At 44.7% G+C, this 144,179-nt stretch overlaps 3 protein-coding genes and 1 pseudogene across 7 annotated transcripts in view; 3 read left to right on the forward strand and 1 right to left on the reverse strand.

Moving 5' to 3' along the window:
- Positions 1-15,609: 15,609 nt before the first annotated feature.
- LOC112244539 (epithelial discoidin domain-containing receptor 1-like) lies at positions 15,610-99,251 on the forward strand. Of its 4 annotated transcripts, XM_042310378.1 has the most exons (22): positions 15,619-15,713; positions 15,820-15,980; positions 45,114-45,271; positions 53,567-53,669; positions 56,295-56,370; positions 56,649-56,801; positions 57,051-57,198; positions 59,039-59,141; positions 59,892-60,078; positions 79,838-80,087; positions 80,296-80,439; positions 81,341-81,394; positions 82,227-82,393; positions 82,619-82,820; positions 89,249-89,395; positions 89,706-89,859; positions 90,024-90,156; positions 90,475-90,602; positions 92,492-92,689; positions 93,980-94,247; positions 95,923-96,072; positions 96,322-99,251. In XM_042310378.1, exons 3-22 carry the CDS (start codon positions 45,172-45,174, stop codon positions 96,460-96,462), a joined length of 3,006 nt encoding a protein of 1,001 aa, XP_042166312.1. In that variant the 5' UTR covers positions 15,619-15,713; positions 15,820-15,980; positions 45,114-45,171; the 3' UTR covers positions 96,463-99,251. The 4 variants fall into 4 exon arrangements, with proteins under 4 accessions (XP_042166318.1, XP_042166325.1, XP_042166322.1 ...); XM_042310384.1 differs by having other exon boundaries at positions 15,610-15,980; positions 89,291-89,395; XM_042310391.1 differs by lacking the exon at positions 89,249-89,395 and having other exon boundaries at positions 15,610-15,980.
- Positions 99,252-99,281: 30 nt separating this feature from the next.
- LOC112228198 (flotillin-1) lies at positions 99,282-114,900 on the reverse strand. 2 transcript variants are annotated; one of them, XM_042310394.1, is made up of 12 exons: positions 114,742-114,900; positions 113,885-113,946; positions 113,004-113,079; positions 112,576-112,666; positions 112,290-112,433; positions 106,587-106,706; positions 105,827-106,075; positions 105,410-105,591; positions 104,111-104,156; positions 102,596-102,733; positions 102,178-102,342; positions 99,282-102,082 (listed from the first exon to the last, which is right to left on the reverse strand). In XM_042310394.1, exons 2-12 carry the CDS (start codon positions 113,925-113,927, stop codon positions 102,056-102,058), a joined length of 1,281 nt encoding a protein of 426 aa, XP_042166328.1. In that variant the 5' UTR covers positions 113,928-113,946; positions 114,742-114,900; the 3' UTR covers positions 99,282-102,055. The 2 variants fall into 2 exon arrangements, with proteins under 2 accessions (XP_042166328.1, XP_042166331.1); XM_042310397.1 differs by lacking the exons at positions 112,576-112,666; positions 113,004-113,079; positions 113,885-113,946; positions 114,742-114,900 and adding an exon at positions 112,507-112,528.
- Positions 114,901-128,252: 13,352 nt separating this feature from the next.
- On the forward strand, positions 128,253-131,184 carry LOC112244547 (annotated as a pseudogene).
- A 1,398-nt stretch (positions 131,185-132,582) lies between these two features.
- Positions 132,583-144,179, forward strand: part of LOC112228210 (mediator of DNA damage checkpoint protein 1) — a 15,085-nt gene continuing 3,488 nt past the window's right edge. The window contains exons 1-6 of the mRNA XM_042310398.1: positions 132,583-132,730; positions 133,143-133,790; positions 134,141-134,219; positions 134,462-134,699; positions 140,232-140,393; positions 140,547-140,729. Coding sequence (XP_042166332.1) covers positions 132,595-132,730; positions 133,143-133,790; positions 134,141-134,219; positions 134,462-134,699; positions 140,232-140,393; positions 140,547-140,729 — 1,446 coding nt within the window. The 5' untranslated portion in view covers positions 132,583-132,594. The remainder of the gene's footprint in view (positions 132,731-133,142; positions 133,791-134,140; positions 134,220-134,461; positions 134,700-140,231; positions 140,394-140,546; positions 140,730-144,179) is intronic.

Consider the following 144,179-nt stretch of genomic DNA (forward strand, 5'->3'; position numbering starts at 1 on the left):
TGGCAGTTTGACGGACAAATTTGGATTTGGCAGATGCCAGGAGAATGCTACCTGCCCCAATGCATAGTGCCAACTAAAGTTTGGTGGAGGAGGAATAATGGTCTGGGGCTGATTTTAATGGAAAATCTTAACGCTACAGTTTACAGTGACATTGTAGACGATTCTGTGCTTCCAACTTTGTGGCAACAGTTTGGGGAAGGCCCTTTCCTGTTTCAGCATGACAATGCCCCTGTGCACAAAGCGAGGTCCATACAGAAATGGTTTGTCAAGATCGGTGTGGAAGAACTTGACTGGCCTGCACAGAGCCCTGACCTCAACTCCATTGAACACTTTTGGGATGAATTGGAACGCCGACTGCGAGCCAGGCCTAATCGCCCAACATCAGTGCCCAACCTCACTAATGCTCTTATGACTGAATGGAAGCAAGTCCCCGCAGCAATGTTCCCACATCTAGTGGAAAGCCTTCCCAGAAGTGAGGAGGGGAGACTAACTCCATTTTAATGCCCATTATATTGGAATAAGATGTTCGACAAGCAAGTGTCCACATACTTTTCATATCAAATCAAATCAAATTTATTTATATAGCCCTTCGTCCATCAGCTGATATCTCAAAGTGCTGTACAGAAACCCAGCCTAAAACCCCAAACGGCAAGCAATGCAGGTGTAGAAGCAGAGTGGCTAGGAAAAACTCCCTAGAAAGGCCAAAACCTAGGAAGAAACCTAGAGAGGAACCAGGCTATGTGGGGTGGCCAGTCCTCTTCTGGCTGTGCCGGGTGGAGATTAAAACAGAACATGGCCAAGATGTTCAAATGTTCATAAATGACCAGCATGGTCAAATAATAATAATCACAGGCAGAACAGTTGAAACTGGAGCAGCAGCACGGCCAGGTGGACTGGGGACAGCAAGGTAGTCCTGAGGCATGGTCCTAGGGCTCAGGTCCTCCGAGAGAGAGAAAGAAAGAGAGAAATAGAGAATTAGAGAGAGCATACTTAATTTCACACAGGACACCGGATAGGACAGGAGAGGTACTCCAGATATAGCAAACTGACCCTAGCCCCCGACACATAAACTACTGCAGCCCATCCAATGACACCCCCGGACAGGGCCAAACAGGAAGGATATAACCCCACCCACTTTGCCAAAGCACAGCCCCCACACCACTAAAGGGATATCTTCAACCACCAACTTACCATCCTGAGACAAGGCCAAGTATAGCCCACAAAGATCTCCGCCACGGCACAACCCAAGGGGGGGCATCAACCCAGACAGGAAGATCACATCAGTGACTCAACCCACTCAAGTGACGCACCCCTCCTAGGGACGGTATGAAAGAGCCCTAGTAAGCCAGTGACTCAGCCCCTGTAATAGGGTTAGAGGCAGAGAATCTCAGTGGAAAGAGGGGAACCGGCCAGGCAGAGACAGCAAGGGCGGTTCGTTGCTCCAGAGCCTTTCCGTTCACCTTCACACTCCTGGGCCAGACTACACTCAATCATATGACCCACTGAAGAGATGAGTCTTCAGTAAAGACTTAAAGGTTGAGACCGAGTTTGCGTCTCTCACATGGGTAGGCAGACCATTCCATAAAAATGGAGCTCTATAGGAGAAAGCCCTGCCTCCAGCTGTTTGCTTAGAAATTCTAGGGACAATTAGGAGGCCTGCGTCTTGTGACCATAGCGTACGTGTAGGTATGTACGGCAGGACCAAATCAGAGAGATAGGTAGGAGCAAGCCAATGTAATGCTTTGTAGGTTAGCAGTAAAACATTGCAGTCAGCCCTTGCCTTGACAGGAAGCCTGGAGGGAGGCTAGCACTGGAGTAATATGATCACATTTTTTGGTTCTAGTCAGGATTCTAGCAGCCGTATTTAGCACTTACTGAAGTTTAGTTAGTGCTTTATCCGGGTAGCCGGAAAGTAGAGCATTGCAGTAGTCTAACCTAGAAGTGACAAAAGCATGAATTTATTTTTCTGCATAATTGTTGGACAGAAAGTTTCTGATTTTTGCAATGTTAAGTAGATGGAAAAAAGCTGTCCTTGAAACTGCCTTTGTGTGTGTGTGTGTGTGTCTGTGTATGTGTGTGTGTGTGTATGTGTGTGTGTGTGTGTGTGTTTTCATAGTCCACATACTTTACATAGTGTATTATTGTACCATGATATTACACCATCGGGATTCGGTATAGAATGTGTGGTAACACGTCCTGACTCATGCACTCTCTAATTGTCCAAATTGTCAATGGTCAGATCGTCTTTAGGATGTATATTTAAATTCATCTCAGAGGAAATAGATTAGAAATTGTCATTACTCAACGTTATTGCAAGGATTACCAATTTAATTCAGCCGCAGGATGATTTTCAAATAATTACAAATCATTTGTAGATGACAAATTGACCCTAAGAAGCCCAAACATATATTTCACTAAAACATCCTTTCAAATCTTGCTTACAGTTGTATACGATCACACATGTATCTCTCTATTATGCGTGGGAATACTGGGGAACAGACTTCCAAAAATGTAAATCACTTGGAGCTGATTTCCTGGTGTTTTTACAATCCTTTAGGTTCAATGATAAAAAAATAAAACAAAAATAATTCTGAGAAAACTTGGGGGGCCAAATAAGCCACCCCTGGGCCAAATAAGCCACCAGCTGTGGGACCCTATGTAGGCTCTCATGTTGAAGCAGACAGTCATCTTCTGAATCATCCTCCACACTCTCATCATAGACGCCCATACCGTCTCTCTCCAAATGGTACCCTATTCCCTATATAGTAGTGCACTATACAGTGTGTGTATCTGAGTGCATTAGTTATCTATTTCATCACTGTTCATTTCCTTCCCTCCAGTGGGTTAATACCACAGATGATCTGGAATGGTTTCCCAAACTATTCACCGCCTGATTTCCAGGGATCAACCTGTATGGTAGCAATTATACCGTCACATAGAAAAGCAGCCTTGAGATTTACTATTGCATGACACCATAAATATAAAAACTGTTAATTAAATTCTGGTGTGTCAAAAGAATTTACTGCCAGCAGTATGTGTTGGTCGCGCCAGTAATGCCCATGTGGTTTGAGTTACAGTTCAGCTTTTCAGGGAGGCTCACTGTGGAACTCTTTTCTCATGATGTAATCAGTGCCTTAACCCCCTTCCCCTTCCCCTTCCTATCCTGACACACACACACACACACACACACACACACACACACACACACACACACACACACACACACACACACACACACACACACACACACACACACACACTGACAATTACAGACATCGACATACACATTCACACTTCCTACCCTGGCACAAACTCCCTCTCTCCATGTGCCCCCTCAACTAGCCTAATGCCTAATGTGTGTGAAACCAGATGGTAATGAATAGGTTTCGAATGAGAGGCGGAAAATTAACAAACCACAGAAACGGTGTTAAGCCTGGTAGACACTGTCCCCTGAGTGGACACACACACGTGTGAAGCTGAGAGTACAGGTGTTATAATGGGCCCTTATTATGGCTACTTACTGGGGAAACAGAATAGAGAGGACACCATAAGCCCAAACCCAACACCCAAAGTTAACCTTATTACTACAGCACTTACTTGTTCCCCAGGCTAGCATTGGGAGTAAGCATCTTGTGAACAAGATTTCTACAACACCAACTGTGGGACCAAAATACCCAGCTGGCATGTACACCTGTATGGTCACTAGAGGGCTTTCAAGCCTTGCAGCACCATTGATGTCTGGAGTTGTTACTGGTCAGGTTCTGCTGGCCTATTGTGCACAGGGTTCTCATTGGTGGTGTTAATAGTATGTATGTGCAGTATGTGCTACATGACTGGTTTTTATCACCTATACATAGGTGTGTCATGGACTATTGAGTATCTCGCTCTCTCTCCGTCTCACACACATACACACATACACATACAATTGTACACACACAGAAGCGCACACTCAACCACTCACTCTCTACTTGTTCACAGACTGTAATGCTGTATTTACTCACAGACTCTCTCTCTCTCTCTCTCTCTCTCTCTCTCTCTCTCTCTCACACACACACACACACACACACACACACACACACACACACACACACACACACACACACACACTCACAAAGGCAGACAGACAGACACACCTCCCGTATATGATTTACTACCAGGCAGTTGTCTCTAGCCTACTTCCGAGTGGTGCGTCGTTGTGGGGGTCAGGGCAGCCTCAGCCGGCAGATTGGGTGTCCTGATCTCCCTGTCTTAGGCTTGTTTCACTAGAGCAACACACTAGGCCCAAACAGAGCACCCGGGGAGATGAAAGATGACTAGGAAGCCACCTTTCCATTGGGTCTACTGGGTTGGGCCCATCGTCACTGCTGTTCTGGTTGACCTGGTGCTCAGGTCGGTCTCTCGCTGTGCATCACGATATTATTTATCCTCATTGTCATCTTAATGATGGTATTCCTGTCTTGAGTTTGTTTTTCCCCTGAAACATTCTGCAAAAGCTCGATCTGTGAGTAAAAATATCATTCGATCATACCCACCAGGCTGGTGCAAAACATGTCTTATGGTCTCTGGATGTGGTTCGCTAAGGGACAGAGCACTCCCAGAAAATAACGAAGAGGACTTGAGATGAAGGGGAGAAGACGAGGAAAGAAAGCCTAGACTAGACTGTGCTATAATGAAATGCTGAATCTCATGGGCGTCCTCTACTCCTCTTCTCTCCTTCGCTTTTACTCATCTGAAAACACAAAGGAAGGGGAAGCAAAATGGTGGAGGTCTACTGGGAGTGTCCAGTTCTTTCACGAAGGAGAGGCCATGGCAATGAAGCCTGTTACTATGCTCTACTATTGATATACAGCTTCTGTGAGAGAGAAAGCATATCGTGTCACAAACTGGGCTGCTCAGTAACATTCAGTCTCTATTGTCCTGGAGGGTCTCTAAACCAGGTAAACACACCCAGCCCCAGTTCCTCTGTGAGAAAAAACAAGTCATGATGAAGTAGCAACTATTTACTATACTGCTGGGACTACTTTACTATATATCAGACTATCAACAGTTGGCGGACTGATCTAGTATCAATATGACAACATTAGGTAAACTAGTCCATACATGTCCCAACTGTCCTGTTTTATGAAGTTACACAGAAACAGCAATTTCCCTTCATATTTCTTTCACAATATATCAGCTGAACTGTTTGCCTTAAGGACCTGCGCTTGCGTGTGAAAACTGTTGGCACTGTTTGACAGAGGGCTTTTAGCTTGGGTGAGGAGCATCACTCTAGGAATACAAACTCATTGTCATTAAAGTAGCTGAGATGTAGATGATGCTGAACTAATCATACATAGTCATGTTTGTCTGGCTGCATGAAGCCTCCTGTTATTTGTGTGTAATTCCTCTGGTTTTCAGTCTGAGGTTCTGTATACTGTATGTGTCTCTGAGTGTGTGTCCATGCTTGAATGGGTCCCCTTCAGTCATCGACCGCAGGCGGCGTGTGTATTTGTCTGTGCCCCTGTTTGTGAGTTGGAGCCCATGTGTCAATAGGTATTTTTAGTGCTGCCTCTCACTGCATTGCAATGGCACCCCTTTGGACCTCCCCCGCCCACCATGTCTACCCTCCACCTCCACCCCTCCAATCCCTCCGCCATAACATTCCCTCTCACTGGGAGAGACTATAGAGCTAGCCAGCCTCAGTCAGGGTGTAACTTTAAAAAGGAGAGTGATAGTTTAGAAATGAGAGGAGCAGAGACAGACGGTAGGGGATTGGAGGACTCCAGTAACCATGGTGATAGTAGAACCCGCAGGCAAAAGTGCGCATGTTTAGGTTTTTGCCCTAGCACTACACAGCTGATTCAAATCATCAAAGTTTGATTATTTGTTCATTCATAAATATGTTCTTCTAGATTGTTGAGTCTAACCATGTTTGCACACAGAGAGACAAGACTGTATGTGTCTGTGTTTGAGAGGCTACAGTCCATTCTGAAAGTATTCACACCCCTTAACTTTTTCCACATTTTGTTACTTTACAGCCTTATTCTAAATGGATTAAATAGTTATTTCCCCCTCAAACTACACACACTGCCCCTTAATGACAAAGCAAAAACAGTTTTTTTGAAAATGTTGCTAATTTATAAAAAATAAAAACCTTAAATATCACATTTACATAAATATTCAGACCATTTACTCAGTACTTTGTTGATGCACTTTTGGCAGCGATTACAGCCTTGAGTCTTCTTGGGTATGACACTACAAGCTTGGCACCTCTGTATTTGGGGAGTTTCTGTCACATGAATTGACGTTGGAGAGACGAAGCAGGTATGGGGAGTCAAACATTTAATAAGGAACGGACATGGAACGAGACAGGAACAGCGTCAGCATACAAGAAAACAAAGACAAAAACAGAGCAGGGAACTGACAAATATAGGGGAGGTAATAAACAGATGATGAGTGAGTCCAGGTGAGTCCAATATCGCTGATGCGCGTGACGAGGGAAGGCAGGTGTGCGTAATGGATGTTAGGAGTGAGTGATGCAGGACATCCTGGCGCCCTCAAGCGCCAGAGGGGGGAAGAGCGGGAGCAGACGTGACAGTTTCTCCCATTCGTCTACACAGATCCTGTCAAGCTCTGTCAGGTTGGATGGGGAGCGTCGCTGCATAGCTATTTTCAGGTCTCTCCAGAGATGTTCGATTGTGTTGAATTCCGGGCTCTGGCTGGGCCACTCAAGGACATTCAGAGACTTGTCCCAAAGCCACTCCTGCGGTGTCTTGGCTGTGAGATTAGGGTCATTGTCCTGTTGGAAGGAGAAGTCTTGGTGGTTCCAAACTTCTTCCATTTGAGAATGATGGAGGCCACTGTGTTCTTGGGGACCTTCAATGCTGTTGAGGTACCCTTCCCCAGATCTGTGCCTCGACACAATCCTGTCTTAAAGCTCTACGGACAATTCCTTTGATCTCATGGCTTGCTTTTTGCTCTGACATGCACTGTCAACTGTGGGACCTTATATAGACAGATGTGTGCCTTTCCAAATAATGTCCAATCAATTGAATTTACCACAGGTGAACTCCAATCAAGTTGTAGAAACATCTCAAGGATTATCAATGGAAACAGGATGCACCTGAGCTCAATCTTGAGACTCTTAGCAAGGGTCTGAATACTTCTGTAAATAAGATATGTTTTTTATTTTTAATACATTTGCAAAAATGTCTAAAAAACGTTTTTCGCTTTTGCCATTATGGGGTATTGTGTGTAGATAGCTGTGGATGTTTAAAAACAAATCTATTTCAGAATAAGGCTGTAACGTAACAAAATGTGGAAAAAGTCAAGGGGTCTGAATACTTTCCGAAGGCACTGTATGTGGTTGAGAGATTTCCCTGAGCTAGTGTTAGTGTTGGAGAGAGGAGTGGTAGTAGGATGGTAATGCCCCGACTGACAGAGTGAATGAAAGAATGTGTAATTGGACAACTAGACAAAGTGAATTAGGACACATCCAATGGGGGCTATAAGAGGAAGTCCCTAAGCACGATAGTCAGACACTTGAGAGAGAGGAGAAGAAAGGGGGGACATTTTCATTCACAGGCTGAGCAGGACAGGAGTGGAGAGGGGAGGGAGGGAGAGATTAGAGGGGGGAAGAAAAAACTAAGCGTAACCCTAGAGCAGTTGGAGTGACCGTTTGAACAGGGGGCGACAGTTGTGGGAGAGCCACCCGCCCAAATGCCATAACAACTGCAGCAGTCCCCCTCTGCAGCAGAGTGTGTATGTGTCGTGTGTGTTTGTGTGTACTACTAGTCGGTGTGTGTGGTGGATGAAGGGGGATTTCTGAGAGGAGTAAAGGAACCTGACACCAAAAATAAGTCTTCCCCCCCATCCACCACCCCAACCCAGTCCCCAGGTGGAAGAGGAGACACAAGTGCAGGCCATGGCAGGGTACAGCTGAGAGGGTCCCCAGAGACCTCGTGACTGTGTGAGGGGTCATCTGGAACACTCTCCTCTGATCCCACCACCACTATGCTCCACCGACAAACATCACGTCCACCCTCTAGCACACAACAGTGTAACAACCCACCACACAACTCTCTGGCCTCCACAGCACAAACCTTTGAGTGGGATCACTTTCAATGGCTACAAACACAGATTAAATAACTGAGACAGTTGTAAAATACACGCTGATCAATCCATGTATCCATTATTGAGTAGAGTATTTCACATAATGGCTGTCGCACCTCTTTGGAGACAGAAACATTGATTTGCTCGCAGTTAGACAGTATGCTGCTAAAATTGTATTTTATTACAGTACACGAGCTATCAATCACCATTTTAACCACTAGGACTCTAAATGTCTACTCTGAATACTCTATCTTCTAAAGCCACTGAGTTTTCTGGCTCATTTGTTTGCTTGTATAACAAAGCTTGTATAACAAACCCAACACACACTGAGACACTGACACACACACACACACACACTGACTGAATGTAAAACTGAGTTGGGTAGGGGAATGTGCCAGGTCACAGAAAGAACTGTGAGGAGAGTGAGAGGAGCTGACCACCGCAGATTTTTTACACTTAACATCCAGAAGAGAGGTCCTCAGTGGCTGTGCCTCACACCCTGACCCCCACTCAGGAACCTTCCCCTGGGGCAGACATTGACCCAATGACCCCTGACACCTCCACAACTCCCACAGCCTCTTCAGGGACCAATCTTAAACAACCCACCCCGAGGCCTAGGATATTGATACTGACAAACACAGACAACTCACACTAAACAGACATGTGCATAATGTATACCGACACACATGTATGCACACACACACAGACATTAAACACGCTACATATTGAAATAAGTGCTAAGTGTTCTCCGTCCATTCCAAAGGTGACATTGAAGAACTGAGAGTGGAAAGCCCATGAAAGGAGAAAGAGAGGGAAGGAGGGGGGGAGAGAGAGAGAGAGAGAGAAGGGGGGGGTAGTGTCACTGTACAGTCTGTGCTTTCAACAGCCATTGAGATTAAGAAATTCTAGGGATTCTGAGAGACATTGAGAAAGAGAGACACCTAGATTACAATATTTTAGAGGGTAGAATGCTCGGCATTCTGGAACTGATCTGTGTTGTCAGAATCCTGCACCAGTCCACAGCTGTCATATCAGAACAGGGGCTGGTTCGGAGGATGTGTGTGTGTGTCTTGCCTCTTGAATTCCTTTGAGAGAGCCACTTTCATTCTTAATTAACATTTTTCAGCTGAAGTCAAAGAGGCGATAAATTGATGACATAAATTTGGAATGAGTCGAATAACAGGCGATGCATCACTGTCAACACAGAAGAACTAGACTGAATACTTAAAGAAACTTGGGATGAAAGGTTAAATTGTTACGGTTTTCTAGGTGTGAAGGATAGTCGGACCAAAATGCAGCGTGTAGATTGCGATCCATGTTTAATGAACAACGTGAAACACGAATAAACACAAAACAAAGAACGTAACGAAAACAGAAACAGCCTATACTTGTGTAAATAAATAAAGAGATAGGAACAATGACACTAAGGACAATCACCCACGACAAATTCAAAGAATATGGCTGCCTAAATATGGTTCCCAATCAGAGACAACGATAAACACCTGCCTCTGATTGAGAACCACTCCAGACAGCCATAGACTTTGCTAGATAACCCCACTAGCTACAATCCCAATACATACACACCAAAACCCCAAGACAAAACACACCACAATACAAAAACCCCATGCCACACCCTGGCCTGACCCAATACATGAAGAAAAACACAAAATACTTAGACCAGGGCGTGACAGAACCCCCCTAAGGTGCGGACTCCCGAACGCACCTCAAAACAATAGGGAGGGTCCGGGTGGGCGTCTGTCCATGGTGGCGGCTCCGGCGCGGGACGTGGAACCCACTCAGTCAATGTCTTAACCCTCGCGTCCCTGGATAGTCCACCCTCGCCGCCGACCAATAGTCCTCACCCAGAAACCCACTGGACTGAGGAGCAGATCGGGACTGAAGGACAGCTCGGGACTGAGGGGAAGCTCGGGACTGAGGGGAAGCTCGGGAGTGAGAGGAAGCTCGGGAGTGAGAGGAAGCTCGGAGTGAGAGGAAGCTCGGGAGTGAGAGGAAGCTCGGGAGTGAGAGGAAGCTCGGGAGTGAGAGGAAGCTCAGGAAGGTAGATAGATCTACCAGATCCTGGCTGGCTGGTGGTTTCAGCAGATCCTGGCTGACTGGCAGATCCTGGCTGACTGGCAGATCTGGCGGATTCTGGCCGACTGGCGGATCCTGGCAGATCCTGGCCGACTGGCAGTTCTGGCAGATCCCGGCCGACTGGCGGATCTGGAAGAGTCTGGTTGACTGGCAGATCTGGAAGAGTCTGGTTGACTGGCAGATCTGGAAGAGTCTGGTTGACTGGCAGATCTGGAAGAGTCTGGTTGACTGGCAGATCTGGAAGAGTCTGGTTGACTGGCAGATCTGGAAGAGTCTGGCTGACTGGCAGATCTGGAAGAGTCTGGCTGACTGGCAGATCTGGAAGAGTCTGGCTGACTGGCAGATCTGGAAGAGTCTGGCTGACTGGCAGATCTGGAAGAGTCTGGCCGACTGGCGGATCCTGGCAGACTGAAAGATCTGGCTGCTCCATGCTGACTGGCGGCTCTGGCTGCTCCACGCTGACTGGCGGCTCTGGCTGCTCCATGTAGGCTGACAGCTCTGGCGGCTTCTTACAGACTGCCAGCTCTGGCGGCTCCGTGCAGACTGGCAGCTCCGTGCAGACTGGCAGCTCCTTGCAGACTGGCAGCTCCTTGCAGACTGGCAGCTCCTTGCAGACTGACAGCTCCGTGCAGACTGACAGCTCCGTGCAGACTGACAGCTCCGTGCAGACTGACAGCTCCGTGCAGACTGGCAGCTCCTTGCAGACTGGCAGCTCCGTGCAGACTGGCAGCTCCGTGCAGACTGGCAGCTCCGTGCAGACTGGCAGCTCCTTGCAGACTGACAGCTCCTTGCAGACTGACAGCTCCGTGCAGACTGGCAGCTCCTTGCAGACTGGCAGCTCTGGCGGCTCCATGCAGACTGACAGCTCTGGCTGCTCCATGCAGGCTGGCTGCTCCATGCAGACTGACAGCTCTGGCTGCTCTATGCAGACTGACAGCTCTGGCTGCTCTATGCAGACTGACAGCTCTGGCTGCTCCATGCCGGCTGGCAGCTCTGGCTGCTCCATGCCGGCTGGCAGCTCTGGCTGCCCTATGCAGGCTGGCAGCTCTGGCTGCGCTGAACAGGCGGGAGACTCCGGCAGCGCAGGAGAGGAGAGAGGCTCTGGCTGCGCTGAACAGGCGGGAGACTCCAACAGCGCTGTAGAGGAGAAAGGCTCCGGCAGCGCTGAACAGACGGGAGACTCCGGCAGCGCAGGAGAGGAGAAAGGCTCCGGCAGCGCTGGAGAGGCGAGGCGCACTGTAGGCCTGATGCGTGGTGCTGGTACTGGTGGTACTGAACCAAGAACACGCACAGGAAGCCTGGTGCGGGGAGCTGCTACCGGAGGGCTGGAGTGTGGAGGTGGCACAGGATGGGCTAGACCGTGAAGGCGTACTGGAGAACTTGAGAGCAGTGCTGGCACAGGACGTGCAAGGCTTGGGATGTGCACAGGAGGCCTGGTGCGTGAGGCTAGCACCAACTTCACCAGCCGACTAACACGCACCTCAGGACGAGTATGGAGCGCTAACCCAGGTGCCATCAAATCCCCGACACGTTCCGTCGGGCGAATTCCATGCAAAAAGCACCAACACAGCAACTCCCTCATTTCTCTCTCCTCCAATTTCCCCATTAACTCCTTCACAGTCTCTGTTTCGCTCACCTCCAACACCGGCTCTGGTTCTGGTCTCCTCCTTGGCTCCTCACGATAAACAGGGAGAGTTGGCTCGGGTCTGACTCCTGACTCTGCCACACTCTCCCTGAGCCCCCAATAAATTTTGGGGCTGACTCTCAGGCTTCCTTCCGAGTTGCCGTGCTGCCTCCTCATACCGGCGCCTCTCCGCTTTCGCCGCCTCCAGTTCTTCTTTGGGGCGGCGATATTCTCCAGGCTGAGCCCAGGGTCCTTCTCCGTTTAGGATTTCCTCCCATGTCCAGAAATCCTTATAGCGCATCTCCTCTTTGGGCTGCTCCTGCCTGTTGACACGCTGCTTGGTCCGTTGGTGGTGGGTGATTCTGTTACGGTTTTCTAGGTGTGAAGTATAGTCGGAACAAAATGCAGCGTGTAGATTGCGATCCATGTTTAATGAACAACGTGAAACACGAATAAACACAAAACACTACAAAACAAAGCACGTAACGAAAACCAAAACAGCCTATACTTGTGTAAATAAATAAAGAGATAGGAATAAGGACAATCACCCACGACAAACTCAAAGAATATGGCTGCCTAAATATGGTTCCCAATCAGAGACAACGATAAACACCTGCCTCTGATTGAGAACCACTCCAGACAGCCATAGACTTTGCTAGATAACCCCACTAGCTACAATCCCAATACATACACACCAAAACCCCAAGACAAAACACACCACAATACAAAAACCCCATGCCACACCCTGGCCTGACCCAATACATGAAGAAAAACACAAAATACTTAGACCAGGGCGTGACATAAATGACTTATTTCTTATAATCAACTTCTTCTCTAAAATCTCAAGGCTATCTTTCAACTAACAAAGAGTTAGGGGCGGCAGGGTAGCCTAGTGGTTAGAGCGTTGGGCCCCTGAACAGGCAGTTAACCCACTGTTCCTAGGCTGTCATTGAAAATAAGAATTTGTTCTTAACTGACTTGCCTAGTTAAATAAAGGTTAAAAAAAAAAAGCGTACAGAAAATCTCCCCTTTAAAACCCTTTTTCTATGCTCTCTCTGTCTCTGTCTCTCTGCACTTCTTTCTCTACTCAATCTTCTTACCTGTTTTCCTCTCCTTCTAACTGACTCCTCATGCATTCTACAACTTCAACTTTTCTTCTCCCTTTCTCTCTCTCTCTCTCTCTCTCTCTCACTATTTCTTTCTTTCTGTCTTTCATGCTCTCTCTCCCTCCCTCCCTCCCTCCCTCCCTCCCTCCCTCCCTCCCTCCCTCCCTCCCTCCCTCCCTCCCTCCCTCCCTCCCTCCCTCCCTCCCTCCCTCCCTCCCTCCTTTAGTGAATTCCTCACAGGATCAGACCTGCTTTTTATGCTTGACTAGGTTTCACTCAAAGTAGCGAGAGAGGGGGGAGAAAGTGAGGAGAGAGAAGAAGAGGGGTGGAGAGTGACACCACACCAAAATGTCTGGTTAAGAGGCAGCATTTGTAGGTTTTAAACAACAGCAAATTGACAAAAAATGAATTTTGTAAAATGGAGAGAAATAATGTCAGAAAAGAGGGAGGAAGTAAAGAGAGACAGAGGGAAAGAAGGCCAGAAGAATAATGGTAAAAAAGGTCATAACATTTGGAGGGGTATTTGCAGTTGCTCGGGCAACCAACAAAGCCTTGCCAGTCAGGGGAAGAACTCAGAAAGAGAGTGAAAGCGAGAGGGAGAGGTAATGGCCTACACAAAGGATAGCAGCTGAAGTATTTCTCAGTAAGGGTGAAAAAGAGCTTCTGATAGAAATGGGAGAATATCATTTTTTATATATTTTTACTTTATTATCCCCATGGTGAACTTTTTGTATGAATACGCTCGAGGAAAGGACAGTATTTAATATCTGATGACTGTCAAACATTCAGACAACATGTAGAAATCAAGTTAGTGAAGTGACTAAATAGATTCGAAGAACATGGTGGAAAACTCTGTTCATAAGTTCAGCATTTACAAAGTGGTTTATATGGAACACTTGGACTTTGAGGAGGAGAAGCTTAAAATATAACCATTAAGAGGTTTAAAGAGAGAATCAGATTTTGGTCTAGGGTTTCCAGTCAAACAAAAGAGTAGGCTTTTGGACTCAGGCTTGGGTTTAGCATGAATTAGAAGCTGGTGATAGAATGTTAATGATATGCAGGGCAAGGCAAGCAGACCAAAGGAAACGGCAGCTCTGCTTTTCAAATGGACAAAGAGAGAGAAAAGGGGGGTAGACTGAGAGAGAGAGAGAGAGAGAGAGAGAGAGAGAGAGAGGGAGAGGGAGAGGGAGAGAGAGAAGGAGAGAGAGAGAGAGGGAGAGGGAGAGGGGGAGAGAATGAGAGAGAGGGAGAGAGAGAGGGAGAGGGAGAGAAAGAGAGAGAGGGAGAGAGAGAGAGAGAGAGAGAGAGAGAGAGAGGGAGAGAGAGAGAGAGAGAGAGAGAGAGAGAGAGGGAGAGGGAGAGGGAGAGGGAGAGGGAGAGGGAGAGAGAGAATGAGAGAGAGAGAGAGAGAGGGAGAGAGAGAGAGGAGAGAGGAGAGAGAGAGAGAGAGAGAGAGAGAGAGAGAGAGAGAGAGAGAGAGAGAGAGAGAGAGAGAGAGGGAGTGAGAGAGAAAGAGAGAGAGGGAGAGAGAGGGAGAGAGAGAGAGAGAGATGAGAATGAGAGAGAGGGAGAGAGAGAGGGAGAGAGAGAGAGAGAGAGAGAGAGAGAGAGAGAGAGAGAGAGAGAGAGAGAGAGAGAGAGAGTAGGGAGTGAGAGAGAGACCATGGTCGCACCATACCCGAGAGACGGGCAAGTACTGACACATAGCTGCCTAATACTCTTCCTCTCCGTCTCGCTCTTCTTGCTTTCTACTCATTTTCCTTCTACTAATTTTCCTTCAGCATACCCAACTCCTAGGCTACTACACTGTCTGACTCTCATTGGCTTGATTTTAAAATAACCAATTATTTTCATTAGAGTTTGCGTAGTGTGATACTGTTTGTGTTTGCTTGTTTCATTCAGTTTACGAACTCTACTCTTTCACGTTTATACTGAACAACACTTTTATCTCACTTCTTTAGGTTCAGTATTTTCTGTGTGAGCTTTGTTCTCCTCTCCAAGCCCCATTTTCACAAGTCTTATGATCCAAAGTATTGTGCTTTAGTGCAAAACCTTCAATCACACTAATTATGGCCCAGGGGTGTAATAGTATACAGTTAAAGTGGCAAACTCTGTAATAATGTTTACTTTTGGGGTAAATCCAAAGAAAGAACCCTAGATAGATGTAGGCTATTGGCAACAGCTATGATGAGTGGATGAAAGAAGTGAAAACAGATGAAGGTCTTGCATCCCAAATGGCACTCTTTTCTCTATAGTGCACTACTTTGACCAGGGCCCATAGTCAAAATGAGTGCACTGTATAGGGAACTGGGTGTCATTTGGGAAAATAATAAGTGTTGCTTTTGATATCTCACATAAAGTAAGGATGTTGATGCTGAAAACCAGGGTACAGTTATCCAGACAGGCGTACAAGCAAGGGGTTAACAAGGTAAAATACCTCTGTTTCCTTCCCCTGTATTATATTTCATATTCCCCAAATCTCTCAATTCCTGTAACAAATAAAAATATCTCTATACCCAGGGCCTTACTCACATTTACAGTGCTGTTGTCGAGCCATGGGTCCCACCCAGGGCGACTACTGATTGGCTGTTTGCTGGGAGAAATTCAACAAGCACCTGGCTAGCTGTTGTGATTGGACACAGCCAGTGCAGTTATGTAAATGAGCCCCTGGCGCTGGCCTCGCGGTGAGCTGAGGTTTGAGCAGGGCTCTGTGTGCGCAGCTGAAACTAGGCTTCCTCAGTGAAGTAGACGAATAGAGAGCGACGGAGATATTAACGGTTTTCTCTTCCCGTTCTCTTGTCAGTACAAAACTTTAATCTTGACAAATGTGAGCTAGACAACTTTACATTTTCTACGTTTCTGGACGTAACGTGTTGCCTACTTTGGAGTGCTTTGTTTTCACAGTCGAAGAAAGGTCGAACGCGCCGCGCAACAACTGTAGGCAGCGTTGGATTATTCCCGTGGTGGAATATTTTGGTGGACAGTCACCGTCCTACACATTGCATAGGGGATATTCAAAACATTTAGAAGTTGCGAGTAGTGTCACATTTCTCCGTGACTTTTAGGTAAGTGGTAAAAACTACATCACGTTCATGCATTGATAAAGAGTACGCACTGTCAATAAACGCAAATTGCTAAATCGCTCATGCCAGTTAAGGAGCTGCTGTGGGTAGGCTATCTTCACGGTTACATGAGGTATTTATGTCCGTTTGTCTGTGAATGGGTGTTTGTGGGTTTATGTCAGTTTTGTCTGTCTGCCCCACTGTGTCGATTGGCGTCAAACAGTCTCGGTGTCAGGCGGGGAAGGCTGGTTTGGACTAGGGCCACAGAACTCGGGAAGCGCATAGTGAGGTGTAACGTTGCACCCACATTGCTTGTTTGTCTGGCCTGGTGATTAGATAAATTATATTTTCCAAGAGTCAACGAACTAACGTTAACTACTTAGTTATTTCATTGCATTATTCACATCTTCATTGGTGATGTAGTACATCAGATGTACAAAGTAGCTAGTTAGGACTATTGTAATTAGGCTACATTATATATATCCCTGCAGTATAAAAAATATCCTAATGTATAGCATTAGGTCTTATATAGCGTAGTTACAGTACATTGTACCTCTCTAAATGACAACAGAACTGATAACCACATAGGCCTAACTGCTCTTCACGCTATTCTATTATTTGATAGGCTGACCACTGTAATACCAGTGTATAAACAGTGTATTACCTAAAAAACGCACGGTCAGTTGTTCAATCGTTTATTGTTCTAAGTAGGCTACGTATATGAATTAGCTGGCCTGCATTTGGCCAACGCCTATGCGCAAATGTAGCTTTTTCATGTGTTTTCTTATTTAGGCTTTGCATTCCATTAGATCTGTTAGGTGCTTATCCGATTTCCTGCCCACAATTGACCCCCCCCCTAAATTGCAAATGATCTTCAGTTGTTTCAAATCATTCCCCCTGCCACATTCCATAATAAATAACCTTTCAGCAACATTGTTTGCTTTGAATTACCCAGAGTCTGTAAAACTATAGAGGTAATGGGCCGATTCTATTGATATGGCGCTCCTCAAACCCAGTCGGTGTTAAACACAATACATTCTACGGATGCAGAGTACTGCAAGGATGGGGGATGGGGTCAATAAAAAGTTGAGCGTTGACCGTGATGACCTCATAGCGTCCAGGTGGCCATTTCACACCTTGATGGAACATGGTGCGGTTATTAACCTTGTGACCTCGCGTGGCAAGCAGGTGACCCCAAACAAGGCAGAGCCGCTTGAATTATGTTCCTGTGGGATACACCAGTGTAGCGAATGGGGAGTTCTCCTCTGGGAAGCAATCAGTCACTGGAACAACCCCCCCAAACTAGCCTAAAGTACTGCCAGAGAAAATAAACATGTTTTTAGAGAATCCAGTCTCAACCTATGGAACACAATCGGACACCACCAAGGACTGAAGGGTTTTTAGAAGAAACACATGTGGAAGACAAGAGAAGGAAGAAGGAGAAACATGTCCATTATGTCCCAAGCATCATCACCCACAGTGTTAATGAATCCATCATGGAGAATGAATGGATCGATTATCCTCTGACAGAGACATGGGATGAATTACAGTGAGAGAGAATATGCTTTCTCATAGAACCAAGTTTGTGTGTGTGTTTTTTGGACACAAAGTAAACAATAGGGTTAGGGGGGTAATTGTGCAGAGAGAGCAGGGGTCTGGTTTCTCTTCCCTGTAGATATGTCTTTATTGGTTGTCCTGGCCAGGGGGCTGGTCCTGCTGCTGTGTCAGGAGGATGGTGTTGTTGGGGTGGGGGGGAAATGCTGCCTGGCTCGGGTTGGTTTAGCTGCCTGTGGTTTTGTTAATAGATAAAGAGACAATAAAACCCTTTCTACCCCTACTCTCTTTCCCCTATTCTCTCTCTTTTTCTCAATTCAATTCAAGGGGCTTTATTGGCATGGGAAACATATGTTTACATTGCCAAAGCAAGTGAAATGAATAAACAGTAAACATTACATTCACAAGTTCCAAAGAATAAAGTCATTACAAATGTCATTATGTCAATATACAGTGTTGTAACAATGTGCAAATAGGTAAAGTAAAAAAGGGAAAATAAATAAACATAAAAATGGGTTGTATTTGCAATGGTGTTTGTTCTTCACTGGTTGCCCTTTTCTTGTGGCAACAGGTCACAAATATTGCTGTTGTGATGGCACAGTGTGGTATTTCACCCAATAGATATGGGAGTTTATCAAAGTTAAAAACATTTTTTTAATTCTTTGTGGATCTGTTTAATCTGAAGGAAATATGTGTCTCTAATATGGTCATGCATTTGGCAGGAGGTTAGGAAGTGCAGATCAGTTTCCACCTCATTTTGTGGGCAGTGAGCACATAGCCTGTCTTCTCTTGAGAGCCATGTCTGCCTACGGCAACCTTTCTCAATTGCAAGGGTATGCTCACTTAGTCTGTACATAGTCAAAGATTTACTTAATTTGGGGTCAGTCACAGTGGTCAGGTATTCTGCCACGGTGTGCTCTCTGTTAACGGGTCAATTAGCATTCTAGTTTGCTCTATTGTTTTAGTTAATTCTTTCCAATGTGTCAAGTAATTCTCTTTTTTTCCCTCATGTTTTAGTTGTGTCTAATTGTGTTTCTGCCCTGGGGCTCTGTGGGGTATTTGGTATTTTTGGGTATTTAATTAGGATCCCCATTGGCTGTTGCAAAAGCAGCAGCTACTCTTCCTGGGGTCCACACAAAACATGACATAATACAGAACATTAATAGACTGTTTGTGTTTGTGGACAGAGCCACAGGACCAGCTTGCTTAGGGGACTCTTCTCCAGGTTCATCTCTCTGTGGGTGATGGCTTTCTCTCTCTCTCTCTCTCTCTCTCTCTCTCTCTCTCTCTCTCTCTCGCTCTCGCTCGCTCTCTCTCTCTATGCCTCCTCTCTGTCCCCTACTCGCTCGCTCTCCCCTCTGCTGTGCTGGTAATACCGATGAAGAGTGAGGACAGAGAGGAGGAGCATTGTGTTGATAGATAGACCCTGAAGGGATCATAGATTTGTTCTGTCCGTGTCTAATGGGCATTTGGATGCCAAACCTCCATGTCGTCCCAAGAGGATGGTTGTCATTTCATAGTCTGGTTCTATCAGCTTTAGAGAAGAGACAAGAAGATATTGACATATTATAGCCTACAGTATTTAGATCATACTTCAACAATGTGAGTATACCACTGCATACAAATTGGATTATTGTGAATTCTTTGGAGTTTTGTACAGGAAAATATGAATTTACAGAGTCAGAATGATTTTCTTTGTAAGTGCTCTATGCAAGTTATCTGTTCAGTCTATCAGTAAGAGGTATCTGTTGGAAGCACAAATATTGTACAATCCAGGCGTGCAAGGCTCTTAGAGACTTACCCAGAAATACTCGCAGCTGTAATCACTGCCAAAGGTGATTCTAACATGTATTGAGTCAGGGGGTTGAATACTTATCTAATCAAGTAATATTAGTGTTTTATTTTTCCTATATTTTTTTAGTTGTTATATTCTTTTTTCACCTTGACATTGCAGAGTATTTTGTGTAGATCATTGACAAAAAATGTATACATTTTAATCACACCTTGTAACATAACAAAATGTGGAAAAAGTCAAGGGGTGTGAATACTTTCTGAATGCACTGTAGATGCATGTAATTACACCAAGACATGCATACTACATACCACATTATCAGTTAAAACGTAATAAATGTAACTGGGTTTAGGTGATTGTGAAGCATTCAGGTTTAGTCTCCGCCAGTATACAGTCACACAGGTTAATCATTGACCTCGCTGCTGATGACACCATTGTCCTCTTTTTCAGGACATTGTGTTTATGAGACATTTATTAGATGTAGTGTTAGGAGAGATACTGTAACGTTTGTTAAATGACTTCGATCCTCAAAAGTGATGCGCTCACATGTAAAAAAATATATATATATTTTACTGGTTCATAGGAATATAAAACGTGAATCAAAATAACAAATTAACCACATACTGCCTGCTTGCAAAACCTCAGCTTTATTGCAATCTACTGTATTTCAATAGCCAATGATTCCATATACCATTGAGGTCTGTTGAACTAAACATTGGCTATTGAAATAATAAGAGCTGAAACTTTGCTAGCATACACAGTGTACAGGATTGAGTTTTATAATCTGTAATCTTAGATTAAAGCATAGTAATATCATCCTTTTAGGGATGGAATAGCTTGTATGGAAGCAGTTGTCCATATCACAATTCTTTGTTGTTGTACTAATTGGCTCCCAACAGGCTGACAGACCTCATGTTCAGGAATAATTCAATTACCAAGGACGAGCAGGTTCCATCTACACGCTCAGACAAAGTAGCCTTTTTACACCTCCAAAAAGAAAGCATTGGCTAAATGGTTTATCTCTTGTCCCAAAACCAATTTCCCCTTGGTCTAGACAGCTAGCTAGACTTTTCAATCCAATTTCTTTCTCATACTTTTCTCTTGCAAGCATTTGAATATCTGTCAAAGAGAGAGGAAGAAGAGAGAGGAAGAAGAGAGAGAGAAATTCTAAATTGCATAATGGGCAGCGACACTTAAAAGCGGGATGTGAAGTCGTTTTGGGTTCTGCGTGTCGGTTTGTTTCAAACCATTTCTGAGACCCATTTGATCTCCCCCTCTCTCCTCTCCATCTCCATCCGTCTCTCCCTCTGCCCCATCCAACATACCTTTGATGCAGTAATTGAACGTTCTGGCAATCTGTCTCTCTCCAAATCTCTCTGAACATCTCTTCTTTCACTTCATCTTCCACAACTCTCTCTCTCTCTCTCTCTCTCTCTCTCTCTCTGTCTCTCTCTGTCTCTCTGTCCCCCTCCGGCTGAAGCAGCACTAGATAATTTATCCTTATATTCCTTTCCCTCATCCTCCCATCTCTTTATCATTAACATCACCCCCCCCATCTCTGCCTCCACTCATCTGTGAGGTTACCATCCTCCCAACCCTGATAGATAGTGTTGGTATGGGGCTGGGTAAACAGTTTGTGTCTATTGGCTGTGGCTGGACTGTTTGAATGAGTGAATTTGTCAGTGTATTTTATCTGGGGATCTCACATACCCTCAGCATATCATGCCAACATAAGAGCTGACTGGGATTCCTCTGTCTGCATGCTGTATAATGAGCACTCATCTTCAGGGTTGTTCATTTCAGTGATACAGTCAGGGAGCATTTGAATAGTGAAGTGTGTACCCCAAACAACCCAAAAGGCATTTCAGATCATTATATTGTAATGATTTTATTCCTACGAATGTGTCGTGCCTGAGCACTGACTCACTGTTGTTGTTTAAAACACAATAGAATGCCTTAGTACTGTATGTATGTATCTAGTACTGTATGTAGGTACTGTATGTATGTATCTAGTACTGTATGTATGTACTGTATGTATGTATGTATGTATGTATGTATGTATGTATGTATGTATGTATGTATGTATGTATGTATGTATGTATGTATGTATGTATGTATGTATATAGTACTGTATGTATGTATCTATTACTGTATGTATGTACTGTGTGTATGTATCTAGTACTGTATGTATGTACTTTATGTATGTATCTAGTACTGTATGTATGTACTGTATGTATGTATCTAGTACTGTATGTATCTAGTACTGTATGTATGTATCTAGTACTGTATATATGTATCTAGTACTGTATGTATGCACTTTATGTATGTATGTATCTAGTACTGGATGTATGTACTGTATGTATCTAGTACTGTATGTATGTACTGTATGTATGTATCTAGTACTGGATGTATGTATATAGTACGGTATGTATGTATCTAGTACTGTATGTATGTACTTTATGTATGTATGCATCTAGTACTGTATGTATGTACTGTATGTATGCATCTAGTACTGTATGTATTTATGTATCTAGTACTGTATGTATGTACTTTATGTATGTATCTAGTACTGTATGTATGTATTTAGAACTGTATGTATGTACTGTATGTATGTATCTAGTACTGTATGTATGTACTGTATGTATGTATCTTGTACTGTATGTATGTATCTAGTACTGTATGTATGTACTGTATATATGTATGGATCTAGTACTGTATGTATGTACTGTATGTATGTAACTCGTACTGTATGTATGTACTGTATGTATGTATCTCGTACTGAATGTATGTATCTAGTACTGTATGTATGTACTGTATGTATGTATGTATCTAGTACTGTATGTATTTCATGTATGTATGTATGCATCTAGTACTGTATGTATGTACTGTATGTATCTATTTCTGTATGTATGTATGTATCTAGTACTGAATGTATGTATCTAGTACTGTATGTATCTACTGAATGCATGTATCTAGTACTGTATGTATGTACTGTATGTATGTATCTAGTACTGTATGTATGTACTGTATGTATCTATTTCTGTATGTATGTATGTATCTAGTACTGAATGTATGTATCTAGTACTGTATGTATCTACTGAATGCATGTATCTAGTACTGTATGTATGTACTGTATGTATGTATCTAGTACTGTATGTATGTACTGTATGTATGTACTGTATGTATGTATATAGTACTGTATGTATGTACTGTATGTATGTATCTAGTACTGTATGTACTGTATGTATGTATCTAGTACTGTATGTATGTATCTAGTACTGTATGTATGTACTGGATGTATGTATCTAGTACTGTATGTATTTAATGTATGTATGTATCTAGTACTGCATGTATGTACTGTATGTATGTATCTAGTACTGTGTGTATGCATGTAGTACTGTATGTATGTACTGTATGTATGTATCTAGTACTGTATGTATGTACTGTATGTATGTATCTAGTACTGTATGTACTGTATGTATGTATGTATCTAGTACTGTGTGTATGTATCTAGTACTGTGTGTATGTACTGTATGTATGTATCTAGTACTGTATGTATGTATCTAGTATTGTATGTATGCATCTAGTACTGTATGTATGTATCTAGTACTGTATGTATGTGTCTAGTACTGTATGTATGTATGTATATATCTAGTACTGTATGTATGTACTGTATATATATATCTAGTACTGTATGTATGTACTGTATGTATGTATCTAGTACTGTATGTATGTACTGTATGTATGTATGTATCTAGTACTGTATGTATGTATTTAATGTATGTATGTATCTAGTACTGTATGTATGTACTGTATGTATGTATATATCTAGTACTGTATGTATGTACTGTATGTAGGTATCTAGTACTGTATGTATGTATGTATCTAGTACTGTAGGTATGTAAAGTATGTATGCATCTAGTACTCTATTTATGTATATAGTACTGTATGTATGTATATATCTAGTACTGTATGTATGTACTGTATGTATGTATATATCTAGTACTGTATGTATGTACTGTATGTATGTATATATAGTACTGTATGTATGTACTGTATGTATGTATCTAGTACTGTATGTATGTATATATCTAGTACTGTATGTATGTATGTATGTATGTATATATCTAGTACTGTATGTATGTACTGTATGTATGTATATATATCTAGTACTGTATGTATGTACTGTATATATGTATCTAGTACTGTATGTAGGTATGTATATATCTAGTACTGTATGTATGTATTGTATGTATGTATATATCTAGTACTGTATGTATGTACTGTATGTATGTATCTAGTACTGTATGTACTGTATGTATGTATGTATCTAGTACTGTATGTATGTATCTAGTACTGTATGTATGTACTGTATGTTTGTATCTAGTACTGAATGTATGTATCTAGTACTGTATGTATTTAATGCTTGTATGTATCTAGTACTGTATGTATGTACTGTATGTATGTATCTAGTACTGTGTGTATGTATGTACTGTATGTATGTATGTAGTACTGTATGTATGTACTGTATGTATGTATGTAGTACTGTATGTATGTACTGTATATATGTATCTAGTACTGTATGTATGTACTGTATGTATGTATCTAGTACTGTATGGTTGGTAATAGGAACATGTCTTCCAAAAGTGTGTTTACAAACTAAATAAATTCTTTACATTAGTTGTTTTATGAGTCAGAGTCAGACTCACTGGACACATTCTATATGACTGCTATCATATTTGCCTACGGTAAGTAAGGAAACTTACAAACTTCAGTCGACTTCAGTCCCAAATAATGAGCTCTTTTTCTTTCATCTCTCTCTCTCTCTCTCTCTCTCTCTCTCTCTCTCTCTCTCTCTCTCTCTCTCTCTTTCTCTCTCTCCCAGTGTTGCTAACACACCCGTCGACTCATGTGGTACAGTACCCCACCAATCATTACTCAGGGCTTCCGGATGACTCTAGAAAACTTTAGAAAAGTTCCAGGAAAGAAAACGCACGATGCCATACTAAACATCAAAGAATTGCTTATTTTAACAAGCAGCATCCCAAATGGCACCCTATTCCCTATATATAGTGCACTACTTTTGACCAGAGCTCTCCTAGGTCCTGGTTAAATGTAGTGCACTATAAAGGGAATACAGTGCCATTTGGGACTAAAACTATGTCTCTTTATCACCTCACTGTTCTGAGTAACACCATCCCTGTTGAGGTTCTGACTATGACATCAGCCTTCCCCTTCCAGGCATTAGGACCAGGATACTGCCGTGTGAAGTGTCAGTGAGCTCTTTTTAGGAGCAGAGAGAAATTAGCTGGTAGAGGGATCAACCGATGCCTGAGGGGTGTGAATGATAATGAAAAATGATAATGGGTGTGTTCGTGTGTGTGTCAGCGTGAGTTTCATCTAGAACCAGACTCCACGTTAGAGTTGAGATTTTGTTTGGTGTGTGTGTGTGTGTGTACGTGCGTGTGTGTGTGTGTGTGTGTACGTGCGTGTGTTTGAATGGTCCAGACTGACATTAAACAGCTCTGAGGGTGTCTTCAGCCTTCCCCTGCATGACCATTTATTTGTTTTGAAGAAGAAGTAGTTAGTGAAGTAGAGAGAGTCTGTTTTTCTCACTGCGGTTCTAAATGCTGAGCCTCGCACAACACATTCCAGTTTGACCTGCTCTCTCTCTTTTCTCTCTCTCCACACTATTCCTCCCTCCTTTTCCCTCCTGTCCTCCTTTCCATTTCAATGCTAAGTCACTGGGTGAATCATTCTCACCCTCCTGCTGCCAAGGTCCCGTCTTTGTCTAACGCTGTCTAATGCTTACTCTATATTTCTGAGTCAGGCTTCTAAATATGGAAGGCCCTCTCTCTCTCTTTCTCTCTCTCTGCTCCTCTACTCCTCTCTACTGCTTTCTCCTCTACCCATTTCTTGTTTCTTCTCCCCCTTTCTCTTCTCCTCTCCCCCCTTTCTCTTCTCCTCTCCCCCCTTTCTCTTCTCCTCTCCCCCTTTTCTCTCCAACTCTCTCGCCGCCGTGGTGGACCAGGCAGCAGTCCGTTTTCTCTGTCCCCATTGTGAGAGTAGCACGGTGCTGTCACATACGTCTCCTTTCTCTCATCCCCCTTTCTTTCTCCTCTCCCCTTTTCTCTCCAACTCTCTCGCCGCCGTGGTGGACCAGGCAGCAGTCCGTTTTCTCTGTCCCCATTGTAAGAGTAGCATGTCTCCTTTCTCTCATCCCCTTTCTTTCTCCTCTCCCCTTTTCTCTCCAACTCTCTCGCCGCCGTGGTGTTTTCTCTGTCCCCATTGTAAGAGTAGTATGTCACATACGTCTCCTTTCTCTCATCCCCTTTCTTTCTCCTCTCCCCCTTTTCTCTCCAACTCTCTTGCCACCGTGGTGGACCAGGCAGCAGTCCGTTTTCTCTGTCCCCATTGTGAGAGTAGCATGGTGCTGTCACATACGTCTCCTTTCTCTCATCCCCCTTTCTTTCTCCTCTCCCCCTTTTCTCTCCAACTCTCTCGCCACCGTGGTGGACCAGGCAGCAGTCTGTTTTCTCTGTCCCCATTGTGAGAGTAGCACGGTGCTGTCACATACATCTCCTTTCTTTCCTCCCCCTCATCCCCCTTTCTTTCTCCTCTCCTCAGACAGGTGGTAGTGAGACAGTGTAAATTGAATTCAGGGAATTAGTCTGAGGCCTTGTGTCACACTAGAACTGTAACAAACCCTCAGAGGTCCAGTATAGCTAGAGTCAGTCTAGCATCACAGATTGATATTCACTCTATCGCTAGTATGTCATTAGGATGTCAATAATACTCGAGCTGTATTACATACTTGTTATAGTATAGGTCTCATATGGAAAACAGTACATCATAAGTTAGATAGGTCCTGTTATTCCTATGATAGGTCCTGTTATTCCTATGATAGGTCCTGTTATTCCTATGATAGGTCCTGTTATTCCTATGATAGGTCCTGTTATTCCTATGATAGGTCCTGTTATTCCTATGATAGGTCCTGTTAGGTCCTGTTATTCCTATGATAGGTACTGTTATTCCTATGATAGGTACTGTTATTCCTATGATAGTTACTGTTATTCCTATGATAGGTCCTGTTATTCCTATGCCTAGGGCTAAATTCCGTTAAAACATAATAATTTTTTCAGTGCTAAAATTTTCTCACCAAGACTATGTTTATAGCTTGAGACTTAAAGAGATTTGACGGGTTCTTAATTCAGATTCAGTGGAAGTACTCCTCCCTGGATTTTCGTGACTGCATGTCTCTCCCATCTAGGGCCGCAGGTAGCCTAGCGGTTAGAGCATTGGGTCAGTAACCAAAAGGTTGCTGGTTTGAATACCCGAGCTGATCAGGTGAAAAATCTGCTGTTGTGCCATTGAGCAAAGCACTTAACCCTACTTTTCTCCGGGGGCGCCATACTACTATGGCTGACCCTGTAAAGCAACACATTTCACTGCACCTATCTGGTGTATGTGACAATAAAACATATACTGAACAACAATATAAATGCATGATGCAACCATTTCAAAGATTTTACTGAGTTACAATTCATATGAGAAAATCAGTCAATTTGAAATGAATTAATTCAGCCCTAATCTATGGATTTCACAACAGTTGGTCAAAGATACCTTGGGACTCAGCTTCTTCTTCCACACCTGTCCGGTGGATGGATTATCTTGGCAAAGGAGAAATACTCACTAACAGGGACGTCAACAACTTTGTGCACAACATTTGAGAGAAATAAGCTTTTTGTGCGTATGGAACATTTCTGGGATCTTTTATTTCAGCTCATGAAACATGGGACCAACACTTTATATGTTGTGTTTATAATTTTGTTCAGTGTATATATACAGAACACCTTCCTAATATTGAGTTGCACCACCTTTTGCCTCAATTTGTTGGTCCATGTTTACCACAATGCAGTTGTATCAAGTTGGCTGGATGTCCTTTGGGTGACGAACCCTTCTTGGTCCACACAGGAAACTGTTGAGTATGAAAAATCCAGCAGCATTGCAGTTTTTGACACACACAAACCCGGTGAACCTGGCACCTACTATCATCCCCTGTTCAAAAGCACTTCAATATTTTGTCTTGCCTAATCACCCTCTGAATGGCACATATAGAATCCATGTCTCAATTGTCTCAAGACTTAAAAATACTGTAACCTGTCTCCTCCCCTTTATCTACACTGATTGAAATGGATTTAACAAATGACATCAATAAAGGATCATAGTTTTTACATGGATTCACCTGGTCAGTCTATGTGTTCCTAATGTTTGGTACACTCAGTGTATATATCCAGGATAGGGATTATGGAGAGAGGGAGTAGCTCCACTAGGACAGGTGTAATCATCCGTTTGAGGCCCAGAGCAGTTCCCTGGACGTGCACCGACAAGTAAGGAGATCTAAGCCCCGTCTGAGAACCAAAACAAAACCGTTAGAGTAGCAGACAGTGAGAGTGAAACAAAATTCTTGTCCCGTGGGAACCAATTGTAGTCCAAAATGGCACCCTATACCCTACACAGTGCTTTACTTTTGAAAAGGGCCTTTTCTTTCTCTCAATTTTAAAAAAATATTGTAGTTAGATTGTGGCTTCTAGCAATGTATTGTCTGCATCATTTCCATTCCCCCATATTTTTTTAATTTTACTTAACTAGGCAAGTCAGTTATGAACAAATTCTTATTTTCAATGACGGCCTAGGAACAGTGGGTTAACTGCCTGTTCAGGGGCAGAATGACAGATTTGTACCTTGTCAGCTTGGGGTTTGAACTTGAAAACTTCCAGTTACTGGTTCAACGCACTAACCACTAGGCTATCCTGCCACCCCAAAAAATAGACAGTATATGTATATATATACAGTATATCACAAAAGTGAGTACACCCCTCACATTTTTGTAAATATTTGAGTATATCTTTTCATGTGACAACACTGAAGAAATGACACTTTGCTACAATGTAAAGTAGTGAGTGTACAGCTTGTATAACAGTGTAAATTGGCTGTCCCCTCCACTCAACACACAGCCATTAATGCATATGAAAGCTTTCTAGATCTGATGCCTAGGCTTTAGCTCAGTGTGCTAACGTGGTTTAGATCTAATGCCTAGGCTTTAGCTCAGTGTGCTAACGTGGTCTAGATCTAATGCCTAGGCTTTAGCTCAGTGTGCTAACGTGGTCTAGATCTGATGCCTAGGCTTTAGCTCAGTGTGCTAACGTGGTCTAGATCTAATGCCTAGGCTTTAGCTCAGTGTGCTAACGTGATCTAGATCTAATGCCTAGGCTTTAGCTCAGTGTGCTAACATGATCTAGATCTGATGCCTAGGCTTTAGCTCAGTGTGCTATTGTGGTCTAGATCTAATGCCTAGGCTTTAGCTCAGTGTGCTAACGTGGTCTAGATCTAATGCCTAGGCTTTAGCTCAGTGTGCTAGCGTGGTCTAGATCTAATGCCTAGGCTTTAGCTCAGTGTGCTAACATGGTCTAGATCTAATGCCTAGGCTTTTGCTCAGTGTGCTAACATGGTCTAGATCTAATGCCTAGGCTTTAGCTCAGTGTGCTAATGTGGTCTAGATCTAATGCCTAGGCTTTAGCTCAGTGTGCTAACGTGGTCTAGATCTAATGCCTAGGCTTTAGCTCAGTGTGCTAACGTGGTCTAGATCTAATGCCTAGGCTTTAGCTCAGTGTGCTATCGTGGTCTAGATCTAATGCCTAGGCTTTAGCTCAGTGTGCTAACGTGGTCTAGATCTAATGCCTAGGCTTTAGCTCAGTGTGCTAACGTGGTCTAGATCTAATGCCTAGGCTTTAGCTCAGTGTGCTAACGTGATCTAGATCTAATGCCTAGGCTTTAGCTCAGTGTGCTAACGTGGTCTAGATCTAATGCCTAGGCTTTAGCTCAGTGTGCTAACGTGGTCTAGATCTAATGCCTAGGCTTTAGCTCAGTGTGCTAACGTGGTCTAGATCTAATGCCTAGGCTTTAGCTCAGTGTGCTAATGTGGTCTAGATCTAATGCCTAGGCTTTAGCTCAGTGTGCTAACGTGGTCTAGATCTAATGCCTAGGCTTTAGCTCAGTGTGCTATCGTGGTCTAGATCTAATGCCTAGGCTTTTGCTCAGTGTGCTAACGTGATCTAGATCTAATGCCTAGGCTTTTGCTCAGTGTGCTAACGTGGTCTAGATCTAATGCCTAGGCTTTAGCTCAGCAGTTTAAGGTGATCATGTACACAGTTTAGCGGGTGCAGCAAAATGCTTATGTTACCAGCTCCTACCAATGCAGTAAAAAGTAAAATAGCACAACCCAAATAGCACTGTAACAGTAATCTATGCATGTGTACACCAGATGAATCTACACAAGATATACTAAGAATGATATGTACAACAGTAGATATATTAGATTGGGCTATATCAAGAATCCACTATATAAATACATATGCGGTGTGTATAAACAGTGTAACTAAAATGTCATGTACAGTAGTAGAAATATTAGAATGAGCTACACTCCAAAAGTATGTAGACACCTGCTCGTTGAACATCTCATTCCAAAATCATGGGCATTAATATGGAGTTGGTCCACCCTTTGCTGCCACAGCAGCCTCCACTCTTCTGGGAAGGCTTTCCACTAGATGTGGGAACATTGCTGCGGGGACATGCTTCCATTCAGCCAGAAGAGCATTAGTGAGGTCGGGCACTGATGTTGGGTTAGTAAGCTTGGCTCATAGTCGTCGTTCCAATTCAACCCAAAAGTGTTCGATGGGGTTGAGGTCAAGACTCTTTGCAGGCCAGTCAAGTTCTTCCACACCGATCTTGAGAAACCATTTCTGTATGGACCTAGCTTTGTGCACAGGGGCATTGTGATGCTGAAATGGGAAAGGGCCTTCCCCAAACTGTTGCCACAAAGTTGGAAGCACAGGATCGTCTAGAATGTCTTTGTATGCTATAGCGTTTAAGATTTCCCTTCACTGGAACTAAGGGGCCAACTTTTAATTGGCACTACGCATTGGGGCATGTAGCGTTCTCCTGGCATCCGCCAAATCCAGATTTGTCCGTCGGACTGCCATATGGTGAGGCATAATTCATCACTCCAGAGAACGCGTTTCCACTGCTTCAGAGTCCAATGGCAGCGAGCTTTACACCACTCCAGCTGAGGCTTGGCATTGCGCATGGAATATAAATATACAGTGCATTCGGAAATTATTCAGATTCCTAGACTTTTTCCACATTTTTTAACGTTACAGCCTTATTCTTAAATTGATGAAATAAAAATAAAAAACATCAATCTACACAAAATACCCCATAAAGCTTAAACAATTAAAAATGTACCTTATTTACATAAGTATTCAGACCCTTTGCTCTGAAATTTTAGCTCAGGTGCATCCTGTTTCCATTAATCATCCTTGAGATGTTTCTACAACTTGATTGGAGTTCACCTGTGGTAAATTCATTTGATTGGACATGATTTGGAAAGGCACACACCTGTCTATATAAGGTCCCACAGTTGACAGTACATGTCAGAGCCAAAACCAAGTCATGAGGTCGAAGGAATTGTCCGTATAGCTCAGAGACAGGATTGTGTTGAGGCACAGATCTGGGGAAGGGAACCAAAACTGTCTGCAGCGTTGAAGATCCCTAAGAACACAGTGGCCTCCATCATTCTGAAATAGTAGAAGTTTGGAACCACCAAGACTCTTCCTAGAGCTGGCTGCCTGGCCAAACTGAGCAATCAGGGGAGAAGGGCCTTGGTCAGGGAGGTAACCAACAACCCAATGGTCACTCTGACAGAGGTCCAGAGTTTCTCTGAAGATGGGAGAACCTTCCAGAAGGACAACCATCTCTGCAGCACTCCACCAATCAGGCCTTTAAGGTAGAGTGGCCAGACGGCAGCCACTCCTCAGTAAAAGGCACATGACAGCCAGTTTGGAGTTTGCCTTAAGGCACCTAAAGGACTCAGACCATGAGAAACAAGACTCTGGTCTGATGAAACCAAGATTGAACTCTCTGGCCTGAATGCCAAGTGTCACATCTGGAGGAAACCTGGCACCATCCCTATGGTGAAGCATGGTGGTGGCAATATCATGCTGTGAAGATGTTTTTCAGTGGCAGGGACTGGGAGACTAGTCAGGATTGAGGGAAAGATGAACGGAGCAAAGTACAGAGAGATCTTTGATGAAAACCTGCTCCAGAGCACTCAGGACTTCAGCCTGGGGTGAAGGTTCACCTTCCAACAGGACAACAACCCTAAGCACACAGACAAGCCAATGCAGGAGTGGCTTCAGGACAAGTCTCTGAATGTCCTTCAGTGGCCCAGCCAGAGCCCAGACTTGATCCCAAACGAACATCTCTGGAGACCTGAAAATAGCTGTGCAGCGACGCTTCCCATCCAAACTGACAGAGCTTGAGAGGATCTGCAAAGATTATTAGGAGAAACTCCCCAAATACAGGTGTGCCAAGCTTGTAGTGTCACACCCAAGAAGACTCAAGGCTGTAATCGCTGCCAAAGGTGCTTCAACAAAGTACTGAGTGATGGGTCTGAAATACTTATGTAAATGTGATATTTCTGTTTTTTATTTTTAATACATTTGCCAACATTTAAAACATATATGTTTTTCACTTTGACATTATGGGGTATTGTATTGTGTGTAGATTGATGAGGGGAAAAACAATGTATTCAATTTTAGAATAAGGCTGTAACGTAAAAAAATATGGCAAAAGTCAAGGGGTCTGAATACTTTCTGAATGCACTGTATGTATGTGAATGGTCTGTATGGAGATTGTGTGACTAGAAAGGGTGTGCATAGCAGTAGTTATATACTAGCTAATGTCCAGATGTAATACATAGGATTTAGCTCAATGTTCTAGATCTATGCCTAGGCTTTAGCTCATTGTGCTAACGTTGTCTTGATTCTCCCAGGTGATCTTGGTTACATACGGGTTTGGATCCATACACAGGCAACAACAGAGGTGTTTTAGTTCATTGTTCAGAATTGTACAGGTTGTGTTTCTCCACTCTGCAGTGTGGGTGTGTTGTAGGCATATAGGACAGAGGTCTAGGGCTATTATGCCCCAACAGAAAATGAATATTCCTCCTCTTGATTCTGTCATTTTGATGCAGATCAATGACAGTGAGCAAAAGCATGAGTCAGTGTTTGGCTTTAGTACTGCTTAGAGACTTTGTAATTGCTCCCAAAACTCCATTAAGTGTGCTAGTTTGAATCTGTTCATTATTAGCTTAGTTTTGCTTCAGGATTAGTCAGATTTTTTTTTATAATAACAAAAAACTTGAACAAAAAAAGTATTAGTATTTAACATCCATAATTTTTGTAATGGCGTCCAACTAATGTCTTCATATTCTGTTGTTGTTGACGACAAAGCTTAATTTCCTCAGCAGGACAAACTGAACATGTGGTCTTCAATCGTCATCGGTCTCTGTCCTCTACTATATAGGCCAGTGGCTGTCGTGCCTTTTAAGATGAGGGAGGATGATGACTTTTTTCACAGCATATTGGATGACTGTCATTCATATTCCATTCACCCAGCTCAATGTAACATTGATAGGTTTAGGCTTCTACATGATACTCACATTTTCATGAGGTTGCTACAACCTAGCCTATGAATGAAAGCTTACAAACGTAGGTGCACAGGTCAATAGAATTTGGAGTAATCAAGGTGACAGATTGAGACATTCAATACCGGCTTGCACACTCTTGCCAGCATCTAGCTGATCTGGGGTGGAATCATTAGTCCAACAGTTGCAAATTAGAGTTTATATCGGATAAATTCTGGTATGTCTCTGTTGCGTTCTGTTTGCCTCCGTTTAAGAACCGTTTTTCAACAGAATCATCAGAATTAATACACCCCTGATAACACACAAACACAGTTCACTTTCATAGCAGCCACAGACTTCCTCTGGAAGTTGTCATAATTACTATGTAAGTCTATGGAAGGGGGTGAGAACCATGAGCCTCCTAGGTTTTGTATTGAACTCAATGTACCCAGAGGAGGACAGAAGCTAGCTGACAGGGTTCTGATGAGGCTACTGTATACCTCCATTGCAAAACAGTGTGGTTTAATCAATTATTTGGTGACGTGAATATATTTAATATAGTTTTATCTAAACTTCTTTGTTTCACTATTTTTATTTTTATGAAATTCACTGAGGAGGATGGTCCTCCCCTTCCTCCTCTGAGGGGTCTCCACTGATGTAGACATGCTGAAGAATGTGCAATCCTAGTAATACAGCTCTTTTGGAGCTGAGAGGGAGTTAGAGGAAGGAGGACTGGGGAAGGCCAAGAGGACCTGATCCCAACTATGAAGTAGGAGAGGGCTATGGAAAGGGGGAAGGAACGTATTGGAGGAGAGGAGAGGAGAGGGCTATGGAAAGGGGGAAGGAACGTATTGGAGGAGAGGAGAAGAGAGGGCTATGGAAAGGGGGAAGGAACGTATTGGAGTAACTGTAAGTTTTACTCCCTTAATGATTGACTTCTACTTGGCCCAAGCTGCATATAATGAATCAGAGTTTATTACAATAATTGTTACTCCTATCCTTTATTGCAGAAATATTTTCTGTCTGTCAGTTCCTCGTCACTTAGATTGGTTCAGAGCAATGTTCAGAGCAAGGTTTATGGTGTTGGCACTGAAAGTTTGTGTGTGTGTATACATATGTATATACAGTGGGGCAAAAAAGTATTTAGTCAGCCACCAATTGTGCAAGTTCTCCTACTTAAAAAGATGAGAGAGGCCTGTAATTTTCATCATAGGTACACTTCAACTATGACAGACAAATTGAGAAAAAAATCTGGAAAATCACATTGTAGGATTTTTTATTAATTTATTTGCAAATTATGGTGGAAAATAAGTATTTGGTCAATAACAAAAGTTTATCTCAATACTTTGTTATATACCCTTTGTTGGCAATGACAGGGGTCAAACGTTTTCTGTAAGTCTTCACAAGGTTTTCACACACTGTTGCTGGTATTTTGGCCCATTCCCCAATGCAGATCTCCTCTAGAGCAGTGATGTTTTGGGGCTGTTGCCGGGCAACACAGACTTTCAACTCCCTCCAAAGATTTTCTATGGGGTTGAGATCTGGAGACTGGCTAGGCCACTCCAGGACCTTGAAAAGCTTCTTACGAAGCCACTCCTTCGTTGCCCGTGCGGTGTGTTTGGGATCATTGTCATGCTGAAAGACCCAGCCACGTTTCATCTTCAATGCCCTTGCTGATGGAAGGAGGTTTTCACTCAAAATCTCACGATACATGGCCCCATTCATTCTTTCCTTTAGACGGATCAGTCATCCTGGTCCCTTTGCAGAAAAACAGCCCCAAAGCATGATGTTTCCACCCCCATGCTTCACAGTAGGTATGGTGTTCGTTGGATAAAACTCAACATTCTTTGTACTCCAAACACAACGACGAGTGTTTACCAAAAAGTTATATTTTGGTTTCATCTGACCATATGACATTCTCCCAATCTTCTTCTGGATCATCCAAATGCTCTCTAGCAAACTTCAGACGGGCCTGGACATGTACTGGCTTAAGCAGGGGGACACGTCTGGCACTGCAGGATTTGAGTCCCTGGCGGCTTAGTGTGTTACTGATGGTAGGCTTTGTTACTTTGGTCCCAGCTCTCTGCAGGTCATTCACTAGGTCCCCCCGTGTGGTTCTGGGGTGAGATCATGCGTGGAGCCCCAGTCTTGTATGTCTTCCATTTCCTAATAATTGCTCCCACAGTTGATTTCTTCAAACCAAGATGCTTAGCTATTGCAGATTCAGTCTTCCCAGCCTGGTGCAGGTCTACAATTTTGTTTCTGGTGTCCTTTGACAGCTCTTTGGTCTTGGCCATAGTGGAGTTTGGAGTGTGACTGTTTGAGGTTGTGGACAGGTGTCTTTTATACTGATAACAAGTTCAAACAGGTGCCATTAATACAGGTAACGAGTGGAGGACAGAGGAGCCTCTTAAAGAAGAAGTTACAGGTCTGTGAGAACCAGAAATCTTGCTTGTTTGTAGGTGACCAAATACTTATTTTCCACAATAATTTGCAAATAAATTCATTAAAAATCCTACAATGTGATTTTCTGGATTTTTTTTCTAATTTTGTCTGTCATAGTTGAAGTGTACCTATGATGAAAATTACAGGCCTCTCTCATATTTTTAAGTGGGAGAACTTGCACAATTGGTGGCTGACTAAATACTTTTTTGCCCCACTGTATGTGTGTGTGAGTTGTTGAAACTATGTTTTGGAAAGCAGAGAGACGTCCTGTTGAGTCATGCCACACTTCCAAAGGCCAAACTATTCCTGGAAATGAGTTCCCTTTCTTCCACTTTCTCGTTATCCGTCCACTTTTATAATTATCTCTTTCTCTCTCTCTCTCTCTCTCTCTCCTTCCTCACTATCAAAATGTTTTGTTTAACTTCTCAAAGCATTTTCTTAGTTTCTCCCGCCATGTATTTGCCTCTATCTTCTTCCTCTCTTACCACTTTTTGTTATTTTTAAATGACTAACTTTTCCTAATCTCTTCCTGTTCCATCCTGTCAAAATCAGTTCAGATTCAACATTTCTGACTGGCTGTACTTCCTTACTTCCTGCTGACTGGTATTTCCTGGTATTGATGAAGTGTCAGCTGACACATACCAGTGAATCACTGGATGACGAATGACTGGACTACTGACTGACTGACCAACCAATAGCACTGTTACATACAGCCTCATCACAGAGGATATCCACCACAGCATTGATTCCAGACAGATGGCTTCATTCTATCTCAGTGCATTTGTTGTTCTTGGAATCCAGTGAGAGGATCCATATGTGCCGTTGAAGGTCAACACACCACACCTCTCTCAGACCTATGTCAATATCCCGATCGATCGAAGAGAGGGTCAGAATTTTCTGTTGGGCTACTGTCCAAGAGGGCAGCCAAATTCCCTCGGCTTCAGTGACCAATGATGTTCTGAGAACAATAACCAATGACATGGAGGAAAAATAAATGTATTTATTTATATATATATAATTTTTTATTTAACCAGGTAGGCTAGTTGAGAACAAGTTCTCATTTACAACTTCGAACTGGCCAAGATAAAGCAAAGCAGTGCGACACAAACAACAACAACACAGAATTACACATGGAATAAACAAACATACAGTCAATAATACAGTAGAGAAAAAGTCTAGAAACAGTGTGTGCAAATGAGATAAGATAAGGGAGGTAAGGCAATAAATAGGCCACAGTGGCGAAATAATTACAATTTAGCAATTAAACACAGGAGAGATAGATATGCAGAAGATGAATGTGCAAGTAGAGATACTGGGGTGCAAAGGAGCAAAAAAATAACAGTATGGGGATGAGGTAGTTGGATGGGCAGATGGGCTATGTACAGATGGGCTATGTACAGATGGGCTATGTACAGGCGGGCTATGTACAGGTGGGCTATGTACAGGTGCATTTTTATGTACTTTTTATTATGTTTTATTTGTACTTTTTTCCCCACTTTTATATTTGACCATCATTCTATCTCTCACACAGCAACTCCACTCCCACTTGTCTACAATTCCACATACCAACCCTCAGCTTCCCTCAGCCCATCCCATCTATCTCTGCTGGACACCCACTTCGGGTTTCTACGCAACACATGTCTTTCAACTATGCTGTGATGTTTAACGTACAATTTCAATTTATCTAATCGAATAGAATCCACAGATTGCGAGTTGAAGATGAATACTTTTACTAAGAGTATTAGCATATTAGTAATTGACTGACCCGGTCTCTCCAGATCTCCTAACAGTACTATTTCTAGGGTCAATTTTAGATCAATGCTATGCATTTTCAGCCATTCTTGAGCCTGAGACCAGACACAGGCTACCTGAGGGCAATACCAAAATAAATTGATTCTGTATCCTCACAACAAAATCTGCAGAGCTTCGATGATTTTATCCCCCAAATATTCAACATTTTGATGTTGGCAAGAATTGTATATAATAATTTTAGCTGAAAAGCACGAAGTCTTGAATCTTGCGTTGTATTATATATCAAGTCATACACCCTGTACTATGGAATCGGTACATCAGAAATCTCTTCCCAACTATTTTGCAATTTGTATGGCACAGCTGTCCACATCCTGGTCCTCAAATGAAACTGGTATACTTTCCTTTTTATGATATTTTTATTCCTCCGCCAGTTTTGATCCTTTATATTGGGCAGACAGACCAGTTCCCTACCTCCTCCCTCCTCCTTCATTTTTGGGGCAATGCTGTAATCAATTGGTTGTACTCTTGGATTGAGCAGACCTTTCTGTACAATTCTGATAACTCCACGAAGGACATAACTCTACCATTCCAATTTACAATATAATTTAAGAACAAAATACCCTTTTCAAACATCTTTCACATAAATACAGGTATTTTATCAACCAGCACATTTGGGTTCAGCCATAATATTTGTTGTAATATTTGTTGTATCTTTGACGGGGATGAAATTGAAATTGTAGCCAGTTTTAGATAGAGACAAGAGTCTTTTATATTTACCATCTGGGTGTTGTTTTAATAATAGAGAAATCAGACCCTCCTGCTGAGTACCTTACAGATTTCTATAGAAGTAGTTAAAACAATATAACAATGGAGCTTTTAGTATATCAAAAAATACTTGATATATCTCTTGCCATCAAGCCCTGGGTTTTTTCCAGACTGAAAGGATTTAATAGCCTCAAAAAGTTATTCCTCTGTAATTTGGCCTTCGCACTGATCTTTCCGTTTCATTTGTTAATTTTCCATTTTTTAGATTATTTGGAAAGAATTCCTTACCATAATCTTCATTCAGTGGGAAAGGATGAGATGGAAAAGAGAACATCTGCCTAAAATAATTAGCTTCCTCTTTTAAAATATCATTTGGAGAATCATAGATGACTCCGTCTTCAGTAACGAGTTTCTGCTAATTATTTTTGTTAGTGTTCCTGTTTTGGAGATTCAGGAAGAATTTTGTGCATTTTTCTCCATATTCCATCCAGTTTGCTTTATTTTTGTAACAGATTATATTAGATCATTCTTCAATAAGTTCCTCGAGTTCTTTTTGTTTTTCCTCTAACTTATTTTGTGTCTCTGTAGTATTGTTTTTATTGCTCTCTACCTGTACTATTAGTTCATGGATTTCCCTTGTTAGTCTTGTTTCTTTAGCCAGAAACTGCTTTTTTATTATTGATGAATATTGAATTGAATGACCCCTGAAGGTACATTTAAAGGTATCCCAAACAATAAGGGGATTTGCTGAACCTATATTATACTGGAAAAATTTAGTTATAAATTATTTTGTCTTAGTTAAAAATAAGTTGTCCTCCAGTAAACTTTGATTAAATGTCCAATATCCCCATCCACGTTAAAAATCTATAAGAGTTATGTGAATGCCAATTAGATGATGATCCGATCGCATTCTGTCTCCTATTAAAACTGTTTTAACCTTTGATGCAAGAGAGAAAGAGACAAGAAAGTAGTCCAGACGATTAGATTGATTAAGCTTCCTCCATGTATATCTCACTAGGTCAGGGTTTATTAGTCTTCAAATATCCATTATTTCTAATGTGTCCATAATATTAGTGATTTCCTTAAGGGCACGGTGATGATAGTTTGTAGAGTGATGACCTTAAAGGTACTAAACACTGAGTTATAGTCTCCTTCCATAATGATTAGATAATATGTTGCCTGTAAGTTCAATAAATTGGTATAAATGTTTTCGAAGAAGTGTGGATCATCCTGATTTGGACCATATAGATTAATGAGCCAAATCTCTTTGTCGTCCACTTTCATATTCAAAAGGATCCACCTTCCTTGCAAATCATTCCTGACTATTTGCACATTCAGAACAATATTTTTGATAATTAATATCATCACACCTTTTGAGTTCCTTTGTCCATGACAGAAAATGATTTCACCATCCCATTCCTTTTTCAACTCAACATCATCTAAGGATGTAGAGTGAGTTTCCTGTAAACAGTATATGTTATATTCCTTTTCTTTTAGCCACGTAAAGACTGATCTTTTTTTAATAATCTGCTAAACCGTTACAATTATGACTGGCTATACTTATTTCACTCCTTACCGTAACTAGATGCTCTTCTCAGTCTAAACTGACCATAATTAGTGCTTGTAAAGTTACTGCCATCAGAGGTATTATGAAGGTCATAATTAGAGGTTTCAATTGTCTGATATTTAGAACTCAAGAAATAGGTTCTAGCAATATTTGTTTTATTCCCTTGCCTGTTTGCCTGTGAGCCAATGCCACAGATGTTAGAAAATTGAGACAAGATAATATGTGTGTAGCAAATCTGAGTAGGTTGATGTGTATGATATTGGATGTGATATAGTGAGAGTGTGTACGATGTCTGTATAAGAGTAGACTATAATGTGTGATAAATAAATAAAGAATAAATAATAACTGCCAATTTGCATGGACCGTTTCTCTCCCCAGTCAGCCAGTCAGTAAGACAGACAGACCGTTTCTCTCCCCAGTCAGCCAGTCAGTAAGACAGACAGACCGTTTCTCTCCGCATTCAGCCAGTCAGTAAGACAGACAGACCGTTTCTCTCCCCAGTCAGCCAGACAGACAGTTTCTCTCCCCAGTCAGCCAGTCAGTACGGAGAGAAACGGTCTGTCTGTCTTACTAACTGGCTGACTGGGGAGAGAAACGGTCTGTCTGTCTGACTGACTGGCTGACTGCGGAGAGAAACGGTCTGTCTGTCTTACTGACTGGCTGACTGGGGAGAGAAACGGTCTGTCTGTCTGACTGACTGGCTGACTGGGGAGAGAAACGGTCTGACTGACTGGCTGAATGCGGAGAGAAACGGTCTGTCTGTCTTACTGACTGGCTGACTGGGGAGAGAAACGGTCTGTCTGTCTTACTGACTGGCTGACTGGGGAGAGAAACGGTCTGTCTGTCTTACTGACTGGCTGACTGCGGAGAGAAACGGTCTGTCTGTCTTACTGACTGGCTGACTGGGGAGAGAAACGGTCTGTCTGTCTTACTAACTGGCTGACTGGGGAGAGAAACGGTCTGTCTGTCTGACTGACTGGCTGACTGGGGAGAGAAACGGTCTGTCTGTCTTACTGACTGGCTGACTGGGGAGAGAAACGGTCTGTCTGTCTGACTGACTGGCTGACTGGGGAGAGAAACTGTCTGTCTGGCTGACTGGGGAGAGAAACGGTCTGTCTGTCTTACTGACTGGCTGAATGCGGAGAGAAACGGTCTGTCTGGCTGACTGGGGAGAGAAACGGTCTGTCTGTCTTACTGACTGGCTGACTGCGGAGAGAAACGGTCTGTCTGTCTTACTAACTGGCTGACTGGGGAGAGAAACGGTCTGTCTGTCTGACTGACTGGCTGACTGCGGAGAGAAACGGTCTGTCTGTCTTACTGACTGGCTGACTGGGGAGAGAAACGGTCTGTCTGTCTGACTGACTGGTCTGTCTGACTGACTGGCTGACTGGGGAGAGAAACGGTCTGTCTGACTGACTGGCTGACTGGGGAGAGAAACGGTCTGTCTGTCTTACTGACTGGCTGACTGGGGAGAGAAACAGTCTCTGTGGCTGACAGAGAATATAATAGATTTAGAATCAGCTCCTTGTTCTACCCCATGCCCAAACTCAACCCCTTAGAATTAGACTGAGTGGAACGAGCATTCCAACTCAAAGTTGGGCTTGATACCATCAAGTCCTATAGTATGGCAAACTCTCATAATATGGCCCAACTTGAATGGATGTTTTAATGGGCACTATTGATCTTAGCAGTTCCAAGACAATCACATTATACACTGAACAAAAATATAAATGCAACAATTTCAAAGATTTTACTGAGTTACAGTTTATATAAGGCCCCAGTCTAACTCTCTTGCAACTGCTCTGGTGGACATTCCAGCAGTCAGCATGCCGAATGCACGCTCCCTCAAAACTTGAGACATCTGTGGCATTGTGTTGTGTGACAAAACTGCATATTTTAGAGTGGCCTTTTATTGTCCCCAACACAAGGTGCACCTGTGTAATGATCATGCTTTTCAATCAGCTTATTGATATGCCACACCTGTCAGGTGGATGGATTATCTTGGCAAAGGATAAATATTCACTAACATGGATGTAAACAAATTTGTGCACAAAATGAAAGAGAAATATGTTTTTTGTGCATATGAAAAATGTCTGAGATCTTTTTTTCAGCTCATTGCGTTTATATTTTTGTTCAGTATAGTTTGGAATGCAAACTACAATATGATTCTCATGAGACATTGCAGTGCCAAAAGGAATCCAAACTTTTGTCAAACTTTCACTGAAGCATACTTTTTCATAAGAACATTTATTCTCCCTCCCTCATTCCCTCCTTCCCTCTCTCTGTCTGTTTTATTGTTGTGTGGTGGGACTTAGACAGCTGTTCATAACCATTAGTTAGCCTTGTGAATTAGTCTGGACAAATCATGTAAGTGGAGGGAGATGGCAGTGGGATAGGGAGATAGATAGATGGTTTGCTCAACACCGTGGGCTCGCCTCACTTCCCTCACTAGCTTCTCCCTAAACACTGTGGCTTGTTTTTCCACTTAGACATGGCAGCTGCCTGGTGCCTCAAAAACACTTGACTGTCTATGCCAAACATAATCTTGGTTTTGGTTAGCGGTGATTTTCATTTGGTTGTATTTTCTTCAGAACCTAAGGTTTGTGTTTCCATCCAGTTTTGTGATCGCTGGTCAGTAAAAGTATTTTATCAGTTGTAACATTTGTTGAGTACCTTGTTATGGATTGTGACGGGGATCATTTTTAGGAATGTCTGTCTGACTGACTGGCTGACTGGGGAGGAAACGGTCTGACTGACTGGCTGACTGGGGAGAGAAACGGTCTGTCTGTCTTACTGACTGGCTGACTGGGGAGAGAAACGGTCTGTCTGTCTTACTGACTGGCTGACTGGGGAGAGAAACGGTCTGTCTGTCTTACTGACTGGCTGACTGGGGAGAGAAACGGTCTGTCTGTCTTACTGACTGGCTGACTGGGGAGAGAAACGGTCTGTCTGTCTTACTGACTGGCTGACTGGGGAGAGAAACGGTCTGTCTGTCTTACTGACTGGCTGACTGGGGAGAGAAACGGTCTGTCTGTCTTACTGACTGGCTGACTGGGGAGAGAAACAGTCTCTGTGGCTGACAGAGAATATAATAGATTTAGAATCAGCTCCTTGTTCTACCCCATGCCCAAACTCAACCCCTTAGAATTAGACTGAGTGGACGAGCATTCCAACTCAAAGTTGGGCTTGATACCATCAAGTCCTATAGTATGGCAAACTCTCATAATATGGCCCAACTTGAATGGATGTTTTAATGGGCACTATTGATCTTAGCAGTTCCAAGACAATCACATTATACACTGAACAAAAATATAAATGCAACAATTTCAAAGATTTTACTGAGTTACAGTTTATATAAGGCCCCAGTCTAACTCTCTTGCAACTGCTCTGGTGGACATTCCAGCAGTCAGCATGCCGAATGCACGCTCCCTCAAAACTTGAGACATCTGTGGCATTGTGTTGTGTGACAAAACTGCATATTTTAGAGTGGCCTTTTATTGTCCCCAACACAAGGTGCACCTGTGTAATGATCATGCTTTTCAATCAGCTTATTGATATGCCACACCTGTCAGGTGGATGGATTATCTTGGCAAAGGATAAATATTCACTAACATGGATGTAAACAAATTTGTGCACAAAATGAAAGAGAAATATGTTTTTGTGCGTATGAAAAATGTCTGAGATCTTTTTTCAGCTCATTGCGTTTATATTTTTGTTCAGTATAGTTTGGAATGCAAACTACAATATGATTCTCATGAGACATTGCAGTGCCAAAAGGAATCCAAACTTTTATCAAACTTTCACTGAAGCATACTTTTTCATAAGAACATTTATTCCCTCATTCCCTCCTTCCCTCTCTCTGTCTGTTTTATTGTTGTGTGGTGGGACTTAGACAGCTGTTCATAACCATTAGTTAGCCTTGTGAATTAGTCTGGACAAATCATGTAAGTGGAGGGAGATGGCAGTGGGATAGGGAGATAGATAGATGGTTTGCTCAACACCGTGGGCTCGCCTCACTTCCCTCACTAGCTTCTCCCTAAACACTGTGGCTTGTTTTCCACTTAGACATGGCAGCTGCCTGGTGCCTCAAAAACACTTGACTGTCTATGCCAAACATAATCTTGGTTTTGGTTAGCGGTGATTTTCATTTGGTTGTATTTTCTTCAGAACCTAAGGTTTGTGTTTCCATCCAGTTTTGTGATCGCTGGTCAGTAAAAGTATTTTATCAGTTGTAACATTTGTTGAGTACCTTGTTATGGATTGTGACGGGGATCATTTTTAGGATTGTTGACATAGTGGACAGGCCAGCAGAGGGAGATTCTCAGCTCTGGTTCGGCATGCTTAGAGTTACTGGAATCCTGTAAGAGACATATTTCAACATGGTGTCATCTGGCACAGCAGTCACACACTGCTTCACTCGTTTGGAAGGCTCGGGTGTTTTCTCAAAACAAGCTGTCTACTCTCTCTGCCTCTCTCTGAACACTTGCACCCTGTATCTGTTGCCTAGCGCCTGTCTTTTGTTCTGGACAGCTGCACTGGCTGGCTATCCCTGAAATCTCCTCTGTGTCACACGCACGCACGCACGCACACACACACACACACACACACACACACACACACACACACACACACACACACACACACACACACACACACACACACACACACACACCACACACACACACACACACACACACACACACACACACACTCTACTATGTCATCCATGTCATCTGGACTGCTCCTTCGTTCCATCCTTCTCTTCTGTTCTCTATGCCTACAATTCCACTTTTCACTCGTTTTCATACCTCCCTTCATTCCCTCCCTCTGTCCATCACACTGTCGCTCCCCTTCCTCTGTGTCCCTACAGCTGTGTGTCAGCTGTCGGTCTGTGCCAGTGAAGTCAGTGGGCCCACAGGGAAACCAGGCCACCCCTCTACACCCCCTCCCCTACCAGCTGTCTCCCCCTCCCTACCCCCAATCATTAAGCAACCACCAGTAAAACTACTGGACAAGCCTTTTTGTGTGTCGTAGATGGGTAACTACAGCACCCTATCCACCCTATCAGGCCCCAGTCTAACTACTACAGCACCCTATCAGGCCCCAGTCTAACTACTACAGCACCCTATCAGGCCCCAGTCTAACTACTACAGCACCCTATCAGGCCCCAGTCTAACTACTACAGCACTTGAGGAGGAGTTTGTAATAAAGGAGTTGGAAATGACATGATTGACATTTTGAATGCTGAAGTACTAAGTAATGCTGGCTAGGCTAATTACACCACCTTCGATTGTTCATTGTGCAACAACAACATATCAAAACAAAGCTAATGTTCTCTGTGCTGTGGTGCCACTGGTCTGTTTTGTTGGATTTTGTTGTGTTGAATTTAGTTATTTTGTTGTGTTATATTGTATTGTGTTGTGTCATATTGTCTTGTATTATATTGTGTTGTGTTGTATTATATTGTGTTGTATTACATTGCTTACATTTTGAGTTGCTCTCCAATGAGTCCATGGTGTCTGGTTACACGTACACAGGGCTGACAGACAGGGATTCATAAATCACAGAGGAAGCTACTGTATCTACTAGACTGGACCTGACATTTAGACAGAAACCCATCCACACGGATTATCACCCCTCTCTCTCATTCTTCATACTCTCTTTCATGATACAAAATAAATGATTCATGCATTTTGAAATCTTCTAATCCTTCCTCTCTCTCTATCCCTCTGTTAGGTATGCCTGTGGTTGTCAGCGCGTCTCCGGACAGGTAACTGGGTGTGTTGCTGGTGCCATGGCAACGCCAGAGCTGCGGCTGTTTCCTGTCATTGTGGTTACCGTCATCCTGGTGGCGTTGTCGGCTGCGGATGACCACGACTGGCACTTTAAACCAGGTGAGAGGTCAGATGTCAGACAGGAAGTGACTGCTTAAGGTCAAGGTCAAATCAGATTCCCAGAATATGATTGGTCATTATTGTTGAAGAGTTTGGGTTTTCAATAACTTACCTAGTTAAAGCCAAGGTAGGTAGTAGACGGACTAGGGATTGATGATCGTTGACCAATCGGCCAGGTTTAATACAATTGGAGTCACAACAAGGGAAAAAACTATAATCAGAACAGATGTGTTTTACCTTCCATTCAAGATCTCACAGGCACCTCCTCAGAAATGTCAGACAATTCCATTTCGGCCTTACCCATTGCCTTGTCCTCCTCCTCCACCCCTCCATCCCTCGCCCTCTCTGCCCCTTTCTTGTCTACACTCTCCTCACATTCTTGAATGTGTGCCTTACGTCTGTCCATCCGCTATCAGCAGCCGATCCTGTTTCAGGTCCATGTCTCCCAGGCAGCCATGTGTAAAAGGAGAGCGATGGTAGCAGGGAGAATGAGCCTTGGGTATTCAGCCTCACTAATGTACAGGCCGCTCATCACCTGTCAATCATACAAAGAGAGAGAGGGGAAGGAGGGAGGGGAGGAGAGGGATAGAGATAGAGTAGAGAAAATGAAACTCCACAAGGTGAAACCAGAGCTGCCACCTCCAGGGTAGAAGCAGACAGTAAATTATCTGTCTCCCGCACACACACATGCATGCACAGGTTTGTGTCATCTGATTTGATCCATATGGTTATTATTTCCACACCGTTGCTGCGGTAATGCAACAAGTCTTTTATAGGAGGAAATTAGTACCCATTAGTACTTTAGCCCATTAGTACCAGGATATGAACTGATATGAAGAGTAAATAAAGGAATGTGTGTGAAAGGGGGAGAAAGAGAGATGGAGCGTGGGAAGAAAGCCAATGGAGACAGAGAGGACAGAGGGGGACTAAAAAGAGAGAAGGGGCGGCCTGGAGAGAGCATTTTATTGGCAGCTAGGTAATGATGTAATGAAACAGGCCTGTCCGTGTGGGGGTGTAGGGGGTAGGTGTGTGTGTGTCTCAGAGGTTTTTATCTTCCAACCCCACATTCCTATCCACTGACTCACTGACTCACTGACAGCAACTGAGTTAGAACTTCCCCACTTATCACCCCCCCATGCCCTCATATCACTGACAGCATCATTATCATCCCCCCATGCCCTCATATCACTGACAGCATCATTATCATCCCCCATATCATCACTGACAGCATCATTATCATCCCCCATGCCCTCATATCACTGACAGCATCATTATCACCCCCATGCCCTCATATCACTGACAGCATCATTATCACCCCCATGCCCACATATCACTGACAGCATCATTATCACCCCCCATGCCCTCATATCACTGACAGCATCATTATCACGGCCCCATATCACTGACAGAATCTGTTATCCACGGCCCCATATCAATGACAGAATCAGTTATCTACACACCATATCAATGACAGAATCAGTTATCTACACACCATATCAATGACAGCATCAGTTATCCACGTCCCCATATCAATGACAGCATCAGTTATCCACGTCCCCATATCAATGACAGTATCAGTTATCTACGTCCCCATATCAATGACAGTATCAGTTATCCATGCACCATATCAATGACAGAATCAGTTATCTACACACCATATCAATGACAGAATCAGTTATCCACGCCACCATATCAATGACAGTATCAGTTATCTACGCACCATATCAATGACAGAATCAGTTATCCACGCACCATATCAATGACAGAATCAGTTATCTACACACCATATCAATGACAGAATCAGTTATCCACGCACCATATCAATGACAGAATCAGTTATCCACACCCCCATATCAATGACAGAATCAGTTATCCACACCCCGATATCAATGACAGAATCAGTTATCCACGCCCCCATATCAATGACAGAATCAGTTATCCACACACCATATCAATGACAGAATCAGTTATCCACGCCCCCATATCAATGACAGTATCAGTTATCCACGCCCCCATATCAATGACAGAATCAGTTATCTACACACCATATCAATGACAGAATCAGTTATCCACGCACCATATCAATGACAGAATCAGTTATCTACACACCATATCAATGACAGAATCAGTTATCCACGCACCATATCAATGACAGAATCAGTTATCCACACCCCCATATCAATGACAGAATCAGTTATCCACACCCCCATATCAATGACAGAATCAGTTATCCACACCCCGATATCAATGACAGAATCAGTTATCCACGCCCCCATATCAATGACAGAATCAGTTATCCACACACCATATCAATGACAGTATCAGTTATCCACGCCCCCATATCAATGACAGAATCAGTTATCTACACACCATATCAATGACAGAATCAGTTATCTACACACCATATCAATGACAGAATCAGTTATCCACGCCCCCATATCAATGACAGAATCAGTTATCCACGCCCCCATATCAATGACAGAATCAGTTATCCACGCCCCCATATCAATGACAGAATCAGTTATCCACACCCCCATATCAATGACAGAATCAGTTATCCACGCCCCCATATCAATGACCGAATCAGTTATCCACGCCCCCATATCAATGACAAAATCAGTTATCTACACACCATATCAATGACAGAATCAGTTATCCACGCACCATATCAATGACAGAATCAGTTATCTACGCACCATATCAATGACAGAATCAGTTATCTACGCCTCCATATCAATGACAGAATCAGTTATCCACGCCCCCATATCAATGACAGAATCAGTTATCCACGCCCCCATATCAATGACAGAATCAGTTATCTACACACCATATCAATGACAGAATCAGTTATCCACACACCATATCACGCCCCCATATCAATGACAGAATCAGTTATCCATCACCCCCATATCAATGACAGAATCAGTTATCCACGAATCAGTTATCCCCCATATCAATGACAGAATCAGTTATCAATGACAGAACGTTATCCACCCCCATATCAATGACAGAATCAGTTATCCACGCCCCCATATCAATGACAGAATCAGTTATCCACGCCCCCATATCAATGACAGAATCAGTTATCCACGCCCCCATATCAATGACAGAATCAGTTATCCACACCCCCATATCAATGACAGAATCAGTTATCCACACCCCCATATCAATGACAGAATCAGTTATCCACGCCCCCATATCAATGACAGTATCAGTTATCCACGCACCATATCAATGACAGAATCAGTTATCCACGCCCCCATATCAATGACACTATCAGTTATCCACGTCCCCATATCAGTGACAGCATCCATAACAATAACCGAGTTATACCCCCCACTAGCATCACCCCTTTATTGCATCTCATTTTCCATCACCGCCCCACACCTCCTTCCTTTCACTCACCATGAAGACTGGTTCTCAGCCCTCTATTTGGTCATGTCTGGCCCTCTAGTTAAGTCATGGCAGATAGTTAAGTCATTTGATAATGCCTGGTTGACATATGCCTGTAGGACTGTTGTCGGGGCTGATATTTTCACCGGGCAGAGTAGAGCTGTCCATTTAATCTGGTTAACTGTCTGCCCTATGTCCTCCTTATCCCCTCATTCACTATCCCCTCCACTTCCACCTTCTCCTCTTCTTTCTCCTCCCCTCCCCCTCCTCATGCCCCTCTTCCTTCTCTTTCTCCTTCCCCCCCTCCTCTTTTTACTCCTGTATTCACCTCACCTCATCTGCCTGTTAAAGTAAAAACTATGGAGAATGATACCTCTTCAGGGTTATAAACTAACAGAAGGTTATCTGTTTGTAATGACCTTGGCAGCTCCTATTCTTCAATATTCATCCTATTAGATTATTAATTAACATTGACTCTACGTGTTTCTTCATGAGTGACTAGAAGAGAAATAAGAGGTGACAAGGACATTATTGGATGAGCTCCCCTACGCAGTGTGATGGTGTGTCCCAAATGGCACCCTATTCCCTATGGAATGTATTGCTTTCGACCAGAACCTTGGAGTAGGGTGCCTTGTAGGAAAGATAGGAAATATAGAGAGGGAAAGATAGGGAATATAGACAAGGAAAGATCGAGACGGAGATTACTTAATGCTGCGTGACCAATGACTGGCTCCAACCATGACATGTACAGGTGTAGGATCACCCTGTTGTTGCAGGACATTTCGCAAACTTGTAGTGTGTTCGACTTGATTTGCCTTAACAAAAATGTCCATTCATTTTAATCCACACAATAATGAACATTTCCTGTTGCTGCAGGATTATTTTCCTGCTGGGAGAAACAGGTCAAATTAAGATCCTTTTAGCTATCATGTTACTCCTGATGTATGATAGTAGAATATGTATGATAGTAGAATGTGTATGATGATACAATGTATGATTGTAGAATGTGTATGATTGTAGAATGTGTATGATAGTAGAATGTATATGATAGTAGAATGTATATGATAGTAGAATGTGTATGATAGTAGAATGTATATGATAGTAGAATGTATATGATAGTAGAATGTGTATGATTGTAGAATGTGTATGATAGTAGAACATGTATGATAGTACAATGTGTGATAGTAGAATGTATATGATAGTAGAATGTGTATGATTGTAGAATGTGTATGATAGTAGAATGTATATGATAGTAGAATGTATATGATAGTAGAATGTATATGATAGTAGAATGTATATGATAGTAGAACATGTATGATAGTAGAATGTATGTGATAGTAGAATGTGTATGATAGTAGAATGTATATGATAGTAGAACATGTATGATAGTAGAATGTATATGATAGTAGAACATGTATGATAGTAGAATGTATATGATAGTAGAACATGTATGATAGTAGAACATGTATGATAGTAGAATGTATATGATAGTAGAACATGTATGATAGTAGAATGTATATGATAGTAGAACATGTATGATAGTAGAATGTATATGATAGTAGAACATGTATGATAGTAGAACATGTATGATAGTAGAACATGTATATGATAGTAGAATGTATATGATAGTAGAACATGTGTGATAGTAGAATGTATATGATAGTAGAATGTATATGATAGTAGAATGTATATGATAGTAGAATGTATATGATAGTAGAACATGTATGATAGTAGAACATGTATGATAGTAGAATGTATATGATAGTAGAATGTATATGATAGTAGAACATGTATGATAGTAGAATGTATATGATAGTAGAATGTATATGATAGTAGAACATGTATGATAGTAGAACATGTATGATAGTGGAACATGTATGATAGTAGAACATGTATGATAGTAGAATGTATATGATAGTAGAACATATATGATAGTAGAACATGTATGATAGTAGAATGTATATGATAGTAGAATGTATATGATAGTAGAATGTATATGATAGTAGAACATGTATGATAGTAGAATGTATATGATAGTAGAATGTATATGATAGTAGAACATGTATGATAGTAGAACATGTATGATAGTGGAACATGTATGATAGTAGAACATGTATGATAGTAGAATGTATATGATAGTAGAACATATATGATAGTAGAACATGTATGATAGTAGAACATGTATGATAGTACAATGTGTGATAGTAGAATGTGTGTGATAGTACAATGTATGATTGTAGAATGTATATGATAGTAGAATGTATATGATAGTAGAATGTATATGATAGTAGAACATGTATGATAGTAGAACATGTATGATAGTAGAATGTATATGATAGTAGAACATGTATGATAGTAGAACATGTATGATAGTAGAACATGTATGATAGTACAATGTGTGATAGTAGAATGTGTGTGATAGTACAATGTATGATTGTAGAATGTATATGATAGTAGAATGTATATGATAGTAGAATGTATATGATAGTAGAACATGTATGATAGTAGAATGTATATGATAGTAGAACATGTATGATAGTAGAATGTATATGATAGTAGAACATGTATGATAGTAGAATGTATATGATAGTAGAACATGTATGATAGTAGAATGTATATGATAGTAGAACATGTATGATAGTAGAACATGTATGATAGTAGAATGTATATGATAGTAGAACATGTATGATAGTAGAATGTATATGATAGTAGAACATGTATGATAGTAGAATGTATATGATAGTAGAACATGTATGATAGTAGAACATGTATGATAGTAGAACATGTATGATAGTAGAATGTATATGATAGTAGAATGTATATGATAGTAGAATGTATATGATAGTAGAACATGTATGATAGTAGAATGTATATGATAGTAGAATGTATATGATAGTAGAATGTATATGATAGTAGAACATGTATGATAGTAGAACATGTATGATAGTAGAATGTATATGATAGTAGAATGTATATGATAGTAGAATGTATATGATAGTAGAACATGTATGATAGTAGAATGTATATGATAGTAGAATGTATATGATAGTAGAACATGTATGATAGTAGAACATGTATGATAGTGGAACATGTATGACAGTAGAACATGTATGATAGTAGAATGTATATGATAGTAGAATGTATATGATAGTAGAATGTATATGATAGTAGAACATGTATGATAGTAGAACATGTATGATAGTGGAACATGTATGACAGTAGAACATGTATGATAGTAGAATGTATATGATAGTAGAATGTATATGATAGTAGAATGTATATGATAGTAGAATGTATATGATAGTAGAACATGTATGATAGTAGAACATGTATGATAGTAGAATGTATATGATAGTAGAACATGTATGATAGTAGAATGTATATGATAGTAGAATGTATATGATAGTAGAATGTATATGATAGTAGAACATGTATGATAGTAGAATGTATATGATAGTAGAATGTATATGATAGTAGAATGTATAAGATAGTAGAATGTATATGATAGTAGAACATGTATGATAGTAGAATGTATATGATAGTAGAATGTATATGATAGTAGAACATGTATGATAGTAGAACATGTATGATAGTAGAACATGTATGATAGTAGAACATGTATGATAGTAGAACGTGTATGATAGTAGAACATGTATGATAGTAGAACATGTATGATAGTACAATGTGTGATAGTAGAATGTGTGTGATAGTACAATGTATGATTGTAGAATGTGTATGATAGTACAATGTGTATGATAGTACAATGTGTATGATAGTAGAATGTGTACGATGTATGATAGTAAAATGTTTATGATAGTAGAATGTGTATGATAGTATAATGTATGATAGTAAAATATGTATGATAGTACAATGTGTATGATAGTAGAATGTATGATAGTACAATGTATGATAGTACAATATGTACGATGTGTATGAGTGTAGAATGTGTATGAGTGTAGAATGTGTATGAGTGTAGAATGTGTATGAGTGTAGAATGTGTATAATGGTCGAATGTGTATGATAGTACAATGTATGATAGTAGAATATGTATGATAGTAGAATGTGTTTGATAGTAGAATGTGTATGAGTGTATAATGTGTATGAGTGTAGAATGTGTATGATAGTAGAATGTGTATGATAGTAGAATATTGATGATAGTAAAATGTGTATGATAATACAATGTGTATTACGGTAGAATGTGTTTGATAGTACAATGTATATGATAGTTAAATGTGTATGATAGTGCAATGTATGATGGTAGAATGTGTATGATAGTACATTGTATAATGGTAGAATGTATATGATAGTCAACGTGTATGATAGTAAAATATGTATGATAGTTCAATGTGTATGATAGTAGAATATGTATGATAGTAGAATGTGTATGATAGTACAATGTGTATGATAGTAGAATGTGTATGATAGTTCAATGTGTATGATAGTAGAATATGTATGATAGTAGAATGTGTATGATTGTACATTGTATGATAGTAGAATGTGTATGATAGTACAATGTGTAGTACAATGTGTATGATAGTAGAATGTATGATAGTAGAATGTGTATGATTGTACATTGTATGATAGTAGAATGTGTATGATAGTACAATGTGTAGTACAATGTGTATGATAGTAGAATGTATGATAGTAGAATGTGTATGATTGTACATTGTATGATAGTAGAATGTGTATGATAGTACAATGTGTAGTACAATGTGTATGATAGTATAATGTTCTATTCTATCCTCTACTCTCTGTATGACAGGCATGATGAATTATGTTACGTAGTCTCTTTCTCATTCTTGTCCCCCCCTCTCTCTGTCTGTGTCTCCCTTTCTCTCACACACACACACACAAACACTAACACACACACACGGTCCCATGTACACACACACATCCATGCAGCTCAGTGTCGTTATGCCCTGGGGATGGAGGATGGCACCATCCCTGACTCTGACATCACGGCTTCCAGCGCCTGGTCAGACTCTACTGAGGCCAAACACGGCAGGTACGTATGTCGGTGTGTGTGCGTGCCTGCCTGCACAGCATGTGTTGTGTGTATTATTGCATACCTTCCAAAGGGAAGAAGCCCAGCAGCTGGCCTGTATAGCTCTGTGCCAGCTGTTATTGTAGCTTATCTCTGTTTCTGGTTTCCATGATTCTAATACTCTGTGACCTTTGACATATTTGGGTCCTTTGTACCTCAATGCTTGACTGTGAAGAGTGCAAATAGAGCATTCAAAGTGTGTGTGTGTGTGTGTGTGTGTAATTACATTATCTCTATTCATGTCTGGTTCTGGGTCTGTATCTCTCTACCGTTGACTATGTCTGCCATCTGTTGTCACCATGTTTAAATCACACAGGAGAAGACTATTAGATTACAACACAAGACTGTGGCCAGCGTGTCTCTGTATAGCACATTAGGTCATGACATTACATGACCAGCCTGTTAGACACGGCAGATTCACGTGGCCTATGACTCGATATCCACTGTGTGTGTGTGTGTGTGTGTGTGTGTGTGTGTGTGTATCTTGTGTGTTTCCATGTCTCTCTTAGCCTGCCATGTCTGGGCTGCGTTTGCTGGCTGATTGTCAGTCCATGTGGAGGTGATCAGTCCCAATCCCTTAAAAAAAAGAGAGAGAGAGAGAGAGAGAGAGAGAGAGAGAGAGAGATGGGGAAGAGAGATATAAAGAAGGGGGAAAAGAGAGAGGATGGGGAATAGAGAGAGAAATAGAGAGGGTGATGGGGAGAGATTGGGGAGGAGAAAGAGAAGAGTGAGAGGGAGGGAGGGGAGAGATAGATAGTATGAAGGATGGGAGGAGAGAGAGAGATGGAGGGGAGAGATGGATAATATGAAGGATGGGAGAAGAGAGAGAGCGAGGGGAGAGATGGATAATATGAAGGATGGGAGAAGAGAGAGAGCGAGGGGAGAGATGGATAATATGAAGGATGGGAGAAGAGAGAGAGCGAGGGGAGAGATAGATAATATGAAGGATGGGAGGAGAGAGAGAGCGAGAGGGAGGAGAGAGATAGATAGTATGAAGGATGGGAGGAGAGAGAGCGAGAGGGAGTGGAGAGATAGATAGATAGATAGATAGATAGATAGATAGATAGATAGATAGATAGATAGATAGATAGATAGATAGATAGATAGATAGATAGATAGATAGATAGATAGATAGATAGATAGATAGATAGATAGATAGATAGATAGATAGATAGATAGATAGATAGATAGATAGATAGATAGATAGATAGATAGATAGATAGATAGATAGATAGATAGATAGATAGATAGATAGATAGATAGATAGATAGATAGATAGATAGATAGATAGATAGATAGATAGATAGTATGAAGGATGGGAGGAGAGAGAGCGAGAGAGGGAGTGGAGAGATAGATAGATAGTATGAAGGAATGGAGGAGAGAGAGAGAGAAGAGGGCGAGAATGGAGGGAGAGAGAAGAGAGGGAAAGGGGAAAGATAGGGAGGGGAATAGAGAGAGGGGGGGGCGATTGAGGAGAGAGAGGAGAGAGAAGTAGGGAAAATGGGCGTGCCACTGTGATGGAGGGAGGAGGGGAGATAGAAAGAGGGATGGAACGAGGGAAGGAGGAAGCCTGGTGTGTGATCTTAGGGAGGTGCTCATTGATATTGTCCCAAAGCAGCTGGATGACAGCATGTTAGATGGAGAGAGGGAGGAAAGGAATTTAGAGAGAGAAGGAGGAAGGGATAGAGTCCTTGGCTGGTCTCAGAGTGAGAGAGAAAGAGAGAGAGGGAATAGAGAGTGATGAAGGGAAGAGAAGGGGAAGAAGGGAATGGGATAGAAAGACAGGGGGAATAGAGGACTTGGACAGTTTTTCTCGTTTTGCACGGCAGTGATCTGTCATATTAATCATTTTGGCTGATGCAGGATGCAGAGGCCTGGTTTGTCTCTCTCTCTCCCTTCATCCATTCATCCCTCCCTCTATCTCCCCCTTCCCTCCCTCCATCAGTGTCAATAATCTAGTGTTCTGAATGGTAGATTGTGGTGTGCGTGGTCTCGGTTGACCTCAGTGGGATCACCATCAAATGTAGTAAAACTTTATTAGCATTCGATTCAACAATGTTGACAGGAAGAAATGTGTCTTGGTGTTAGGGCTGGTCTTTATATGGTCCAAGTTTGGTTTGCTTCATGTGGTCCAGTTCTCAGTGTGAATTGATCCTAATGCCAGCGACTAAGTGGTTGTACTGTGGTCTGTTTGTGGTGATGGATATTGTGGTCTCTGTAAGAAGTATTTGTGGTTGGGATAGTTTGGATGATAAAGTTATATTCTATCCAGAATGATCTCATTATGGAATCCATAAATTCATAATTCAACAACCCCCCCTCTCTGTCTCTGTCTCTGTTTATGTCTCTCTCTCTCTTTCTCTCTCGCTCTCTCTCTCTCTCTCTCTCGCTCTCCCCTTCTCTCTCTCTCTCCTTCTGTCTCTCTCTCTCTCTCTCTCTCTCTCCTTCTGTCTCTCTTTCCCCTTCTGTCTCTCTCTCTCCTTCTGTCTCTCTGTCTCTGTCTCTCTGTCTCTCTTTCTCTCTCTCTGTCTTCATCTCTGTCTTCATCTCTGTCTCTGTGTGTGTCTCTGTCTCTCTGTCTCCCAGGTTGAGTAAAGGAGAGGGGGATGGTGCGTGGTGTCCTGCAGGAGCAGTGTTCCCCAGTGCTTCAGAGTACCTCCAGGTCAGACAGAGTACACAGGCCTACTCCATGGGCTACAACCACAGACTCTATGTGTAGGATTCTCTGTTTCCATTGGCTAGAGGTGCAATCATCCTACCAATACTCACATTTCATTGGGTTAGAGTTTGTGTTTTATTTCATCAAGGTAGACGTTTCCTAGCTTCCCAAGTTTCCCTGTGTTGGAGGTAGAGGGTTAGGATGGTCTTTTAATGTCAGAGCACTACATTACAACTGACCTTGGATCAGTGACTAGAGACGTCTTGTTCTCTGTCTTCCAGGTGGACCTGCGCTCGCTGCACTTTCTGGCTCTGGTGGGTACCCAGGGTCGCCATGCCGACGGGCACGGCCGGGAGTTTGCCCGCAGCTACCGGCTCCGTTACTCCCGAGACGGACGCACCTGGATCACCTGGAAGGACCGCTGGGGGCAGGAGGTAAAGACAAGTGTGTGTGTGTGTGTGTGTTTTATCTATCTAATGTATCTCTCTCCCCTTGGCTCTACTTCTCTGACATCATTTCTGTCTTATGCAAAACTTTTATTCAGCCACCCACCCGCTCACGACATACTTGAATCTCACTAGTTTTAGTTTTCACATCTAATTGCTTAATTATGCTATTCATGGTTATTCAATGGGTCTCCATGCTACTCTTGACTGTCGTTCCCCCCCCCCCTCATCCACCAGGTGGTGTCTGGGAATGAGAACACCTATGATGTGGTTCTGAAGGACCTGGGTCCACCCATTGTTGCCCGCTATGTCCGCTTCTACCCCCTGGCAGACCGGGTCATGAGCGTCTGTCTACGAGTTGAGCTCTATGGCTGTCTGTGGAACGGTGAGTCACAGTCTGTGTGAGCGCGCGTGTGTGTGCATGCGCGTGTGTGTGTGCATATGTGTGTGTGTGTGTGTGTGTGTAGGTCTGTCTGTCTGTTTGATAGTTGGGAAACGTGTGTGGATGGGTTCTGCATGTGTGTGGGTCTAGAGCAGATTAATTAATACACTCTTAGAAAAAAAGGTTCTGGATAGAACCAAAAAGGGTTATATTGCTTGCTTCATATACGGCACTATATACTGTAGAACCCTTTTGTAGGGTTCTTTGATCAGAACCCCAGGGGTTCTTCTTCACTGAACCAAAATTGGTTCCACATAGAAGCCTTGAATTCCATATAGGGTTCTATATAGAACCTTTAGGGAGGCCATATATGAAGCAAGCATAGAACCCTTTTTGGATATATCCAGAACCATTTTTTCTAAGAGTGTAAAGTAGATACAGACAGACATTGAAAAGAAGACCTTTGGAAGATCACAGCATAGAGGACATCACACGGTCTACTCATATCTCTGCTGTCTGCACTACAGACACTTAGGGGGATGGCCAACGACTTCACCATCCCTTGATTTATTTGCTCTGTGTGCATGTGTGTGCGTGTGTGTATGAGTGTGTGCATGCTTTTGTGTGTGTCGCCTTTAATTTACAGTCTGTTTGCTAGATTTGGTAAATGTGTATAATAAGGCTGATTATGTGTGTCTTCAAGCACGTATTTCTGCAGAGATGGAGTTCACTCACCATGACGTTTAATTTACTGTCTGGTTTGGCCTGAGATGAAACCATCTAGTTTTACCACAGATAAGAGACACTACAGCACAGAGGATGATAGATGGTATGTTCCGTGCTCACAGAGCACCAGTGAATTACACTGTGTTTATGGGTGGGTCACGTCTCCTCTCTCCTCTCTGTCCTCCTCCCTTCACACAATGGCTGGCTGACTGGCTGTAAATCAAGCCTAGTGCTGAGCCTTAATGCCTGGGGCCGCTGCATCTGGATGCATCCCAAATGGCACTAGCTATTCCCTGAACAGGGCTCTGGTCAAAGGTAGTGCACTGTATAGGGAATAGGGTGTCATTTAAGACTGAACCTCTGTGTATCTCTCTTGGGATAGACTGACTATCTTCCTGGAATGATTGTCTGTTAGAGAGGTTTCTGTCTCTGGAACCACTAACACTATAACTTGCAGATTCACAGAAATGGAAGACACATTTCCAGGCACACATTCCTGTTCCATCATCATGTTTTACATTGTGGCGGGGAACGGGTATGCTATGTGGTTTGTTTATTGTGCAAGACCCCAATGGGACTGTGCCCATGTCCCCCACACACACTGACACACATGTACAGACACGCACACACAAACACACACACTCTGCGCCTCTGTAAAAGCTGTGTTTATTATGGATGTGAAGCGCTGAAGGTGAACGTAGTTACAGTGAGTGACTTCAGACCTGTGTTAGGAGAACATGCTGATTAGCCATACAGGCTGGCTGGGGGGAGAGAGGGTCTAATGTTTCACTGGAGAGAAGTCTGCTCTGCCTGTGTGTTTCTCATCTCCTGAACACAGGCTTAACCAACGTATGTAGTTCATGTGTAGCTGACCAGGCGATGGTGAAGATGATGTATGTTGTATCTTATTAAAGTGTATATCATTAATGTAGTCTCTCTCTATATACCTCCCCCCTCTCTCCCCCCCTCAATCTCTCTCTCCCCCTCTTTCTTTCTCTTTCTTTCTCACTCTCTCTCCCCCTCCCCTCTCTCCCCTCTCTCTATTTTTCTTTCTCCCTCTTTCTTTCTTTCTCTCTCTCTCTCTTTCTTTTTCACCCTCTCTCTTTCTTTCTCTCAGATGGCCTGTTGATGTACACAGCTCCAGTGGGTCATGTGATGCACCTGTCTGGCTCACCTGTGTACCTCAACGATTCCACCTACGATGGCAGCATAGAGTCAGGGTAAGCATCATCCTCCTCTCTCAGCTCTGTGGGTATTGGCTGGCTACTTGAGATTGGTCTTCGTCCTCCATTGGCTTTAGTAGGGTCCCACACAAATGCAACTTTTCCCAGGTTGACACTGTAAAAGAGAATGTGTTCTCAGCCAACCTACCTGGTAAAAGATGATGAATATATTAAGGACTCCTGGACTCATCCCATCTGTTAGTAGTTAACAGGGCCTTAGTGAGCCGCAGTCAGCCAAATGGCTTTAGTCTGTCATACACACACACGAAACAACTCCTCTACCCAATGTTTATTTTCTCTGTCCACTTAATCGAATAAGAATGAAATGATCTGGAGTCAGACTTTATTTGCTGAGGGTGTTGTACTCTGTTTCCAGACTGTATTGTCCAGGGATGGAGGAGAAGTAGGGAGGTTATATTCACATATGCCTTTTTAATGGGGCACAACTGTTTTCATAGCGGATGAGCTAACGGTTTTGATGCAACCCAGACCTATATACAGCAGTGTGTGTGTGTGTGTGTGTTTGTGTGTGTGTGTGTGTGTGTGTGTGTGTGTGTGTGTGTGTGTGTGTGTGTGTGTGTGTGTGTGTGTGTGTGTGTGTGTTTGTGTGTGTGTGTGTGTGTGAGAAAGGGTGTGTGAATGTCTCTGTGTGTCACATGTACAATGTATGACTGTGTATGCCTTGGCATGTGTACAGTATATGTATAACTTTGTAATAATGTGTGTGTACTGTATGTATGTGTTTAGGGTTCAGTTCGGAGGCCTGGGCCAGCTGTTTGACGGTGTGTTAGGAGGGAATGACTTCACAGAGACCAAGGAGCTGAGGGTGTGGCCGGGGTATGACTACCTGGGCTGGAGCAGAGAGGCTCTCGGGCAAGGCAGTGTTGACATCGAGTTCCACTTCGAAAAGACACGCAACTTTCACACCATGCAGGTAAGAGGATGTGTGTGTGTGTGAGGGGAGGGAGGGAGGCTGTGTGTGTGAGGGGAGGGAGGGAGGCTGTGTGTGTGAGGGGAGGGAGGGAGGCTGTGTGTGTGAGGGGAGGGAGGGAGGCTGTGTGTGTGAGGGGAGGGAGGGAGGCTGTGTGTGTGAGGGGAGGGAGGGAGGGAGGCTGTGTGTGTGAGGGGAGGGTGTGTGAGGGGAGGGAGGGTGTGTGTGTGAGGGGAGGGTGTGTGAGGGGAGGGAGGGTGTGTGTGTGAGGGGAGGGTGTGTGAGGGGAGGGAGGGAGGGAGGGTGTGTGTGTGAGGGGAGGGTGTGTGAGGGGAGGGAGGGTGTGTGTGTGAGGGGAGGGGTGTGAGGGGGGAGGGAGGGAGAGTGTGTGTGTGAGGGGAGGGTGTGTGTGTGAGGGGAGGGAGGGAGGCTGTGTGTGTGAGGGGAGGGAGGGAGGCTGTGTGTGTGAGGGGAGGGAGGGAGGGAGGCTGTGTGTGTGAGGGGAGGGAGGGAGGCTGTGTGTGTGAGGGGAGGGAGGGAGGGTGGTGTGTGAGGGGAGGGAGTGTGAGGGGAGGGAGGGTGTGTGTGTGAGGGGAGGGTGTGTGAGGGGAGGGAGGGAGGGTGTGTGTGTGAGGGGAGGGTGTGTGAGGGGAGGGAGGGAGGGAGGCTGTGTGTGTGAGGGGAGGGAGGGAGGCTGTGTGTGTGAGGGGAGGGAGGGAGGCTGTGTGTGAGGGGAGGGAGGGAGGCTGTGTGTGTGAGGGGAGGGAGGGAGGGTGTGTGTGAGGAGAGGGTGTGGAGGGGAGGGTGTGTGAGGGGAGGGAGGGGTGTGTGTGAGGGGAGGGTGTGTGAGGGGAGGGAGGGAGGGAGGGTGTGTGTGTGAGGGGAGGGTGTGTGAGGGGAGGGAGGGAGGGAGGGAGGGGTGTGTGTGAGGGGAGGGGTGTGAGGGGAGGGAGGGAGGCTGTGTGTGTGAGGGGAGGGTGTGTGTGTGTGAGGAGAGGGAGGGTGTGTGAGGGGAGGGAGGGAGGCTGTGTGTGTGAGGGGAGGGGTGTGTGTGTGAGGAGAGGGAGGGTGTGTGTGTGAGGGGAGGGAGAATGTGTGTGTGTGTGTCCCTTATTCCTATGTGTGTTTCTGTCTTTAAATCCCAAAATCCTTCCTAAATCCTTGGCTCACACAGTCCAATACATCTCTATTAAACCTTCAAGTGATCCATTATACAATCATGTTGCACAACATTACACAACACATAATAACTGTTGTCCCATCACTTTATCTCTCTTTATCATCTTGTGACTAGCCAGTAGCACATTGTCTTTAATTACCCTCTCAGTCCCACCATCATATTAGCTTTTCGTTTTCCTGTTGTTTAACATTGTTTGTCTGTTGTCTGGTCTCTGGGGGCCATTAGGTTGTATCCCTGGCTGAATGTGTGGTTTGATGGTTTCTTTATGGTGAAATGTTGTGTTGTTTATGTTGAAAGATTTTGGATGTGAAGCAACCCAGTTTAATATGTGAACCCAGTTTAATGTCCTGTTGTTTTCTCTTCGGGAATGGAGTCAGTCTAGAATGTTGGTTAGGCCTGGGATTGGAGATTTGCCCACAATAAAAACACATATTATTAAATCCAATAAAACTTTAATGAAATTGTATTTAAAACCACACCACACTTTAAAACAATAAAATTAATGAGATAAAAGAAAACAAGCAGGAAGAATGAAAGAAATGAGTAAAGAAACAGTATTGACCAGTTTGACTTTCCAGTCTAGATACAGACGATGAGTGATCTGTTTTGAACTCTTCAGGGTTACTCATTCGTTCCCCCATGCTCTGCCGTTAACGATGGGAATTCTTGAATTATCCCAGTGTTTTCCCAGTCCTCTCGGAATGCTGCACCTAAGCTATCTAAAGCTTTCTATCGCTACCGCTGTTTCCTGCTTTTTTCCAATGTGTTATCTCAGAAAACATGCACCTGAAGAGAACAGCACACAGTTCACATAAATAACTGCAGGAACCTGAACCTGACATTTCTGTGTTCCCTAAAGGGAGATATGTTCTCTAACCTGGTTCTAGGACGCTCTCGCAGGAGAGGAATGTGTTCCGTTACCTAGATCTCTCCCTCTGCCTCTCTCTATCTATCTATCTCTATATATACACTACCGTTCAAAAGTTTGGGGTCACTTAGAAATGTCCTTGTTTTTGAAAGAAAAGCTGATTTATTGTCCATTAAATAACATCAAATTGATCAGAAATACAGTGTAGAGATTGTTAATGTTGTAAACAACTATTGTAGCTGGAAACGGCAGATTTTTAATGGAATATCTACATAGGCTTACAGAGACCCATTATCAGCAACCATCATTCCTGTGTTCCAATGACACGTTGTGTTAGCTAATCCAAGTTTATCATTTTAAAAGGCTAATTGATCATGAGAAAACCCTTTTGAAATTGTTGGCACAGCTGAAAACTGTAGTGCTGATTAAAACCTCTTGAAGCTAGGGGGCACTATTTTTATGTTTGGAAAAATAACGTTCAAAAGTAAATGGCCTATTTCTCAGGACCAGATGCTAGAATATGCATATAATGACATATTAGGATAGAAAACACTCTAAAGTTTCCAAAACTGTCAAAATTGTGTCTGTGAGTTAAACAGAACTGATATTGCAGGCTAAAACCTGAGGAAAATCCAATCAGGAAGTGCCCCTGTTTTTGAAACCTCTCTGTTTCGTATGCATCCCTATTGCCCATTTAAAGGGATATCAACCAGATTCCTTTTTCTATGGCTTCCCTACGGTGTCAACAGCCTTTAGACATAGTTTCAGGCTTTTATTTTGAAGAATGAGCGTGAATGACCACATTGCGTAAGTGGATAGGTGGGGGCTCTCAGAGTGAGTTGTGTGCAAAAGAGAAAGGCGGCCATTGTTACTCCCTGTCCTAGTGAAAAGCCAACTGTCCCGGTTGATATATTATCGAATAGATATTTGAAAAACACCCTGAGGATTGATTATAAAAAACGTTTGACATGTTTCTGTGGACATTATGTATATAATTTGGAATTTTTGTCTGTGTTGTCGTGACCGCTTTTTCCAGGGGATTCCTGGGCATAACGCACCAAACTAACGGAGGTATTTGGATATAAAAAATATCTTCATGGAACATTTGTTGTCTAAAGCTTGTTGACGCTACACGTTCCCCTACGTGTAGCGTTATATACACATTATATGTCAACTAAACTGGTCAAACTAAGTGCAGAATCAAGCTTTAGGATGTTCTAAACGTACAAAACAATTATCTAATCTATCGGACATTCTTGCTTGCTCTCAGGCATTCTGGAACAAAGGGACGTCTCTCCAAAATGCGCGCTCTCCTGACCTTGTATTTTCTCGCGACATTCAGTCTTTTGCCTCCCAAAGGGTCAAAACCTGCGGGATTTGCACAATTAAACGCTGTACTGAATGAGGACATCTAGTGGAAGACATAGAAAGTGTCTCCAGATCCATAGCTGGTTGGGAAGGGTGGGGGCGATGACGTCAAAGTTGCCCCAAGTTTGAGGCTCCCAAAAATAGTTTGGGAGATTGCCTGCCCTGTGAGTTCTGCTATACTTACAGACATAATTCAAACGGTTTTAGAAGCTTTAGAGTGTTTTCTATCCAATAATAATTATTATATGCATATATTAATCTGTATATATACAGATTCTTTTTCAGTTTACTATGGGCACGCAATTTATCCAAAGGGGGCAGTATTCTGCCTATCCTTAACAGGCTAACTAGGAGTCTCGTGAGTGAAAACATCCGAAGATCATCAAAGTTAAATGATTAATTTGATTGCTTTTCTGATTTTCGTGACCAAGTTACCTGATGCTAAGTGTACTTATTGTTTTGTCGAGCGATCGATAAACTTACACAAACGCTTGTATTGCTTTCGCTGTAAAGCATCATTTCAAAATATGTATTATCTAGCACTGTACTGTATTATCTGGTACTGTACCGTATTATCTAGCACTGTACTGTACTGTATTATCTAGTACTGTACTATCTAGTACTGTATTATCTAGCACTGTACTGTATTATCTAGCACTGTACTGTATTATCTAGCACTGTACTGTATTATCTAGTACTGTACTGTTATCTAGCACCGTACTGTACCATATTATCTAGTACTGTACTGTACTGTATTATCTTGTACTGTACTGTATTATCTAGTACTGTACTGTATTTTATTTAACCTTTATTTGACCAGGAAGGGCTCATTGAGATTAAAATCTATTTTTCAAGAGCGCCCTGGCCAAGATAGGCAGCACCAAGTCATTACAAAAAAATTACAGACAGACAACATGAAAAACTACAAGTAATCTAGTAAAAACCATTGAATTCACAAGAGTATAAAACAGCAAATTAAAAACATTGACAGGTCAGGGAATCAGCCTCAAAATCCTTCATCAGTGATTTAAAAACACCAAATCGGGACAAGTTCTTCCAGTTTAAAAGAATTTTGTAAGGTGTTCCAAGACGATGGCGCAGAGTACATAAAAGCCCTTTTACCAAATTCAGTTCGGACATTTGGAACAGTTAGCAGGATAACGACCAGCGAACGAAGAGAGTACCCATCACATTTCTGAACAATAAAAATGCCCAAATAAAAAGGTAGTAAACCCAAAATGGCTTTGTAAATCAAATCAAATCAAATTTTATTTGTCACATATACACATGGTTAGCAGATGTTAATGCGAGTGTAGCGAAATGCTTGTGCTTCTAGTTCCGACAATGCAGTAATAACCAACAAGTAATCTAACTAACAATTCCAAAACTACTGTCTTATACACAGTGTAAGGGGATAAAGAATATGTACATAAGGATATATGAATGAGTGATGGTACAGAGCAGCATAGGCAAGATACAGTAGATGGTATCGAGTACAGTATATACATATGAGATGAGTATGTAAACAAAGTGGCATAGTTAAAGTGGCTAGTGATACATGTATTACATAAGGATACAGTCGACGATATAGAGTACAGTATATACGTATGCATATGAGATGAATAATGTAGGGTAAGTAACATTACATAAGGTAGCATTGTTTAAAGTGGCTAGTGATATATTTACATCATTTCCCATCAATTCCCATTATTAAAGTGGCTGGAGTTGAGTCAGTGTCAGTGTGTTGGCAGCAGCCACTCAATGTTAGTGGTGGCTGTTTAACAGTCTGATGGCCTTGAGATAGAAGCTGTTTTTCAGTCTCTCGGTCCCAGCTTTGATGCACCTGTACTGACCTCGCCTTCTGGATGATAGCGGGGTGAACAGGCAGTGGCTCGGGTGGTTGATGTCCTTGATGATCTTTATGGCCTTCCTGTAACATGGGTGGTGTAGGTGTCCTGGAGGGCAGGTAGTTTGCCCCCGGTGATGCGTTGTGCAGACCTCACTACCCTCTGGAGAGCCTTACGGTTGAGGGCGGAGCAGTTGCCGTACCAGGCGGTGATACAGCCCGCCAGGATGCTCTCGATTGTGCATCTGTAGAAGTTTGTGAGTGCTTTTGGTGACAAGCCGAATTTCTTCAGCCTCCTGAAGTTGAAGAGGCGCTGCTGCGCCTTCTTCACGATGCTGTCTGTGTGAATGGACCAATTCAGTTTGTCTGTGATGTGTATGCCGAGGAACTTAAAACTTGCTACCCTCTCCACTACTGTTCCATCGATGTGGATAGGGGGGTGTTCCCTCTGCTGTTTCCTGAAGTCCACAATCATCTCCTTAGTTTTGTTGACGTTGAGTGTGAGGTTATTTTCCTGACACCACACTCCGGGGGCCCTCACCTCCTCCCTGTAGGCCGTCTCGTCGTTGTTGGTAATCAAGCCTACCACTGTTGTGTCGTCCGCAAACTTGATGATTGAGTTGGAGGCGTGCGTGGCCACGCAGTCGTGGGTGATCAGGGAGTACAGGAGAGGGCTCAGAACGCACCCTTGTGGGGCCCCAGTGTTGAGGATCAGCGGGGAGGAGATGTTGTTGCCTACCCTCACCACCTGGGGGCGGCCCGTCAGGAGGTCCAGTACCCAGTTGCACAGGGCGGGGTCGAGACCCAGGGTCTCGAGCTTGATGACGAGCTTGGAGGGTACTATGGTGTTGAATGCCGAGCTGTAGTCAATGATACAGCATTCTCACATAGGTATTCCTCTTGTCCAGATGGGTTAGGGTAGTGTGCAGTGTGGTTGAGATTGCATCGTCTGTGGACCTATTTGGGCGGTAAGCAAATTGGAGTGGGTCTAGGGTGTCAGGTAGGGTGGAGGTGATATGGTCCTTGACTAGTCTCTCAAAGCACTTCATGATGACGGAAGTGAGTGCTACGGGCGGTAGTCGTTTAGCTCAGTTACCTTAGCTTTCTTGGGAACAGGAACAATGGTGGCCCTCTTGAAGCATGTGGGAACAGCAGACTGGTATAGGGATTGATTGAATATGTCCGTAAACACACCGGCCAGCTGGTCTGCGCATGCTCTGAGGGCGCGGCTGGGGATGCCGTCTGGGCCTGCAGCCTTGCGAGGGTTAACACGTTTAAATGTCTTACTCACCTCGGCTGCAGTGAAGGAGAGACCGCATGTTTTCGTTGCAGGCCGTGTCAGTGGCACTGTATTGTCCTCAAAGCGGGCAAAAAGTTATTTAGTCTGCCTGGGAGCAAGACATCCTGGTCCGTGACTGGGCTGGATTTCTTCCTGTAGTCCGTGATTGACTGTAGACCCTGCCACATGCCTCTTGTGTCTGAGCCGTTGAATTGAGATTCTACTTTGTCTCTGTACTGACGCTTAGCTTGTTTGATAGCCTTGCGGAGGGAATAGCTGCACTGTTTGTATTCGGTCATGTTACCAGACACCTTGCCCTGATTAAAAGCAGTGGTTCGCACTTTCAGTTTCACGCGAATGCTGCCATCAATCCACGGTTTCTGGTTAGGGAATGTTTTAATCGTTGCTATGGGAACGACATCTTCAACGCACGTTCTAATGAACTCGCACACCGAATCAGCGTATTCGTCAATATTGTTATCTGACGCAATACGAAACATATCCCAGTCCACGTGATGGAAGCAGTCTTGGAGTGTGGAGTCAGCTTGGTCGGACCAGCGTTGGACAGACCTCAGCGTGGGAGCCTCTTGTTTTAGTTTCTGTCTGTAGGCAGGGATCAACAAAATGGAGTCGTGGTCAGCTTTTCCGAAAGGGGGGCGGGGCAGGGCCTTATATGCGTCGCGGAAGTTAGAGTAACAATGATCCAAGGTCTTTCCACCCCTGGTTGCGCAATCTTTATGCTGATAAAATTTAGGGAGTCTTGTTTTCAGATTAGCCTTGTTAAAATCCCCAGCTACAATGAATGCAGCCTCCGGATAAATGGTTTCCAGTTTGCAAAGAGTTAAATAAAGTTCGTTCAGAGCCATCGATGTGTCTGCTTGGGGGGGGATATATACGGCTGTGATTATAATCGAAGAGAATTCTCTTGGTAGATAATGCGGTCTACATTTGATTGTGAGGAATTCTAAATCAGGTGAACAGAAGGATTTGAGTTCCTGTATGTTTCTTTCATCACACCATGTCACGTTAGCCATAAGGCATACGCCCCCGCCCCTCTTCTTACCAGAAAGATGTTTGTTTCTGTCGGCGCGATGCGTGGAGAAACCCGCTGGCTGCACCGCCTCGGATAGCGTCTCTCCAGTGAGCCATGTTTCCGTGAAGCAGAGAACGTTACAGTCTCTGATGTCCCTCTGGAATGCTACCCTTGCTCGGATTTCATCAACCTTGTTGTCAAGAGACTGGACATTGGCAAGAAGAATGCTAGGGAGTGGTGCACGGTGTGCCCGTCTCCGGAGTCTGACCAGAAGACCGCCTCGTTTCCCTCTTTTTCGGAGTCGTTTTTTTGGGTCGCTGCATGGGATCCACTCCGTTGTCCTATTTGTAAGGCAGAACACAGGATCCGCGTCGCGAAAAACATATTCTTGGTCGTACTGATGGTGAGTTGACGCTGATCTTATATTCAGTAGTTCTTCTCGACTGTATGTAATGAAACCTAAGATGACCTGGGGTACTAATATAAGAAATAACACGTAAAAAAACTGCATAGTTTCCTAGGAACGCGAAGCGAGGCGGCCATCTCTGTCGGCGCCAGAAGTTGAAAGTATACCAGTGACTGAGCCTACGAGTGACTAGAGAAGGCCAGCCAACCCTGGTATACAAAGTGCAGTTTTGGGTTTTTCAGTTTAAAATAAAATAAAATAAAATAAATCTCAAAGTGCCATGGTAAAAGAGTGTCAATTGATCTCAAACACTGAGCGGAAGCATTCATATATAAAATATCCCCATAGTCTAGTAAAGGCATAAATGTAGCTGGCTTCAAAAGAAAAACAGGCCTTATTCCTAAAATAAAATCCCAATTTCAGCTTCAATTTTTTTGTAAGTTGTTGAATATGCTATTTAAAAGAGGCCATCGTCAATTAAAATTCCAAGATATTTATATGAGGTTACAACCTCAATCTCCTTGCCCTGACAGGTAGTAATAGGTGAAAGTTTCAGAGGTCTATTTCTTGCATTAGAAAACACCATTAGTATATTTTGTCAGTATTGAGGATAAGCTTCAATTGAACAAAAGAAGCAGTTTGCATGTTCTGGAAAGCTTTTGTAAGAGATGAGGCACAACAGTAAATAACAGTATCATCAGCATAAAAATGAAGTTGTGCATTTTGGACATTTTTCTTTAAATCATTTATATAAATAGTGAATAAGAGAGGACCAAGTACAGAGCCTTGGGGCAAACCATTCAAGACAGACAATTTAACAGACATAAGCCCATCAAATTGGTCTCCAAGATGGCGTAGCAGTAAGTTGTCCTGTCTCGTGTCCCTTGTATATACCGTATATTTTTCGTTTTTTACATATTTTTCTTCGCATATCTCTTCAAAAACATTTTGCTAAACCTAAGCTTCCAAATACTCTCCTGCAACCCGCCTCACCCAATGTAGCTATTTTTCCTAAAGTATTTATATTTACTTCGGAACCGGAACCCCTCAACTGAAGCTAGCCAGCTAACCACCAGCTATGCTAGCGGTCTTCAGCTAACCGGTCATCAGCTAAGCTAACCTTTAGCTCGGAAAGCTCTCACCAGCTCGAACAACGCGACTCTAACCAGAGCATAACGGACCTATTTATTTTTCATCCCCGGATTCATCCCCGGATTCCCACCGCAACCGGAACATTTTTCAGCTGGATCTTCACAACTAGCTATCTAGCTAAACCGCAACCCCAGATGATTACTCCTGGCTAGCACTTCCACCCACCTAGCGTGAAGCTAGCGTGAAGCTAGCCCGGCCAGCGCACCTGTGCTACCACCGTAGCATACTCCTGGGCTACAATACCCGGGTCCACGACCGGTCTATCGATGTCACCGCATGAAGAGGAATAAACAGACTCACCCCATCGCGACGTCCCCCCAAAGGCCAACTCTTTAGCCCTCGCTATCTCCCTGCTTGCTAAACTCGGCCTGCTAACTGCTAGCTTGTCTAGCCCCGGCCTACGAACTGTTAGCTTGTTAGCACAGGCCTGCTAACCGTCTGAATCGCCGCGTCCCAAACACGCACCGGACCCATACTCACTTTCTATCTCTTTTGATTTTTAATCTGTTTATACCTTTCCGGAAACCTGCCTCACCCAATGTGACACGGAATCGCTATTATTTTTATTTTTAGAACACACTCAAGAACCTCCAGAAGCTAACCAGCTAACTAGCTACAAGCTATTTAGTCATTGTTAACTTTTTTTCAACCTGGATAACACTCGCCAGTCCAGCTTCCCTGCCCCATCCACCGCTGCCCCCTGGACACTGATCTCTTGGCTACATAGCTGATGCACTTTGGACTGTCCATTAATCACGGTACTCCATTCTGCCTGTTGCCTAGTCAACGCCATTTTACCTGCTGTTGTTATGCTAGCTGATTAGCTGTTGTCTCACCTACTGTTTTAGCTAGCTTTCCCAATTCAACACCTGTGATTACTGTATGCCTCGCTGTATGTCTCTCTCAAATGTCAATATGCCTTGTATACTGTTGCTCAGGTTAGTTATCATTGTTTTAGTTCACAATGGAGCCCCTAGTTCCACTCTTCATACCCCTGATACCTCCTTTGTCCCACCTCCCACACATGCGGTGACCTCACCCATTACAACCAGCATGTCCAGAGATACAACCTCTCTCATCATCACCCAGTGCCTGGGCTTACCTCCGCTGTACCCGCACCCCACCATACCCCTGTCTGCGCATTATGCCCTGAATATATTCTACCATGCCCAGAAACCTGCTCCTCTTATTCTCTGTCCCCAACGCTCTAGGCGACCAGTTTTGATAGCCTTTAGCCGCACCCTCATACTACTCCTTCTCTGTTCCGCGGGTGATGTGGAGGTAAACCCAGGCCCTGCATGTCCCCAGGCTCCCTCATTTGTTGACTTCTGTGATCGTAAAAGCCTTGGTTTCATGCATGTCAACATCAGAAGCCTCCTCCCTAAGTTTGTTTTACTCACTGCTCTAGCACACTCTGCTAACCCTGATGTCCTTGCTGTGTCTGAATCCTGGCTCAGGAAGGCCACCAAAATTCAGAGATTTCCATACCCAACTATAACATCTTCCGTCAAGATAGATCTGCCAAAGGGGGAGGAGTTGCAGTCTACTGCAGAGATAGCCTGCAAAGTAATGTCATACTTTCCAGGTCCATACCCAAACAGTTCGAACTACTAATTTTGAAAATTACTCTCTCCAGAAATAAGTCTCTCACTGTTGCCGCCTGCTACCGACCCCCTCAGCTCCCAGCTGTGCCCTGGACACCATTTGTGAATTGATCGCCCCCCATCTAGCCTCAGAGTTTGTTCTGTTAGGTGACCTAAACTGGGATATGCTTAACACCCCGCCAGTCCTACAATCTAAGCTAGATGCCCTCAATCTCACACAAATCATCAAGGAAGCCACCAGGTACAACCCTAACTCTGTAAACAAGGGCACCCTCATAGACGTCATCCTGACCAACTGGCCCTCCAAATACACCTCTGCTGTCTTCAACCAGGATCTCAGCGATCACTGCCTCATTGCCTGTATCCGCTACGGAGCCGCAGTCAAACGACCACCCCTCATCACGGTCAAACGCTCCCTAAAACACTTCTGTGAGCAGGCCTTTCTAATCGACCTGGCCCGTGTATCCTGGAAGGACATCGACCTCATCCCGTCAGTTGAGGATGCCTGGTCATTCTTTAAAAGTAACTTCCTCACCATTTTAGATAAGCATGCTCCGTTCAAAAAATGCAGAACTAAGAACAGATACAGTCCTTGGTTCACCCCAGACCTGACTGCCCTCGACCAGCACAAAAACATCCTGTGGCGGACTGCAATAGCATCGAATAGTCCCCGTGATATGCAACTGTTCAGGGAAGTCCGGAACCAATACACGCAGTCAGTCAGGAAAGCTAAGGCCAGCTTCTTCAGGCAGAAGTTTGCATCCTGTAGCTCCAACTCCAAAAAGTTCTGGGACACTGTGAAGTCCATGGAGAACAAGAGCACCTCCTCCCAGCTGCCCACTGCACTGAGGCTAGGTAACACGGTCACCACCGATAAATCCATGATTATCGAAAACTTCAATAAGCATTTCTCAACGGCTGGCCATGCCTTCCGCCTGGCTACTCCAACCTCGGCCAACAGCTCCTCCCCCGGCAGCTCCTCGCCCAAGCCTCTCCAAGTTCTCCTTTACCCAAATCCAGATAGCAGATGTTCTGAAAGAGCTGCAAAACCTGGACCCGTACAAATCAGCTGGGCTTGACAATCTGGACCCCTATTTCTGAAACTATCCGCCGCCATTGTCGCAACCCCTATTACCAGCCTGTTCAACCTCTCTTTCATATCGTCTGAGATCCCCAAGGATTGAAAGCTGCCGCAGTCATCCCCCTCTTCAAAGGGGGAGACACCCTGGACCCAAACTGTTACAGACCTATATCCATCCTGCCCTGCCTATCTAAGGTCTTCGAAAGCCAAGTCAACAAACAGGTCACTGACCATCTCGAATCCCACCGTACCTTCTCCGCTGTGCAATCTGGCTTCCGAGCCGGTCACGGGTGCACCTCAGCCACACTCAAGGTACTAAACGATATCATAACCGCCATCGATAAAAGACAGTACTGTGCAGCCGTCTTCATCGACCTTGCCAAGGCTTTCGACTCTGTCAATCACCATATTCTCATCGGCAGACTCAGTAGCCTCGGTTTTTCGGATGACTGCCTTGCCTGGTTCACCAATTACTTTGCAGACAGAGTTCAGTGTGTCAAATCGGAGGGCATGCTGTCCGGTCCTCTGGCAGTCTCTATGGGGGTACCACAGGGTTCAATTCTCGGGCCGACTCTTTTCTCTGTGTATATCAATGATGTTGCTCTTGCTGCGGGCGATTCCCTGATCCACCTCTACGCAGACGACACCATTCTATATACTTTCGGCCCGTCATTGGACACTGTGCTATCTAACCTCCAAACAAGCTTCAATGCCATACAACACTCCTTCCGTGGCCTCCAACTCCTCTTAAACGCTAGTAAAACCAAATGCATGCTTTTCAACCGATCGCTGCCTGCACCCGCATGCCCGACTAGCATCACCACCCTGGATGGTTCCGACCTTGAATATGTGGACATCTATAAGTACCTAGGTGTCTGGCTAGACTGCAAACTCTCCTTCCAGACTCATATCAAACACCTCCAATCAAAAATCAAATCAAGAGTCGGCTTTCTATTCCGCAACAAAGCCTCCTTCACTCACGCCGCCAAGCTTACCCTAGTAAAACTGACTATCCTACCAATCCTCGACTTCGGCGATGTCATCTACAAAATGGCTTCCAACACTCTACTCAGCAAACTGGATGCAGTATATCACAGTGCCATCCGTTTTGTCACTAAAGCACCTTATACCACCCACCACTGCGACTTGTATGCTCTAGTCGGCTGGCCCTCGCTACATATTCGTCGCCAGACCCACTGGCTCCAGGTCATCTACAAGTCCATGCTAGGTAAAGCTCCGCCTTATCTCAGTTCACTGGTCACGATGGCAACACCCATCCGTAGCACGCGCTCCAGCAGGTGTATCTCACTGATCATCCCTAAAGCCAACACCTCATTTGGCCGCCTTTCGTTCCAGTACTCTGCTGCCTGTGACTGGAACGAATTGCAAAAATCGCTGAAGTTGGAGACTTTTATCTCCCTCACCAACTTCAAACATCAGCTATCTGAGCAGCTAACCGATCGCTGCAGCTGTACATAGTCTATTGGTAAATAGCCCACCCATTTTCACCTACCTCATCCCCATACTGTTTTTATTTATTTACTTTTCTGCTCTTTTGCACACCAATATCTCTACCTGTACATGACCATCTGATCATATATCACTCCAGTGTTAATCTGCAAAATTGTAACTATTCGTCTACCTCCTCATGCCTTTTGCACACATTGTACATTGTATATAGACTCCCCCTTTGTTTTCTACTGTGTTATTGACTTGTCAATTTGTTTATTCCATGTGTAACTCTGTGTTGTCTGCTCACACTGCTATGCTTTATCTTGGCCAGGTCGCAGTTGTAAATGAGAACTTGTTCTCAACTAGCCTACCTGGTTAAATAAAGGTGAAATAAAAATAAAAATAAAATAAAAAATTGAGTGCACTGGGTTCTATCAGACAGATAGTTAGCAAACCATGCAACTGCATGCTCCGAAAGACCTACACTCGACAATCTCTGCCTTAGTATAGCATGATCAACTGTATCAAAAGCCTAAGAGAGATCAATAAAAAGTGAGACACAGTGCTGTTTTTTGTCAATGGCTTCAGTGATATCATTTAAAACCTTCATGGCTGCTGCAATTGTGCTATGCTTCTTCCTGAAGCCCGATTGGTACATTGATAAAATATAGTTAGCAAATAAAAACTCTTTTAGCTGTTCACTTACACGGGTATTTTCACCAGGGGTGACAGCTTTGAGATTGGCCTATAATTAAAATAATATTTAAAAAATGAAAAAATATATATATATATATAAATAAAAAGAGTTTGATCTCCCCCTTTTTAAAAGTGGTAGGACAAATGCTGATTTCCAGATCTTTGGAATTTCATTACATTCCAGGGTTAGATTGAACAGAGATGTAAGTGGTTCAGCTATGAAATCAGCTGCCAGATTTAAAAAGCAGGGATCCAAAAGATCAGGACCTGCAGGCTTTCTCTGATCTAAGGATTTCAGGGCTTTGTGTACCACCTGCACTGAGAATGGCAAAAAGCTAAAAGTTTGACTAGCTCTCACTGGTTCATCCACACAGGGTTGTACAGAGACAGAGGACACTGAATCAAACAGCCTACCAGGTGATACAAAGTGCTCTTTGAAACAATTCAGCATTTCAGTTGTCATATATAGCAACAGAGTCCTTCAAAACACATGACGGTAATTGATTAACATTACTGTTACCAGACATAGACTTAATAGCCTTCCAGAACTTTCTAGGGTCATTCAGGTTATCAGTGGTAACAAGACATAAAATATTCAGACTTGTCCTTCCTGAGAAGAAAATAACACTTGTTTCGTAACTGCCTAAAAATAAGCCAATCAGCATCAGAACATGATTTCCTTGCTTTAGCCCAGGCTAGATTACGGTCATGAATAATACTATCTTATATTATCTTGTACTGTACTGTCCTCTGGAGGAGAACATGTGAGTGAGGAGGTGGAGGGGAGGGTTCCATGTGGTAAGGGTTATAGGTCTAGCTCTAACTCACTGAGCGTATGGCTGCTTCATGGAAGGGCTACAGGGGGCTTAGTAGTTACACTCTCACTGTTTATGTTCAAGTCAGAGACTATAATGAGGTAGTAATTAACCACAAACTCCCTTCAGCTGTGATCCATATCCATCGATGATCACTGTTTATGTACAGTCGTGGCCAAAAGTTGAGAATGACATAAATATTAATTTCCACAAAGTTTGCTGCTTCAGTGTCTTTAGATATTTTTGTCAGATGTTACTATGGAATAGTGAAGTATAATTACAAGTATTTCATATGTGTCAAAGGCTTTTATTGACAATTACATGAAGTTGATGCATAGAGTCAATATTTGCAGTGTTGACCCTTCTTTTTCAAGACCTCTGCAATCCGCCCTGGCATGCTGTCAATTAACTTCTGGGCCACATCCTGACTGATGGCAGCCCATTCTTGCATAATCAATGCTTGGAGTTTGTCAGAATATGTGGGTTTTTGTTTGTCCACCCACCTCTTGAGGATTGACCACAAGTTCTCATTGGGATTAAGGTCTGGGGAGTTTCCTGGCCATGGACCCAAAATATCAATGTTTTGTTCCCTGAGGCACTTAGTTATCACTTTTGCCTTATGGCAAGGTGCTCCATCATGCTGGAAAAGGCATTGTTCGTCACCAAACTGTTCCTGGATGGTTGGGAGAAGTTACTCTCGGAGGATGTGTTGGTAGCATTCTTTATTCATGGCCGTGTTCTCAGCCACTCCCTTGGCTGAGAGGCAACTCCACACATCAATGGTCTCAGGATGCTTTACTGTTGGCATGACACAGGACTAATGGTAGCTCTCACGTTGTCTTCTCCAGACAAGCTTTTTTCTGGATGCCCCAAACAATCGGAAAAGGGATTCATCAGAGAAAATGACTTTACCCCAGTCCTCAGCAGTCCAATCCCTGTACCTTTTGCAGAATATCAGAATATCTGATCCCTGGAGAGAAGTGGCTTCTTTGCTGCCTTTCTTGACACCAGGCCATCCTCCAAAAGTCTTCGCCTCACTGTGCGTGCAGATGCACTCACACCTGCCTGCTGCCATTCCTGAGCAAGCTCTGTACTGGTGGTGCCCCAATCCTGCAGCTGAATCAACTTTAGGATACGATCCTGGCGCTTGCTGGACTTTCTAGGGTGCCCTGAAGCCTTCTTCACAACAATTGAACCGCTCTCCTTGAAGTTCTTGATGATCTGATAAATGGCTGATTTAGGTGCAATCTTACTGGCAGCAATATCATTGCCTGTGAAGCCCTTTTGTGCAAAGCAATGACAACGGCACATGTTTGTTTGCAGGTAACCATAGATGACAGAGGAAGAACAATGACTCCAAGCACCACCCTCCTTTTGAAGCTTCCAGTCTGTTAATCAAACTCAATCAGCATGACAGAATGATCTCCAGCCTTGTCCTCGTCAACACTCACACCTGTGTTAATGCGAGAATCACTGACATAATGTCAGCTGGTCCTTTGTGGCAGGACTGAAATGCAGTGGAAATGTTTTTTGGGGATTCAGTTCATTTGCATGGCAAAGAGGGACTTTGCAATTAATTGCAATTCATCTGATCACTCTTCATAACATTCTGAAGTATATGCAAATTGCCATCATGCAAACTGAGGCAGCAGACTTTGTGAAAATTTATATTTGTGTCATTCTCAAAACTTTTGGCCACGACTGTAGTTTGAGAAACAGACGCCTCACAAGTCCTCAACTGGCAGCTTCATTAAATAGTACCCACAAAACACCAGTCTCAACGTCAACAGAGAAGAGGCGAGTTCGGGATGCTGGCCTTCTAGGCAGAGTTCCTCTGTCCAGCGTCTGTTCTTTTGCCCATCTTAATCTTTTCTTTTTATTGGCCAGTCTGAGATATGGATTTTTCTTTGCAACTCTTCCCAGAAGGCCAGAATCCCAGAGTTGCCTCTTCACTGTTGACATTAAGACTGGTGTTTTGTGGGTACTATTTAATGAAGCTGCCAGTTGAGGACTTGTGAGACGTCTGTTTCCCAAACTAGATACTCTAATGTACTTGTCCTCTTGCTCAGTTGTTCACCGGGGCCTCCCACAACAATTTCATACTTATTTAATTTATTTCATAAACAAATGCAACACCCAATGCCCTTGTGTGAAAAAGTAATTGCCCCCTTATACTCAATAACCGGTTGTGCCAACTTTAGCTGCAATGACTCCAACCAAACACTTCCTGTAGTTGATGTGTCTCTCACGTCGCTGTGGAGCAATTTTGTCCCACCTTCCATGCAGAACTGCTTTAATTCAGTGACATTTGTGGGTTTTCAATCACAAACTGCTCATTTCGAGTCCCGCCACAACATCTCAATCAGGGTTAGTTCTGTGCTTTGACTAGGACATTCCAGAACTTCAAATGTGTTGCTTTTTAACCATTTTCATGTAGACTTGATTGTGTGTTTTGGATCATTGTCTTGCTGCATGACCCATCTGTACTTCAGCTTCAGCTCACAGACGGATGGCCTGACATTCTCCTTTAGAATTATTTGATACAGAGCAGAATTCATGGTTCCTTCTATTAAGGCAAGTTGTACAGGTCCTGAGGCAGCAAAGCATCCCCCACTAAGCTATAAATAACAAGAACATAATGTATGTTTTCTAGCCAGGCTTGTGCAGGACAGATTACCCAGCAGGCTTTGCTTTGTTGACTTATTAGGCCCGTTCCATATTACAATCAGTATAGTAATATAACATGTTAACCTCAGTGTTCCAGGAGTATGCATGAAGGCATGTGTGTGTGTGTGTGTGTGCGTGCGTTAGGCGTGTGTATTTGTATTACACAGATCCACATGTGGTTTTAGTTAGAGGTTGGCCCTACAGCAAGTATCAGGTTAATGACTAACCTGTCAGTAGAGTCTATATACCAGCCCTTCCTTCCCCATTAGCGGAAACATTTCTCCCTCTAGATCCCTATCACCTTCACCTTTTCTTTCTCCCCAGATGCCCTATCACTCTCCCTCTTCCCCTTCTTTACCTCTCTGTATTCCCCCCCCCCCTCTCTCTTTCTTTCTTCCTGGCTATTCTATTCCCTCTTTCCCCCTAGACCCCCTATCTACCTCACCCTCTATCTACCTCACCCTCTATCTACATCACCCTCTATCTACATCACCCATCTATCTACATCACCCCCTTTCTATCCTTTCTATTCCCTTTCCCCTATCTACCTTACCCTCTATCCTTTCTATGCCCTTTCTTTCCCCCCCCCTATCTCTCACCCCCATCTACCTCACCCCATCTACCTTACCCTCTATCTACCTTACCCTCTATCTACCTTACCCTCTATCTACCTTACCCTCTATCCTTTCTATTCCCTTTCCCCCTAGAACCCCTATCTACCTCACCCTCTATCTACCTCACCCTCTATCTACCTTACCCTCTATCTACCTTACCCCTATCTACCTTACCCTCTATCCTTTCTATTCCCTTTCCCACTAGAACCCCTATCTACCTTACCCTCTATCCTTTCTATTCCCTCTTCACCCCCTATCTACCTCACCCCCCCATCTACCTTACCCTCTATCTACCTTACCTCTATCTACCTTACCTCTCTATCTACCTTACCCTCTATCCTTTCTATTTCCTTTCCCCCTAGAACCCCTATCTACCTCACCCTCTATCTACCTTACCCTCTATCTACCTTACCCTCTATCTACCTTACCCTCTATCTACCTTACCCTCTATCTACCTTACCCTCTATCTACCTTACCCTCTATCCTTTCTATTCCCTTTCCCACTAGAACCCCTATCTACCTTACCCTCTATCCTTTCTATTCCCTCTTTCCCCCTATCTACCTCACCCCCATCTACCTTACCCTCTATCCTTTCTATTCCCTTTCCCCCTAGAACCCCTATCTACCTCACCCTCTATCTACCTTACCCTCTATCCTTATCTACCTTACCCTCTATCCTTTCTATTCCCTCTTTCCCCCTAGAACCCCTATCTACCTCACCTATGTATATTTTGACATGGCCTTTTGACTAATGAGACACACTATTTGTCTCATTATTAGTATTATTTTGTGCTATAATTTGTCATTTACTTTGAAATAAATTATCATAAAAAAATAATTAAGTATATTGTTGTGTCTCAATGGGCTATAAATAGGAGGTAAGTGCAATGGTCAGGTCAGTCTGAGGAAGATGTCAGCTTGACGTTGAAACGTCAGTCACCTGTTTTCACCCTGTTCAATGGATTAGTGAGCTAAAATAAATCAATCTCTGCCTTTTTTTGGTTGTGTGCTCCAACTCCTTTCTGCCTTGAATTAGTCCGTTTGGTTGTGTGCTCCAACTCCTTTCTGCCTTGAATTAGTCCGTTTGGTTGTGTGCTCCAACTCCTTTCTGCCTTGAATTAGTCCATTTGGTTGTGTGCTCCAACTCCTTTCTGCCTTGAATTAGTCCGTTTGGTTGTGTGCTCCAACTCCTTTCTGCCTTGAATTAGTCCATTTGGTTGTGTGCTCCAACTCCTTTCTGCCTTGAATTAGTCCATTTGGTTGTGTGCTCCAACTCCTTTCTGCCTTGAATTAGTCCATTTGGTTGTGTGCTCCAACTCCTTTCTGCCTTGAATTAGTCCGTTTGGTTGTGTGCTCCAACTCCTTTCTGCCTTGAATTAGTCCGTTTGGTTGTGTGCTCCAACTCCTTTCTGCCTTGAATTAGTCCGTTTGGTTGTGTGCTCCAACTCCTTTCTGCCTTGAATTAGTCCGTTTGGTTGTGTGCTCCAATTCCTTTCTGCCTTGAATTAGTCCGTTTGGTTGTGTGCTCCAACTCCTTTCTGCCTTGAATTAGTCCGTTTGGTTGTGTGCTCCAACTCCTTTCTGCCTTGAATTAGTCCGTTTGGAAGTTTTTCTTGGTAAGCCCTTCTCATTGTTAAATGTTCATTATCTTATTAACTCTTTATCCCCTTCCTCCCCTCCCTCTCCCCTCTCCCCATCCAGGTCCACAGTAATAACCACCACACCCAGGGTGTGAGGGTCTTCAGTAAGGTAGAGTGTCAGTTTAAACCTGGCCTCTTACTCCCCTGGTCCTCGCCCCCCCTCTCCCTGGCTGTACCTCTAGAGGACCTGAAGGACCCCTCCTCACGCCCCATCTCGCTGCCCCTGGGGGGTCGCCCCGCCCAGATCTTACGCTGCCAGTTTGCCTTTGCAGACCGATGGATGCTCATCTCTGAGATCTCCTTCTACTCCGGTACGTTCAGTGTATTGCTCTCTTTCACTGCCTTTCATTCTCACTCCTCTTCTCTCCTTTTCTCATTATCTCTGTCATTTTAACGTCATCTCTCCTTTTCTCTGATTCTCAGTGTCTCTCCCCTTCTACTCTGTGGGATTCATGGTTATCTCTGATTGTGTTAGGAAGTTGATCATCCTATTCTTGTTTATCCCCATCTCTCTCTCAGAGCCGTATGGGGAGGGTGTCGACCCCATGGACACGGGCTCTGCTCTTCCTGCTCCTCCGGTCTCCTCCGCTACTCCTCCTCCTCCTGTCTTCCCCTCCTCCGTCAGCCCCGCCCTCAACCACAACTTCACTAGCGTTCCCTCAGGTGAGTCACCTCTCCTTCACCACTGTACCTCTCTCTCATCACCCTGTTCGTCTCATCCCCCTCTCTTCCATTCATCCCCCTTTTGTCCCACGCTCTTCTCATCCCTCACCCTTTCCCCTTTTCACACCTTTCCCATTTTCACCCCTCCTCCATTCCTAATCCTCTCTCCTTTCCCCTCTCACCTCCTCTCCTCTCTCCTCCTCCCTCTTGCCCCTTGACCCACCAGTTGTGATGAGTGTGGGCATGCAGTGTTCTAAGTCGTGTGTTTAAAGCATTTCCAGAAACATGCAATGACAAAAAAGACAGGGTATAAGAAGTAATCACACCAGTGCTGGATATCAATGTAGAAAGGAGCCATGTGTGAGCCGCCTCCTCCTCTATCAATCATGCTTCCCCTGGCCTCAGTCCAACTTCACACAACAGCCGTCTACACTGCAGCTTTGTCTGGCAACATGGTCGTCTACACTGCAGCTTTGTCTGGCAACATGGTCGTCTACACTGCAGCTTTGTCTGGCAACATGGTCGTCTACACTGCAGCTTTGTCTGGCAACATGGTCGTCTACACTGCAGCTTTGTCTGGCAACATGGTCGTCTACACTGCAGCGCTTTGTCTGGCAACATGGTCGTCTACACTGCAGCGTTGTCTGGCAACATGGTCGTCTACACTGCAGCGTTGTCTGGCAACATGGTTGTCTACACTGCAGCTTTGTCTGGCAACATGGTCGTCTACACTGCAGCTTTGTCTGGCAACATGGTCATCTACAGAATAATACATCTTTATTTTCCACGTGGAGTTGGACATCTCATATGCTACATATCATCACGCTCTCATGCTTTTCAGTACCTTGAGAGAAACTCTTCTCCTCTGTATGATCACTCCTTCCATCCCTCGTTCCTCTAGAACCCCCCACCACCAACCCCATGATGGACAGCACGGGTAACAGCACACTGTCAGGTGAGAGAGAGAGAGAGGGAGGGGGGTGGAAAGAGGGAAAGGACATTTCCCCTGATAACTGGTCTGTTTAACACAGCTTAGAGCTGTCCTGAGACCATGAGGGGTTCAGAAGGAAAGAAAATAGGGAGGGAGGAAGGGCAGGAGGGAAGGATTATGGGAGGTGGAGTTAATGTTTTGACTCTGGGCCAAAGAGTGTAACACACTAACACAGCATGTTGCTTTGTGGTACCTCATCATATTCACATACAACAACACCACTGCTTCCTTCCTGTGATCTCCCTAACTGCATGTTGACGGAACCAACGGAACCACTGTGGAACTAAGGAACATCAGACAATTACAGGCCTTTTTTATTTATTTAAGAGGGCGGCAGTGTGTAGTGCTATGTCTGTCTTAACGGCTGGTGAGAGAGAGAGACTTTACACTGTTTTGCATGTTTGAGCTGAACTCATAAACTGTGTGCATTCTATTTCCTATATAATCAGAGCTGCTGCTCTCATGCAAGGTCATCTGGAACAGAAAACACAGCTAAAACATTCTGTCCCCAAGACCAGCCCTGAGGCTTTCACAGACCTCCCCGGCATGAGCACACATACTGTACACACACAAAACAGGAACACACACACCAGACAGTCAGTGAGCTTGATGAAAGTATTTGGGTGTGGCAGACAGATGCAGTTCCCTCTCTGACTATACAGACTGTGCTAATACACAGACTGTAAAGCACATTAACACTTACACATTTACTGACGAAATACTCACTCTCTCACGTACCACATATACTGTCGCAAACACACACACATACACTTCATTACGTTTATGTTCTTCTCAGGGGCCGACTTCGATGCCATGACCCCGAGGGCGGGCCTTCCTGTCGCCAAGGACGACAGCAGTAACACAGCCATCCTGATTGGCTGCCTGGTGGGCATCATCCTGCTGCTATTAGCTGTGATCGCTGTCATTCTGTGGAGGCAATACTGGAAGAAGATACTGGGCAAGGTGAAGGAGGAAGGCTTTCAGCATGACTTTCAAAATGGCTACCACTATCTGCCTCACGTATCTTCACATTCTTACTTAATGTGCGTGTTGGCCTTTCAGGCTCAAATTAGTTTGTCCAGTAGTGTGTGTGTGTGTGTGTGTGTGTGTGTGTGTGTGTGTGTGTGTGTATGCATGCGCTGGCTTGCGTTGTGTGTGTTTTGCTAACCCTCTCCTTGTCCTCTCCAGGCCCAGGGCAGTCTGTCCAGTGACGAGTTGCGTGTCCATCTATCCGTCCCCTCGGACAACGTGGTGATCAACAACACACACAGCTACTCCAGCCGCTACCAGCGTATACACACATTCCCTGACGACAGGGACAGGGAGCGCTGTGACGGAGAGGGAGAGTACCAGGAGCCCAGCGCACTGCTCCGACCACGAGACAGCAACGGTAAGACATGGTCGCAGTTAGACCGCAAACACACAGAGAGTGTCAGTTTGACTGAGAGATCGAGATACATAGTTAGGGAGGCAGACAGACAGACAGACAGACAGACAGACAGACAGACAGACAGACAGACAGACAGACAGACAGACAGACAGACAGACAGACAGACAGACAGACAGACAGACAGACAGACAGACAGTACAGTAAACACACAAAGGAGAAGGAGATGTGGTACAGTACAGTAAACACACAAAGGAGAAGGAGATGTGGTACAGTACAGTAAACACACAAAGGAGAAGGAGATGTGGTACAGAACAGTAAACACACAAAGGAGAAGGAGATGTGGTACAGTACAGTAAACACACAAAGGAGAAGGAGATGTGGTACAGAACAGTAAACACACAAAGGAGATGTGGTACAGAACAGTAAACACACAAAGGAGAAGGAGATGTGGTACAGAACAGTAAACACACAAAGGAGAATGAGATGTGGTACAGAACAGTAAACACACAAAGGAGATGTGGTACAGAACAGTAAACACACAAAGGAGATGTGGTACAGTACAGTAAACACACAAAGGAGAAGGAGATGTGGTACAGAACAGTAAACACACAAAGGAGATGTGGTACAGAACAGTAAACACACAAAGGAGAAGGAGATGTGGTACAGAACAGTAAACACACAAAGGAGAAGGAGATGTGGTACAGAACAGTAAACACACAAAGGAGAAGGAGATGTGGTACAGAACAGTAAACACACAAAGGAGAAGGAGATGTGGTACAGTACAGTAAACACACAAAGGAGATGTGGTACAGTACAGTAAACACACAAAGGAGAAGGAGATGTGGTACAGAACAGTAAACACACAAAGGAGAAGGAGATGTGGTACAGAACAGTAAACACACAAAGGAGAAGGAGATGTGGTACAGTACAGTAAACACACAAAGGAGAAGGAGATGTGGTACAGAACAGTAAACACACAAAGGAGAAGGAGATGTGGTACAGTACAGTAAACACACAAAGGAGAAGGAGATGTGGTACAGAACAGTAAACACACAAAGGAGAAGGAGATGTGGTACAGAACAGTAAACACACAAAGGAGATGTGGTACAGTACAGTAAACACACAAAGGAGAAGTGGTACAGTACAGTAAACACACACAGGAGAAGGAGATGTGGTACAGTAAACACACAAATGAGATGTGGTACAGTACAGTAAACACACAAAGGAGAAGGAGATGTGGTACAGTACAGTAAACACACAAAGGAGATGTGGTACAGTACAGTAAACACACAAAGGAGAAGGAGATGTGGTACAGAACACACAAAGGAGAAGGAGATGTGGTACAGAACAGTAAACACACAAAGGAGAAGGAGATGTGGTACAGTACAGTAAACACACAAAGGAGAAGGAGATGTGGTACAGAACAGTAAACACACAAAGGAGAAGGAGATGTGGTACAGAACAGTAAACACACAAAGGAGAAGGAGATGTGGTACAGAACAGTAAACACACAAAGGAGAAGGAGATGTGGTACAGTACAGTAAACACAAAGGAGAAGGAGATGTGGCACAGTACAGTAAACACACAAAGGAGAAGGAGATGTGGTACAGTACAGTAAACACACAAAGGAGATGTGGTACAGTACAGTAAACACACAAAGGAGATGTGGTACAGAACAGTAAACACACAAAGGAGAAGGAGATGTGGTACAGTACAGTAAACACAAAGGAGATGTGGTACAGTACAGGAGAAGGAGATGTGGTACAGAACAGTAAACACACAAAGGAGAAGGAGATGTGGTACAGAACAGTAAACACACAAAGGAGAAGGAGATGTGGTACAGAACAGTAAACACACAAAGGAGACGGAGATGTGGTACAGAACAGTAAACACACAAAGGAGAAGGAGATGTGGTACAGAACAGTAAACACACAAAGGAGATGTGGTACAGTACAGTAAACACACAAAGGAGAAGGAGATGTGGTACAGTACAGTAAACACACACAGGAGACGGAGATGTGGTACAGAACAGTAAACACACAAAGGAGAAGGAGATGTGGTACAGAACAGTAAACACACAAAGGAGATGTGGTACAGAACAGTAAACACACAAATGAGATGTGGTACAGTACAGTAAACACACAAAGGAGAAGGAGATGTGGTACAGTAAACACACAAAGGAGAAGGAGATGTGGTACAGTACAGTAAACACACAAAGGAGAAGGAGATGTGGTACAGTACAGTAAACACACAAATGAGATGTGGTACAGAACAGTAAACACACAAAGGAGAAGGAGATGTGGTACAGTAAACACACAAAGGAGAAGGAGATGTGGTACAGTACAGTAAACACACAAAGGAGAAGGAGATGTGGTACAGTACAGTAAACACACAAAGGAGATGTGGTACAGAACCGTAAACACACAAAGGAGAAGGAGATGTGGTACAGTACAGTAAACACACAAAGGAGAAGAAGATGTGGTACAGAACAGTAAACACAAAGGAGAATGAGATGTGATACAGTACAGTAAACACACACAGGAGAAGGAGATGTGGTACAGTACAGTAAACACACAAAGGAGATGTGGTACAGAACAGTAAACACACAAAGGAGAAGGAGATGTGGTACAGTACAGTAAACACACAAAGGAGAATGAGATGTGGTACAGAACAGTAAACACACAAAGGAGAATGAGATGTGATATAGAACAGTAAACACACAAAGGAGAAGGAGATGTGGTACAGTACAGTAAACACACAAAGGAGAAGGAGATGTGGTACAGAACAGTAAACACACAAAGGAGAATGAGATGTGGTACAGAACAGTAAACACACAAAGGAGAAGGAGATGTGGTACAGTACAGTAAACACACAAAGGAGAATGAGATGTGGTACAGAACAGTAAACACACAAAGGAGAATGAGATGTGGTACAGAACAGTAAACACACAAAGGAGAAGGAGATGTGGTACAGTACAGTAAACACACAAAGGAGAATGAGATGTGGTACAGAACAGTAAACACACAAAGGAGAAGGAGATGTGGTACAGTACAGTAAACACACAAAGGAGAAGGAGATGTGGTACAGTACAGTAAACACACAAAGGAGATGTGGTGCAGAACAGTAAACACACAAAGGAGAAGGAGATGTGGTACAGTACAGTAAACACACAAAGGAGATGTGGTACAGTACAGTAAACACACAAAGGAGAAGAAGATGTGGTACAGAACAGTAAACACACAAATGAGATGTGGTACAGTACAGTAAACACACACAGGAGAAGGAGATGTGGTACAGAACAGTAAACACACAAAGGAGAAGGAGATGTGGTACAGTACAGTAAACACACAAATGAGATGTGGTACAGTACAGTAAACACACAAAGGAGATGGAGATGTGGTACAGTACAGTAAACACACAAAGGAGAAGGAGATGTGGTACAGTACAGTAAACACACAAAGGAGAAGAAGATGTGGTACAGTACAGTAAACACACAAATGAGATGTGGTACAGAACAGTAAACACACAAAGGAGATGGAGATGTGGTACAGTACAGTAAACACACAAAGGAGATGTGGTACAGTACAGTAAACACACAAAGCAGAAGAAGATGTGGTACAGTACAGTAAACACACAAATGAGATGGAGATGTGGTACAGTACAGTAAACACACAAAGGAGAAGGAGATGTGGTACAGTACAGTAAACACACAAAGGAGAAGGAGATGTGGTACAGTACAGTAAACACACAAAGCAGAAGAAGATGTGGTACAGTACAGTAAACACACAAATGAGATGTGGTACAGAACAGTAAACACACAAAGGAGATGGAGATGTGGTACAGTACAGTAAACACACAAAGGAGAAGGAGATGTGGTACAGTACAGTAAACACACAAAGGAGATGTGGTACAGAACAGTAAACACACAAAGGAGATGGAGATGTGGTACAGTACAGTAAACACACAAAGGAGAAGGAGATGTGGTACAGTACAGTAAACACACAAATGAGATGTGGTACAGAACAGTAAACACACAAAGGAGATGGAGATGTGGTACAGTACAGTAAACACACAAAGGAGAAGGAGATGTGGTACAGTACAGTAAACACACAAAGGAGATGGAGATGTGGTACAGTACAGTAAACACACAAAGGAGATGGAGATGTGGTACAGTACAGTAAACACACAAAGGAGATGTGGTACAGTACAGTAAACACACAAAGGAGATGGAGATGTGGTACAGTACAGTAAACACACAAAGGAGATGTGGTACAGTACAGTAAACACACAAAGGAGAAGGAGATGTGGTACAGTACAGTAAACACACACAGGAGAAGGAGATGTGGTACAGTAAACACACAAATGAGATGTGGTACAGTACAGTAAACACACAAAGGAGAAGGAGATGTGGTACAGTACAGTAAACACACAAAGGAGAAGGAGATGTGGTACAGTACAGTAAACACACAAAGGAGAAGGAGATGTGGTACAGAACAGTAAACACACAAAGGAGATGTGGTACAGAACAGTAAACACACAAAGGAGATGTGGTACAGAACAGTAAACACACAAAGGAGATGTGGTACAGAACAGTAAACACACAAAGGAAGGAGATGTGGTACAGTACAGTAAACACACAAAGGAGATGTGGTACAGAACAGTAAACACACAAAGGAGAAGGAGATGTGGTACAGTACAGTAAACACACAAATGAGATGTGGTACAGTACAGTAAACACACAAAGGAGATGTGGTACAGTACAGTAAACACACAAAGGAGATGTGGTACAGTACAGTAAACACACAAAGGAGAAGGAGATGTGGTACAGTACAGTAAACACACAAAGGAGATGTGGTACAGAACAGTAAACACACAAAGGAGAAGGAGATGTGGTACAGTACAGTAAACACACAAATGAGATGTGGTACAGTACAGTAAACACACAAAGGAGATGTGGTACAGTACAGTAAACACACAAAGGAGATGTGGTACAGTACAGTAAACACACAAATGAGATGTGGTACAGTACAGTAAACACACAAAGGAGATGTGGTACAGTACAGTAAACACACAAAGCAGAAGAAGATGTGGTACAGAACAGTAAACACACAAAGGAGATGTGGTACAGAACAGTAAACACACAAAGGAGAATGAGATGTGGTACAGAACAGTAAACACACAAAGGAGAAGGAGATGTGGTACAGAACAGTAAACACACAAAGGAGAAGGAGATGTGGTACAGTACAGTAAACACACAAAGGAGATGTGGTACAGTACAGTAAACACACAAAGGAGAAGGAGATGTGGTACAGTACAGTAAACACACAAATGAGAAGGAGATGTGGTACAGAACAGTAAACACACAACAGGATACAACAGATCAAACACTAAAACTAAACATGACACCATTAGATCCTGATGATAGACACAGATCAGCAAATAGGGGACACACACATACACACCCACCCACCCATACACACATATACACACACCCACCCAGCCATATACACACACCCACACATACACACCCACCAACACATATACACACACACACACCCACCCAGCCATATACACACACCCACACACACATACACCTACACAGGGCATAAGAGACCTATTGTTGACTGATGGGAAGGAAAGAGGAAGAGAGAGAGAGAGCATTCCTAGTTGCTCCGCGCTGCAGGTGGCCACTATGCTGTCTTTACTATCCACTGTGTCAGATTTGAACGGTGTCACATTATACAGAAGAATAACTATCACAGGAACATGATTATGCTGAATAACAGAAATATTATCCTCCCACATGTACATTATACCCCTGTGGGTGTTACATTTGTTCATTGTCTGAGTTGTGTTAACCTTGCCTGGTCTTTGCTCTGCAGACCTGTTCTGTTCTCCCCAACTTAATGCATCCCTCCCCTTGTATTGTCACTGGTATGCTGTGTTTCGCTAACTTGTGTTATGTTTTTGTTGTGTTGTGTTTTTGTTGTGCTGTGTTATGTTATGTTGTGTGGTGCTGTGTTATGTTATGTTATGTTGTGTGGTGCTGTGCTGTGTTATGTTATGCTGTGCTGTGTTATGTTGTGTGGTGCTGTGCTGTGTTATGTTGTGTGGTGCTGTGCTGTGTTATGTTATGTGGTGCTGTGCTGTGTTATGTTATGTGGTGCTGTGCTGTGTTATGTTATGTGGTGCTGTGCTGTGTTATGTTATGTGGTGCTGTGCTGTGTTATGTTATGTGGTGCTGTGCTGTGTTATGTTGTGTGGTGCTGTGCTGTGTTATGTTATGTTGTGTGGTGCTGTGCTGTGTTATGTTGTGTTTGCCTTGTGTGTTTTGCCTTGATGTGTATATCGCATGTTGTTTGCCTTATTTTGTGTTTTGCGTGTGTGTGTCCATGTGTGTGTATGTGCTCCCATGTCCACCCCCCCAGCCTTGCTGTTAAACAACCCAGCCTATGACCTCCTCCTGTCAGATCAGAGGCAGCATGGCTCAGGCTCCTCGTGGCCCCTAACCGTCCCTTTGGCCAGGGCCAGCTCCTCCCACCCTCAGGAGAAGAGCCTCAATAATGGGGCCCAGGGTAAGAGCCTCTGACTGGGGGGGAAGTACCAGGATTCACCCCCTCCCTGGAGCTCCATAGAGCTGGAATCATACTGTCTAGAATAACAGAGTGACATCAGGGCTCTGAGCATGTGTTTGATTATGAACCGTGTGTCTGTCACTCACTCACTGCAATTCACTCACTCACTGCATCAATTCACTCCATTTTGTGAAGTGCTTTTAACATAATAAAGTGATTTGTCTCAAAGTTGTCATGACAACGGCCTGAGCCTCTCTCCACTCCTCCATCCCTCCTTTCACAACCTCTTCCCTCCTCTCTCTCCCTCCAGCCTGTGGTATGGACTTGGAGAAGTGCTTGCCCCCCACCCAGGAGGAGCCTCCCCCATACCCCGATGCCCCTCCCTACCCGGCCCTGTCTCCCCCCTTCCCCGCCAGCGTGCCCCACTATGCAGAGGCAGACATCGTTAGCCTGCAGGGCGTCAGGTAGGAGGGTTAAATCACCATTAAAAACCCACCGTTTTAACTTGGACTTGAATCAGTGATCTTTCTTTGTTTTTATGTTCTTTTATTCATATTGTATTGCCTTTTTTGTGTTTCTACCCTAAAGTGTCAATTTCAATACACTTAGCTGTGATTTGTCTTGTCAGTGGTAACAACACGTATGCAGTGCCAGCCCTGACCTCCCCCAGCCCCACTGCAGCAGACTGCACCCCCCTGCCTGAACTGCCCCGACACTGTCTGGTCTTCAAGGAGAAACTGGGAGAAGGACAGTTTGGAGAGGTGTGTATGCCTGTGTGTGTGCTTGTTTGTATGTGTAGACGTGTTTAACTATACTGTGTGTGTGCATGTGTGTGTGGAGACGTGTTTAACTATACTGTGTGTGTGCATGTGTGTGTGTGTGCATGTGTAAGTGTGTGTTAGCTTGACAACTCTCACTAAATTCTTCCGCTGCTCTGTCGTTCTCTACATTCTTTAGTCAGACTGGCATCGTTGAAGTAATTTGTGGTGCAGAGGGGTGGTTTTCTGATCATGTGAGAGATTTTTTGTTGTGGTTGTTGGTTGTCTGAAGGTAACTTTTCCTATTGGTTCCTTCCTCAGGTGCACCTGTGTGAGATAGAGAGCCCTCAGGACCTGCCTAACCTGGAGTTCCCTTTCAACGTGAGGAAAGGACGCCCTCTGCTGGTGGCTGTTAAGATACTGCGCCCTGACGCCTCCAAGAATGCCAGGTCCGTCTCAGGATAGTTCATCTAAATCATTTAGCGAACAATTACCATTTCTAAATCTATTAAGAACATCTCATTTTGGTCCTAAAGTTTTGTTTTTCTTTCTCAGTTTCTACCTCTCTCTCATTGTCTCTCCATCTCTTCTCTACTTTTTTTAGCTTTTTCTCGTTTCAATTGTTGATCTCTCGCTCTCTCCACCCCTCTCTCTCTCTCTCGCTCTCTACCCCCCTCCCGTCGCTCTTCTCTCTCCACCCCGCTCTCTCTCTCCACCCCCTCCCCTCACTCTTCTCTCTCCACCCCGCTCTCTCTCTCCACCCCCCCCTCACTCTTCTCTCTCCACCCCGCTCTCTCTCCACCCCCTCCCCTCACTCTTCACTCTCCACCCCGCTCTCTCTCCACCCCCTCCCCTCACTCTTCTCTCTCCACCCCGCTCTCTCCCTCTCCACCCCCACCTCTCTCTCTCTTTCTCTCTCTCTCTCCCTACCCCTCTTTACTCACTCTCTCTCCACCCCTCGCTCCTCTCTCTCTCCACCCCCCACCCCGCTCTCGCTTACACCCCCACCCCGCTCTCGCTCTCTCTCCACCACGCGCTCCTCTCTCTCTCCACCCCGCTCTCTCTCTCTCCAACCGCCCACGCTCCTCTCTCTCCACCCCCCACCCCCTCTCTCTCTCCAACCCCTCACGCTCCTCTCTCCACCCCACCACCCCCTCGCTCTCTCTTTCTCTCTCCACCCCCACTCTCTCTCCACTCCCCCACCCCACTCTCTCCACCCCCCACCCCTCTCTACTCTCTCTCCACCCCTCGCTCTCCCTCTCCACCCCCACCTCTCTCTCTTTCTCTCTCCCCACCCCTCTTTACTCACTCTCTCTCCACCCCTCGCTCCTCTCTCTCTCTCCACCCCCCACCCCGCTCCGCTCTCCACCCCCCCCACCCTGCCTCGCTCTCTCCACCACGCGCCCCCTCTCTCTCTCCACCCTGCTCTCTCTCTCTCCAACTGCCCACGCCCTCTCTCTCCACCCCCACCCCCTCTCTCTCTCCAACCCCCCTCTCTCTCTCTCCAACCCCCTCTCTCTCTCTCTCTACCCCCCACCCCTCGCTCCTCTCTTTCTACCCCCACTCCCTCTCTCTCTATCCCCCCCCCTCGCTCCTCTCTCTCTCTATCCCCCACCCCTCGCTCCTCTCTCTCTCCACCCTGCTCTCCCCCCACTGCCCCTCTCTCTCTCTCTACCCCCCACCCCCTCTCTCTCTGCCCCCCCCACCCCTCGCTCTCTCTACCCCCCCCACCCCTCGCTCCTCTCGCCACCCCCTCGCTCCTCTCTCCACCCACCCCTCGCTCCTCTCTCTCTACCCCCCACCCCTCGCTGCTCTCTCTCTCTCTCCCACCCCCCCCCCCCCCCTCTCTCTCTCTGCCCCCCACCCCTCGCTCTCTCTACCCCCCACCCCTCGCTCCTCTCGCCACCCCTCGCTCCTCTCTCCACCCACCCCTCGCTCCTCTCTCTCTACCCCCCCCCCCCTCGCTGCTCTCTCTCTCTCTCTACCCCCCACCCCTCGCTCCTCTCTTTCTACCCCCACTCCTCCTCTCTCTCTATCCCCCACCCCTCGCTCCTCTCTCTCTCTCTATCTACCCCCCCCACCCCTCACTCCTCTCTCTCTCTACCCCCCCACCCATCTCTCTCTCTACCCCCCACCCCTCCCTCTCTCTGCCCCCCACCCCTCGCTCTCTCTACCCCCCCACCCCTCGCTCGCTCTCTCTCCCCACCCCTCCACCCCTCGCTCCTCTCTCTCCATCCTAGGAATGACTTCCTAAAGGAGGGAACCCCTCGACCCCAACATCCGTCTCGCTCTCTCTCTCTCTCTCTCTCCACCCCTCGCTCCTCTCTCTCCATCCTAGGAATGACTTCCTAAAGGAGGGGAAGATTCTATCTCGTTTGAAGGACCCCAACATCATCAGTCTGTTGGGAGTGTGTGTGAGCAGTGACCCTCTCTGTATGGTCACAGAGTACATGGAGAGTGGGGACCTCAACCAGTACCTCTCACACAGAGTCCTGCTGGACAAGACCGGACCCACACACAACACCCCCACCATCAGGTAATACGCACACATAGTACACACACACAACCAGTACCTCTCACACAGAGTCCTGCTGGACAAGACTGGACCCACACACAACACCCCCACCATCAGGTAATATGCACACATAGTACACACACACAACCAGTACCTCTCACACAGAGTCCTGCTGGACAAGACTGGACCCACACACAACACCCCCACCATCAGGTAATACGCACACATAGTACACACACACTGTAATGGTTTTCACTTGAGGTTATTATTAATAGGGGTGCCAGGTAGGTTGTGCCTACCAGAGAAAACATTGGTTTCTCCTTTTGGTTTGTGAGGGAATGAGTCCCATCTGGTCCGTCAAGTCTACACCAATACAAAGGACTTATGTAAAAGTCAATACACCTTTCATAAACCCTTAAAACATTGAAAAGAACTTTAAAAACAACTGTATTCTTTTGCGTGGGTTGTATTACCAACATAAATGATCACACACACATAACAATATAATAAATAATGAGCTCTGGCTCCTCCAGAAATGTCCTGTACCTCGGGCCTAAAAAGAGTCCAGCCTGGTAAAGTGACCTTAGTCACGCAATGTTTGTCCGTTCATACAAGTGTAGTGTACACCCAGTATCAAATCATACAATCAAAACAACAATTATTTTACCACACAACTATAAAGCGTATCAAATACTAATACGTCCTCACTTACAACTAACTACAAATCATCACGGTATTCATCACCCCAAAACAAATGAAATACCGTATACAAAAAGGTTGTAGTCAGTCGGTCAGTCAGACAATCCAATCCGCCAGCAGATCTCCGTCTGAGAAAGGCCCTGAAGAACAACAGAGACGTGTAGTCCACCGACGCAAAGAGTGGATCCGATCCTGGGTAAACTAGCTATTAGGCTACAAAACACTTTTAAAGGCAACAAAACAAACGGAATAGAGCAGCTTGGGAACTGAGGGTTGAACACATCCTCATTCACGTCTCCATCACAAACCCACTTTTGTGCAGCTGATGCTGGCTATTTAATGGGGAATTAAAGGGGAAGCGCCCTATTGGAAGAAGAAGCACTGAGACGGTTCAGAAAAATTCAGGGCCGTAATAACACACACGCACACAAAGTACACACACACACACACACACACACACACACACACACACACACACAGAGTACACACACACAGTGACACTCACGTTTTCATGAAGACAGATGCATATACACACACACCTGCATCTGAAATATTGTATTTCTGCCACTTATCTCTTCTCTTCTTCTTCCACCACACATCCCTCCCTCTCAGTTACCCTGCTCTGATCGCCATGGCCAGTCAGATAGCTTCAGGGATGAAGTTTCTGTCGTCTCTGAACTTTGTGCACCGTGACCTGGCCACAAGAAACTGCCTGGTGGGGGGTGAGAAGGGCGAGAGCGGGGGCGACCGGGGCGGGGAGCGACCCATCAAGATCGCCGACTTTGGGATGAGCAGAAACCTGTACGCTGGAGACTACTACCGCATCCAGGGGCGGGCCGTGCTGCCTATACGATGGATGGCCTGGGAGTGTATACTGATGGTGAGAGGACACACAGGGAGAGAGAGGGGCGAGGAAGGAGAGAGGGGCGAGGAAGGAGAGAGAGAGGGGTGAGGAAGGAGAGAGAGGGGCGGGCCGTGCTGCCTATACGATGGATGGCCTGGGAGTGTACTGATGGTGAGAGGACACACAGGGAGAGAGAGGGGCAGGGAAGGAGAGAGGGGCGGGGAAGGAGAGAGAGGGGTGAGGAAGGAGAGAGAGGGGCGGGGAAGGAGAGAGAGGGGCGGGGAAGGAGAGAGAGGGGCGAGGAAGGAGAGAGAGGGGCGAGGAAGGAGAGAGAGGGGCGGGCCGTGCTGCCTATACGATGGATGGCCTGGGAGTGTACTGATGGTGAGAGGACACACAGGGAGAGAGAGGGGCAGGGAAGGAGAGAGAGGGGCGGGGAAGGAGAGAGAGGGGTGAGGAAGGAGAGAGAGGGGCGGGGAAGGAGAGAGAGGGGCGAGGAAGGAGAGAGAGGGGCGAGGAAGGAGAGAGAGGGGCGGGGAAGGAGAGAGAGGGGCGGGGAAGGAGAGAGAGGGGCGAGGAAGGAGAGAGAGGGGCGAGGAAGGAGAGAGAGGGGCGGGCCGTGCTGCCTATACGATGGATGGCCTGGGAGTGTACTGATGGTGAGAGGACACACAGGGAGAGAGAGGGGCAGGGAAGGAGAGAGAGGGGGGGGGAAGGAGAGAGAGGGGTGAGGAAGGAGAGAGAGGGGCGGGGAAGGAGAGAGAGGGGCGAGGAAGGAGAGAGAGGGGCGAGGAAGGAGAGAGAGGGGCGGGGAAGGAGAGAGAGGGGCGAGGAAGGAGAGAAAGGGGCGAGGAAGGAGAGAGAGGGGCGAGGAAGGAGAGAGAGGGGTGAGGAAGGAGAGAGAGGGGTGAGGAAGGAGAGAGAGGGGCGGGGAAGGAGAGAAAGGGGCGAGGAAGGAGAGAGAGGGGCGGGGAAGGAGAGAGAGGGGCGGGGAAGGAGAGAGAGGGGCGAGGAAGGAGAGAGAGGGGCGAGGAAGGAGAGAGAGGGGCGGGCCGTGCTGCCTATACGATGGATGGCCTGGGAGTGTACTGATGGTGAGAGGACACACAGGGAGAGAGAGGGGCAGGGAAGGAGAGAGAGGGGCGGGGAAGGAGAGAGAGGGGCGAGGAAGGAGAGAGAGGGGCGGGGAAGGAGAGAGAGGGGCGAGGAAGGAGAGAGAGGGGCGAGGAAGGAGAGAGAGGGGCGGGGAAGGAGAGAGAGGGGCGAGGAAGGAGAGAAAGGGGCGAGGAAGGAGAGAGAGGGGCGGGGAAGGAGAGAGAGGGGCGGGGAAGGAGAGAGAGGGGCGAGGAAGGAGAGAGAGGGGCGAGGAAGGAGAGAGAGGGGCGGGCCGTGCTGCCTATACGATGGATGGCTTGGGAGTGTATACTGATGGTGAGAGGACACACAGGGAGAGAGAGGGGCGAGGAAGGAGAGAGAGGGGCGAGGAAGGAGAGAGAGAGAGGTGAGGAAGGAGAGAGAGAGGGGCGAGGAAGGAGAGAGAGGGGCGAGGAAGGAGAGAGAGGGGCGAGGAAGGAGAGAGGCATAAAGAAAACAAGAGGGAAGATATGAGGACATTACAAAAGAAAGAAACAAAATGGTGGGACAAGTAGTAAGTTAGTTGTGGTAAATAAGTAACTAACCAGTAACTAACAGATAGTGTGTGTCTCTGCAGGGGAAGTTCACCACAGCCAGTGACGTGTGGGCGTTTGGTGTGACTCTGTGGGAGATGCTGAGTGTGTGTCAGGAGCAACCCTACTCCAACCTGACTGATGAACAGGTCATAGACAACGCCGGAGAGTTCTTCAGGGACCACGGAAGACAGGTACACACACTTATACACAGGTTCATACAGCACAGTAGCAGTACATTTAAGTAGATGGAATGTTTAACCCTCATCTCTCCCTCCTCCCTTTTCTCTTCCCCCTCCACCTTTCTATCTTTCTCCCCCATCCCTCCTCTGTCTTTGCCTCCCCATCTCCCTTTCTCCCCCTCCCCTCCATCCCCTCTCTCCCATCTTCCCCCTCCCTCTCTCCCTCCCTCCCATCCCCTTTCCCTCCCTCCCCACCCCCAGGTGTATCTGAGCAGGCCAGATGTGTGTCCTCAGGGTCTCTATGACCTCATGCTGAGCTGCTGGAACCGGGACTGCAAGCTCCGCCCATCATTTGCCCACATTCACTCCTTCCTCACAGAGGATGCCATGAACATGGTGTAGAGAGAGAGAGGAATTTAAGAGTGAGATGGAGAGAGAGGGATTAGAGACGGCTCCTCCTACCTCCATTCCTCCATTCATCATAGAGATGAGTGCTTTGAGCGAGGGATGTGTGTAGAAGTGGTGGAGGTGTAGAGGGAGAGGTGTGCAGTAGAGGGACGGGTGCCTGCTTGTATATTTTGTATCTCTCTATGATGGGCGGATGGGGCTGAGACACCGCTGGTTCGGTTTTCACTCCCACAAGACAGACCCCAACCCAAACCCATTTCACCCCCCTGAGTAGTCTCTAGAGCGTCTTGATAAGAATGTAACACAACACAATGGTTAGTGCGGTGGTGGGTTGGTGTCTGATTCTGCATAGTGCTTCCAGGACCACCGATGGTCTGTCAATGGTCTGCTAGCGAACACAGGGAAGCTGTAAGACGTATGGGGAGGCGATGTGACAATGCTTGGTAATGTAGATGAAGCTAAAATTAATGTGTAACGCTGATTAACGTTTCTCAAAGAATATAAACAATACCAATCTGATTATGTATTCATGTCAGACTTTAATACTCTGACACTCATAGTTTAATAGCATATTAACATGTTGGGATAAACTTAACACATTGTCCTATAAAGATATTTTATTACTTGACCTGCTAATGTTTTTGGTATTTGTATAAATCATGTGCTAGGGTTACTGGTGAAGGTCTATATATATTCTCATACTGCCAACATTTCTCCATCTCAAAACAGTATGCACACATTTTTCACAGAGATGAAATTGCACACAAGGTTTGCTGTCTTAGTAGTATATATAAAACGAATATGTCCCATTACGTTTCACTAGTTTTCAGTATATAACCCAGTTCTTCCCAGCTCCAAACCCTCCATCCCAGACCCCAGTCTAAGGTTGTCTCTAGTCTCATGGAACCAGACGAGTGTGGCTGAATATTGCATTATATTCCTCTGGTCTACCTGTTAAAGTCTGGCAAGCAGAATGATGGTATCTCATACACAGGCCAGTAGCAGACACACCAGCAGTCTGTAACACCAGGCATTAGACAATGCTGCCAGTCAGTCAGCTCCTCAGACTATACTTAGCTGGCATTGTGACTATAGTCTTTCCACATTCTGCTTCCCACTCCACCCAACTCAGTATCTCACCAATCCAGAAGCCTTTCATTCTGCAGTCTCACTCATATCTCTCACAACTGATCCACTCTGAGCTGTAACTATGGAGTTATAGAGGGTGTGAACTGATCTGGACTCGAGGACTCTTTCCAGGACAGGAAGTGTGTGGTTGTTACCATAGAGATATGGTTGTTACTCTACCAGACCTCCAAACTAGAACCCTTTGGACTTCCGGAGCCAGAGAAGACTGACTGGTGTCATGTGACTTGAGCCTCACTGACTGAGAGAACAGGTACAGTAGGGGAGGTGCACTGTGAACGGCTACAGACTATGAGATTTGAACTTAACAGAAGAGAGACATCCTTCCTGATGAGAGCTGGAATAGTACAGACCACAGCAACACACACAGCACTGCCTGTGCTGACATCACATGTGAAACTGACAGTTGTGATTGGTGACTAGCTGATGGAACAGCATAACACAGATGGACAGATGGATTGACGACTAGAGGGGAGTGGGGGCTGATATATGTAAATGACCATTTTCATGTGTAAGTGAGGTGAGCGGTGTGATTTTCTACCAGTGATGGATAGCGGAGCTGGGTCTGAGTCAGTGACCCAGATGCAGAAAGGAGGTTCATGTACATGTCCAATACACTACCAGCTGCACTTTAAAGGCTGTTTCTGGCCGCACGCCCCAATGCCTGCACTAGAATACTAGAGTCGTGGCCAGTCTTGGGGCGTAGTTACAGTACTTGTAGTTTAACAACTAATTAACAACACTTTCAGAGTAGCTCCCACAACACTGGTATGTATCATGTTACTATACGAGTATCAGGTTAGTATGCTAGTCTGGATGTTGGAGCGTACAGACAGTCTGTATCCCCTTGGTGTTAGTACCGATAGCAGTCCAACATGGCATTGCTGGTCAAAATAGATGTAGTTCTAAACAGAAAAACAGGTCGGTGTCTTGTGATTTATCTACTTCAAGATGATCATTTATTCATGATTCATATCAGTGGCTTGTTGTTCAAATAGAACTGCCTCAATGTTCTCAAGGAGGAAAATTCAGCTTTGGAAAACCTCTGTCTGCATGATGAGGAAAGGCAGAGTACACCAAATGCTTTCTGCCAGTGTTATATAGATACCCAACAGACCTGATGGTTAAAACATCCCAATCACAAAGAACCTAACACTCATGAGAAGAGGAGCACTAACAACTGTATACAAAGCCTTTTAGTTGGTCAGTAACCTTTCATCTACATTACTCTGCCTTACTGAGTGTAGTTCTGCATAATGTGTCAGGCTTAATCAAGATGATCAAATAATCCTTGTTTACTGATTGAATGAGTGTGAATGGTGATGCCATATGAATACAGTATGTGTCTCGATTGACCTTTTTCGATATACAAATATGGGTTTAGTTGGGCTACAGTGTATATATTTCCTGTATACTACTTAGAATCTCCTTGTCGCTGATGTGTACATATTTTAAGGATTTTATTTTTATTTTGTTGACTAATATATGGAATTTCTTTGTTACAGTTGGGGTCTCTTCTTTTTGTTCCTCTGTAGAAAGTTTGCTACCTGACCTTGGTGCCATTGTAATTCATTGTGTCGTCTATTTTTGTAGTTTGAATAAAGTTAATCTTTCCAAATAAAGCAAGGAAGAATGTTCTACATGTCATTAAAACACAGGACAAAGGGTCTACGTTAGGAAATCAGAGTGTTTATATGTTGTTACAATCATTTCATTCCAAATAGTTATAATATTCATAACTTAGTGCACTTGCATACTAAATTTACACTACACGGGAGGCCAGGATTATTTTGGCAAGTCAACAAAGTATAGATGGAAATAAACACAGAAATCACATTTAACTAAGTGCAGCTACAGTACAGAAAAAGGTTAGAAGTCACAAATCATTGACTGATGTAATCTACAGGTGTGTGCATAAGTGAAAGCAGTAGAATTGGTTTGACGAAATTGGCTTTCATTAATATCTTTAGGACATAGCATGCCTCTAGATTGTTCATGTTTAACCTGGTGTGATAGTTTAGCCTTTAGGTTGAGAGAAAAATGGGGAATCTTTCAACTTAGTCAGGCACTTGGTAACAAAATGCATAGACAGCCAGATCGCATGTAAGCTTTGGGGTAGTATTCAATCCGGTAGAGAGAAGTAGCTTCTAGAATCCTGAGCAGCGGTATAGAATTAGAAGGATTCTATTTCTATGGTATAGAACAAGTCCCTAACAACAACCCTGTCCTACAAAAGGATCAAACAGGGATGTGACCAGCACAACAAAAATACACCATTCTAATGATAATATTACAATATGAAAGGATAGCTCCTAATTAAAATGTATATTGTCTACTCCAATCTATAGAAGGTCCCTGTATACCCCACTGGACCATACAACTTAATTGAAGTCCACTACTTTAGTGTCTGTAGCCTGGTCCCAGGTCTGTTTGTGTTTTTGCCTGTTCCATTGTCATTGTCAAGGGAAACATGTTTGGCATGGCAATTCTATAAGGATTTGAAAAGAGAGCAGAAACAGACTGGCACCCATTCCCCTCTTCTACACACATACCTTCACCTCAAACAACACATCCACCAGACACCACGTGACTGACAGTACACCTGACCTAGATCGAGACCTCGGAGGTTAGCCTTCAGCAGGAAAACCCCAGTCTGCTCCCTCCCTCTTCCTTCCAATCACTTCACAGAAAATCTCCACCTTTATACAGTTATAGCACAGTAGAAGCTCTGATCGAAGGCCTGTCTGTCTAATAAGTCTAGGGTTTAGAAACACACTGGAACTAAGCCATAATGGTGTACATGACAATCTTTCTGTTGGATAAACAACAGTATAGTAACAGAATCTGTAGTTCCTTGTGTATTGCTTTGGTAATTAGATTAGGTACCATCAGAGTCGGTACTCCACTGATTGTGTCTATGCCAGTATTGTACCAACACATAGAGGTTTAGTACCAACCCATCATATAGTTTGTGATCTCATCCCCCACAAATGGCAGAGTCATGGCAAAAAGCCCACAAATTGTAAAACACAGACTTACAAAAAACAGCATAATCTGCATGTAACTTGGCTTCTATTGTAATATGGCTTGTACTGATATGATTAATTAGACTCTAAAACAAGGCACTGGCCATTCTAGAGTGTCATCTTAGAGATATGAGTAGTCAGTGGAGTACATAGTGGAAAACTACTTTGTCCATAAGGTGGTAGACAGAGGTACTGGAATGCTGTAAGGCATGCAGAAGTCATGTATAAATAACATGACTACCATTATCTAAATTCTGATTGTGGACATATCTTCATGTCTTCCCAGTGAAAGTAAACAGCATTTCTTCATTTGCAAAGCAATTGATAGCAACTAAGCAAGCTTCCGATGCTGAGAACCTTCTAGAACTGCAAATGTTGACAAAACAATCAGCTGACAAACCCAACAATGACATGGATGACCTCATACTGACACGATTATTTCCTACATCATTTCTCAAACACAACCACATCCCAATGAAATAACATTCTATGAATTGCAACTATGTGACAGTTGAACAGTTTATATTGTCCCAAACCTGTAATAGAGGGAGACAGAGGCAGGCTTGAAGCAGTGATTAAAACACACTGAATAGCGGACAGAAGAAAGAGTACAGAATGGTGGAGGAGGCGGAGTTACTACCAGAACGACGAAGGCTGTGTCATGCTAGTCCAAAGTGCTTTTCTTTCCTTCATCCAAGCTGAACTAACAGTTATGAATGACCAGGAGACACACTCCCCCAGTAGGCTTACAACATACAGCTTGGAACCATCCTCTGTTTTCAGATCAGTGCCAAAAAGGACCAGGAAGCAAGAGGGGAGGTCGAATAAGGAGACAGGCATGCCCTAAGGAGACAGGCATGCAGACAGGCATGCCCTAAGGAGACAGGCATGCAGACAGGCATGCCCTAAGGAGACAGGCATGCAGACAGGCATGCCCTAAGGAGACAGGCATGCAGACAGGCATGCCCTAAGGAGACAGGCATGCAGACAGACGTGCCCTAAGGAGACAGACATGCCCTAAGGAGACAGACATGCCCTAAGGAGACAGACATGCAGACAGACATGCCCTAAGGAGACAGACATGCAGACAGACATGCAGGAGACAGACATGCGCTAAGGAGACAGGCATGCAGACAGACATGCCCTAAGGAGACAGACATGCCCTAAGGAGACAGACATGCCCTAAGGAGACAGGCATGCCCTAAGGAGACAGGCATGCCCTAAGGAGACAGGCATGTCCTAAGGAGACAGGCATGCCCTAAGGAGACAGGCATGCAGACAGACATGCTCTAAGGAGACAGGCATGCAGACAAACTACACTAGGTAATAATAATAATAATAATTATAGGCACAAGGAGGCAGTATGGAGTTCCTGGTCTGATGGTGCAGACTGTCTCAATAACTAGGCTCCATTCTCAGCCCATTCGGGTAGACAGCCCAACCTGTGGAAAGAAGAGGAGAGAATGTCAGTGTTTGTCGACAAATATGTACACACAAATACTACTTTCCTCTCTCTTCCTTCCACACACACACACACCTGTGAGATGTTGATTCCAGTGAGTTTCTCCACGGCAGCTGGTAGTCTGGTCATTATGTCCAGAACCTCTCCGGTCAGCTTGGCCGCGCCCACCTCACCCCCGCCGCTGGAAACCATGGTAACCTTCTGGGCCATGGAGAGGGGCCTGCTGATCTCCTCTGCTATCTAGAGGACAGGAGTAGTGATGGCAGCTTCAGGAAGAGAACAGCAGCAGACAGGACTGCAGTAACAGTACACTACATGTCCATCTGTCATCTAATCAATCTGTCATCCATCTATTCTCATATCCACTGAATCTGACCATCCAGCCAATCTCTTCATCCATCCGCTTAAACTCTCCATATCTACTGAATCACTTTCCCATCAATCCTTCTCCCTATCCATGCACCCTCCCAGTCCTACTCCCAGTGTGACTGACCAGTGGTAGTTTCTCCAGCAGCATGTCCACCATGGCCCCCTCCCCGTACTGTTTAAAGGCCTCAGCCTTCTTAGCCATCTGCTCTGCCTCGGCACGACCTTTAGCCTCCAGAGCAAACGCCTCAGCATCGCCCCTCATCTACACAGACAGGACAGAGAACACATTTGTTTATTTGAACTAAGGTTTTATATATGAAAGAATAAATAAGAACACACTCAGTTGCCAGTTTAGTAGGTTCACCCATCTAGTACCGGGTAGGGTCCAGAACAGCCTGAATTCTTCGTGCATGGAAACGTTGCTCAATTGGTTTCAAGGGACCTACTCGTGTGGCAGGAAAACATTCCCCACACCATTACACCACCAGCCTGTACCATTAACACCAGGCTGGATGGGGCCATGGAGTCATGCTGCTGACACCAAATCCTGACTGCCACCAGCAACAGGAACCGGGATTCGTCAAGCCAGGCAATGTTTTTCCACTCAATTGTCGAGTGTTGGTGATCGCGTGCCCACTGGAGCTGATAGGAGTGGAACCCGGTGTGGTCGTCTGCTGCAATAGCCCATCCGTGACAAGGACTGTCGAGTTGTGCCTTTCGAGATGCCGTTCTGCGCCGCCATTTGTCTGTTTGTGGCCCACCTCTTAGCACGATCCTTGGTGTTCTCCTCCAACCTCTCTCATCAACGAGCTGTTTTCACCCACAAGACTGCCGCTGACTAGATGTTTTGTGTTTGTCGCACCATTCTCGGTAAACCCCAGAGACGAGGTAAACCCCAGAGACGAGGTAAACCCCAGAGACTAGGTAAACCCCAGAGACTAGGTAAACCCCAGAGACTAGGTAAACCCCAGAGACTAGGTAAACCCCAGAGACTAGGTAAACCCCAGAGACTAGGTAAACCCCAGAGACTAGGTAAACCCCAGCTGTTTGAGGTACTGGAACCGGCGCGCCTGGCACCGACGATCACGCCACGCTCAAAGTTGCTTAGGTCACTCGTTTTGCCCATTCTAACGGTCAATGTAACAGAAACTGGATGCCAGTCTGTCCGCTTTATATAGCAGGCCACGTGACTCACTGTCTGTAGGAGCGAACCATTTTCATGAACAAGGTGGTGTACATAATAAACTTCTGAACCACGTTGTTTTATGAAAAATATATCCAAATGGGAAATGGATGGTTTAATAAGGATGTGTATAATATATGAAACAGGAAGAGAGAGAACTTATCCTAAAGTAAGGTTATATTAAGGGAAGTGAGCGATGTCTCCGAAGGAGGAGAAAGGGGATTTAGAATAGAGATGGGAAGAGGAACAGAGAACACTATGGCGAGAGGGGAGGCAGGTGGAGATACAGAGAGCGAGAGCAAGTGGATGAAAGGGTGGAAGGGACAGGCTGTCGGGGGAGCTAAGACAGGAGGCATATCAGACAGCTATTGTACTGGGGGTGAAGAGACAACAGGAGTGACAGGAGAGTGGAGGGACATGATAGAGAAGAGAGAAGGGAGGCGCTGCTGAACTCACTCTGATGGACTCTGCTTCTGCCTCAGCCTCCATGATGAGCTGTGCACTGTGAAAGAGAGAGACAGTTTGAGTTGAGCTGAACAAATGTTGGACCTTTAACAGGACTCACTGTCCAGGACTACTGACGACTACGGAACAGAACACACCCACAGTTCTGACATACTCCCATCATTCCCCTTTTATGGTGACAATAAGGCCCTTATTTGCCGTTTACTTTAAAGGTATTGTAATTAGACATTTAAAGTGTCTCAAAGGAATAGCAATGGTGAACTTGATCAAATGTCCCAGAGGGGCTGAAAGACAGAAACAAAATGTCCCAGAGGGGGTGTATCTGACCGTTTCTGAAAGACAGAAACAAAATGTCCCAGAGGGGCTGAAAGACAGAAACAAAATGTTCTGAAAGAAACAAAACAGAAACAAAATGTCCCAGAGGGGGTGTATCTGACCGTTTCTGAAAGACAGAAACAAAATGTCCCAGAGGGGGTGTATCTGACCGTTTCTGAAAGACAGAAACAAAATGTCCCGGAGGGGCTGAAAGACAGAAACAAAATGTCCCAGAGGGGGTGTATCTGACCGTTTCTGAAAGACAGAAACAAAATGTCCCAGAGGGGGTGTATCTGACCGTTTCTGAAAGACAGAAACAAATGCAAATGGTTGTGGACCTGTAAATAGATCGTTTGCAATGTTTTGCAGTCACTTTTTCCCCAAACATAAATATGCTGCACTGCCCACGAATTCTGAAACATGGTGTAACTGGGAAAAAAGGACAACTAAGGTTTGGTTACTAACAGCTGTAGCCTACAAACTTCAATGTAAAACATCAACCACAGACTCTCATATCAACTGTCTGTTATAAACTGCGCTCCCTGTTGGATGCATAGGCTAACTAGAGCAATTTTTAAATGATTATAATAGCCCATCTAATAGGTTCAATTAAATGACAGATGTGCATGGTCATTCGTTCTATGGCTACTTCAGAAATATGAATATGGCCAGAAAATATGAGGAATTTATTCTGCAATGATCATTATTTTAGAACGCAAAAATAACAGCAAATGATTTCCATCTTGATATTAGATTTAGCTACTTGTTTTTGGCTATGAATAAGAGTGTCCTCATAAATTCTTCATTTGCACAATGTTATTTTAGCCTTTTAGCAATGCAACACTAGAAACGTTGTGTACACATGGTCCAGAGTCTGCAGGAGGAGAAGTACATTCTCACCTCAAGTTGAGTTTTTATAACTGACAACTTTCACGTGAAAACTGGCTCAACGAGGCCCTGGGTAATGTAACATACCGTTCTGCCTCAGCCAGTCTCTCCAGACGGTATCTCTCTGCCTCAGCAGGCTTCTTCACCGTGGCCTCCAGCTCCATCTCCTTGCGGGTGATCTCCTGCTCCTGCAGCATGATCTGCTGAGACCTCTCCACCACCTTCACCTGCATCGTCTCCTCCTCAATCTGCTGCTTCGTCTTCGCCACCTACATAGCCCCAATAACACAACGGATTTACAAAACAACACTCAGACACTTCACATCAAAAGTGATGGCAGTGGAGGGAATTTGAGGATCATGCACATGTCTCAAGTTAGGATTCTGCCCTGTGTAAATAAAACGGGAATATTTTCCATTATTAGAACACGACACACTGCCTCGGCTGTATTGAGCGTCTGAATGAGAGGATCATTGCACGGCCCAGAGTTTGTTGGCAGGATACCTGCAGCTGATAGGCCATCTCAGACTCTGCCTTCTTGGTGTTGACCTCATAGTCGTAGGAGGCCTTCTTCAGCTCGTAGTCTCTCTGGGCTTTGGCCATCTCGATCTCATTCAGATACTGGGCCGACACCTTCTCCTGCATGGCCTGGGCCTCACGGATCACCGCGTCTCGTTTGTACTGAGCCTCTCCGATCCTGGCATCCTTCTGCACCTGAGCTGTCCTAGCTTTACCCAGGGAGGTAAGGTAGTCCTGACAGAGACAGTGTTATTATTATTATTAGAAACATGGTAGTTTGGGTCCAGCATGCTGATTGACTGAAACAGCATTTCAGCTGTGCATATATCAGGCAATATACCACAAAAATACTTACTGTTCTATTTATGTTCATAACCAGTTTATAATAGCAATAAGGCACCTCAGGGGTTTGTGTAATGTGGCCAATATACCACGGCTAAGGGCTGTGTCCAGGCAGTCCGCTTCGCATCGTGTCAAAGAACAACCCTTTGTCATGATATATTAGCCATATACCACACCCCTTTGAGACTTATTGCTACTATAAACTGGTTATGAACAAACAGAACAGTAAACAAGTATTTTTGTGCAGCAATGTGTCTTGCATTCTCGAACACTGACTTTCAAAAAGGTATTTGCATTTTTACCAAATCTGTGCTAATATCTCAATTTCAGACTGTTTTCTGTAATAATCCTTGTGTGACCTTCATACCGTAACTTCGCTGTATATTTGTCAGAGCGAACAAACCTGGTCGTCGTGAACGTCTTTGAGCGTGTAGCTGACCACGCCGATGCCCATGTTGACCAGGTCAGAGGAGGCCACCTTGAACACTTGCTCAGAAAACTTCTTACGGTCCTGGTAGATCTCCTACAGGGGAAGGACAATATAATAAATACCATTTAGCAGACACTTTTATACATTTTCGTATTGGTGGCCCCAACGGCGATCTAACCCATGAACCCTGGCGTTGCAAGTGCCATGCTCTACTAACTGAGCCACGAAGGACAAGTGGGTTGTTTACGTGCTGCTGTGCAGTTTGTTGCTAACGTTTCTTTGCTACCTGCCAACGTTACGGTTTTTATTATTTTTCCCCCTCGCACAACTTTTTTCATTCACCTTTTTCACCCCGGATGCTTTCTGGACATGGTTCTACACGACCTCCACCAGCCGAAGCTAAGAAGTAACATTAAACCTTCTAATTGCAGTCACTGTACTCATAATATACAGGAGAACGATTGCCTTATGGCGAGGACAGCTGTGCTGCAAGCCCAGCTTCAGACGCAATCGTTAAGCAAGGGTCATTTAAGTGTAGGAAAGGATGAAACAGCGTCTGTGCCACCAGTAAGTACAGATAGTAGTATAAATCCCCTGGCACAGTCCCCGCAGCCGGACAACTTTCTCATGGCTTCTGGAAGGAAATGCTGTAGGAATACTCAACCAGTGTCGCCCATTCAGCCGACAGAAACTTTCAACCGGTTCTCCCCATTAAGCAACGAGTTGGTCCGAGTCTTCTCTCTACCCGTTACGGGGTCTGAGACACCGAAGCCTCCCACCATTAGCTCTGACAAATTGAACACCCTAGTCATTGGCGACTCCATTACCTGCAGTATTAGACTTAAAACTAATCATCCAGCGATCATACACTGTTTACCAGGGGGCAGGGCTACCGACGTTAAGGCTAATCTGAAGATGGTGCTGGCTAAAGCTAAAACCGGCGAGTCTAGAGAGTATAGGAATATTGTTATCCACGTCGGCACCAATGATGTTAGGATGAAACAGTCAGAGGTCACCAAGCAGTCTCTCACAACTCAATCGCTGGTTGAAAACTGTTTTCTGCACCTCCCAAAAGATAGAATTTGTAGATAATTGGCCCTCTTTCTGGGACTCACCCACAAACAGGACCAAGCCTGGCCTGCTGAGGAGTGACTGACTCCATCCTAGCTGGAGGGGTGCTCTCATCTTATCCACGAACATAGACAGGGCTAACTCCTCTAGCTCCACAATGAGATAGCCAGCCTGCCAGCTTAGTAGAGTCTGCCACTAGCACAGTCAGTGTAGTCAGCCCAGCTAACCTCATAGAGACCATGTCTGTGCCTCGATCTTGGTTGGGCAAAACTAAACATGGTGGTGTTCGCCTTAGCAATCTCACTGGAATAAAGACCTCCTCCATTCCTGCCATTATTGAAAGAGATTGTGATTTCTCACATCTCAAAATAGGGCTACTTAATGTTTGATCCCTCACTTCAAAAGGCAGTTATAGTCAATTAACTAATCACTGATCATAATCTTGATGTGATTAGCCTGACTGAAACATGGCTTAAGCCTGATGAATTTACTGTGTCAAATGAGACCTCTCCTCCTGGTTACACTAGTGACCATATCCCCAGCGCATTGGCGCAAAGGTGGAGGTGTTGCTAACATTTATGATAGCAAATTTCAATTTACAACAACAAAGACTGCGTTTTCATCTTCTAGTCGTGAAATCTATGCAGCCTACTCAATCACTTTTTATAGTTACTGTTTACAGGCCTCCTGGGCCATATACAGCACTCCTCACAGAGTTCCCTGAATTCCTATCAGACCTTGTAGTCATGGCAGATAATATTCACATTTTTGGTGACTTGAATACTCACATGGAAAAGTCCACACACCCACTCCAAAAGGCTTTCGGAGCCATCATCGACTCAGGGGGTTTTGTCCAACATGTCTCCGGACCTACTCACTGCCACACTCTGGACCTAGTTTTGTCCCGTGGAATAAATATTGTGAATCTTAATGTTTTTCCTCATAATCCTGGACTATCGGACCACCATTTTATTACATTTGCAACCGCAATAAATAATCTGCTCAGACCCCAACCAAGGATCATCAAAAGCCATGCTATAGTCTCAGACAACCCAAAGATTCTTAGATGTCCTTCCAGACTCCCTCCACCTACCCAAGGACGTCAGAGTACAAAATCAGTTAACCACCAAAGTGAGGAACTAAATGTAACCTTGTGTAATACCCTAGATGCAGTCGCACCCCTAAAAACAAACAAAATGTGTCATACGAAACTAGCTCCCTGGTATACAGAAAGTACCCGAGCCCTGAAGCAAGCTTCCAGAAAATTGGAACGGAAATGGCACTACACCAAACTGGAAGTCTTTCGACTGGCTTGGAAAGACAGTACCATGCAGTATCGAAGAGCCCTCACTGATGCTCGATCATCCTATTTATCCAACTTCATTGAGGAGAAGAAGAACAATCCAACATTTCTTTTTGATACTGTCACAAAGCTAACTAAAAAGCAGCATTCCCCAAGAGAGGATGGCTTTCACTTCAGCAGTGATAAAATCACGAACTTCTTTGACGAAAAGATCATGATACATTAGAAAGCAAATTATGGACTCCTCTTTAAATCTGCGTATTTCTCCAAAGCTCAGTTGTTCTGAGTCTGCACAACTCTGCCAGGACCTAGGATCAAGGGAGACACGCAAGTTCTCTTTAAATACTATATCTCGACACATTGATAAAAATAGTCTTGGCCTCTAAACCTTCAAGCTGCATACTGGACCCTATTCCAAATAAACTACTGAAAGAGCTGCTTTCTGTGATTGGCCCTCCTATGTTGAACATAATAATAGGCTCTCTATCCACCGGATGTGTACCAAACTCACTAAAAGTGGCAGTAATAAAGCCTCTCTTGAAAAAGCCAAACCTTGACCCAGAAAATATCAAAAAGTATTGGCCTATATCGAATCTCCCATTCCTCTCAAAAACTTTAGAAAAAGCTATTGCGCAGCAACTCACTGCCTTCCTGAAGACAAACAATGTATAAGAAACGCTTCAGTCTGGTTTTAGACCCCATCATAGCACTGAGACTGCACTTGTGACGGTGGTAAATTACCTTTTAATGGCGTCAGACCAAGGATCTGCATCTGTCCTCCTAGACCTTAGTGCTGCTTTTGATACCATCGATCACCACATTATTTTGGAGAGACTGGGAACCCAATTTTGTCTACACGGACAAGTTCTGGCCTGGTTTAGATCTTATCTGTCAGAAAGATAGTTTGTCTCTGTGGATGGTTTGTCTTCTGACAAATCAACTGTAAATTTCGGTGTTCCTCAGGGTTCCGTTTTAGGACCACTATTGTTTTCACTATATATATTTTACCTCTTGGTGATGTCATTCGGAAACATAATGTTAACTTTCACTGCTATGCGGACGATGCACAACTGTACATTTTGATGATACATGGTGAAGCCCCAAAATTGCCCTCCCTGGAAGCCTGTGTTTCAGACATAAGGAAGTGTATGGCGGCAAATGTTTTACTTTAAACTCAGACAAAACAGAGATGCTAGTTCTAGGTCCCAAGAAACAAAAGGTATCTTCTGTTGGATCTGACCATTAATCTTGATGGTTGTACAGTCGTCTCAAATAAAACTGAAGGACCTCGGCGTTACTCTGGCCCCTGATCTCTTTCGACGAACATATCAAGAACATTGCAAGGACAGATTTTTTCTATCTCCGTAACATCGCAAAAATCAGAAACTTTCTGTCCAAAAATGATGCGGAAAAATGTATCCATGCTTTGTCACTTCTAGATTAGACTACTGCAATGCTCTAATATCTGGCTAAAGCACTAAATAAACTTCAGTTAGTGCTAAACACGGCTGCTAGGATCTTGACTAAAACCCCAAAATGGTATCATATTACTCCAGTGCTAGCCTCTCTACACTGGCTTCCTGTTAAGGCTATGGCAGATTTCAAGGTTTTACTGCTAACCTACAAAGCATTACATAGGCTTGCTCCTACCTACATTTCCGATTTGGTCCTGCTGTACATACCTACATGTAAGCTACGGTCACAAGACGTAGGCCTCCTTACTGTACCTAGAATTTCTAAGCAAACTGCTGAAGGCAGGGCTTTCTCCTATAAAGCTCATTTTTTATGGAATGGTCTGCCTATCCATGTGAGAGACACAGACTCGGTCTCGACCTTTCAGTCTTTATTGAAGACTCAGCTCTTCACTAGGTCCTATGACCAAGTGTAGCCTGGCCCAGGGGTGTGAAGGTGAACGGAAAGGCACTGGAACGACAAACCTCCCTTGCCTGGCCAGTTCCCCTCACTCCACTGGGATTCTCTGCCTCTAACCCTATTACAGGGGCTGAGTCACTGGCTTACTGGTGCTCTTCCATGCTGTCCCTTGAGTGGGTTGAGTCACTGACATGATCTTCCTGTTCGGGTTGGTGCCCCCCTCATGTTTGTGGAGATCTTTGTAGGCTATACCCAGTCTCGCCTCAGGCTAGTAGGTTGTGGTTGAAGATATCCTTCTAGTGGTGTGGGGGCTGTGCTTTGGCAAATTGGGTGGTTATATCCTGCCTGTTTGGCCCTGTCCGGGGGTATCGTTGGACAGGGCCACAGTGTCTCCCGACCCCGCCTGTCTCAGCCTCCAGTATTTACACTGCAATAGTTTGTGTCTGGGGGCTCTCTCTCTCTCCCCTAGGATCATGTTTCAGGACTACCTGGCCTGATGACTCCTTGCTTTCCCCAGTCCACCTGGTCAAGCTGCTGCTCCAATTTCAACTGTTCTGCCTGCGGCTATGGAATCCTGACCTATTCACTGAACGTGCTACCTTGTCCCGGACCTGCTGTTTGGACCCTCTCTCTACCGCACCTCATCTCTAACTCTGAATGATCGGCTATGAAAAGCCAACTGACATTTACTCCTGAGGTGCTGACCCGTTGCACCCTCTACAACCACTGTGATTATTATTATCTGACCCTGCTGGTTATCTATGAACATTTGAACATCTCCACCCGGCACAGCCAGAAGAGGACTGCCCCCCCCCTCAGTGCCTGGTTCCCCTCTAGGTTTCTTCCTAGGTTCTGGCCTTTCTAGGGAGATTTTCCTAGCCACCGTGCTTCTACATCAACATTGCTTGCTGTTTGAGGTTTTAGGGTGAGTTTCTGTACAGCACTTTGTGACATCAGCTGATGTAAAAAGGGCTTTATAAATACATTTGATTGATTGATTATGGTCGACCAGCCATAACGAGTGTACCCATGAGTGTTCCTGTCAAATTGGCCTGGTCTGAGGGGCTTTGTCCCTTCTAGTATTTCTGTATCTATGTGGGGAGGAGGTGACACCAGTAAAACACAGAGGAGATCAGCCAGAGCTACACAGGAAGTAAATGATAGACCAGGGGAATGAAAGGAAACGCGTTACTATTACATATGTTATAATAACTATAATCCATTAATGCTCTAAGTTGCCAGGCAGGTTTGCTAGCCTTTTGGTAAGTTATGAGAAAAGTCAACAATGAGAAAAACAAGCTATGGCTTGTAGGTTAAAGTCAGCGAGACATTGAGCAATTCAAAAGACCAAGGCACTCCTTATGGAAGAGAGAAGGGCACCAGAGGCAACACATGCCCTTTATCAGGACATGGTGCGGTGTGTAGCCTACCTCAACAGTCAGATGAGCGATGATGGCCCTCTGGTGCCCCTCCAGTGTTTCCAGGGCGATGTTGGAGACCTCAGCCTCAGACTTCCCCATGAACATCTGACAGGCCGTGGCCAGCATCTCCTTGTTCTGACCCTGGATCTTCACCTGCCAAAGGTCAGGGGTTAGAGGTCAAAGATCACATAGGACAAATGGGGATTCCATGTGAGGTCAAATGTACCTATCCAATCAGAATACATGGCTACTTTCACATGTACACTGGGTGGGGTGTTGACTTCTAAGTCCATACTTGGGCGATGCCAGTGACAGAGATGGGCACTCCATGACGTGTGTACACCTTATCACTCTTCACATTCAGAGTCAGGGTGTTCAGAGTGATCCTAACAGAGACAGAGAGAAGTGGTTCAAAGAGGGAAAGTACAGTGAGAATAGAGGGGATAGTGAGAGGGATGGAGAAGAAAGTGAGTCAGACAGAGAGAGTAACCACGACTACAGGTGGAGGCTACAAATGACAGATAGACTGTGTTGCATTATAAGCTTAAAATAGTAGCCTGGTATTCATATAGGCTCATTTAACTACTAACGTTACAGTAACAGTAGAGAATACACAGGGACTATGGGGCCTTTTTCTCTATACAGTAATAGAATCCCTGAATGAAACCTGGATAGATGAACAGATAGATAACTGAAAGAAGAAGGGGAGGGAGAGATAGCCACCTCTGGATCTGTTGAATACAGGGGAGGACAAACACTCTACCTCCAGCAATCATTAGAGGAGGGGAACGACCAAAGCCTGGAGGAGAAGTGAAGAAGAGAGCAATCAGACTGACAGAGAAAAGGGAAAACAATTGCCTTAGTATATACTAAAAAGGAGTGGGTTATTTGAAAATATGAGAGATGAGTTTACATTAGGCTATACTCTCGGTCAACACAGTAGTCCACACAATTAAGATGTCATGTACACACTGAGTCTATGACATATATTAATTTGCCTACATATAGGACTACATTGCAACACCACATTCCATACAATACAATGTAAGTGAGGAGCTAGCCTAGTGACAGCTGGTATTATAAAAAGTTAACAAAAAGTACTGTACTGTTTGAGCTGAACCCAATTATAGAGATTCCTGTCCTGGTTTACTACACACTGACATCCGGGGTACGTTCAGCAGGACACAATGTTTTGTAACATTCAGATAGAAATATGTAATATAGAACAAACATGCCTCTCCGACACGTAGATCAAGGAATCACGTTGGCTCTATTAATGACTTTTCTATCAGCAAAGTTTGACAACTGAAAGTGGCCCAGAGTTGCTAAATGGTATCACATGACACTTGATGATAGGCTAAAGTGAGTCACATGTCACATGGCCCTGCATGACGTTTTACTGTTACTTGTACTGTAAACAATCACATACAGTAAACAACATAGGCCTATTATAGTTTCAAGAAGGGTCATAATAATATTGGGCCATGTAGGGCGATGGGGGTAAGGCTGGGTAGATTACCCAACCTGTTTTTTTTGGAGGGTTCTGTATAGTGCCATATAAGATTATGTTATTAAATATTAACACATAAAACAAAGCATCTTACCAGACACCACCATGGCTTCATTGGGTCCACATGTGTAGAACATCTTGATTTGGACCTAAGAGCTGTTTTGATTAAGATTGTCAACGTCATTAGAAAGTTTCCACTTGGTTGGCTTAATCTTTCAACAATCCCTGGGGTAGTAAGGTTACTAGTCTTTTGCTGCTAGTCCCAATTCCAAATATTTACTTTTGTGGTTAGTACTTGTGCTGAGAAAAAGTAGGGCAATCAACTTGTGAAAAAGTGAGACAGTCTGGGTGGACGTACAACAGACAACGTTCTCTCTCAACTGTAATTTGGCAGAATGGGACAGAGGCGCTCCATCTCATCTGGGATCTAAGCAGATTGATGGGAGGTTAAATTAGCCATGTGGATCCTCCAACAGTGTCGTTCGTGAATCCATGGCTTATGCCGGAAGTTACATTTTAATACTTACCGTTACCGTCTGCCAATATGTTACAGCTAGCTACATAGTTACCACAGCGAGAGTTTCTCTGCGGTCTCTGGTTACCATAACTAGCTAGTTACGTCAACGTTAAATACAGCAGATAGCTAACGTTAGTTAGTGCATTTACTATAGCCGTGTGCGGTCACCCATGCTGACCCACCCTATTCTGTCTCACGGCTTCACATCACTCCCCATGAACCACAGCAAATATTATATTTATCTCTTCACAGCTAATTCTGACCACACTGTCAAGTACGTAGCTAGCTAACTTGCTACTCTATGCCCCCGTCTCAACCAAATTAGCTAGTTTAAAATTGCTGGCTGAAAATCCAACGTTTACCTTACGCTAGCTAGGTCCATTACAACCACAAACAAGAAACAAATACTTGTTATCTTGCCTACTGTAACTTACCAATCGATTCTCCCTAAATATATGTTTCCCTAAATCGCCGTGTACACTCCAGATGGTTTCAATATACTCCGATTTACGTGACTTGACGACTGGCTCAAATACTTGAATTGCAACAAAATGTTACTTAACGTGACTTAATGGAATGCAAATGCTGACCACGCCCCCTTAGGAGTATAGTGGAAATAGCGCCCTCTGTGGTCAAAATGCAGACATTCTTTACCTAGAGAAATGTTAAGGGCGCGGGGGGCAACATAGGGGGAGGGTTGTCTACCTTTTTGCTTTGAGGAGGGTTGTGTTTTTTTATTGGGCACAGGGGAGGATAGTGCATTTTTTCCCATGGTTTACATTCGCTCTTTTGCATTATTTATTCTATCCTTGCCACATTTCCTCATCTGCTTGCATGCACCTCCCCTATGTCAAGGTGTTTTGGTACTTCCCTTTTCCACTGCGCTTTTCGACATGCTAACTTTTACCAGCACAGGTCAATGTAGTCTGCCAGTCTGTCTATCCTGTCCTCTATCCACCATTCATAGTGACAATACTGGAAACTGGATCGTTTGTCAAGATCTGCAATAGGCTAACTAGCAATCATACCACACATAAAAGCATCCAAAGCCTGATCAATTTTCAATATGAACCCACAAGAAAAAATATGAATAGCTAATAGGCAGGGGAGAGCCCAGGTGTATCATTGTGCATGAAATAAGTATTTGCATCCACCCCCTTATTTTATTCTTATTTATTCTTTTTTTTTTTTTGCACTGACTCTCTTGCACAGGATCGATGTACACATACTGGACTCTAAGCACACACCCACACATGCTACACTGACACTCCAAAACACACACACGGACACACACAAAACACACACATGCATATTGAAGACACACACACACACACACACACACACACACACACACACACACACACACACACACACACACACACACATACACATTCCCTCACACACACTGCTGCTACTCTCTGTTTATTATCTATGCACAGTCACTTTACCTCTACCTACATGTACAGTTGAAGTCAGAAGTTTACATACACCTTAGCCAAATACATTTAAACAATTCCTGAAATTTAATCCTAGAAAAAAATTCCCTGTCTTAGGCCAGTTTGGATCACCACTTTAATTTAAGAATGTGAAATGTCAGAATAATAGTAGAGAATGATTTATTTCAGCTTTTGTTTATTTCATCACATTCCCTGTGGGTCAGAGGTATCATACACTCAAATAGTACATGGTAGCATTACCTTTAAATGATTTAACTTGGGTCAAACGATTCAGGTAGCCTTCCACAAGCTTCCCACAATATGTTGGGTGAATTTTGGCCCATTTCTCCTGACAGAGAAGGTGTAACTGAGTCAGGATTGTAGGCCTCCTTGCTCGCACACACTTTTTCAGTTCTGCCCACAAATTTTCTATAGTATGTACATTTCTGACCCACTGGAATTGTGATACAGTGAATTATAAGTAAAATAATCTGTCTGTAAACAATTGTTGGAAAAATGACTTGTGTCATGAACAAAGTAGATGTCCTAACCGACTTGCCAAAACTATAGTTTGTTAACAAGAAATTTGTGGAGTGGATGAAAAACTAGTTTTAATGACTCAAACCTAAGTGTATGTAAACTTCCGACTTCAACTGTACATATTACCTGAATTACCTCAACTTACCCGTACCCTTGCACATTGACTCAGTACTGGTACCCTTGTATATAGCCTCGTTATTGTTATTTTATTGTGTTACTATTTGTCCTTTAGTGTATTTAGCAAACCTTTTTTTGTACTCTGCATTTAAGGGCTAATAAGTAAGCATTTCACGGTAAGGTCTACACATGTTGTATTCAGCGCATGTGACAAATACAATTCAATTTGATTTGAACAGTGAAGACATGAGACACGCAGCTCAAAAAGCTCCCCTATTAATCTTGTTTCGGGACAATACAGTTAGACTAACCGACAGCACCACAATTCAATGAATCATTGCATTATTGTTTTCAAGTAAGTGCAAAATTCTACTCTAGGCTGCAGTGAAAATGTAAGGTTTCCATCCAACCTTTTTCTGGGAGTAAAGTACATGTCAGATAGGAAATGTAATGACGTCATGGGAAAGCATGCAGTTTATTAGGCTACAGATGAAATAGGTTGGTGATGAAATTCACAGGGTGGTGAAAGTTCACAATGATGAGCTTAATGCTCCTTTCAATAAATATCCAGGGTCTTATTCTGGTGACATGGTGATGCTTGGATGCTGTTTGACAAATAAAAATAATATCACACTTTTGTCCATAATACTCTCCCCACAGTGGAGATGTCACAATACCCAGAAATCTAGCTGTCAAACAAGGAAACGGTTCCAATAATTTTAACACCCTTAATATTTCCCATAGGGGATTTAAGAAACACTTAAAATAAGGGCTTGCCCTGGCATGACGTTGTGATCACCATGCAAATCTCTCTCGAAACAAGGTGACTGTGCCACAAAAGAATGCTTAAGTGACAAAGTCCAAATCCACGTTTATAAACACCTGGTCACCACAGTTATTGTTATTTGCGGTCATAAACATTATTGTGAGTTAATTCTATGAGGGGGAAGGGTGTGCCATTTTTTTTACAGTACAAGGGGAGGGTCATGTGAAAATATGTTTTAATGTTGGGGATGGTTGGTGCATTTTTTCAATGCCCCCCCCCAGTAAATTTCCAACTGTCAGTTAAAGGTTCAACTTTTAAATTAAACAGAGTTGGGGGTAAATGTAATGGTTATAAGTAGTTATTTAGTTGTTTGTTCATAAATATAATTTCAATACACTTTGTGAATGGGGTGTGAATAGAAATGAAATCGATCTCCACCCTATTATATGAAAATCACTCCCGGTCTCCAGCCCCCGCAGTCTCTCTCTGGACCCAGTCCAGAGGTTTACCATCCTCCTATCAGTAGGATATTATACTGGCAGCACGTTCATAGATTATAAAAAAATAAAAACAAGAGGCCCCCTGCAAAGACATGCTAAACTTGGGAATATCCTTTGTTTGCACTCTAGTGAGGTACAACTGTTTTTCACTGCATTACAACCACCTCTGAAAAAATAAATGGATCATTTGACATATTCTACTGTTTATACCAGCATTTCTTTTAAAAGTTTACAGAAATACTGTCATGTCAAAAGCTATTGTGTAGGCTATATTTAAAGAAATACACTTCTAATAAAATACGTGTTATTGGAATTACTCAATAGAGTCTGCAAAATTTAAATGGGTCTCTTGTGCTGGGCAACGGGTTTAATACAGAGTACCGGTGACTCCTTACTCCACCCACTTCTTTCTCTTCAACGCAATACATGGTATTACCTTAGAGAAGGTCTGAAAACTCCTGAAGCAAGCTGTGTTCTATCTGGTATCATAAGAGAAGAAACACAGTGGGAAAGTATGACATTTTCTTCAAAAAGACAATAGTCATCTGTGCTCTGACAAATGCACAAAGAATGACTCATCGAGTTCTAAACAAAGGCAACCAAAACTCTTCCATCTCCACTTACTAAAGAGGATTATTAAGCCATGACAACAAGTGGTTCAAGGATAGAATAATTGACAGGTACAATGATCTTTTGAAGTCACATCTGAAGGAACAATTTGTGTTAATGTCCCTCGCATCTTTTACAAGTCAGGAATTACAGAGTCTGTTTTGTGACAGCAAAGAGATTACACCAAATGTGCCTGGAATGCTGCACAATTGGTGGCTTTTGAGCATGTGATAGTGCCTGTGAACTTAAAGTCACACCGCACAGTTATAGCCATAGATATGCAACATATACTGTAGTTAGCAGCAGTAATTGCATTACATTCCATTACAATTAGGAATTCCTTAAACCAATATGAAAGAGAATGAAAGGATAAACTACCTCCACTTCAGAAATACCTGGAATTACAGTATCTGGCAATGTATGGATTTGCGGTGGATGTGACACTAAACTATGAATTTCCTCATCGGTGTCCCTATTTTAGAAAACAGTCAGACGGTAATGGTGTTTATGTGTACTTATTCTCTAAAGCAGTCTTATTAGAGGGCAGTGTGGGTACACTTTGTCACAATGGCATGCGATGGTATGTTTTAATTGAGTTATCTGCGTACTGCATTTTAAACTCTACAGAAAATGACTACTGACCTTGATAGATAATAAACTCCTCTCTGTATTATCTATTATCTTTCAATCTTGTCTCTGTTATTGGTTTAGAAAACTTAGTTAATGGACCTTTAATGTGTTCTGCTAACCTTGATTGAAAAAGCAACCCATAGAGGCCTATAACTTGTAAAGAATGTTCTCCATTGTTGTTCTGAAAGCTTGATTATATTGTGTACTATTAGCCATGTAGCCTTGTTGTTTCTTGTAGTACATTTTAAACTCTACAAAAGACCCTTTGCTGACCTTGATCCATAATCATGACCAAATAGCTTGTAAATAATCTTGCCATTGTTATAATTTTTTAAAACTAGGTAATCGTCCTATGCCTTTGCTGTATACTGCTAACCTGAATAGATAAGAATCACACATCGGCCTACAACTTGTAAATACATGTCTCCATTGCTGTTCAGAATGTGTGATTAATTATACTGTCTTAACAGCCTGGTTAATATTCATTACATTTAACTTGTAAATAAATTAGATTTATTTTTGTTCAAAAAAAAGTTGACCTTTGTGTTTCCTTTTTTGTTCATTTTTTTGTGAATTGTTTTCAGAACCATGGATAGTACCAGACTATTTAAAGCTGTGTTGCTGGGTATGTACGAAACAATCCCATCCAAAACTACACATCTGGTTAGTAGAGACACTACTGAGTATTTTCCACTCCACTTTAGCTGAGACAGGTAGAAAAGTTCTCTCTCTACAACCCATTATTCTCAACATACCAATGTCAACATAGTATTCTTTCATTATTGGAATTAAACAACAACAAAAAATATTCATATTTAAAAAAAGTTTTTTTTATCGAATTACTCATTGCATTTTCTTGTTGTCACAATAGAAGCAGTGATTAAAATGTAATATCTTTTGAATGAGTTATCCACATTACAATGTTTTGAAATGCGGCCTTTTATTTTGAAGTTTCCTCATTACCATATGAAAGTGACATCCTTGTTTGTGCTGCTGGCAGCTTTCTCGTGTCCAGATTATCAAAACCGTTGACCACACTAGTTCGGTTGGGTTTTCATGGTTCGCTGTCTCTTTGTGTCTCGACATTTTTACCTGTCAACATGAGGGAAATCGTGCATATCCAATCCGGTCAGTGCGGTAACCAGATTGGTGCCAAGATAAGAACCTATACATTCATCATCCTAATTATGAACTGCTGTTGTAGTCTAACTGTTGCAGTTTCATAGAATTTTTAAAAAAATTGTCAGGTTGGATTTCATACATTAGATTATGATATAGCGCGAGATGAGACCACTATGCTTTGAGCTTTTGTTGTAGCACAGAAAGTGGTGGTGGCTTCCTTTTTAACCCTTATAATAAAACTTTACATGCTCAGAATTACAACTACAATGGTTTGGATAAATGATCAAAGCAGTTTATTGAATGACTGTCTATAATATAGTAAAGGCTTGTTTCAAATGATTCAACACAACTGAAAACTACTACAAAGAATGGATAATTATCCTGTCACATTCACCCTATTAAGCTACCTTTTTATTTTGAGACTATTTAGGCCTATTGCAATGTTATTTCATACAATATGCAGAGTGAATTGGGTGTGTGATAGCTACCATTTGTTAAAGTATTGTAACTCCACAATTAAGAACTCTGTGGTAAATGTGTGCTTGTGTACGTCTGTGTGAGCCATTGTGTGAAATTGTCTAGGATTATCGGTTTAACCGGGTTCTTTGGCGTGTCTACGTCTCCAGATCGCATTAAAGCTGCTCTCGCATTATTGTCTGAAATCAACATATTCTTCACTTCACTGTCAAGGTCTGTCAAACTGTGAAATGGTGACTTTTCCTTTTGCCTCGCATATTTGAGAAACTTGCGTTCAAGACAATCACATCTATTCATGTAGCCTGCTATGCGCAAGAGCCGAATTACATGTTTTCCTTCAGATACTGGATCGATATATGGATTCGATTTATTCCAGTGGGCTGTGTAGACGCTGACAGAGTTTTCCATTGGTGTGTGAGAGGGGATGCAGAAGAGCATTGAGAAGAGTGGGGCGTGCATAATTTACAATGATGGAAAGAGAATAAAATACGATTTGAGAGGTCTGTCAGTTCTTTGCACTTTTCCAAATTGGAGAGACAAAATGTTGACATTGCTTTGTTCTCTTTGAGATAATGTTTTTATTTTGTAGGGCGTGACTGGTTTGTGTTAGTGGTCCATTTCCCATGTACAATAAGTCTTGACATCATCAGATAGAAGTACCCCAACCCCACCCAGTCTCTCATAGGTCTATGGGTGAAACTGTTTGACAGTCTTTCTGGTTGATAGCTCATGTAGGCTTACAATGGAGGACATAATGGTCCAGTCAGACCAATCAAATCCATATTCTCTGTATCAGGGTGTCTAAGGTTGTCATGAAGACCCTAGGTCCATGGTCATTATAGAGCCACAGAACCATACCAAGGTCATCCTTCCTCAGACATACAGTACGGCTCATCATTATCATGATGGCAGAGCCGTTTCCCGCTGCTAGCGTTGATTTTAATAATGTCCATTTAAAAAGCAGGGCCGTACAGTAGCACTGCCCGCCTCATCCTAATCAATGTTTGTCTTCCCCTAACCAAATTAGGGGCGGATGGGGTGTGGGAGGGACATACAGACAGAGGAAACAGATGATGTAACAGACGGTGAAGTCACTGGATTCAACACCGATGTAATCTGATACTACTGGAGGAAGAGAGACAGACAAAGATGAGAAGAAAGAGAGAGAGAGAGCGATGGACAAGAAGGGGAGTGTGTAAGAAAGAGAGAGGTGCCCTATGAATAAAACATTTTCCTTTGGTTTACGTCAACTTTTCTTTAGACTGAGAAGTCCTATTGAGACAAGGAATCTCTTTTGTGGGGAGACTTGGTCAAGAAGGCAGCTCCAGTGTACAGATTGATGATACTATCAGGTCATACATATACATCGTATGTCTCTGAGATCAATACAATTTCCCATTAAATTGAAATCCACATTGAGTGTACATTACCATTGAAAAGTTTGGGGTCACTTAGAAATGTTCTTGTTTTTGAAAGACTGGCCTTCTTTAGACTAGTTGAGTATCTGGAGCATTAGCATTTGTGGGTTCGATTACAGGCTCAAAATGGCCAGAAACAAAGGACTTTCTTCTGAAACTCATCAGTCTAGCCTTGTTCTGAGAAATGAAGGCTATTCCATGCAAGAAATTGCCAAGAAACTGAAGATCTCGTTCAGCGCTGTGTACTACTCCCTTCACAGAACATCGCAAACTGTCTCTAACCAGAATAGAAAGAGGAGTGGGAGGCCCTGGTGCACAACTGAGCAAGAGGACAAGTACATTAGAGTGTCTCGTTTGAGAAACAGACGCCTCACAAGTCCTCAACTGGCAGCTTCATTAAATAGAACCTGCAAAACATTACTGCCTTAAGCAGTTTTCAGCTGTGCTAACATAATTGAAAAATGGTTTTCTAATGATCAATTAGCCTTGTTAAACTTGATAAAATGATAAACTTAGCTAACACAACGTGCCATTGGAACACAGTAGTGATGGTTGCTGATAACAGGCTTCTGTACGCCTATGTAGATATTCCATTAAAAAATCAGTAGTCATTTACAACATTAACAATGTCTACACTGTATTTCTGATCAATTTGATGTTATTTAAATGGACAAAAAAATTGTTTTCTTTTAAAAACAAGGACGTTTCTAAGTGACCCCAAACTTTTGAAAGGTAATGTAAGCTACTTCAATGGGACAGTGAACCTCGCTGGTGTCCATGTAACTGTTAGTTTAGTAAAGCGTTAGTTAGAATAACATTACTGGTGGCCTGACAGAGAGGATGCTACCCCCTCTAGGGTGTCATGGGTTGGATGGCCACCAGACGGATCTGATTGACAGCCCAGTTGAAGGCATAGGAGAGTGGGTGTGGCACTGTGCGCTTTTCTGGCCATTGTCCCCATTCTTTCAAAGCAATTATTCTCAGTCCTCCCTGATAACCATCTATCCTATCTATGGCTGTCCCTCACTCATCCTCTTTCTCGGACTCCCTCTCTCACTCTCTCTCTCTCAGATTAAGGTCACTTGGTCATATTGCCTGAGCATACATGGTTTATCAAAACACTGGTTGCTACTGTATATTGAGTCCATAGAGTTGAGTACCCTCAAATCTCTCTTAACTACTGATCTGATTTCCTTACTGTTTATCTAGATTATCCCAAATCCTCCCTTGATGCTGCTGTTTACAGAAAATTAGCAGAGACAACAAATGTCTGAAACAAAAGGTCACACACATACACACACACACACACACACAAACACGCAAGCATGCTCCTCAAGGGGTGAACTAGACACGATTACAGATCTAGAGATGATCAGCTTTCTCAATTAACTCTGACTGCCTGCAAATGGATTTAATTTTCATGTTTGTCTATGAAAAGATCTGTGTGTCCTTTGTGTTCTATCCCTCTCCTCACAGGACCTTTTAAAAGCCTCCTCTGTTCCAATAACACTATTATAGCCATCTATCTCAGTCTTTGAGTATTTAAATTGACCCAGGGCTTTTTATGGATTTATAGTAAAGACATGTAATTTAACTGTAAAAACGTATTACCTTTTAATGTGCCATGAACAAAACCAGTCATTATGTTTTCATCTGATTGTCAAACAAATCACTTAAAAAAGTAGGTTACCTTCGCACGTTCATTCAAAATAATTCCAGCATCTGAACAGTGCACTCTGCACCTGCCAAATTTTCTTCAATTCGCAAGTGAATGAAACTATCTCACCGGCGAAAGCATCCAAGCGAGCAAAACAGCGCCCCTCTGTCTTTCTATATGTAGCCCATGTATTTGATGCTGTCTGGCCAAAAAGAGTATGATATGCTATAATCTTTATTGCTTCATAGCATCAGATACATGAGCTACGCATACATGTCCTCTGCCTCGTTGACGATGGCAGTATTATCAGCAGCACCTGTCTTTTTACTAAATAGTCTATGGGCCCAGGGTTGGGTTTCTATTAAGCTAACATTGAATTGTTTTAAGATAGTCATACCAAGGATCATTTAGCTATTTAATTTAGTATTTTAGGACGCCTGTAGGTATATATTTTTTTAAAGAATATAAACACAACATGTAAAGTGTGCATGTGCTGAAATAAAAGATCCCAGAAATGTTCCATATGAACAAAAAAAATATTTATCTAAAATGTTTACATTTTATTTACATCCCTCTTCATGAATATTTCTCCTTTACCAAGATAATCCATCCACCTGACAGGTGTGGCATATCAAGAAGCTGACTAAACAGCATGATCATTACACAGGTGAACCTTGTGCTGGCGACAATAAAAGGCCACTCTAAAATGTGTAGTTTTGTTACAAAATGCCATGAATGTCTCTAGTTTTGAGGGAGCATGCTATTGGCATGCTGGTTGCAGAAATGTCCACCAGAGCTGTTGCCAGATCATTTTAATTTCTCTACCATAAGCCGCCTCCAACATCCAACCGGCCTCACAACCGCAGACCATGTGTATGGCGTTGTGTGGGTGAGCGGTTTGCAAGTGTCAATGATGGAAGTGGGATTATGGTATGTGCAGGCATAAACTACAGACAACGAACACAATTGCATTTTATCAATGGCAATTTGAATGCACAAAAATCGTGTCAGGAGATCCTGAAGCCCATTGCAAGGCCCATTTTTTTAAAGGTATCTGTGACCAACAAATGCATATCTGTATTCCCAGTCATGTGAAATCCATAGATTAGTGCCTAATGAATTCATTTTAATTGACTAATTTCCTCCTATGAACTGTAACTCAGCAAAATCAATAAAATTGTTGCATGTTGAGTTTATATTTTTGTTCAGTACATGAAACATTGAATTTGGCCTTACTGCTATTAGCCCATATACATGCATTGAATAACAGATGTATACATGTAAAAACAGATATTCCAAACATTTATAAAGATAGTCAAACATTTAATAAAAGGGATGCATGTTTTGAAGTGTCTGTTCTATATCTGAGCGACATAAGAAAGCTCCGAATTTTTTTATTTTTTATCTTGGAATGTTTTTTTCATGCCCAGATCATGAGGGTCCTTGCTGATGTGAGGTCTGAGTCAATTTCATATTCTGTCCGCCAGTGTATTGACCACTCTATGGTGTTACATTCCGTGCCTGATTTGAGCCGAATTTGTCCAGAGCGCCGTACCGGCACTTCTAATTTTTGGGAAATTGCGTTCCAGCTCCTCCACAAAACAAAGTAGCCTATCGCTGATCCAGATTCACACACCAAGGCCAAAAACGTTGATCAACGCGGAATATAGGCGGTATCTGCATTGAATAGCAATGGAGAGTGGCCATTTGCACCTACCCGCCTGTCCAACATCACTACTCTGGACGGCTCTGACTTAGAATACGTGGACAACTACAAATACTTAGGTGTCTGGTTAGACTATAAACTCTCCTTCCAGACCCATATCAAACATCTCCAATCCCAAGTTAAATCTAGAATTGGCTTCCTGTTTCGCAACAAAGCATCCTTCACTCATGCTGCCAAACATACCCTTGTAAAACTGACCATCCTACCAATCCTCGACTTTGGCGATGTCATTTACAAAATAGCCTCCAATACCCTACTCAACAAATTGGATGCAGTCTATCACAGTGCAATCCGTTTTGTCACCAAAGCCCCATATACTACCCACCATTGCGACCTGTACGCGCTCGTTGGCTGGCCCTCGCTTCACACTCGTCGCCAAACCCACTGGCACCATGTCATCTACAAGACCCTGCTAGGTGGGGTCCCCCCTTGTCTCAGCTCGCTGGTCACCATAGCATCTCCCACCTGTAGCACACGCTCCAGCAGGTATATCTCTCTGGTCACCCCCAAAACCAATTCTTTCTTTGGCCGCCTCTCCTTCCAGTTCTCTGCTGCCAATGACTGGAACGAACTACAAAAATCTCTGAAACTGGAAACACTTATCTCCCTCACTAGCTTTAAGCACCAACTGTCAGAGCAGCTCACAGATTACTGCACCTGTACATAGCCCACCTATAATTTAGACCAAACAACTACCTCTTTCCCAACTGTATTTAATTTATTTTGCTCCTTTGCACCCCATTATTTTTATTTCTACTTTGCACATTCTTCCATTGCAAAACTACCATTCCAGTGTTTTACTTGCTATATTGTATTTACTTTGCCACCATGGCCTTTTTTGCCTTTACCTCCCTTCTCACCTCATTTGCTCACATTGTATATAGACTTGTTTATACTGTATTATTGACTGTATGTTTGTTTTACTCCATGTGTAACTCTGTGTCGTTGTATCTGTCGAACTGCTTTGCTTTATCTTGGCCAGGTCGCAATTGTAAATGAGAACTTGTTCTCAACTTGCCTACCTGGTTAAATAAAGCTAAAATAAAAAAATTATAACAATTATTTCCTAATTCCGCTTTGTTCAAGTTTATTTGCCGCCAGTCTATTTGCCGCCAGTAGGCTGTTTGAGACTGTGCGGATTGGAAATGCACCAACCTGAATGCACATGATGCGCTGTTCCAAGTTGTTAAATGAGGGTTTGTAAAGTCATGGCAATTAGTTAAATCATTTTTGTTAATGTAATTCATGAAGGCACACTTTTAAATATTATCAATCACTTAAAAATCGACATGTTAGCCATTATCAGAATGACTCTTCTGTGCGTGTATGTGTGTGCTGCTTGTGTGCCTGTGCGAGTGGACCGTTCCTCGAGGAGAGAGCGCGCGACATGTCAACAGCAGGTATAAAAAAATGACAGACAACAGATTAACTAGATGGCCAATTCAAAGCATCACTTGTAGCAGTTATCTTGCTAGTTAACTATAGCTAACTAAGCAGTCATGTCGTTGTCACCTTTCCACCTTTCTACTGGCACTAAATAAATCTGCACTGTTGGAAAACTGGGATTCCCCTCTATTAAATAGTAACCATGTAATTGCAACAACGTCTAAATATATTCTAAGAATGGCCTGATTGAAAAATAACTTTCTGTACATAGATCTCCCCTGAAACATGAATATTTGAGCATTATATATTAACATGTCTAGTTAGATACCTTGCTTTCAAGTAGCCTACCTTATCCATGTGATCCCTGATTCATTGAATGGGGGAATAATTGAATAAAGACAAAAGTATGTGGTTATAATGTTGAAATATTTTATATCAAGGCTGGCAACCATCCTCCAGGATAACTACTGCAGGCTTTTGTTCAAGTCCTGGTCTAACCACCTTGAAGCCTAAACATCAGCTGCTCAACAGGACCTTGATAGGCAGATTTGGGTGTTTCAGGGCTGGATCAATAGCCAAGCCTTCACACCCAGGAGCTCTCTAGATGGAGGGTTGACCACATGACATGTAACTAACAGTGCAGTTCTACTTTGTTGGGGTTAAGAGCCTTGATCAAGGGCACAATAGCAGGAGATGGGCACAACAGCAGGAAATGGTATGCCTACATGGGATCAGACACAGCAGCCTTCCAGTGTCAATAATGTAGGCTATAATAATAGTCATGAACGTTTGGTTAATGGAGAAGTCATCAAAAATAAGAATGAATAACAGTGAATAATCAGGTCTCTACAGCATTATGTAATTTGTGAATTTAGGTGAACATAATCTAATGGACCGTCTTGGTAAAAGACAGCTCCTGCCCTTTTATTCCAAGTACAGCACTGGTTACATTTGGTTTAGTGAGCCAAGAATTTCCTGTTGTTTTCATCATACTCCACAACAAGAGAGACAGTGATTTCAGACATTTCGGCTCATGCGAGCTGCAGTTGGACAGAATCAGTGTCTACTACAACGAGGCAACAGGTACCACACCCCTAAATCTATTGCCATGATTCTGCCACATTTGAATATGTAGCATATTTAACCCAGTCTATATGGCCCTGCTGGTGGAGAGTTGTTTTAGTAATGGTTTCCTACAGTATTCACCTGATGTCTTTTCCCTCCTCCCCTCTGTCTCTCATGGAGGTGGTAAATATGTGCCTAGGGCTGTCCTCGTGGACCTTGAGCCTGGCACCATGGACTCTGTGAGGTCCGGACCCTTTGGACAGATCTTCAGGCAGACAACTTTGTGTTTGGTAAGTGGACATACATCCTGTTTGTAGGTAATGGTTGGGGATGGATATAACAGAAAATGTTTCAGCTAGTGAGTGTGAAAAAGATATGTTAGAGCTGGGCACCCAAGAGAACCTTGTAGAATGGGGGGGCTATTGATTACTATATGTTTCATATACAATACAAGTTAAATGTCTTCTCCTTCCTATTCTTCCCTTCTCCCCTTCCTTCAGGCCAGAGCGGTGCTGGTAACAACTGGGCAAAGGGCCACTACACAGAGAGAGCAGAGCTGGTGGACTCTGTCCTGGACGTAGTGAGGAAGGAGTCAGAAAACTGTGACTGCCTGCAGGGCTTCCAGCTCACCCACTCCTTGGGCGGAGGCACGGGGTCGGGCATGGGCACCCTGCTCATCAGCAAGATCAGAGAGGAGTACCCTGACCGCATCATGAACACTTTCAGCGTGGTGCCCTCACCGAAGGTACTGTCATGTCAGCCATACTTGCAATTCAGATCGCTGCGGCCAATTGTGCACTGATTTAGCAGATAAACGTGTATTGTTCAAATGCTTTTAATATGTTACAGTAAAAATAATATATAGAGCCTCCCGGGTGGCGCAGTGGTTAAGGGCGCTGTACTGCAGCACCAGCTGTACCACCAGAGACTCTGAGTTCGCGCCCAGGCTCTGTCGTAACCGGCCGCGACCGGGAGGTCCGTGGGGCAACACACAATTGGCATAGCGTCGTCCGGGTTAGGGAGGGTTTGGCCGGTAGGGATATCCTTGTCTCATTGCGCACCAGCAACTCCTGTGGCGGGCCGGGCGCAGTGCACGCTAACCAAGGTTGCCAGGTGCACAGTGTTTCCTCCGACACATTGGTGCGGCTGGCTTCCGGGTTGGATGCACGCTGTGTTAAGAAGCAGTGCGGCTTGGTTGGGTTATGTATCGGAGGACGCATAACTTTCAACTTTCGTCTCTCCCGAGCCCGTATGGGAGTTGTAGCAATGAGACAAGATAGTAGCTACTAACAATTGGATACCACAAAATTGGGGAGAAAAAGGGGGTATATATATTGAGTGTTTCTTCTTTGTACATAATAATTTTTCTAGTGCTTCAATGCAAATGTACTTAATGAGGCAGAAAATATAAAGTACTCTAATCTCTCTCTCTGTTTCTTTCCAGGTATCAGACACAGTGGAGCCCTACAACGCCACCCTCTCCATTCACCAGCTAGTGGAGAACACAGACAGAGCTTTGAAGATGAAGATTGTATTCGAAGGGCCAAATGAAGCTGTGAAACCACATGGGAAAAAACCTCAAAGTAACTTAGAAGCAAGACAAAGTTAAAGGGGTCCCAAAACCAATGTTCTGCATCGACAACGAGGCCCTCTATGACATCTGCTTCCGCACGCTCAAACTGACCACGCCCACCTATGGTGACCTCAACCACCTGGTGTAAGCCACCGTGAGCGGCGTCATCACCTGCCTGCGCTTCCCTGGCCAGCTCAACGCTGACCTCCGCAAACTGGCCGTCAACATGGTGCCCTTCCCCCGTCTGCACTTCTTCATGCCCGGCTTCGCCCCCCTCACCAGCAGGGGCAGCCAGCAGTACCGTGCCCTCACCATGCCCGGCTTCGCCCCCCTCACCAGCAGGGGCAGCCAGCAGTACCGTGCCCTCACCATGCCCGGCTTCGCCCCCCTCACCAGCAGGGACAGCCTGCAGTACCGTGCCCTCACCATGCCCGGCTTCGCCCCCTCACCAGCAGGGACAGCCTGCAGTACCGTGCCCTCACCGTGCCCGGCTTCGCCCCCCTCACCAGCAGGGACAGCCTGCAGTACCGTGCCCTCACCGTGCCCGGCTTCGCCCCCTCACCAGCAGGGACAGCCTGCAGTACCGTGCCCTCACTGTGCCCGGCTTCACCCCCTCACCAGCAGGGACAGCCTGCAGTACCGTGCCCTCACCATGCCCGGCTTCACCCCCTCACCAGCAGGGGCAGCCAGCAGTACCGTGCCCTCACCATGCCCGGCTTCACCCCCTCACCAGCAGGGGCAGCCAGCAGTACCGTGCCCTCACCATGCCCGGCTTCGCCCCCTCACCAGCAGGGGCAGCCAGCAGTACCGTGCCCTCACCATGCCCGGCTTCGCCCCCTCACCAGCAGGGGCAGCCAGCAGTACCGTGCCCTCACCGTACCCGGCTTCGCCCCCCTCACCAGCAGGGGCAGCCAGCAGTACCGTGCCCTCACCATGCCCGGCTTCGCCCCCCTCACCAGCAGGGGCAGCCAGCAGTACCGTGCCCTCACCATGCCCGGCTTCGCCCCCCTCACCAGCAGGGGCAGCCAGCAGTACCGTGCCCTCACCATGCCCGGCTTCGCCCCCTCACCAGCAGGGGCAGCCAGCAGTACCGTGCCCTCACCGTACCCGGCTTCGCCCCCTCACCAGCAGCGGCAGCCAGCAGTACCGTGCCCTCACTGTACCCGGCTTCGCCCCCCCTCACCAGCAGCGGCAGCCAGCAGTACCGTGCCCTCACCATGCCCGGCTTCGCCCCCCTCACCAGCAGGGGCAGCCAGCAGTACCGTGCCCTCACCATGCCCGAGCTTACCCAGCAGGTGTTCGACGCAAAAAACATGATGGCCGCCTGCGACCCTCGTCAAGGCCGCTACCTTACTGTGGCTGCAGTGTTCCGGGGCCAAATGTCCATGAAGGAGGTGGACGAGCAGATGCTTAATATCCAGAACAAGAACAGCAGCTACTTCGTGGAATGGATCCCCAACAACGTGAAGACCGCTGTCTGCGACATCCCACCACGGGTCTAAAAATGTCTGTCACCTTCATCGGCAACAGCACAGCCATCCAGGAGCTGTTCAAGCGTATCTCTGAGCAGTTCACTGCCATGTTCCGCTGCAAGGCCTTCTTGCACTGGTATACTGGAGAGGGCATGGACGAGATGGAGTTCACTGAGGTGTCTGAGTACCAGCAGTACCAGGACGCCACCGCTGAGGAAGAGGGAGAGTTCAAGGAGGAGGCTGAAGACGATGACCCTTAAAGACAGAGCTTTGAAGATGAAGATTGAAGGGCCAAATGAAGCTGTGAAACCACATGGGAAAAAAACTCAAAGTAACTTAGAAGTAAGACAAAGTTAAAGGGGTCCCAAAACCAATGTTGAGCATTTTATTTATCTAATGGAAAATATTATTGAAATTAGACACACCCCTTGTGACTGCGAATAAATGAACTAATGTTAATCTCTTGTTTGTCCTCATTTGTCCTGTATCAATAGACATACTGTTTGACTGACAGATGTTGCAAGTTATCATTCCATCCACATTGTGAAATCTGAGATAGAAAGACATGTTTTTTGTTGTTGAGTACTGTGAGTGCTTTGAGTCACAAAGTTCGATACACTAGGGAGGCTGTTGATGCATACCATCATCATGGGCCAGAGAGAAGGAAAGTTAGTTATATCATTGGAATAACATTAAACTCACAGCATGTGAATGAACACATTATTCCATTATGAAAACAAATTACAGGCCCAAAGCAGCGCTATTCCCGCTATGACAACAGACTAGCATCTGGATAAGATTAAGTGCAGCAATAAGGCTTAAACTGCCTCAAAATAGAACAAAACTATGAATGTTCATGAACACAATAGAATAGGCCTATATTAGTAATGATGCAATAGCCAGAAAAGTATATTTAAGAATGGTTTGCTCTTACTCTTCCCATTCAATTGTTATAATATAAAATGAAACACCATACATTAATGAGTTGGGAAGTGTGTACCCAGAGTAATGCCTTCAAATAATACACGTTCATAAATGAAACAGAGAACAGACACTAGAGAGGGGAAATGGCTGTGTAAACACTGATGCAAATGATACCGGATCCCAAACTATCCGAATAATAATGGAAAGAGTCACTCCTATTCCTATAATAAAAGTAAAATCTCATTGGATTGCTCCGAAACGAGAAAAGGCGCTTCAGTGGAGATACACGCCCCTTTGTCTATCCAGCGCAGTAAAAATAGTCGAATTTGTATTCTATGGCCGGGTATCCAGGGTGGGCGGAGTTTGAACATTTTAGACCATTCCATTGGTCCTTATGTCAAATCTCGAGTCACCCGGAGCGCCAATAAATGCCCAAGTCATAACATTCATGTCCAATCAAATCCTTAATTATGATGATCGAGGTTCTTTTGACCCAATCATCACAAATGATAGTATAACTGACAGCCGTTTCGACCAATAATCTTATGGACCCGCCCACCAAAGGCGGGCAGATATACTACCGGAAATGCACTTGTTTTTCGTCGTTCGAAATGCATGCACAGTAAGTCTGGTGTTTTAAAGAAAAAGTGAATATCCATTAAAAATGTGTTCTTTATGGTAATTGGTGGCCTTGTTTTACTGAATAAGTCATAGTCAAATTTAGAAACGTTCTGCTAACTTAGCTTGCTAGACTATCTTCTAACGTTAGCCAGCCAGTGCATCCCGATAAAACAATTTAGCTGACAAACTAATGACTGTTTTACTGCCATGTTTTCTGTCCCTTTGGCTGATTTTAGATTGAAGGGTGAATGGAGGCAACACAGCTGATCGATGACTCAATATTGGAAGAGTCAGAGGAGGAGGATGGAGAGATGCGAAAAGAGAAGCGAGGAGAGCCACTGGCAAAACTCAGGGTGTTAAAAAATGAACATATCTCAGAGACTGGTGAGTAGAGCCCTGTTATGTCCCCAACCTTTCTATAATCTTTTAACCTTTACAAATACTCCTAGACTTGTACAATATCTGGCATTCTGTTGCATGCATTGCTTTCCCTCTTACTTTGTTTCATCAACACAAGATTTGAGATATTCAGCAGGTAGCCTAGTGGTTAGAGTGTTGGGCCAGTAACCGAAAGGTTGCTGGATCGAAGGTTAAAATATGTTGTTCTGCCCCTGAACAAGGCAGTTAACCCACTTTCATAGTAAATGAGAATTTGTTCTTAACTGACTTGCCTGGTTAAATAAAAAACTTGTTTGTCAAAGTTTTTCATGAAATAGTGATGTTAGTTTATGACATGTTTATATTTGCTGCTAAAAGCAGTATTTTATTGATACTCCCCCCTCCCCCTCTTTCTCAGAGTTGCCTCTCTACCAGGGAGAGAATGTGTTGGGTCGAAACCCAAACTCCTGCTCCCTTCCCCTCGTGGCACCTTCTGTATCCAAGCAACACACCGTCATCTCCATCTCAATGTTTTGCGGCAACCGTTGTCGTGGCAACGTTGCCGGCATGGAGACAGAGGCTTTAGTGTGGGACCTGGGGAGCATGAATGGGACAAGGAAGGGCCGGACCAAACTGACCCCTCACGTCCGCTACGCTCTGACTGATGGAGAGTGTGTGGTAATAGCTGACATCCCCTGCCAGTATGTCTCAGTGGACCAGAGGCGGGGACAGGGGCACATGCAGAACCCGACCAACGCACACTCTGGAAGGGGAAGGAGGACAGGGCCAGACAGGAAGGCCCAGTTCAGAGGAAGCCCTAGCGGCCAAGGTCTGGGACGAGAGACTGGCACATCGAAGACTGAGAGACCGACTGAGGGTAGAGGAGTCAATGGAGAGATGGGGGCACCATTGTCGACTGAGCTGGGTGGAAAAGGTAAAACTCGGGCCATACCCCTGTCGTTGGAACAAACCCCCACAAAGCCTGAGAGGACACTGGTGCCTGAATCTGAGTCTGACTCCGACGGAGATCGAGAGGGACGGAGAGACAAACGGGGAAAGTACTTTGGTAAAATTATGTTGTTTGTTTCCCTAATTGTAATCTGATCTAGCTTTGTTGCAGTGTTTTGTAAATATCTATTTCTCCCCTTTCTCTCCCTCTCTCTACCTCTCACTTGCGTTCTCTCTACCTCTCCCTTTCTCTACCTCTCACTTGCGTTCTCTCTACCTCTCACTTGCGTTCTCTCTACCTCTCTCTCTTCCGTTCTCTCTACCCCTCTCTTTCGTTCTCTCTACCCCTCTCTCTCTCTCTCTACACCTCTTTCTCTCTCTACACCTCTCTCTCTCTTGTTCTCTCTCTACCCATCTCTCTCTCTACCCCTCTCTCTCTACACCCCTCTCTCTCTTTTTCTCTGTTAGTCTCTGATTCTGACTCCCATGTGTCCAGTCCCACCTGTTCTACATTCCTCAGTCCTACAAACAAAGTCATTCCAGAGGGGTAAAGTTCCCATCCATCCAATCATTTACACTTCAGTAACCTGGTATCATCACTGAAAAGTATTGAATTATATTTTAGACTATATATATATATATATATATATATATATATATATATATATATATATATATATATATATATATATATATATATATATATATATATATATATATATATATATATTAGAATACAGTGGGTGTTTGTATTCAAAGTGAAGTCACCTTTCCTTGTATGTCTAACAGTGAGGATGACAAACCCATCACTCCCTCTGCTAAAAGCAGATCCAAGAAAGTAGTGAGCTTCAGTGAGGAGGAGAGCGACATGGATGGACCGAGACAGCAGCCCAGGAGAAGAAGAGCACAAGTGATAGTGGACGACAGCGAAGAAGAGGAGGAAGGGAAGGAAGGCACAGAGGCACTAGGAGAGAAGGAACCTGGGAAAAGGACAAGAGGAAAAGAGGATGTGTCAGTGGTGAACCAGGTCAGTCAAGCTGAGAGAGATGCACCAATGGTGTCTACAGAGGACACAGTTAACATGGACAGTGACACAGACGTAGAGGGAGAGGAGGAGATGGGGCTGTCTGCACCTGTAGAAAGTGTTAAGCCACCAGCCGTAACAGAACCTCCTACTACAGACTCTGACCCAGGCCAGATCCACATGGACAGTGATACTGATGTGGAGGAAGGAGATACTATGGACGTTGACGCTAAGTTAATGCTAACTGCAGCCGATGTGGAGAGGAAACCAGTAGATTCTGTCCCAGTGGTGCAGCCAACAGAGATCCACCTGGACAGTGATACAGACGTGGATGATGATGATGTTGTTGTGTCAGACAGTGCTACCAATGTTACCTCCTTCATATCTGATCCGGCTGAGAAACCAGACAATCCTGCCCCTGCAGTGCCGCCTGTAGAATTCCACCCAGACACAGATGTGGAAGAGGAGGACACAGACACACATTCCAAAACAGTTCCAGAATCAGATTCTCGTGGGATCAGAACAGGGATTGCTGGTCCCCAGGAGATCCTTTTGGACAGTGATACTGATGAAGAAGACAGCCCGTTTACCCCTCCGGCCAGCAGCAGAACAGCGGAGCTCCTTAATCCACCCACCAGTGTAGGACCTGCAGCTGCTGCTCCTCTGGAGATCAGGTCTGACAGCGACACTGACTTAGAGGAAGACGCCACACAGACCATGAACCTTCCTCCTCCTAATGTTGCCACGGTAATGGAAGACGCGGGGTTAGCGTCTCGACTGGCCGTGCTTCCATCACCCACAACAACGACAATTGATCTCAGGTCTCAGGACTCTGATGCTGACACAGATGCTGAGGAGGAGAGGTTGGAGCCCAATCCCCCCCGGTGTCGGCCCCCAGCAGGGATGGTCCCGGAGTCGGACCTCAGTGAGCCCAGTGACTTCAGGGTGGACAGTGATACGGAGGAGGATGGACCAGGGGAGGCAGGCCAGGGACAGACTGCATGTCGGCTCAGAGAGGGGGCAGTTGGCCCCGGGCTGCTCCCCCTGGTGGGTTCTCCTGGCCCTCATCAGAAGTGCTCCACCCCTTTGGCATCGTCAGTACAGGAGGAGATGGAGACTCAGGCCTTCTTCAGTCCCTCTGACTCCTTCAGACGTAAGTCATTGATTGTATGGTTTGCATAAATCACACCCTGAATCCTATGTAATGTACGGCCTTTGACCAGGGTCCATATGGCTCTGGTCAAAAGTGCTGCACTATAACGGGAATAGGGTGCCATTTGGGACACAGGCATAGACTTTGACAAGAGATTATACATTTCCAGTGGAAACTGCCGTGTTCATTTGTAACCTGTCTCTCTATCTTTCCTCCTCAGACCCAGCTCTCCCTCCTGTGCTGAGGCCTACAGCAGCATTGTCCTGCTCTGCATCAGACAGCCAGGAGGACGATGACTTTGTGGTGGCCGAGACCCAGTCATTTGTGTTGGAGGCCCAGAACCAGGGCCATCAGAGCAGCCTTCCAGTGGAACCAACCCTGGATTCTACGCAGCCCTACGGTCTGGAGCCTTCCTTGGGGGAGGACCGGGAGGAGCAGCCCAGCCGAGGCTCCTTCCAGCTGGGTCTATCAGACAGCAGGGACCTCAGCCTCCAGGCCAGGGACCAGGCCTCAGAGAGCCCCCAGGCTTTCAGCTCCCCAGATAGGGATTCTGACCTGGAGGCCACCCAGACCTATGCATCTGGAGGGGGGAGTGAGGAGCCTGGCCTGGGCCAGAGGTCTGCGGTGTTCGGGAGGAACAGGCAGGGGGACTTTGTCCTCGTGGCAACACAGGCTTATGCTGCCCAGCCTTGCAGTGACACAGAGGAGGAAGATGAAGAGGAGACCCCCGCCACGTCTAATGTTGCTACGACTGAAACCCTGCCCATGTCTGTCTATGAGGAAGAGGAGGAAGGTTTGGTTGGGGCCATGCCCTCAACCCCAGTAAGGAGAGGGGGATCTGGAGGAGTGGGGGAGAGAGGGGAAGAGGAGCAGGAGACCCAGACTGGTGACATGCTGATCAACCAATACCTCTCCACAGCTCAAACTCTGGACATGATGATGAGTGATGATGAGGAAGAAGCCAAACCAGACTCACCCAGAGGAAGAGGACAGTCCCAAGAACAGACAGTAGACGAGGAAGAGACACAGACTGTCTGCTCCTACCTCTCCCCTGCTGAAACCCAGCCCATGTTTACTGCTGCTGCTGCTGAGGATGATGACAATGAGAAGGAAGAACTCAAACCTCCATCATCCAGAAGGAGGGGAAGGTCCCAGAGAGGGAGAGTAGAAGAGGAGGAGACACAACCTAGTGAGTTCCTCACCAGCTCCCACATCTCCACCGCTGAAACTCAGCCTATGGGTACTTGTGACACTGAGGAAGAGGAGGAGGAGGACACCAAAGATAAAGGACGGGCTCAGAGAGAGCGAGGGAAAGAGTCGGAGGCTGGGACAAGCCGTGTCAGCAGTAGAGGTAGAAGAGGAGCTAGAGGAGGAGAGGAAGAAGAGGAGAGCGCTGAGCCTCCAAAGACACAGACAAGAGGGAAGGGGAAGGCTGTAAACACCGCAGGAGGCAGAGGGAGGAGAGGGAAGGTGCTGTCTGAGGAAGGAGAGAGTGAGAAAGAAGAAGAGGTGGAGGTGATTGAGCAAGGGAGAAGAGGAAGAAAGAGTGTGAAACAACAGAAAGGGGGAGAAGAAGAAGAAAGACTTGAGAGGGAACAGAGAGAGGAGGAAGAGGGAATAGAGAATCAAAGACAAGAACAGGCTGAGAAGGAAAAAGTAGAATCAGAAAGGGTTATGAAGGAACAACAGGACAGAGAGAGGATGGAACAGGAACTTAAAGAACAAGATGAGAGATTAGAGAGGGAGAGAGTGGAAAGAGAAGAAACCGAAAGGATGGAGAGGGAGAAAAGAGAAGAACCCGAAAGGATGGAGAGAGAGAAAAGAGAAGAAATAGAAAGGATGGAGAGAGAGAAAAGAGAAGAAATAGAAAGGATGGAGAGAGAGAAAAGAGAAGAAACCGAAAGGATGGAGAGAGAGAAAAGAGAAGAACCCGAAAGGATGGAGAGAGAGAAAAGAGAAGAAATAGAAAGGATGGAGAGAGAGAAAAGAGAAGAAATAGAAAGGATGGAGAGAGAGAAAAGAGAAGAAATAGAAAGGATGGAGAAAAGAGAAGAAATAGAAAGGATGGAGAGAGAGAAAAGAGAAGAAATAGAAAGGATGGAGAGAGAGAAAAGAGAACAGGAGGAAAGAGAGCGGCTTGAGAGGGAAAGGAAGGAACGAGAAGAGCAAGAAAGACTGGAGCGAGAAAAGGAGAGATTAGAGAGAGAAGAAAAAGAGAGAATAGAGAGGAAAGAAAGAGAAGAGAGGAAAAGACTGGAGAAGAACAAGGAAGAGAAGGAGCGATTAGACAGGGAAATAAAGGAGAGAAACCTGAAAGAAAAACTGGAGAGGGAAAGAGAAAAGAGGGAAGCCGAGGAGAAAGATAAGGAGATTAAAGAACGACAAGCGAAGGAACAAGGAGAAAAACAAACACAGAAAGACAACGAAAATGAGCCAAAAACATCCACTAGAGGTCGCAGAGCAATCACCAGGAGAACCGTCATGGTTCCACCCACAACTGAACCACAACCTGAACCTGATATTCTGTCCAGCCAACCAGAACCAGTCCCAGAAAGTATAACTAGGTCTCGCTCCAACTCTGTCAGCTCTGAGAGATCCACCTCCAATATAGGTACCCAGGGGAGCAGAGGGAGAGGGGGGAGGAAGACCACCAGTACCACAGAGTCTGCCCCTGGTCCAGACAACCCCATCCGCAACAGCACCAGGAGACGGACGTTGGTCGGGACGGTTGTGGCTCCCCCTGCTGCTGTGGAGGTCACAGTGCAGGACATTCTCTCCAGCGAACAGTTTGTTGCCAGGAGAACCCGCTCTCGCTCCAGCTCCACCAACTCCCACAGCTCCCTCAACTCAGAGGTCTCCACCGGTATCGCGGCTAGCGTGAGCTCTCAGAGCAAAGGGAGGGGAGGAGGGAGGAGGAAGACTGGAACAGAGTCTGTCTCTCCCAGTAACAGGCAGAGTGAGAAGCCTCCAGCCCTCAAGCCCACAGCCAGAGGCAGGAGAAGCCAGAAAGTAGAGGATTATGGTCCACACCCTGAGATTAATGAGAAGGCTGATTCTCAGGAGGCTGGTGGTACCACTAGAGGGCAGAAGAAAACAGACAAAACCAATGAGCCAGACCCTGTAGTAGCAGATGAAGAAACCACTCCAGCCCAGGTAACCGAGGACTCCCCCACTCCTAGAGGGAATGGAAGAGGCCGGGGCCGAGGCGGCCAGAAAGACAACACACCTGAATCCACCACTACAACAGCAGGAGGGGAAACTCAGAGGGAAGAGGGAGTGGGGTCTAAAACAGGTGGGAGAGGGAAAGGGAGGAAGAGGGGGCTGGAAGAGGAGGAGGAGGAGAGTAGTGAGTTCAAGGTTCCCCGGGGGAAAGCTACGGTTCAGAGGGGAAGGAGACGCAGGGCAGCAGAGGAAGGAGAGAAAGAGGAGAAACCTGCATCTACTCCAGCAAAGAGAGGCAGAACCTCCACTGCACAGGTGAAAAAGATAGCAGAGGAGGAGAAGAGTATGGAGGGACAGAGTGAGAAGATGGAAGAGGAAGAGGCTGGTACTGTGCAGAGGAAAGTCCGAGGCAGGCAGTCGACGGTTCAGATAAAGAAAGAAGAGGAATCTGTTTTGGACTCTAATTCTGTGGTAATGTTCTCTCTCCATCTGCTCCATCTCTCTCTCCCTCAGCCATTGGAGTACACTGACATCTCTCTCTCCCTCAGCCATTGGAGTACACTGACATCTCTCTCTCCCTCAGCCATTGGAGTACACTGACATCTCTCTCTCCCTCAGCCATTGGAGTACACTGACATCTCTCTCTCCCTCAGCCATTGGAGTACACTGACATCTCTCTCTCCCTCAGCCATGGGAGTACACTGACATCTCTCTCTCCCTCAGCCATGGAAGTACACTGACATCTCTCTCTCCCTCAGCCATGGGAGTACACTGACACTGACTCTCTCCCTCAGCCATGGGAGTACACTGACATCTCTCTCTCCCTCAGCCATGGAAGTATACTGACATCTCTCTCTCCCTCAGCCATGGGAGTACACTGACATCTCTCTCTCCCTCAGCCATTGGAGTACACTGACATCTCTCTCTCCCTCAGCCATTGGAGTACACTGACATCTCTCTCTCCCTCAGCCATGGGAGTACACTGACATCTCTCTCTCCCTCAGCCATGGGAGTACACGGGCCATCTTTGCATAACAGCCCTAGTAATGAATTAAGTGGTTCAATGTGCATAACTGTCAGTTTGTATACACCCAGTATTACTGAATAATGATACTCTGTCTCTCTCTTTCTTCCTCTCTTCCCCCTCTCTTTGCTTCCTCTCCTCCCGCTCCCGCTCTTCCCCCTTTCTCTCTTCCACCCCCTACCCCTCGCTGGTTCAGGTGCCCCAGACCCCTACAGGTAAGGGCAGAGGTAAGCGTAGGGCCCCTGTGGAATCATCACCGTTTGCCAAGACCCCTCGCTCCTCCTCTGCCTCTCCCCTGTCCTCTCTCTCCTCGCCTGGGACACTGGGCCGAGCTAGGGCCTCCACGCAGTCCTATAAGGTAAGCTAATGGACGTGTGTTTAGTGTCTCTGTGTTAGAGCATTTAATTTCTCTGCACAGTCATGTATGTGGGTTTTGAAAGCCCTCCCTTCCTCTTTACTCTCTCCCTCATTCTGTCCCTCCTTTTGTCCTTTGACCTCCCCCTCCTCTCAGGTGTTGTTTACAGGAGTGGTGGATGAGGAGGGGGGAAAGGTGGTGTCTCGTCTGGGGGGCAGCCTGGCGAAGGGCGTGGCCGACATGACCCACCTGGTGACTAACAGGATCCGACGCACCGTCAAGTTCCTGTGTGCTGTGGCCCGTGGCGTGCCCGTCGTCACCACCGATTGGCTGGATAAGGTTGGTCCCTGCCCCCCCCACCAGGAAGTGAAGATTGTAAAAATAGAATGCACATCGCTGTTATGTGTAATGGGGTGGTTGGAGTCAGAGCCTATTTTTTTGTTCACTGTACTTTCTATTTCACTCTCTCTCCGACACACACTACCTCTTTTCCCCTCCCAACACCTCACACCTCCTCTCTCTCTCCGACACACACTACCTCTTTTCCCCTCCCAACACCTCACACCTCCTCTCTCTCTCCGACACACACTGCCTCTTTTCCCCTCACACACCTCTCTCTCTCTCTCTCTAACACACACTGCCTCTTTTCCCCTCACACACCTCTCTCTCTCTCTCTCCGACACACACTGCCTCTTTTCCCCTCACACACTCTCTCTCTCTCTCTCTCCGACACACACTGCCTCTTTCCCCTCACACACCTCTCTCTCTCCGACACACACTGCCTCTTTTCCCCTCACACACTCTCTCTCTCTCTCTCCGACACACACTGCCTCTTTTCCCTTCACACACCTCTCTCTCTCTGTCTCCGACACACACTGCCTCTTTTCCCCTCACACACCTCTCTCTCTCTCTCCGACACACACTGCCTCTTTCCCCCTCACACACCTCTCTCTCTCTCTCTCTGACACACACTGCCTCTTTTCCCCTCACACACCTCTCTCTCTCTCTCTCCGACACACACTGCCTCTTTCCCCTCACACACCTCCCCTCTCTCTCTCCGACACACACTGCCTCTTTCCCCCTCACACACCTCCGACACACACTGCCTCTTTCCCCCTCACACACCTCCGACACACACTGCCTCTTTCCCCCCCCCTCCGACACACTGCCTCTTTCCCCTCACACACCCCCTCTCTCTCTCCGACACACACTGCCTCTTTCCCCCCTCACACCTCCCTCTCTCTCTCCGACACACACTGCCTCTTTCTGCCCCCCTCACACACCTCCGACACACACTGCCTCTTTCCCCTCACACACCTCCCCTCTCTCTCTCCGACACACACTGCCTCTTTCCCCCTCACACACCTCCCCTCTCTCTCTCCGACACACACTGCCTCTTTCCCCCTCACACACCTCCCTCTCTCTCCGACTCCGACACACACTGCCTCTTTCCCCCTCACACCTCCGACACACACTGCCTGCCTCTTTCCCCCTCACACACCTCCGACACACACTGCCTCTTTCCCCCTCACACACCTCCGACACACACTGCCTCTTTTCACACCCCCACACACCTCCGACGCACACTGCCTCTTTCCCCCTCACACACCTCCCCTCTCTCTCTCCGACACACACTGCCTCTTTCCCCCTCACACACCTCCCTCTCTCTCTCCGACACACACTGCCTCTTTCCCCTCACACACCTCCGACGCACACTGCCTCTTTCCCCCTCACACACCTCCCCTCTCTCTCTCCGACGCACACTGCCTCTCCCCTCACACACCTCCTCTCTCTCTCTCCGACACACACTGCCTCTTTCCCCTCACACACCTCCTCTCTCTCTCTCCGACACACACTGCCTCTTTCCCCCTCACACACCTCCTCTCTCTCTCTCCGACACACACTGCCTCTTTCCCCCTCACACACCTCCTCTCTCTCTCTCCGACACACACACTGCCTCTTTCCCCTCACACACTTTCCCCCTCCCTCTCTCTCTCCGACGCACACTGCCTCTCCCCCTCACACACCTCCGACGCACACTGCCTCTTTCCCCTTCACACACCTCCCCTCTCTCTCTCCGACGCACACTGCCTCTTTCCCCCTCATACACCTCCGACACACACTGCCTCTTTCCCCCTCACACACCTCCCCTCTCTCTCTCCGACGCACACTGCCTCTTTCCCCCTCACACACCTCCCCTCTCTCTCTCCGACGCACACTGCCTCTTTCCCCCTCACACACCTCCCTCTCTCTCTCCGACACACACTGCCTCTTTCCCCCTCACACACCTCACACCCCCTCTCTCTCTCCGACGCACACTGCCTCACACTGCCTCTTTCCCCCTCACACACCTCCGACACACACTGCCTCTTTCCCCCTCACACACCTCCGACACACACTGCCTCTTTCCCCCCCACACACCTCCGACGCACACTGCCTCTTTCCCCCTCACACACCTCCCCTCTCTCTCTCCGACGCACACTGCCTCTTTCCCCCTCACACACCTCCCCTCTCTCTCTCCGACACACACTGCCTCTTTCCCCCTCACACACCTCCCCTCTCTCTCTCCGACGCACACTGCCTCTTTCCCCCTCACACACCTCCAACGCACACTGCCTCTTTCCCCCTCACACACCTCCGACACACACTGCCTCTTTCCCCCTCACACACCTCCGACACACACTGCCTCTTTCCCCCTCACACACCTCCCCTCTCTCTCTCTGACGCACACTGCCTCTTTCCCCCTCACACACCTCCGACACACACTGCCTCTTTCCCCCTTACACACCTCCGACGCACACTGCCTCTTTCCCCCTCACACACCACCCCTCTCTCTCTCCGACGCACACTGCCTCTTTCCCCCTCACACACACTGCCTCTCCTCTCTCTCTCCGACGCACACTGCCTCTTTCCCCCTCACACCTCCCCTCTCTCTCTCCGACACACACTGCCTCTTTCCCCCTCACACACCTCCGACGCACACTGCCTCTTTCCCCCTCACACACCTCCCCTCTCTCTCTCCGACGCACACTGCCTCTTTCCCCCTCACACACCTCCCCTCTCTCTCTCCGACACACACTGCCTCTTTCCCCCTCACACCTCCTCTCTCTCTCTCCGACACACACTGCCTCTTTCCCCCTCACACACCTCCCCTCTCTCTCTCTGACGCACACTGCCTCTCCCCCTCACACACCTCCGACACACACTGCCTCTTTCCCCCTCACCACACCTCTTTCCCCTCTCTCTCTCTGACACACACTGCCTCTCCCCCTCACACACCTCCCCTCTCTCTCTCCGACCGCACACTGCCTCTTTCCCCCTCACACACCTCCGACACACACTGCCTCTTTCCCCCTCACACCTCTCTCTGCCTCTCTCTCCGACACACACTGCCTCTTTTCCCCTCTCACACCTCCCCTCTCTCTCTCCGACGCACACTGCCTCTTTCCCCCTCACACACCTCCGACACACACTGCCTCTTTCCCCCTCACACACCTCCCCTCTCTCTCTCTGACACACACTGCCTCTTTCCCCCCTCACACCTCCCCTCTCTCTCTCCGACGCACACTGCCTCTTTCCCCCTCACACACCTCCGACACACACTGCCTCTTTCCCCCTCACACACCTCCCTCTCTCTCTCTCTGACACACACTGCCTCTTTCCCCTCACACACCTCCCCTCTCTCTCTCTGACACACACTGCCTCTTTCCCCCTCACACACCTCCTCTCTCTCACCTCCGACACACACTGCCTCTTTTTCCCCCTCACACACCTCCCCTCCTCTCTCCG

Source organism: Oncorhynchus tshawytscha, linkage group LG03 (assembly GCF_018296145.1).
Source record: "Oncorhynchus tshawytscha isolate Ot180627B linkage group LG03, Otsh_v2.0, whole genome shotgun sequence".
Lineage (NCBI taxonomy): Eukaryota > Metazoa > Chordata > Actinopteri > Salmoniformes > Salmonidae > Oncorhynchus > Oncorhynchus tshawytscha.

Excerpts from the sequence above, each read along its gene's own strand:
- LOC112228198 (XM_042310394.1), bottom strand. The coding sequence starts at position 113,927 with ATGTTCTACACATGTGGACCCAATGAAGCCATGGTGGTGTCTG. Across the intron at positions 102,734-104,110 it reads CAGAAGCAGAGTCCATCAGA|ATGAGGGGCGATGCTGAGGC; the intron begins GTGAGTTCAGCA and ends CTGTCTGTGTAG. Across the intron at positions 102,083-102,177 it reads CTGGAATCAACATCTCACAG|GTTGGGCTGTCTACCCGAAT; the intron begins GTGTGTGTGTGT and ends TTCTTTCCACAG.
- LOC112244539 (XM_042310378.1), top strand. The coding sequence starts at position 45,172 with ATGGCAACGCCAGAGCTGCGGCTGTTTCCTGTCATTGTGGTTACCGTC. Across the intron at positions 56,371-56,648 it reads GTGCTTCAGAGTACCTCCAG|GTGGACCTGCGCTCGCTGCA; the intron begins GTCAGACAGAGT and ends TCTGTCTTCCAG. Across the intron at positions 59,142-59,891 it reads GATGGCAGCATAGAGTCAGG|GGTTCAGTTCGGAGGCCTGG; the intron begins GTAAGCATCATC and ends GTATGTGTTTAG.